The following is a 121,689-nucleotide window of genomic DNA, read 5'->3' on the forward strand; positions in this document are numbered from 1 at the left end:
GAAAGGAAACTATTAAAATGGTTTGGGCTGATCCAAGGAAAGCAGGCTAGAGTGGGCACCATCATTTTTCTTTGCATTACAATTACCTGTTATTTGGTAATAAAATTAGGTGCTGAAAGGAAATGAACATTTTCTTTGCATTACTTGTCATGTTTAAAATGTAATCATCATTAAACACTCTGCATTAACAGCATTGCAGTTAGTTAAATGCTGCATTCTGCATACTTTTTTTTTTATAGCAATTGGCATCAGTCTGCTTTCTTCTAATCAAATAAGCAAGCCACCTGATTAAAGATAAGGAACGTTTGCCCCTTCAAAACTATTTTCTCACAAGATGCCTAAGCAGACCTCCCCTCCCAAAAAGCCCCCCCCCTCCCACACACACACACACACATTCCTTATTCTCCCGCTGGCCTGATCATGTGCTGGCCTGAGAAAGTCAGCACTCAGAAAGGTCTTTTTATGTCTGAAGGAGAGGAGGAGGAGGAGGGGCAAAATGAAAATGGGCATAAACCAGAACATGTGATAATCAGATTTCGTAGTGGAGGGGGAGGGGAGTGTCTGTAGGACCGGGAATCACTGAGTGCTGTGCACGTATTTCACCGTACTGTAAACTGGTCCACCAGAGAAGATGTTCCTCTTGGTCGTGGGCTACTTGTTAGGGACCTTGTTGCCGCTCATTTTGGGACAGTTCCCCCGGGCCTGCAGCACCGCAGAAGCTTTGCTCCGCAAGGAGTGCTGTCCTGCCTGGATAGGAGATGGCTCGCCCTGTGGCCAGATGTCTGGCAGGGGGACCTGCCAGGACATAGTCCTATCCAGTGCTCCTCTTGGGCTCCAATTTCCTTTCTCAGGAATAGATGATAGAGAAGGCTGGCCTATAGTGTTCTACAACAGGACCTGCCAATGTGCTGCCAACTTCATGGGTTACAACTGTGGAGAGTGCAGATTTGGCTTCTCTGGGCCGACCTGTACAGAAAAAAGAATGCTGGTACGGAAGAACCTCCTTGAGATGACTACCGCAGAGAAAAACAAATTCCTCGCCTACCTCAACTTGGCTAAAAACACCATCAGCACTGATTATGTCATAGCTACTGGCACTTATGCCCAAATGAACAATGGGCTCTCTCCTTTATTTGCTGACATTAATGTGTATGACCTCTTTGTCTGGATGCATTACTATGCATCTCGGGACACCTTTTTAGGTGGGACGAATGTCTGGATAGATATTGATTTTGCACATGAAGCCCCCGGTTTTCTCCCCTGGCACAGACTCTTCCTGCTTCTCTGGGAGCACGAGATCCAGAAACTGACAGGAGATGAAAATTTCACCCTTCCGTACTGGGACTGGAGGGATGCCCAGAACTGTCAGGTCTGCACTGATGAGCTACTGGGGGGCCGGCACCCCTCTATCTCCAATATTCTCAGTCCAGCCTCCTTCTTCTCATCGTGGCAGGTAGGAACTAGTCTTGCTTAAACTTGCAGTCAGAATGCACAAAGGTGAATGCATCTGGCTCTGATTAGTAACTGCAGACATCTTCTTCATTTGTTTTGGGAGAGAACTTTCTACTTAACAAAGACCCTTTCAGAACCTTCCAGAAATAAGCATGTGTTCATTTTCTGTCTCCAAAATATTTCCTTAAACTAACGCAGTGCATTACAACTGGAGATTAAGATTGTTCTTTTCTCTATGCTAACCCGCCAACGCACCCCCACACACTACCCAGTAGCTTCAAACCTTATATCTGTGAAGCGTTAAAGAGCAGAAATTGACTGTCAGGTTGTTTTTCTCTCTCTCCATCTCTCCCTCTTGAAATATTTGAATCAGGGGAGTTTAAGTATACAACTTTATGGCAAAATTTATTATAGGTAGGTTTTACCAATTATGTCTGGAGGGCATCAGCCCCTACTAAACTATATTTCAAAGGTTGTCACTGGCCTCTGAGAGAGATTCTCCCAAAATGTAAGAGAAAGGGCTGAAGAGCTGTACCTCCGAAGGTTTCATTCTTGGCCAGAAATGTTACTTACCTTATGTCAATACTGCAGAATTCAATTCTGTATTCAGGGAACATACAACACTTCCATAAAAAAAAAAATATTTCAATTCAGAAGTGCTGTACTGTGCCTGCGCTAAGAGTTGCTGTTCTTTTAATATGTTCAGAGAATATTTTCTTGCAAGTAATCTATCACAAGGGTACCATAGCTTGCATAGCAGGCATAATGCAATTTTAAGCAAAAAAAAAAAAAAAAAAGATTGATGTAGAAGAATATAATGTGTTAACTTGCCCAACATTTCTAGAGAGAAAATACTGGATTTATTTGCAGGGTATGACATATGTCATTGGACCAGCAAGGCCCCCAGTTTCCTACAGCGGCTCAAGGGTAGATTTTGCTGCAAACGTTGGAAGCTTCTGCTGAAAAGTAATGCAAATTCTGCACAGTTCTTCTGAGGCATATTTGCATAAATGTGGCATATTCAATAATATTAATGAATATTTTATTTTATACTAAAAGCTGCTTGTTGAAATTTCTTGTGTTTCTTGATAATTTATTTGGTTCTTTGGACGGGGGGGGCGAGGCGGAGGGAAGGATCTCAGTGATTGCTGCTGGGAAGGAAGGAAAGGATAGAAAAGGAGGGGATGGCTTAGGGGTAGTCAAATATAAATAAATAAAAACGCGGGGATCTCTGGAAAGGAGATGGAAGAAAAGAGCTCAGGGAGGAGAAGATAAGGGATAAGAGATGCTGGGGAATCTTGGGGAAGGAAGAGGAATTGGGGAGAAGAGGCTGGATCCAGGCAGAGAGTGAGAGGGGGGGAAGGGAGAGTAATCGGAGAGAGGAATAATTGCAAAGAAAAAGAAGGGGCATGAGAGGAGAAAAAGAAAGGGGAATACGGGGAGGAAAGGGAAGGAGAGATCCTGGAAAGGAAGCAGGAGGTCTGGAATCAGGAGATGATAGAATCCACGCACACATAGGAACATAAGAAGTTGCCATACTGGGTCAGACCATCAAGCCCAGCATCCTGTTTCCAACAGTGGCCAATCCAGGCTATAAGAACCTGGCAAGCACCCAAACATGAAACAGAACCCATGCTATTGATGCTAGTATTAAGTAGTGGCTATTCCCTAAGTCAACCTGATTAATAGCAGTTCATGGACTTCTCCTCCAGGAACTTATCCAAACCTTTTTTTTAAACCCAGCTAGTAAACACATGCGTCCATGTGCGTGTGCTTCCCGGCACACACACATGGACACGCCAATTTTATAACATATGAGCGTGGTGCGCTCAAGGGCGGTAAAGTTTTGCAAATTCACATGGAGATATATCTCGGCCTTCCCCAGTTCCCTACTCTAACCTCCCTTCCCCTTCCCCTTCCCCTTTCCTCCCCAATCCCTAAATCCAATTATTTTTTTTCTTTACCTTTGTCCTTGCTCGCCTCCCACCCCATCCCTCCCCACCTTGAACATTCCCCCCCACCCACCCCTTGGAAGAGGCCTAGCTCTTGTGCGCAGCCAGGCCCCTTCTAAAATGTGCACAGCATGCACAAGGTCCTAGCTGCACATGTAATCCTCATTTTCCCCCACACACACCTTTTTTAAAATCAACCCGTAACTGCATTAACCACATCCTCTGGCAATGAATTCCAGAGTTTAATTGTGCGTTGAGTGAAAAGGAATTTTCTCTGATTTGTATTAAATGCACTACTTGCTAACTTCATGGAATGTCCCCTATTAGCTGTATTATCTGAAAGAGTAAATAACCAAGTCACATCTACCCATTCTAGTCCTCTCAAGATTTTATAAACCTCTATCATATCTCCCCCCTCAGCCATCTCTTCTCCAAGCTGAAAAGCCCTAACCTCTTTAGCCTTTCCTCATAGGGGAACCATTCCATTTTCTTTATCAATTTGGTCCCCTTCACCCTGATGCTGATCCCTTCTCTCACTTACACATACCCACATGCCACACACTCACATGCAGCCCTTCCAATCCCTTCACTCACTTCTTACACTCCCCTCTGATCCCCTCATTTACTCTCCACATCCATTCCAATCTCCTCACTCACTTTCTCCCCACAACCCTCCGACTCCCTTTTTCCAATCCCCTCACTCTCTCCACTTCTTCTTTCATTTCCTTTCCCCCCAATGCCCTCAAATTTCCCCAATCCCTCACTCAGTTTGTTTAAGCACTCCCTCCCACCCCTTCACTCCCACCTCACTCTTCCTCCTATCACTGCACTCGCTGTTCACATCACCTTCTCCAGTTCCCTCACTAGACCCAATTCCCTCTCTCACTTTCTTCCTGCACACCTTCCCATTCCCACACTCCCTTATTTCAGCCCATCAATCCCCTATATACCCACTTCCTTCACTCCCTTAGCTCTAGAGGGCCTGCAGCAACACAGTGCTTTTGGACCATGTTCCCCTCTATGGCTGTTCAAGTTGACATATCGCACTTTTAACTACATAGCCCTGTGCTGTGCTGCAGACTTCAAAACGAGATTCCAGCCCAATTTAAGGATAGGGTTGCCAACTGGCTCAGATTTTGCAGGGTTTTACTCCCATGCATGCAAGTACTTATAGTCTGATTTTCTTGGGGAATGCAATAGGGAAATCAGAATGAGTCCTAGCATGCAATGAGGTAAAAACCAGGTCTGTATCAATCTATCTGAAAATCTGGAGCCAGTTGGCAACCCTGCTTGCAGAGGATGAAGCTGCAGCCTGAAATACTACACTGCTACTGTCCTCCTCTTAGCCCTAAGCCAGGATCATCACAACTGAGGAGGGGAGAGATGCACTGACACCACCGTTACCGCCACTTCAGTTTCATCTTCAATCTGGACCTTGATCTCCTGTGGCAATTATGCAGGCGCTGGAATATTTCACTGCAAGGGACTGATTTGGCAGCGAATCAAGTTATACAACAATGATACTATGTCTAAGCTCTGGGGATTACATCAGAATAAAATGGCTACTAGAACCTCGCATCACATAACAGAAAACCACCCAAATAGCTGGGTAGAGGTGATCTACTTTTCCAGGCTAATTGATATTTTATGATGCAAGTTTTTTGGACTGCTAAGAAAAGGACCTTAGCAACCTAAAAGTTTACAACTGGAAACATTTTTTTAGCTTCAAAAAGGAAACAATACTTATCCCTCAACTGATGTGTTCATTTTCTATTCAGAACGACCAATGAGGAATGCAATACTTGCCTTCATTCTAAAATCATAATAAAACAGCGTAATTCCCTGGACCCCCTTGATTATTTTAATTGGAGAGCATTCTATTATGATACATATTTGAAGAGGGTTATTTCAGTGTTTTTCTCATATGCGATTTAAAATTTGCTTTATGAAGCTGAGCTTTGTCATAAAGCTTGCTTTCTCTATGGGAACTTGAAGCCAGTGTAACAAATGTGGAAATACGGAGACTGTATAACTCACGAATTGAGTTTGGATAAAGTAGTTTATTTATTTATTTATTTTTAACTTTTATATACCGACATTCTTGCATTAAATGCAAATCATGCCGGTTTACAGTGAAACAGAAAAAGCAGGAAAAAATTCCTTAGTCGAATACAATGAAACAGCTTAGTTAACAAAGGAAACATAAAAATAAATTTTTACATATACACAAAGGTTTTCACGAAGGGGTGCACAAAGGGGAGAGCCCCTTTGTCGTGCCCCTTCGGCGCGCGACGCCTGGTGTTGAGGCTGTCTTAACTGTCCGATGTTAGTGACGTCATGGGGGGGGGGGTGGGTCTAATGATCGCAGCACTTACATCGCTGCTTCTTTCCAGTTCCAGGTGAAGATCAAGCTGTTTCCTTCACTTCCCCTCCCATGACTGTGGGGTGAGAAGCGCTGCAGGGTGCCCCTTGATGTTATCTGGCTTCCCACACGCGACGCCTGGTGTTGAGGCTGTCTTAACTGTCCGATGTTAGTGACGTCATGGGGGGGGGGGGGCGGATCTAATGATCACAGCACTTACATCGCTGCTTCTTTCCAGTTCCAGGTGAAGATCAAGCTGTTTCCTTCACTTCCCCTCCCATGACTGTGGGGTGAGAGGCGCTGCAGGGTGCCCCTTGATGTTATCTGGCTTCCCACACGCGACGCCTGGTGTTGAGGCTGTCTTAACTGTTCAATGTTAGTGATACCCCATGAATAAAGCAAATACGACCTTTTACATTTATTTGGAAGCTGTAACATTTTTGGTACATTATTTAAAAATATTTTGCAGAAATAAATGTCAATTTACACAATTTGATTTTGGCAGAATAAAAAAGAACAAAACATTCTATTTCAGAATTAAAGAACTATTAGCACATCCTATTCTGCTCTTACAGTTTGTGAAGCAAGAGATAAGAGGATCCTAAAGATAAATACAGCACAGTAACTTCTCATTTAAAGGTGAATTTTAAAAGACCGACACGTGCCGAAACAGGGAGATACGCAAACATGTCGGGCCGACACGCGCCAAGAGGATTTTTAAAGCCACCCGAGTATGCGGGTACTTCTGCTGTGCAAATAAGTGAAGAGTAACAATAAAGAGGTGGGATGGGGGCGGAGTCTGAGCAGGGAATAGGTATTCCTGGATTTCAACTTCTAATTAGCGCATAAAAATTGACCAAATTCCCATGAGTGGATTTTCAGTTGCCTGAAAGTATGTTTACATTTTTAGCCACTTAAATAAGAGACATTCTGGAGTGGGTTGGGAGGGAGCATTCAAGGAGTAAGGTTTGAAACTGCGTGCGTACATTTAAGAATCAAAAATGTGGTGGACATGAAATTAATGCATGTACTTTGTGCCACTGTCCAACACCAAGTAAGTATAGGTGCATAACAGACTGACATTCAAACACAATGCACACAGGTACCCTGTGTTTGATAATCAGCTGCAGGGTTCCCTGCCTTGTAATTTTACTTCTGCTATAGAAGACGTGTAAGTAATAAAAAAAAAAAGATAGAGAGATCAGCAAGGTTTTAAGGTTTGGGTCCAACAGGGGAGAAGGGAAGCTATTAAACTAGAGACAGTTGGAAGTCCTATCACTTACCTGGGAAAACTGGGAACAAACTGGGAAAACTGGTAATGGTATCAGCGCATGTATCTACTAAAATCTCCCCACTTATGCGGTAGAAGCGGCATCTGCACTTATAGGTGCGTGTCCATTTAATATTGCGTGTACAAGTGCGCGCGGTCAGCCTATTTTATAACATGCGCATATACGCGTGTATGTTATAAAATGGCCGCGTCCCTGGGCATGAGCCGGCAAGCGTGCGCATATTTGCGCCCGCACACCTGTTTAAAAGTTACCGTGCCAGACATAATAGAGATCCTGGCACTTAAATCCTGGCACTTAAATACGTAGCCGCGCGTATCTTATAAAATCCGAGGTCGGCGTGCGCAAGGGGGTGCACATTTGTGCACTTTGCACGCGCCGAGCCCTATGCACGCTGCCCATTCCCCTCCACCACCCCCCACACATTCCCCTCCCTTCCCCTTCCTAACCCACCCCCCCACCCCTGGCCCTATCTAAACCCCCCCCTACCGTTGTCGGCAGAGTTACGCCTGCCCAAAGAAGGTGTAACTCTGCGCGCGCCAGCGGGCTGCTGGTGCGACATCACCCAACCCAGGGGCTGGTCCAGAGTCTTTGACCACGCCCCTGGGCCGGCGTCACACCCCCGACATGCCTCCCACCCTGCCCCAAAATTCGCACCGCCCACCCGACACACCCCCTTTGCGAAGCCCCGGGACTTACACGCGTCCAGGGGCTTGCGCGCACCGCCGAGCCTATGCAAAATAGGCTCGGCGCATGCAAGGGGCTTTTTTAAGGGTTACGCGCATAACTTATGCGCGTAACCCTTTTAAAATCCAGCCCAGTATGTAGAGAGCAGCAATCATCCTATTCCTCTCCCTTTAAACCATGTCACATTCAGGCAAACATAAGAAACATAAGATATGCCATACTGAGTCAGACCAAGGGTCCATCAAGCCCAGCATCCTGTTTCCAGCAGTGGCCAATCCATGGCACAAGTACCTGGCAAGTACCCAAACATTAGATAGATCACAAGCTACTATTGCTTATTAATTACCATAATAGCAGTTTATGGATTTAACCTCTAGGAACTTATCCAAACTTTTTTTAAACCCAGTTACACTAACTTCTGAAACCATATCCTCTGGCAATGAATTCCAGGCAAGATGTTCATTTTAAAGAGAATCTAAACCTACCGTACAACATTTGCAAAGTGAGCTGAGACAATTATTTACAAAAACTAAAGATTACAACAAGCTTTAGAAACAAAACAAAACAAAAAACTAGCTTCTTGCTAGACTGTCTTTGGTAAATACATTTGCACCATCAGAGAATTTTGAATAAGATCTCTATATTCTTATATTCCTCAATATTGTGGGGCAGATTTTAAAAGGGTTACGCGTGTAATATACGTGCGTAACCCTTTAAAACCCCTCCTGCGTGCACTGAGCCTATTTTGCATAGGCCCGGCTATGCGTGCAAGCCCCAGGACACGTGTATGTCCCGGGGCTTGAAAAAAGGGGGCAGGGCGTGGGCGGGGCCGGAGCCTCCAGGCACAGGAAGGCTGTGCGGCTCGGCACGCGCAAGGTGCACAAGTGTGCACCCCCTTGCGCGCGCCGACCCTGGATTTTATAACATGCACGCAGCTGCACGCGCATTTAATAAAATTGGGCATAGATTTGTGCACGCCGGGTTGTGCGAACAAATCTACACCCGCGCCTAAATCTTAAACTCCGGCCCTGTATGTATGTATATATATATATATATATATATATACACACAGTATACATACATACATACAGTATATAGGAATACAGAGAACATGTTTCCTGAATGTGACATGGTTTAAAGGGAGAGGAATAGGATGATTCTGTCTTCTTTCACTCAAAACTAATGCATGTTTAGTCAAGAGCCAATTCAAACCTTGGGAGAGATCTTTTGTTTTAGGTTTTCTTCCTTTTTATTTTTTTGTTTCTTTATGCAGGCTGCCAGGGAGAATCAGAGAAATAAGCTGTGCTTCTGGAGAGAGCCTTGAGGATTGTAACCATTGTTTCTATAAAAGATGAATTTCTTCATGACTCTTATTTGTCTTGTCTATAGCTTGACTAGATTTTCAGCTCGACAAAACAAGGACTATCCTTTATGTGTATCTCTAGCAGTAGCAAATAAGATTCCTCCATAGCAACTATCATGAAAGGAGCTGCCTCCTGAAAAATATTCATATATACATTACACATATGTATCTAGTTATGCCTCTCTCTCTCTCTCATTCTCTCTCTGTCTGTGATAGCAGTTTCCAAAGTCATCTACTTGGATAAACAGCAATTTGCCCAAGTAAACTGGTGGTCTGAAAATTTCCTTTCCTCAATACAGCCACATATAAGGGAGGCATTTGCTTGGGTGTGTTCTGGGCAGGATCAGAAAATAACACACATAGGTCTAGATTTATCAAAATGCACTAAATATCGCATGCAATAGGAAAAAGGGTGTGTTTTATGGTAATAGGCAGTTTATCACAATTTGTGCTAATACCTATGTGAAGTGCTATCTTAGCACAAATTTGTTCTTATACTCGATAGGTATTTATATCTCTATGAGGGCTAGGGATGTGAATCGTGTCCTCGATCGTCTTAACGATCGATTTCGGCTGGGAGGGGGAGGGAATCGTATTGTTGCCGTTTGGGGGGGTAAAATATCGTGAAAAATCGTGAAAAATCGTGAAAAATCGAAAAATCGCAAAACCGGCACATTAAAACCCCCTAAAACCCACCCCCGACCCTTTAAATTAAATCCCCCACCCTCCCGAACCCCCCCCCCAAATGACTTAAATAACCTGCGGGTCCAGCGGCGGTCCGGAACGGCAGCGGTCCGGAACGGGCTCCTGCTCCTGAATCTTGTTGTCTTCAGCCGGCGCCATTTTCCAAAATGGCGCCGAAAAATGGCGGCGGCCATAGACGAACACGATTGGACGGCAGGAGGTCCTTCCGGACCCCCGCTGGACTTTTGGCAAGTCTCGTGGGGGTCAGGAGGCCCCCCACAAGCTGGCCAAAAGTTCCTGGAGGTCCAGCGGGGGTCAGGGAGCGATTTCCCGCCGCGAATCGTTTTCGTACGGAAAATGGCGCTGGCAGGAGATCGACTGCAGGAGGTCGTTCAGCGAGGGTTCCGGCACCTCGCTGAACAACCTCCTGCAGTCGATCTCCTGCCGGCGCCATTTTCCGTACGAAAACGATTCGCGGCGGGAAATCGCTCCCTGACCCCCGCTGGACCTCCAGGAACTTTTGGCCAGCTTGTGGGGGGCCTCCTGACCCCCACGAGACTTGCCAAAAGTCCAGCGGGGGTCCGGAAGGACCTCCTGCCGTCCAATCGTGTTCGTCTATGGCCGCCGCCATTTTTCGGCGCCATTTTGGAAAATGGCGCCGGCTGAAGACAACAAGATTCAGGAGCAGGAGCCCGTTCCGGACCACTGCCGTTCCGGACCGCCGCTGGACCCGCAGGTTATTTAAGTCATTTGGGGGGGGTTCGGAGGGTGGGGGATTTAATTTAAAGGGTCGGGGGTGGGTTTTAGGGGGTTTTAGTGTGCCGGCTCACGATTCTAACGATTTATAACGATAAATCGTTAGAATCTCTATTGTATTGTGTTCCATAACGGTTTAAGACAATATTAAAATTATTGGACGATAATTTTAATCGTCCTAAAACGATTCACATCCCTAATGAGGGCCCACCTAGTCACTCGAGGTGAGGTTTAGGTATTAGTGTAGGGGTTAGGGGCCACTTTGACATTCAAAGTGAGATGTACGAACAGAACAATGGTCTCTTGTGAAGATTTGATGACCTTCGGAGTGAGGAAACTCACCCAAAGATGAGATTTGTGCAATGTTCTCTCAACCTTACTTGATGGACTCTCTACCTGGGTAACATCAAGCTAGGTTGAGATATAAATACCTATCTAGTGGGAGGGCATTAGAGCTAGTCTCTCTCTCTCTCTCTTCTCAGGGCCCCAATAGCTAGGCTGGCTCTCCAGGAGCTTGAAACCACTAAAAATGGCATTTGTTAAAACATCACGATATCAATCACACCAAAAAATACCCACAAACACACAGTGTACTCCAATACACCACAAATGTGAACAAATAACAAAGAAATAAATGTATTGGTCTTATTTCAAATAGAAAGCACTCTATCGCCAAGATACTAATGTAAGACCCTCTATTCACGAGTAAGACATTTCAAATAGCTTCTCGTTTACCATAGGGGTCTAATTTGCTTTAATAAATCCTGCAAATTTGCTAAATTTTTCTAATTTTCTTTAAAAGAAACCGTACAAAAATTATAAGGGAAATTCCCAATTAGATACCGCATGATGAAAAAGGAATACTTATCCAAAATAACGATCAAAATAACGGGACTTATGGGACTTGATCGTTATTTGGATAAGTATTCCTTTTTCATCATGCGGTATCTAATTGGGAATTTCCCTTATAATTTTCGTACGGTTTCTTTTAAAGAAAATTAGAAAAATTTAGCAAATTTGCAGGATTTATTAAAGCAAATTAGACCCCTATGGTAAACGAGAAGCTATTTGAAATGTCTTACTCGTGAATAGAGGGTCTTACATTAGTATCTTGGCGATAGAGTGCTTTCTATTTGAAATAAGACCAATACATTTATTTCTTTGTTATTTGTTCACATTTGTTAAAACATCACAGCATGGGTTAAAGCCCTATCATGCAGCTTTACGCAAATGAAAAAGGTGTAGTTAAAATTTGCATTAAAGCCGTGAACCCAGCCCACTTGACCAAAAATCCCGCCCCAATATCCTCCCCTTTTTCTCATTTGCATCGCACCATGCATTATCGTGCTTTCGCACACGTTAAAGGTGTTTTCGCATGCGTTAAAGGCATTTTTTGCATCCAAAAACGCCATATAGCACTTTGATAAATGATCCCCATAGATTGCATTTTCAAGTCTACACTTGTTGTTTTTCATTAAAAAAAAAATGTCCTCGCACAAAAAAGAATAGGTGCAAAAATTTCCAAGGGAGTATATAGGTGCATACTTTCTATTTGAAATCTGGTAGAAAACTTGCAGGCAAAAAGTACAAGGAAACTTTGTTCCAAGCAGTCAAAAATTTACCCTCTCTCTCTGTCTCTTTCTCTCTCTCTCTCATTCATATATAAGAGAGAGAGATGCACATCATAGAACCCATGCCTTGGTAGAAGTCTGAATGGATAAGATGCAGGTAACAAGAAAGGCCTCAGGAATTGGAAAATAACATGTAGATTGTATTTTCAAGTCTATGAACATTATTTTCCACTGGAAAAAAATTCACACAAAAAGCAGGTACAAAACCCAGCAGGTTTTTTTTACAGAGATGTGCATCACCCGAACCATTTGGTTCGAGCTTTGGTTTCAACCCACCGCAGGAAACTTTGCTTTCCCCGTGCTTCGTGCTTTTTTTTTTCGGGGAACCTGAAATTTCAGGTTAGTGCGCACTAACTCCCATTAGTGCTCCCTAACCCAAAAAACTAATTTTTCCAAAATTTCTGGAAAAATCCTGTTCGTTTTTTGGGTTCCCTGAAACAGGGACGAATTAGGCGCATCCCTAGTATTTTATACCTGCGGAAAATTTGAAAAGGAAAATACACATATACTTTTCTCTTTGAAAACTGGTGCAAAGTCCATGTTTTGAAAGGTTACCACAGACTTTTGCCCAAAGTGGACAGTGTGCCTGCAACCGAACTGGAAAAGCTCCATGAAACAAGAAAGGCCTCGGGGTAGGGAAGCCCTGATCAGTCAGGCAGAGGGGCAAACAGGATAAGTGTTTCTTATAGGCCAGCACAAGGGCAGTGGAAATAGAAACGCAGAATATGACAGCAGACAAGGATCTCAGGATCCAGCTAGTCTGCCAAACTCCTTTCCTGCTGCAGTGCCATAGACCAACGTTGATTTTTGGCGTCCCCTCATTTCTTCGTAATCAGGAATCCTTGGTTCTTACCCCATTGCTTTCTTGCAATTCTGTCACTGTGTCTGTCTCCAGAACTAATGCCAGGAGGCCATTCTATGCTAACATCAACCTTTCCAGTCTACTCCCTTGGAGCGTCATGCCATGACTAGAGCATTCTTTCCTCTGAAAAAATACTCGCTTCTTGTGCTTTTGAAGCCTTTGAATATCTCTGTTAAGTCTGATTTCATGGGACTTTTGGTATAAAGTCTGCACTATCTTGTTAGGTTTACTCTGGATTGCTTCCACCCTCTCTATAGCCTACTGGAAGAATAGCTTCCAGAACTGGACACAGTATAACAAGTGAAGCCTCACCAACGACCTGTAAAGAGGCATTATCACTTCCTTCTTTCTACTGATTTTGTCTCTCCTTATACACCCTAGGATCTCTCTGGATCTGGCCATTGCCTTATTACACTGTTTCTCTACTCTGAGATCACAAGACATGATCACCCCGGGGTCTCTTTCTCAGTAAATGCACATTGGAATGATGCGATTCTTGTGATTTCTCAAAATTCAACCAGTTTCAGACAGCTGGGTGGCCAGCATGTCACAATGAATGGAAGGAAGGGCTGATAATGCATGAGGAGAGTGTATCAGGAGATGATAACCATCCCCGTTGGCTTATTAAGCAGAAATATCTTGTCATTTAGAAGTGAGTGGTCCTGATTGGCCATACATTTCCTGTACCAGGTTGTTTACTACTGTGCTGTGTGGACCTATGAATCCAGACTACCCTTTTATGTTTTGAGTGAAGACTGCCACATATTAGGTTTGAAAGCGTGAGATGTGATTAAGTGCCATCTCTGTGAAGTGTTGTAACATGGATCACTGGGATTACTGATCAGTAATCACCATCCTGCACAACAAGCCCTGTGTGCTTGATGCCACCGCTTGATGCACCAGTGCCTGTGCAGGATTTTACTGCTACTCAGAGCCAGTTAGTTGTTATCAACCTCTGACACACAGCCGGACAATTTGAGTCTCCCCAACAACAACCAGGCCTCAGGATCTGCCACCAAGCACTTATACTCAGCAAGGTGGTAGATGTGGAGATGCAACACTACGGTGCTCATTCAAGTCTGACGACATAGCTCATGCTGGCTGACCACATCTAACTAGCTCTGGAAAACTAAGACTTAGAAAAGGGGGACAAGAAGCAATTAACAGAGTTATTTTGGTGAGAGACAACTGCTGGGAATATTCTCAGCATTAAAATATAAGATGTGTCTGACCAAAGGTCCATCAAGCCTGGGCCCAAGGCTTTTTGGGGGAGGTGGGGTTGGAAGGCCTTGGGAAGGACATTTAGAAAACAAAATACCTGAACATTTTTAGGTATATTCATGCAAGACTATGTTTGGTTCCTTCCATTCAAAACAAAGTGAAAATGGACATTTTCAGTTTGGATGTATAATTCATTTAAAACAAATACACATCTCTAACTTTAACTACTAAGAATATTTTTGTGTAATTACAAATTTGATCTCTTCACTCTTTGCTCTCTTGTCCATATCATTAATGAATAGGATAAACAATACTGGTCCCAGTACAGATGCTTAGGGGCACTTGTGACTCCACTATTTACTTTTCTCCACTGGGAAAACTGAGCATTTAGTTCTACCCTTAGTTTCCTGTCGTTTAACCAGTTACCAGTCTACAGGAAGACATTGCCTCTTATCCTATGACTTCCAAGCTTTCTGAGGAGTCTCTCATGAGAATCCTCATCAAATGCCTTCTGAAAATTTAAACGTTAAATGTTTGGGTTCCTTTCCCCTTCCTGCCCATGAGGCTGTGCTTTCAGGATAAGGGTCCAACACTTTACTTCGTATTCGCAGTTTAACAACAGTAGTGTAACAGGCAGAGTCTACTTCCTCATGACATTTTGGTCTCACTGTTCCCCAGACAAGAGGTGTTATTGTTCTGTGTGCCTCACTGTTGCAGCCATGAGGATACTAGCTCAGTCCAGATGCTAGTTGCTGCTCCACAGTACATTCACTGACAAGCATGGTGTTCTCTCAATTGGACTCAGGGGCGGATTGCAAGAAAATATAAGTCCGGGCAATTTTTTCAAAATCAGCCCATGGGATATTTGTACAACTCCCTCTTGTGCTTTCCCTGAGCACATGCTTCAACAGTATGTGAATCTGACCCCTTGTCATGTGATCTGGATCCTGGCAAAATTAAGCCAAAATTCTCCAGTATAAATTTCACATTTTTCCTAAATAACTAAGCTGTAGAGCACACCCTATACTGAGGTGAGCAAACTGATCTGCAGTACCTGGTCCATCCATACAATGAGTTGGGCCCCTTACATCTCTCATATATATATATATGTATATATGTATGTATATATATATGAACATAAGAACATAAGATATGCCATATTAGGGCAGACCAAGGGTCCATCAAGCCCAGTATCCCATTTCCAACAGTGGCCAGTCCAAGGCACAAGTACCTGGGAAGTACCCAAACATTAAATAAATCTCAAGCTACTATTGCTTATTAATTAATAATTAATAGCAGTTTATGGATTTTTCCTCAAGGAAATTATCCAAACCTTTTTTAAACCCAGTTATACTAACTGTTGTAACCACATCCCCTGGCAATGAATTCCAGATCTTAACTATGTGCTGAGTGAAAAAGAATTTTCTTTGATTTGTTTTAAATGAGCTACTTGCTAACTTCATGGAGTGCCCCCTGGTCTTCTATTATCTGAGAGACTTGTTTGTCCTTTCATGATTTTGTAGAGCTCTATCATATCACCCCTCAATCATCTCTTCTTGATCTTCCTTAGCCTTTCCTCATAGGGCAGCTGTTCTATACTCCTTATCGTTTTGGTCACCCTTCTCTGCACTTTCTCCAGTGTAACTATATCTTTTTTTAGATGCGGCGACCAGAACTGCACACAGTATTCAATCAAGATGCGGTCTCATCATGGAGCAATACAGAGGCATTATGACATCCATCATTTATTTGCCATGCCCTTCTTAATAATTCCTAACATTATGTTTGCTTTTCTGGTCACCACAGCACACTGAGCTGATGATTTCAAAGTATTATCCACTATATCACCAAGATCTCTTTCCTGGGTGGTAATTCCTAAGATAGAATCTAAATTTGTATAACTACAGCAAGGGTTATTTTTCCCTATATGCATCATTTTGCACTTGTCCTTGTTAAATTTCATCTGCCATTTTAGTCTCGCAAGGTCCTCCTGCAATTTATCACAAACCGCTTGAGATTTAACTACTCTGCAAAATTTTCTCTCATCCACAAATTTGATCACCTCACTCATTGTACCTTTGCCCTCACTATGTAATATGGGTCGCCCGTATGACATAGTGAGGGCAAAGGTAGCGTCGGCACTATTTTGAAGATTGGCAATACGGCCCGCGTGCAGGAGGTCGCTCCCGGACCCCCGCTGGACTTTTGGCAAGTCTTGTGGGGGTCAGGAGGCCCCCCCCCAAGCTGGCCAAAAGTCCCTGGGGGTCCAGGGGCGATCTCCTGCACGCGTGACGTCGGGAGCCAGGAATCAAAATGGCGCCGGCGCTACCTTTGCCCTGTCACATGATAAGAGCAAAGGGCCACCGGCGCCATTTCTCAACGCAGCCGTGGCCAGAGAGAGAGAGGGAGATCATGCCGAGAGCCCTCCACTGGGCCCCAGGTAATTTAAAACATTTTGGGGGGGTTTGGGAGGGTGGGGGATTTGTTTTAAAGGTTCGGGGTGGGTTTTAGGGTTTTTTTGGTGTGCTCCCTATCTCATGTTCTTCCTCATGCTCACACACATGCTCCCTTACAAGCGGATTGTGATACATTGCAGGAGGACCTTATGAGACTGGAAGATTGGGCATCCAAATGGCAGATGAAATTTAATGTGGACAAGTGCAAGGTGTTGCACATAGACAAAAATAACCCTTGCTGTAGTTACACGATGTTAGGTTCCATATTAAGAGCTACCACCCAGGAAAAAGATCAAGGCATCATAGTGGATAATACTTTAAAATCGTCGGCTCAGTGTACTGCAGCAGTCAAAAAAGCAAATAGAATGTTAGGAATTATTAGGAAGGGAATGGTTAATAGAACAGAAAATGTCATAATGCCTCTGTATCGCTCCATGGTGAGACCGCACCTTGAATACTGTGTACAATTCTGGTCGCCGCATCTCAAAAAAGATATAGTTGTGATGGAGAAGGTACAGAGAAGGGCAACCAAAATGATAAAGGGAATGGAACAGCTCCTCTATGAGGAAAGGCTGAAGAGGTTAGGGCTGTCTAGCTTGGAGAAGAGACGGCTGAGGGGGGATATGATAGAAGTCTTTAAGATCATGAGAGGTCTTGAACGAGTAGATGTGACTCGGTTATTTACACTTTCAAATAATAGAAGGACTAGGAGGCATTCCATGAAGTTAGCAAGTAGTATATTTAAGACTAATCGGAGAAAATTCTTTTTCACTCAACGCACAATAAAGCTCTGGAATTTGTTGCCAGAGGATGTGGTTAGTGCAGCTAGTGTAGCTGGGTTCAAAAAAGGTTTGGATAAGTTCTTGGAGAAGAAGTCCATTAATGGCTATTAATCAATTATACTTAGGGGCGGATTTTAAAAGGCCCGCTCACACCGGCGCGCCTGTTTTGCATAGGCCGCCGGCGAGTGTAAAGTCCCGGGACGTGCGTAAGTCCCGGGGCTTTCAAAAAGAGGCGGGAGGGGGCGTGTCCGGGGGCGTTCCTGAAACGACGCGGCGTTTCGGGGGCGTGCCGCGGCGTTTCGGGGGCGTGGTGCCGGCCCAGGGGCGTGGTTGAGGCCTCCGCACCAGCCCCCAGGACCAGAGGATGGAGTGGGGCTGCCGGCCGACAGGCGTAACTTTGCTGTCAAAGGTAGGGGGGGGTTTAGATAGGGCCGGGGGTGTAGATTAGGTAGGGGAAGGGAGGGCGAAGGAAAGTTCCCTCCGAGGCCGCTCCAATTTCCGAGCGGCCTCAGAGGGAACAGGCAGCTCACGCTGGACTCAGTGCGCGCAGGTTGCACAAAAGTGCACCCCCTTGCGTGCGCCGATCCCGGATTTTATAAGATACGCGCGGCTACGTGCGTATCTTATAAAATCCAGCGTACTTTTGTTCGCGCCTGGTGCGTGAACAAAAGTACGCGATCGCGCAAGTATTTAAAATCTACCCCTTAGGGAATAGCCACTGCTATTAATTGCATCAGTAGCATGGGTTCTTCTTAGTGTTTGGGTAATTGCCAGGTTCTTGTGGCCTGGTTTTGGTCTCTGTTGGAAACAGGATGCTGGGCTTGATGGACCCTTGGTCTGACCCAGCATGGCAATTTCTTATGTTCTTAACCTCTCCTTTAGAGAGTCCCAAAGCCCTCTTGCAGAGCTTCAGGCACTCCTACTTCTAACTAACCCCTAGATTCATCAATATGTTTTCACACCCCATGATATGGGGGAGGTAGAGAGAGAGAGAGAGAGAGAGAGAGAGACTCTTTAAAGGCCATACTAGTAGAGGGTAGAATTAAGGTTTTAGTTGCAGTGATAAATATAAATATATTTGAAATGTTCAGTTCTATAACTCGTGAGGATCCTTTACATGCCATTTTGAAAATGAAGCAAAAATCAAAATCTTATTTAAAAATGATAGAAAATAGCAGAGCAATATCATATTATAGGGCCAGATGTCAGATGAAAACTCCAGGCTCATCTAGCTTACTTATTTTCCCTATCTGATACAATACTACAGAGCTTCCATGTGCTCCAATGTGGAGATTATTTACCTGATAATCTCGTTTTCCTTAGTGTAGACAGACGGACTCAGAACAAGTGGGTATAGTGTGCTCGTGCTAGCAGTTGGAGACGGATCTGACGTCAGCACGGGTACATATACCCCCACAGGAAGTGAAGCTCCTCAGTAATCTTCCTTGCAAAAGCTGTTATGGATATATGTGTACTGACGATCAAAGAAAAATAGTGAAAACAGGATTCCCCTGACTGATTGATAGTAGCTGGAGATCGCCAGCATTCCCAACCGGAAGGCGTCGATACCTGGCAGAGTGGACGCACTCATGTAAGAAGTGATAAGGCTTACCTTGAATCGGTGAAACCAATGACTACAGGCAGCTGGGCGGGATGCTGAGTCCATCTGTCTACACTAAGGAAAACAAAATTATCAGGTAAGTAATCTCCACATTTCCTGTCGTGTAGCCAGATGGACTCAGAACAAGTGGGATGTACAAAAGCTTTACTCCCGGACCGGGCAAGAGGCTGCCTGAGGACCGTGTAAGACCGCCCTCGCAAATGCTGTATCCTCCCTGGCCTGGACATCCAGACAGTAAAACCTGGAGAAGGTATGGAGGGAGGACCATGTCGCCGCTTTACATATTTCTGCAGGCGACAGCATCCTAGATTCAGCCCAAGATGCTGCTTGGGCTCTGGTAAAATGAGCCTTGACTTGTAGAGGCGGTGACTTCCCGGCCCCTATGTAGGCCGCTCTAATAACTTCTTTAATCCAGCGGGCGATGGTGGGCCGAGAGGCCGCTTCACCTTGTTTCCTCCCGATGTGAAGGACGAACAGATGGTCAGTCTTTCGTACTGTTTCTGTCATTCCCAGATATCTGGGCAGCAATCTGCCAATGTCAAGATGGCGTAGCACACGCCTGTCTTCAGATTTCTTCAGAACTGCCGTGGTTGGCAATGATATGGTCTGGTTGAGGTGAAATTGTGAGACTACCTTGGGCAAGAAGGATGGAACCGTGCGAAGATGGATAGCCTCAGGAGTGATCCTGAGAAAAGGATCACGGCAGGACAGTGCTTGTAGCTCCGAGATGCGGCGTGCTGAACACACAGCCAGCAAGAACACCATCTTCAAAGTTAGAGAACGGAGAGACAGGCCCCGAAGAGGTCTGAAGGTGGATCCCGCGAGGAAATCCAAAACTAGGTTGAGGTTCCACAAAGGCACTGGCCACTTCAGTGGCGGACGAATGTGCTTGACTCCTTTCAGGAAGCGAGAAACATCTGGGTGCGTGGCAAAGGTCTTGCCATCCCTCCTGGGACCATAGCAAGACAGCACAGCCACCTGAACCTTGATGGAGCTGAGGGAGAGACCCTTCTGAAGTCCATCCTGCAGGAAATCCAACACAATAGGGATTGTAGTCGCATGCGGATTGGTGCCGTGAGTGTCGCACCAGTCTTCAAATACTCTCCAGATCCTAACATAGGTGAGGGATGTGGAAAACTTGCGAGCTCGAAGGAGTGTATCTATCACTGGCTCCGAGTAACCTCTTTTCTTCAGTCTAGCCCTCTCAATGGCCAGACCGTAAGAGAGAATTGAGCTGGATCCTCGTGAAGGATGGGACCTTGACATAGCAGGTCCCCGAGCGGAGGCAGGGGAAAGGGCTCCCCTGCCAGTAGTCTTCTCATGTCCGCGTACCAGGGTCTTCTTGGCCAGTCTGGTGCCACTAGAAGAACTAGGCCCCAGTACTTCTGAATCTTGTGGATAAGGGTGCCCAGCAGGCACCACGGAGGAAAGGCGTATAGCAGGGCCCCTGGAGGCCATGGCTGAACCAGGATGTCGATCCCTTGAGAGAACGGATCCCGCTTGCGGCTGAAGTATCTGGGTACTTGAGCATTGGACCTGTCCGCTAGTAAGTCCATGTCCGGAATCCCCCAGTGATCCACAATCATCTGGAAGGCTGTGGGCGACAGCTGCCATTCCCCCGGACTTATGCTTTCTCTGCTGAGGAAGTCTGCCGTGGTGTTGTCCCTTCCGGCAATGTGGACGGCGGAGATGTCCTGAACATTCGCCTCTGCCCAAGCCATCAGCGGGGCTATCTCGAGGGACACATGTTGGCTTCTGGTTCCGCCCTGTCAGTTGATGTATGCCACCGTGGTGGCGTTGTCTGACATCACTCTGACCGATCTGTTCCTCAGCCTGTGAGCAAATTGCAGGCAGGCTAACCAGACTGCCCGCCCTCTAGTCAGTTGATGTTCCACCCCGACTGTTCTCTGTTCCACCGCCCTTGGGCGGTGAGTTCTTCGCAGTGTGCTCCCCATCAGCTCAGGCTGGCATCTGTGGTGAGCAGAGTCCACGTGGGGGAGGACATCTTGGACCCCCTGCTTGTGTGGTTGTACTGCAACCACCACCGTAGCTTAGTCCGCACTCTGGCTGGAAGAGGTAGATGCACGGAGTAGTTCCGGAAGCGGGGACTCCAGCGAGAGAGAAGGGAGTTTTGTAGAGGTCTCATATGGGCCCTTGCCCAGGGTACCACTTCCAGGATGGATGCCATGAGACCAAGAACCTGCAGATAATCCCAAGCTGTGGGCCGACTGGCTCCCATCAAGGACCAGAGACGTGTCCGAAGTTTTAATCTTCTCTTGGCGGTGAGACTGACTGTGTCTGCCTGGGTGTCGAACTGGACTCCCAGGTATTCCAGAGATTGGGAAGGCTGTAGGCAGCTCTTGTTTAGGTTGACTACCCATCCCAGGCTTTCCAGAAGGGCGATCATTCTGTTGGTTGCCCGATGGCTCTCCTCTCATGATTTCGCCCTGATCAGCCAATCATCTAAGTAGGGATGGACAAGGATTCCTTCCCGTCTGAGTGCCGCTGCTACCACTATGATCACCTTGGTGAAGGTCCGCGGCGACGTGGCTAGCCCGAAGGGCAAAGCCCGGAACTGGAAGTGGCGTCCCAGCACCTTGAAGCGTAGGTAGCGCTGATGATCCTGATGAATCGGGATATGCAGGTAGGCTTCTGATAAATCTAAGGCCGTGAGGAACTCTCCTGGCTGTACTGCGTTCTTGACTGAACGCAGAGTTTCCATGCGAAACCTTGGGACCTGTAAGTATCGATTGACTGACTTGAGGTCCAATACAGGCCGGAAAGTGCCCTTTTTCTTGGGTACCATGAAATAAATGGAATAATGCCCAGAATTCATTTCCCGTGCAGGTACCGGGATTATGGCTTTCAAGGACAGGAGCCTCGCCAAGGTAGCTTCCAATGCTGCCTTCTTGTGGATTGGACACGAAGATTCCACAAACCTGTCCGGAGGTAGATGATGGAAGTCCAGAAAGTAACCCTCTCGGATGATGGCGAGGACCCACTGGTCCGACGTAATCTTGACCCATCTGGGGTAGAAGAGGGTTAACCTGCCCCCTATGGCCCCATCCCCCAGATGGATCGGCTGATTCTCATTGGGAGGCAAGGCCAGGGCCTGACCCCGAGCCGGCTCCCCTCTTCTGCTGCTTGGGCCGAAAGGACTGGTTCCTGGCCTGAGGACAAGGTGCCTGGTAGCGACCCCTATAGGGAAGGAAGCATTGGGAGCTTCTGCCTCTGGAAGGCCTTGGAAAGGCGCGCTGGTTCCTTTTGAACCTGTCTTCTGGCAGTTGAGGTATAGGAGAGGCACCCCATGTGCTGACCAATTTATCAAGGTCGCTGCCGAACAGGAAAGACCCCCTAAAGGGCATTCTGGTGAGGCGTGTCTTTGAAGGAGCATCCGCTGACCAATTCCGTATCCAGAGCTGCCTCCTGGCAGCCACAGAAGATGAGATCCCCTTGGCTGTTTTACGGACGAGGTCGGATGCAGCATCCGTGAGGAACGAGAGAGCGGACTCCATGTCTGCCGCCGGAGCATTGTTTCTGACCTGTGACAAACAGGAACGCATCACCACTGTGCGGCAGGTTGCAATTCGCAACGACAGAGCTGCCACCTCAAATGTCTGTTTCAGGATGGCGTCCAGTCGCCGGTCGTGAGGTTCCTTGAGGGCCGCCCCCCCCCCCCCAACTGGAATGGTAGTGTGCTTGACCACCGCGCTAATCAAGGCGTCCACCTGAGGGCATGCCAGTGTAACCCTTAAAGTTCAATTTTCTTTATGACTCCTTGTGTCTGAAACCTGCACTTTGATTCCCAACCCAGTATCAGAAATGAATCCACACGCTCTTTAGTGAGTAACAGTTTTATCTTTACTGGAATGAATGACTGAAATAAATCTGTTCATTTCCTAAGCATCTGCATTTGTCATATAAACACATATATATAGTACAAGAGAAAACTCAACTTTGTCATAAACTCATGTTAAGTATTTCAACCAGAATCAGCATGTGATATAGCACCCGACCTTAAGCAGTCTCTGAACAAGCAAAGTCCCAGATTGTATCCTACTGTGTGTCCATTTGAATTTAGAGCTGAAGAGGGCGTCAGTACTGCTGCTTCAACTGCCAAATCCACAATACAGCAGCCTCTATCCAAAAGAAGAGCTTCAAATCCTGACAGGGCACAGTTCAACTACTCCCAAGTCGTCCACAGCAGGGTTCCAGAAAAGAGAACCTTAATCAGCACAGATAATATGTATTAGTTCAGAGCAGGGCAGGAACTCTGTTCAAGCTGAGCAGTGATCTGTTCGCACACGCTCAATACAATCCAATTTTTATAAATCTCTTTAGGTAAAGTAAAAAAACAACTTCAATACATCTCAAAACAAGGTTAACTAACATAAATACATTACACATGAATACAATTATAGAGGGCTGCTCACCTTAATCAGCACAGATAATATTTATTAGTTCAGAGCAGGGCAGGAACTCTGTTCAAGCTGAGCAGTGATCTGTTCGCACACGCTCAATACAATCAAATTTTGAATCTCCTTTCCCCCCCCCCCTCAGCTCTTAAAGAGACAGCACTCTATTGTCAGTCTTTTCATGTCACAATGATGATTCAACATTTCTCTGCCCTAGTTCCTAGAGGTATGTTACACCAGCATCTCCTTGATTGCCGAATCCAGGGGGTACATGCCTGTCAGGCCCCGACCCCCTTTGAATGAGGCCGCTGGTGCCACCCATTCCAGATCTATCAGTTGCTGTGCGACTTGCAAGAAGGGAAAATGGCGGGCTGTAGGACGAAGACCTTCCAGCAGAGGGTTCTGTGTAGATGGCACTGTAGTGCTGGGGCCTGTAATATCCAACTCCGCCAGGCACTGAGATATTAGGTCGGAGAGATCTTCCTTGGGAAAGAACCGCCTCATGGTTCGATATGGCTCCATCCCCGAGGGGAGTTCCCCCCTCCTCAGAGGGTTCTGATTCAGTCTCTGAGACATCAGGGTCCGCCTGAACTGGACTGCCCAGAGGCGGGTGCGCTCGCCCACGATAAGGGCGCGAAGGTCCAGGGGCAGTGTCCGCTGGAGCAGCAACAGGAGCAGCAGCCACAGTAACAGCAAGGCCTGGACAGGTAGCTGATTGCATCTTCACAAAGGCATGGATCCCCTTAAAGAGATCCACCCAGGAAATGGAGGGGGTCTCAAGCCGCCGGGGTACCAGGTCCCCCGGGATTCCAAGTTGTTCGAGACTGCCTGCAAGATTCGGGGTGGCCCCTGGGGAACTGTCAACAAACCTCGGTTGAGACTGGACCTGGCCCGAGGCTCCCACTGCCTCCTCACATTGGGCACAAAGGGAGTCTGGCTCTTCGCTGTGCGTGGCTCCTCGCTGGCATGCTGAGCAGAGGCCGAGAGCTTTCACGCCAGAATCAGGAGGCGCCGCTGCCGGGGACACCGGGGCATTCAATTGTTCCATTGCGCTCTGAAGAATATGCGCTGAATAATATGCGGCAGCAATATGCGCTTAATACAACAAGCGCTTAATATAATATGCGCTCAATATAATATGCGCTCAATAATAAGCGACAGCTATATACACTTAATACAATATGCGCTCAATAATATGCGGTCAGCAATATACGCTAAATACAATATGCGCTCAATAGTAAGCGGCAGCTATATACGCTCAATACAATATATGCTCAACCATATGCAATATATGCTCAAAACGATACAGGCGCCTATCATGGGTGCTCAATGCCTGAACAGGGCCAACAAAATGGCGACCTCCGCGGCATGCCGCATACAGGCAACGCCGCCGATCCTCGAACTTCGGAGACCAAAGTAAAAGTTGTGTGCCTTACCTGATCCTCGGCGCTTCCCGGCTGAAACCCGGGCGGTCTCCGGCTGCGGGGGGAGAGGGTAAATACCTTCACGCCGTGCTTCAGGAATGCACCCGCTGCCTCCCAAGTCCACGCCGGGACAGAGGCGCCTCTTAGCTCAACCCAAGCCTTTCTTGCTCGGGGGCTTGGTCCCTGCCGCGATTCGGCCACCGGACCGAGGCCTAAACCTCCGAGGGATCACGGAAATCACCTCGGGAAACTCAACTGGGGGAGGGACCGAATGGTATCACTGCAGGAGTGCGGGGCTCGATGTTCCGTAGAAGTTTAATAAGTAGAAAATAGAAAGTAGATTGGAAACACGCTCAGCGAGCGTGCAGGCTCTCCAAACTGCTTTGGAGACGGAAATTACTGAGGAGCTTCACTTCCTGTGGGGGTATATGTACCCGTGCTGACGTCAGATCCGTCTCCAACTGCTAGCACGAGCACACTATACCCACTTGTTCTGAGTCCATCTGGCTACACGACAGGAAATTCTGCTTTTACTTTCCACTCCAGTTGTTAAAGATCCTCCTCTGTGATTGTCCCATGCTTTCTTGAATTCCAATAACATTTTTGCCCTTTCTCTTCCACCAGGAAGCTTTTTATTCCATTTGTCACCCTTTCCTGTGGAAAATATACTCCCTTTTACTACTCCTGAGTCTGTCCCCTTTCAGTTACATACCATGGCCCCTTGTACTAACCTCATCTCTACTATACACATGCCTACTGATTGAGCATTATTTGTAATCTTGATGCATTTTAATATCTATATTAAGATGCCTGCAGGAACTACAATGAGGCTATAAACCCTATGGGCATACATTTATAGTACGGTAGTTACTTTCCAAAGTTAGGATCTCTTTAAAAATTTGTCTAGTATCAAGCTATTTCCAATCATAAGATGACACTAATAAGGGAGGAATGCATGCACAATCTTCATTTGACAGTATTCTTTAATTAGTATAAATGAACTGAGTCAGTATTCATTAAAAAAAAAGGAATATTGACTGAAATGTGAATTATATTTTAATACATTGTCTGAAAATATTAAGAGTTACCTTGGAGATGTACCCCTGTTTATCAATGATGCAATCAAAACAGGTAATGAAATCAGGGACCTAAATTGGTTTGAAAACTGATACTCCTCTCATCAAATGTTAATTATATAATTAGTATGAGACAAGACAACATAGTATTATATATATATATATATATATATATATATATATATATATGTGTGTGTGTGTGTGTGTGTGTGTGTATGTGTGTGTGTGTGTGAAACAATAGACAGATCAAAACCTTCAGAGGGGTAGCCGTAGCAAAAAAGACAGCAGCAGGTACCACCTTATAGCCTAACCAATTTATTGACGCATGAGCTTTCGAGGACCAGGCTCACTTTGTCAGGTGGATGAAATGTAGTACAGGAGGTGGAGAAATTACATGAAGATGTGTGGGGGTGGGGGAGAGGAATCTAGAGCAAAGAGAAAGCACTGAACGAGACATGGCCAGAGTGTGCAAAGGGAGTGTTAATAGGATTACAGTCTAGCCAACTGGCAACTATATAATTAAGCTCAAAATATTGCAGAAATAATAGGTATGTGTATGTAATAATTTCTTCAGAAAAGTCCTTAATATTGTCCGCGCCATCTTTTAATGAAGTAGGGTCTGCCATCAATCATCCTTTTCCAGTGTCTACTTTCCTTTAAAAGAATGACACAATAAATGATACCTGCTTGCTGTCTAGCTTTCATGATGACCTGTGGGGACTCACAGCTGAGACTTTTGTGCACTGTATTGTATTTGTTTTAAAGGAGACGGTGAAGAGAAGAAAGCAAATCAGCATTGAGAACCTAGAGAAGCTATGAACATGAAGTTATGTGCACATAAACTTCAAATATAACAATCACATTTGTCAATCTCAAAACTGAGCATCTACAAAACATACTAATAGCCTAAAATGTATTGTAGTACTGGGCCCTATATTGTTTCTGATTTCAGACCCTTGATTCTTTCATATCCAATTTTGAGAAGGCAGATGGAGATCGCTATGTAATACATTCCTAAGATCATTCATTGATGATGTTGGCAACAGATGTTGCCATTGAGCTGTTAAAGTCATAAAATATGTAAAACTTTTTATGATTTTTAACTGGATTAAAATATGCCAATAAGTAGTAGTCTTTAAAGATTAACTTTAAATAAATCTACAATTGTCTTCAAAGATGTCTATTAATAAGCAAGCTTTCTACTTTGATTATCCCCCCCAAAATTAAAATACTGCTAAGTAATGATTCATCTTTGCTTTGTCTTATGAAGGAAAGAGAGGAAACTTATAAAAGAGCAAAACACGACATAAAAAAGGAGTGAAAATCAAAGCTCAAAAATAGTCAACTAGATAGTGTGTCACATACCAGTTAACAAGCATTCTAAATGAGAAGTCTGAAAGATGGAATACCTAGTGCGAGAAATAATTATGGAAGATGTGAGATCATAGTTTTCATGCAAATCCAAATTTAGAAATCTAAAAATTAAAACTCACATGCTTATTGCTAATAGTTTAACATTAGTGCTAAACAGCCACGTTATGGGTTATGTACTAAATATTATCATGGTGGTGCATAAAAACAGCCTCCATAGCTAATGCATGGCAGTATCATGAATGTTACCCTAAAAACCTAGATCATTTCAGCACCTTACATTCTGAATGTTAAATAGCAAGTGAAACGATCCAAGATTGCGATTTGAAGGAAAGCTACTCCGGTTGAGAGACACTGTCTTGAAATTTCTTATGATACCGCAGTGTTGCGGATCTAAATTTAAACTACAATGCCGCATAAAAGAAAAGCGAAGGGGAGGCTGTTTCCACTGAGCCCTGCCATCCATTACAACAATGCCTGATCCCGGAGTTTGCGATTCTTGTGGTGATACAGGGGATGGCAATCCCCATTGGTGGAGCGGTGGGAGGAACTTCGCTCTCACCCGGGGAAATAACTTTGAGCCCCCCTGAACCCCGAAAGTTGCTTATAGCTTCCCCTCTGAGACCGACTACAGATGCTGGGGGAGATGGAGGTTCATCTACTATATATCCCCAGACGGACGGAGCCAGTGGTGATGATCCAGAGATGGTCAGGACTTCAACCCCGGACCAGAGTTTGATTCTACCCCGAGGTAAAGTTGGTGATACCGGGGAAGGCTTGAAATTGGTGACAAGCGGAGGAGTGCGCGAACCTGGTGTTGAGGGGGTGAATCTGAATCCGGTTGGGATTACAAAACCAGCAACTGTAACTAGAGTCCCTATGGGACCTAATGGTGGGACTAACTAATAGTTTCAGGAACAATTTTTAAGTTTGCAAAGTGTCTCCATGAAATTAGATACTGGGACACAGGACCATCAAAGTGTCCTTTTAGAGCAATGCACAGCCATTCATTCTTTGGAAGAAGAAGTTAACATCTTGAAAACTACGATGGCCGTGATTACCCATGAGAGAATGGCAACTGTTAGAAGAATGGAATTCCTAGAGAATACCATCTGACGTCTTAATGTACGGATATTGAATTTCCCCAAAGTAAAAGATGAGCAAATGCTGGTTACCTTAAAAAAATATCTGGGGGAAATATTGAAAATTCCCCCAGAAAAAATTCCCTCAGTTAAAAAGCTAATACATTTAGATGTGATATGTCAGATTGAATGTCGGTATATAAAAATAAATAAATAAATAACATAAATAAAATTAAAGCAAAGCTCAATAAGAATAAATCCTCCTGGGAATTCCATAGATTTCATAAATTTGACTCAATATCTGGAAGAGTCTCAAGCGGAAATCACAGAGAGAATTACATTATTGGTGACATTTCAAACCAAACAAGATATGAACAGGGTGATGTGTAGCTATTTTAAAAACATGAGTACTACTTTTCATGGGGGACTGGCCTCCCCTGACCTCGCCAGAGTTACCCAATTATGCCGGAAGGCGTTTCTTGAGTTAAAACCTGAAGCAATAGCTTTAGGAGTGAATTTCCTATTAAAATACCCATGTAAATGTGTGCTAAAATTTCAAGGAACCACTTATATATTTTTCAATGTAACCCAGTTAAGAGAGTTCCTAGGGTCTCTAGGAGATAAGTTTCAATCATTAATGTAAGTGGGGGATCTAGTTAAAAGCGTGGGAAACCTCAAATCAGCCATAATATTAAAAATTGAATAATTGTGTATGGAAATTAAAATCCTCATTTTCTGATTTCTGCCCCCCACCATTTTACCTCTATGATGTATGGATGTGTTAAATAATTATATTGAAAATGTTTCATTTTTCTTTTTCTGAGACATGTTTATTCTTAAGAGTTGAACGTCTCTTTAACATGTCTATTATTATTTATCTTACAAGGTATGTTTGCTTTGTTAATTCTGGAAAATAATAAAGAATAAATTAAAAAAAAAAAAGCAAGTGAAATAGAATTGTGTGTTCAATTCATTTGGAATGAAATAGTAAAATGTGACAAAGGAGCCCATTTTTGTTTTATTTCATATCAACCAAAAAAATGTTTAAAAAATGAAACAATCCATCACTTTATTGTTTTAGGGAAATAGTGCAAACTACTAGCAAATAGGGTACATTATTAGAAAATAGTTTGCCCTATTTGCAAATAGCAGAAACTCCTTGTAAATAGTGCACTCTGTTTGCTAATGGTAGTCAACAAGTTGGAAGATTGTAAGCCACCTAAACCTGTATTACCTGGTGACACCCACAAAGGCCCTAATTTTCTTTGCAACAAATTACATTTACTGGCTATTTGGAGGGCATTGCACCCTGGGGAGCAGGATTACACTTTTTTCTCTCATCCTCATGGGTCTTATTCCCGTTTGGACTATTTTTTTATATCAGAATTCCTATTTCCCAGGGTGTCAGCTGCTACCATAGTGGCCTATATGCGCGTGTGCTACCTGGAGCATGCACATATATGCCCGATTTTATAACATGTGCACGCAGGCGCGCGCATTTTATAAAATCAAGGGTCGGCGCGCGCAAGGGGGTGCATAATTGTGCACCTTGCGCATGCCGGACCACGCTGGCTTCCTCTGTTCCCTTCCCCCTAGCCTGACTTTCCCACCCCTTCCCCTAACCTTTCCACCCTCAGCCCTTCTGTAACCCCCCTCAATCTTTATTTTACCTTTTGCACCTGCTTCCAGGCAGGCGCAAGTTGGGCATGCCGGCCGATTGCCGGCACATGATCTCTGACACAGCAGTAAATGGCCACTGTGCCAGGAGCTGCTGCCCCCGCCCCCACCACTGGACCACCCCGAACTGCCCACACCACGAGGGGGCAGGACCGAGGCCTCCGGCACAGCAGTCGTGCCGGGAGCTCATGCGCAGCACTTGGCTGGCGCACGCAACCTATGCCTGCCCACAGGCAGGCGCAACTTCGTCAACAAAGGTCGGGGGGGGGGGGTTAGATAGGGCTGGGGGGCAGGCCTCGGGGGGAACAGGGAAAGCCATTGGGGCTCCCCTAGGGCTCGGTGCGTGCAAGGTGCACAAGTGTGCACCCCCTTGTGCACGCCGACCCCGGATTTTATAACATTTTTTATAATATTGGGCGTAGATTTAAAAATCTGGCCCAATATACCTAAAGTACCTAAAAGTAATCCACTTTGAAGTGCTGAAAAAAGTGCAAAAAGTGGAATATAAATCTAAAGAAATAAACAAGTCTAATATATCAGTTACACCAGATAATTAGCCAATGTAAAATTACATAAGCTGCCAAATGTGCATCTTTTAGAACAGCAACTTCCGTGCGTAACTGTTCGCCTCAACAAAGACTGCCACTTTTTTACACATGTATATGTGCATATGAAACGTAAGGTATGTGTGTACTTTTGAATTATATAAAATAGTAATTGCACTATTATGTTTTGTTTTGTTTTTGTCAAAATCATTTTTTATTAAAGAGCATCACAGGTACAATTAAAGATACTTTCAAGAACTGAACTATGGGATAAAGCAGCACATTACAATATTAATCAGATATTAGCAGTTATATACATTACTAAAACAAGGTAAACTTGAACAACTCCCTGTGTACCTACTTTTTGGAGTCTATAAGACCAAAAGAAACAAAGAAAATTCCAATCATAGCCCACTACCCAGTCAACCACACACATTCCACACACTACACACAACCACCTCCCCCCCCCCCCCCCTTAGTGTGCACATCACTAGTGTGGAAAGTATACAAATAGTACACAATGGTACACTATAAGTTACGCGTGTAGCCACGTGTATCTTATAAAATCCGGGGTTGGCCCACACAAGGCTGCGCAAAATCGGCAGCCTGCGAGCGCCAAGCCGCGCAGCTTGCCTCCGTTCCCTCTGAGGCCGCTCCGAAATCGGAGCGGCCTCGGAAGGAACTTTCCTTCCGCATCCCCCCACCTTCCCCTCCCTTCCCCTATCTAACCTACCCCCAGCCCTACCTAAATCCCCCCACACCTTTGTTGTGCAAGTTACGCCTGCTTGAGGCAGGCGTAACTTGCGCGCCCCGCCTCGGCATCCCCCGGCACAGGCTGCAGTGCCGGGGGACTCGGGACCGCCCTCCCGGCCTGCCCCCAAACCATCGCCATGCCCCCGGACCCGCCCCGGACACACCCCCAGCCTGCCGACACGCCACCACGGACACGCCGCTCCCAACCCTTTTATGAAGCCCCGGGACTTACGTGCATCCCGGGGCTTTGTGCTCGCCGGCGGCCTATGCAAAATAGGCGCACTGGTGCTCAGGGCTTTTAAAATCTACCCCTAAGGGTAGTAACTGCTGCACCAGCAAGTTACCTCTATGTACCCTTTTCTTATTACCATACTCTCTAGCCTTTAGGGATCCATAGTGTTTATCCCATACCCCTTTGAATTCTTGAACTGTTTTTGTCTTCATTACCTCCTCCGGAAGGGCATTCCAGGCATCCACCACTCTTGTCCATGAAGAAATGTATCCTGACATTGATTCTGAGTCATTCACCTTGGAGTTTCTTTGTTCAAATATTTTTATTAATTTCCAGAAAAAAGAAGAAAATCAAAGAATCCAGTTGAATAACAAACAGAAAGAAAAAAGAATCAAAACAAATTTAAAAAGTAGTATATATATATAAATGAAACAGTCAATCAGATGGCACCTATTGCCTAATAGGGGCACCTATTTCCAATGTGCTTAATGGGGTAAATTAAAGTGGAAAAAAAATGTTTCTAGTGGATTCCACATCCCAACTCATTGTTGAATTTTATCCATTTAGCAACCGCTTCTTTTTTATATTTAAAATAGAGACACACAGTGTGCCACCAAAAATGAACATTTAGAAAACTAGCGTCTTTCCTTGTCTACAGGACCATTTTTAAAGCAATGCCCAGAATAAAATCTATTGATTTCAGCTTTGGTGGTGTCAATGAAAGGAATAAAGCTAAACACTATGGGCCGGATTTTCAAATCTTTAGACGTGTAAGTCCCAGGGCTTGCAAAAAGGAGAGGGGAGGGGGCGGGGCCAGAATGGCCACTGAGTCGGGGATCGCACACCGGCAATCAGCCGGCGCGCACAACTTACTTCAGTCCCAGGGTGAAGGCAGCACAGCTCGGTGCGGCGTGGCTCGGCGCGGACTGTTCTTTTTGCACAATTGTGCACCCCCTTACACGTGCCAACCCCTGATTTTATAACATGCGTGCACCTGCGCGCGCATATTATAAAATTGGGTGTACATGTGTGCGCACCGGGTAGCGCGCGCACATGTACACCCGGCGCGCAGGTCTTAAAATCTATCCCATGGTACTATCAGTTTATACAATAATGGATATGTAATGTTGAGAAATCTTGTGATCTTCATGACATTCATACAACTGACCAGAATGTAAACATCAATAGACTAAAAAACAACATGAGACAAAGTAGCATGAGGTGATTTACATGACCAGCAAGCATGGAATAGTAACAGTTTTGCATGGTGAAGAGTTTTTAGGGTCCATAAAGAGCAATGCACAACAAAATAAAAAGATTGTGTGATATTAAAAGACAGTGATGTTCTGACCGTTCCATTTCATGACCCCTATTTCTGTTTCTTTTCCATCAGAAAGGTTTGAAGTTCATACATCATTAAAACCTTTCAGGTATTTGAAGGTCTGTATCATATCTCCCCTACACCTCCTCTCTTTCAGGGTATACGTATTCAGATTCTTCAACCTTTTTTTTAACCTTTTTTAACGTATTTAAAATATTGATATGACTTGTAATTAGTTATACACTGTTATGTTTCTCCCGCTTTATTTCCTTGCATTAGTTCTATAATAACTTCCTTATCCCTCTATTCCTTTCTATTATGCACATTACGTTTGCATCTCCCAATTTGCTGCTCCCTGTTTATTGTAACTGATTTCTCTTTTCCCCTTGTTTGATGTAAACCGGCATGATGTCCCCGACGAATGTCGGTATAGAAAAGCCTTAAATAAATAAATGAAAATCAATAAACCTCTTCTCAAAAGTCTTCCGATATTGACCTCACCCCATTTTGGTCACCCATCTCTGAACCTGTTTCTATCCTTTTTGAGATACAGACTCCAGAACTGAACGCAACAGTCCAGGTTCTCTACTGCCTTCTTTAGTGAACAGTAAACGGAAGTATTAAATATTTCTGCCATTTCTTCATCTCTCTCCACAGATTCTTCCTCATCACCTTTCAATTTCATTTTACCACTCCTGACTTCCCTTCTTTCACTGATATATCTAAAAAATGTTTTGTCTCCTCGTTTTATCTCTTTGGCAATCCTTTCTTCCACTTGACCTTTTGCTTTGCTGATCTCTTTCTTTGTCTCACTTAGTTTCACCAGGTATTCTTCCCTGTGTTCCTCTTTTTAGGAGTCTTTATACTTCTTGAATGCTGTTCTTTTTGCCTGTATTTTTGCAGCTACCTCCTTTGAGGACCAGATTGGTTTGTTTTTCCTCTTACTTTTGTTTACTTTTCTAACATATAGATGTGTTGCTTTTGTAATATCGGCTTTTAATTTGGTCCATTGTTGTTCCACCTTGCCCATTATCTTACACTCTTCTAGTTCCTCCTCCAGAAACATCCCCATTTTGACAAAGTCAATATCTTTGAACTTCAAAACATGGGACTTCATGTGACTTCTCTTTATCTTATTTGTGATATCAAACCATGATATCTGAGGATCACTGGTGCTCAGGTAGGCACCTACGCAGACATTAGAGACATTTTCCCCATTTTTCAGCACTAGATTTTATTTATTAATGTATTTGAATTGATTTCTATTCCATTTACAACAACTGTGCTAAATGGATTGTAATATAAAACATCTTTAAAATTACAAAATACATAAAGCAATTAAATATAACATTAACACAAAATAATGAAAATAAAACTACATAGAATACATTAAAACTAAAAAAAGAACACTTATTAAGGAAATGCCTGGGTAAACAGGCATGCCTTAAGATGCTTTCGAAATGACTCTATGTCTTCAGAATCTCGCAAGGTTCCAGGTAAGGCATTCCACAAAATAGGCCCAGTAATCAGAAATGACTTACTACATGTTTCTTATAGTTGAGCTAATTTAATGGAAGGAACCACCAAGAAGTATCACACCCTCCCTTGTAGGCTCTATTACCATTTGTTTAAGCAGAGCCCCTTGAAGGACATCCACTATCTCTCTACTTCTTGCAGATTCCGCAGAAAGGATACTCCAATCCATATGCAGCAGATTAAAATCTCCAATGAGCACTACATCTCCTTTTTCCCTCCTTTTGGATGTCGTCAAACAGATCTCTGTCCAGTTCTTCTGTTTGAGTCATTCTGTAGACCACACCAGTTTTTTAGAACAGCTCATAATGCTTCTTCCTTACCCCATGTCCCTTGCATTTTAGTTGCTTGGATATTGTTTTTGACATAAAGAGATACTCCACTCTCTTTTCTATCTCTCTGTCCTTCCTTATCAAGTTATAGCCTGGGATGCCGTATCCCAATCATGAAACTCAGTGAACTAGGTCTCTGTAACAGCACTATGTCCAAGTCCGGTTCCACCATTAAGGCCTGGAGATTTAGGATTTTATTGCCTAGACTACAAGTATTTGCGGTCACAGCTTTCCAACTTTTCTCCCTTGGGTTTCTGCTCTTCCTAATCACCTTTTCTGCTATTTTGAGCTGATTGATTTTGTTGTTTTCTCCTCCCAATTCCTGTATTGCTTGGGCGTGACATGGCAATTTCATTGGCCACCTCCTGCCACCCCAGCCATCTAGTTTAAATACCTGATAGTGATAGTGAATTTCTTACAAATATAGACCACCCATACCGTATAACCTTTTACTGTTCTATACATGGACCCAGCCACCAATGTAACTAAAATCACTTGCTTTACACCAAGTTTTGAGCCAGACATTGAAGTTATCTATATGGCAGAGCCTTTCCTTCCCCTTTCCATGAACAGGTAATAGTTCTGAAAAGGGAATGATTTTTGCCATCTGTGAGGAGATCTGCTTCCCACTCAGACACCTGGAGTCTTGCACAACAGAGAAGGCCACAAGAAAACCAACTCAATCAGGATCTTGCATCTGAGATTGGTGTAAATTTCCAGAAAGCTGTTAACAGTTGGTCTGCATTCTGTCTTCAAACTCAGAGCTCTGAGCCTGGATGAAGAAAAGCATAGGTTTTCTTATAAGAGTCTTGCATTGGACTCCTCTGAAGAGCGTGGTCAGCGTCTTATTAGAATACATCCATCCTTCTCATAAATGAGACCCTCTTCAGCATGTCTTAGAAGGATGCAGGCAAAACAGGTATAATTAATCATACCTTCTCCTGCTGTTTAGTGCATATTTGCTAATGCCAAATTTGTAACAACTTCCTCTGAATGATTGTTAACTTTTTAGTTTGTACAATAATGAAAGAGCTTAGCCAAAAGGATTTCAATTTGGATTCTAGATTTAATTACTCATCTTCTCCAAATCCAAACTCAAGATACGTTCAAATTTAGGTACTGTAGTTATTTTCCTACCCAAGAAGATGAATTGGAGTTACAAGGCTACTGCAGCAAGGGGTGTTAAGAGAGATGTGGTTTACAGAAAGGGGTGAGACAGAGGGGAAAAGTTGACTGAGACAGGGAGAAGGCAATGGAAGAGAGACACCAATATACTTGAGCATTTCAAAACTAATTCTGAATTTATTTGCAAAACACAAATGATTTAACAAGCAAAATGTTCATAGAGGAAAACACTTTTTCTAGCATTGTTGTACACTTCAACATGTGAAAGGCACAATGTTGTCACAAATGCAAATCAAGAGCCATCTCATACATTCTTAACTATTGCCATGATTATACACAAAGTTTTCACTGCATGTTTTTTTAGGTCCTGCATGATTGCAGATGGTTCCCACAGTCTGCAGGACAAGGCAGCATCAAGTGAAAGTTACATCCCTAACAGGAGTTATCAAGGAGGTACTAGAAGGCATAATCAAGTGCCAATCACTTCTCATTACAGCTTGACTGTCGCTGGGCAAACTTTCCACTTCTGATCTGGGGCTTCTCTGACACTGCTGCTTTTACATAACATGGGTGGAGCTGATGTGGTGGAAGGGGGTCAGAATTGCTCTGAAGAGACTGCATTTGTTTGAAACGAAATGCAACAAATGAGGCCATTTAAGATTCGTTCCAAATTGAAATGATTTTCAAAAGCACATGTAAAAGAGGTTTACTTAATTTCCAGAGTCCACATGTCTGTGGCAAGATGAGGTGGTCGCCTCAGGTGGCAAAGTGTTGAGGGTGGCAAAAAGTGCCCTCTCCCAAAAAAAAAACTCCTGTAGCAGCCGCCTCACCTTGCCGCAGACATGTGGACTCTGGAGATTAAGTAAACCTCTTTTACAAGTGCTTTTGAAAATCAGTTGGCTTGAGTGATAAGTATTTCAAAGTGTGATAAGAATATACATAAGATGATTCATTAAAGCAGTTTATAATGGATCAATGATTATAATTATTCAATCTCCACAAAAAGTGTTTGGTGGACCATTCATGTGTGTGATGGTCCTTCCACTCTCTTCAAACAATATTATTGAGGTGCTACAGTTAAAGATAATTTTGGGAACAGTGCATATATCATTGTAGGTTACTTTAATATACGGTCATTTAATTTGACTGTTTTGATCATTTTAATCAAAAGAAAATATATTTCCTCTCTTATTAAAATGATGTGTTTCCTAGGTCATTTGCAGCCGACCAGAGGAATACAACAATCAGCAGACTTTGTGCAATGGCACAGCCGAAGGCCCTATCCTGCGAAATCCTGGGAACCATGACAGAAACAGAACGCCTAGATTCCCCACATCAGCAGACGTGGACTTTTGTCTTAGTCTGACTGAATATGAAACAGAGCCCATGGATAAATCTGCTAATTTCAGCTTTAGAAACACATTGGAAGGTAACAATTTTATTCGCTGAGTTAAATACCATTTTTTTGAAGATTCAATGCAAGATCATTTCTGGAGGGGCAGGATAAGGTGGTTAACAATTGTAATTGTTTCATGTAAAGCAGAAATAAAGCAGTGTGTTTGTTATGGTATGTATGTAGAAATGAAGGTCAATAAAAAAGTCATGGGTAAATTAGTTTATCCAACAAAAAGATATCACTTATAATTTCACTGCTGACATTTATTTTGATTTGAAAGCTGGACATCACTACAGAATATTTTTGGCTTTTTATAGCTATTTGTATAAAAATATCTTATGGAGATGGATGCAAGGAGCTTGCTGTATGACTTGAAATGCTTGCATATGATTTGCTTCATAGATACTGCTTTGGAAGCCCTTCACGTGTGATGGCATTACTCTGCTTTTCACTCAAGGCTATACAAATAGTTTGCTTGCAGGATACAAAGTTAAACAAAACAGCTATAAATATTAGCATTGGTTATAAATACTGTCTACTTGTTTAAAATAAAACAATTACATAGGAGGTCAATTTTTAAAAATGGCTCAATGCTTCTCTTAGATGTTCTACTTTTATGTCTCCAAATGTAGAGAAATATTCAAACTTAGGGACTTGCGTTTTTGGCTGAAAATTTGACTAAGTGAGACCTGCAATTCATTCACTTAGCTTTAGAATCCTTAATTACATCTCTGGTGCTGAAAATCAGGGCCAAATGCCTAATCTTTTTCCATACACTAATTCTACCCCTTTAGCCGAATACTTTTTAGATTCATAAATGTAAGTGCCTAGTGAAAATATGTGACTAAATTTAGGTGCTCAGCCTTAGACAATTTTCAAAGAGGCCAAAAAGGTTCCTAAGCACTTGGGGGACAATTTTCAAAGGGCCCAATATTCAAAGCACATTCAGTGCTATTTAGCAGAATAACTGAGACTTATGTAGAAAAGTAGCAGACATTGGGGTAGATTTTCAAAGGGTTGCGCACATAAGATACGCGCGCAACCCCTGAAAACCTGCACCTGCTGAGCCTATCTTGCATAGCCTCAGCGGTGCGTGCAAGCCCCGGGATGTGCGCAAGTCCCGGGGCTTCGAATAAGGGGCTGGCCGGGGGCGTGTCCAGGGGCACGGTGGCAGGACGGGGCGTGTCCGGGGCGGGGAGGCGATCTGGGGCCGGGCCAGAGGCGTGATGGCGGTCCAGGGGCGGGGGCCGAGTGCACCGGCACAACGGCCTGTGCTGGGGTAGGGTGCCAGCGGCTTGCGCAAGTTATGCCTGGCGTAACTCCACGAAATAAGGTAGGGGGGATTCAGTTAGAGCTGGGGGGGGAACAAAAAAAAAGTTCCCTCCAAGGCCGCTCCAATTTCAGAGCAGCCTCAGAGGGAACGGAGGCAGATTGCTTGGCTCGGCACACGCGGGTTGCACAATTGTGCACCCCCCTGCACGCGCCGACCCTGGAATTTATAACATGCACATGGCAGCACGCGCATGTTATAAAATCAGGCGTAGATTTGTTCGCGCCAGGTTGCGTGAACAAATCTGCGCCCTCGCGTAAGTTTAAAGATTTGCCCCATTGAATATGCTCCTATGTTCCACAGCCACTGCTAACTACCAATATTTGGAGAGTAAATTTAGACGCACCACAGAGTAGGTCTAAACTTAGCTGGGTAGCTAAGTATATATGTGTATATTCAGCAATTTCGCCACTGATACATTCTAACCAGCTAACGGGGTTATTTTCTAAAGGTTTATTGCACACGATACGGCTGTATCGCGTGCGATAAGCCTCTATCCACACGAAAAGGCCCTTTTCGCGTACGATAGCATGCAAATTCGAGTTGGGGTGGCAAGGGGGCAGACCCGGCGGTGTCTTTGGTGGTGGAGATAAAGTTACTAACATTATCGTCACCAGTAGCACGCCCAATAGCACCACCATTCACAGTGGCACTATTCGGTGTTAAAGCCAGCAGCGAAGACACCGCGGTGGTGCGAAGGCTGAGAGCTTTCGCAGGCCCGCCCCCCCCCCCCCCCCTGCTCCCATTTTCGCTGGATTCATCATTCTGTGATGAATAATGAATCCAGGCATAAGTTACTTACATCGCCAACTTTGAACATATACCCCAAAAAATTTAGGGTCTTAACTTTTGGATCCTAAATTGGCCCTTTTGGAAATATACTAGGACTGCAAGCCTACATTTAGGCTTCTAGTTTCATTAGTCTCCTAAATATAGAAGCTTAAAAAGTAGATGGCTATGGGGGTGGAGTTAGGGCAGGGAAAAAAAGATAAGATCTTAGCACTGATTTTCAGAATTAGGCACCTAATTTAGGCCTAGATTCTCTAAGGTCACAGACCTTAGAGAATCCTGTGGTAACGAGGGGCGGAGGGGCGAAGCGGGGGGTGGGCCTGGGAAAGCCGGCAGCCATCGCACCACTGCGGTACGCTGGCTGCCGGATTTCGCACCAAATAACTACACCATAAAAGGTGTAGTTATTTGGCGCAAAACTAGCAGCGACAAGGGTCCTTACCTTTCACCGCCAGCAATGTCTTCACGGCGTCCGCCCCGGAGCCACCCCAACTCCTCTCCTTCCGGTGCCGACACCGCCCAGAACCCACCCTGATTTAGGTATCACATGCGAAAAGTCCCTTTAGAGCAGTGATGGCTAACCTATGACACGCGTGTCAGAGGTGACACGCCGAGACTTTTTGCTGACACGCCAGCATTTCGTGGACCCTTTAAAACTAGTTTTTTAGTATCCCTCCACCCCCCCCCCCCCCCAATGCCCCTGGGCACAGTGACAGGAAGATAGGCAGGGCCGTGGTGAGGCTCACGTCACCACAGCCCGAAGAAAAAGATCGTGTTTAAACGCGCTGATGCTCCTCCTCCTTCCTGCCTGTGCGGCCCCGGAAGTAAACGTTGCTGGAGCCACGTGGGCTGGAAGGAGGTGAAGCATCAGCGCGTGCAGAAGAGGAACAGCGCTTGCGTTTACGGGCCGCCGCGAATCCCAAGTCGCAGTGGCCCGAGAAGAGGAAGAGGCCCGGTAGCAGGGCCGCCGCAGAGCCCATCCTGTAGCGACCCGCGAAGAGGAGGCCCAGAGGTGAGAGAGAGGCTGAGGGTCTGTAGAGGGTGTGTGTTTGCGTGTATGAGAAGAGTTGAGAGATTGTGTGTGAGAGTGAGGACCTGAATGTTTGCAGAGATAGCATGTGCTTGAGCAAGACAGCATGTGAGAGCCTCTGTGTGTGTGAGAGAGACGGAATGTGACAGTGAGAGCCTGTGCTTGAGCAAGACAGCATGTGGGAGTGAGAGAGAGCCTGTGTGTGTGAGAGTCAGACAGCATGTGCCAGTGAGAGACTGTGTGTATGAATGATTGTATGAGAGAGAGCATGTGACAGTGAGAGCCTGTGTGTGTGTGAGAGAGAAATGCATGTGAGAATGAGAACCTGTGTGTTTGAGGGAAAAAGATGGAGAGAAAAGAAACAGAAAAAAAGACAATATAAAAGGAATTGTCAAAAAAAGAAAGGGAAGGTGGAAAAAAATAAGAAAGGGAAGGTGGAAAAAAAAAGCCTGTGACCAACCAATTAGAAAACGAAGATCAGACAGCAAAGTCTAAAAAAAACCCAATATTTAAAAAAGGCTCCAGGGGTGATCCGGGTAACTATAGACCAGTGAGCCTAACTTCAGTGCTGGGAAAAATAGTGGAAACTATCCTCAAGATCAAAATTGTAGAGCATATAGAAAGACATGGTTTAATGGAACATAGTCAACATGGATTTACCCAAGGGAAGTCTTGCCTAACAAATCTGCTTCATTTTTTTGAAGGGGTTAATAAACATGTGGATAAAGGTGAACCGGTAGATGTAGTGTATTTGGATTTTCAGAAGGCGTTTGACAAAGTCCCTCATGAGAGGCTTCTACGAAAACTAAAAAGTCATGGGATAGGAGGCGATGTCCTTTCGTGGATTACAAACTGGTTAAAAGACAGGAAACAGAGAGTTGGATTAAATGGTCAATTTTCTCAGTGGAAAAGGGTAAACAGTGGAGTGCCTCAGGGATCTGTACTTGGACCGGTGCTTTTCAATATATATATAAATGATCTGGAAAGGAATACGACGAGTGAGGTTATCAAATTTGCAGATGATACAAAATTATTCAGAGTAGTTAAATCACAAGCAGACTTTGGTACATTGCAGGAGGACCTTGCAAGACTTGAAGATTGGGCATCCAAATGGCAGATGAAATTTAATGTGGACAAGTGCAAGGTGTTGCATAGAGGGAAAAATAACCGTTGCTGTAGTTACACAATGTTAGGTTCCATATTAGGAGCTACCACCCAGGAAAAGATCTAGGCATCATAGTGGATAATACTTTAAAATCATCAGCTCAGTGTGCTGCAGCAGTCAAAAAAGCAAACAGAATGTTAGGAATTATTAGGAAGGGAATGGTTAATAGAATGGAAAATGTCATAATGCCTCTATATCGCTCCATGGTGAGACCACACGTTGAATACTGTGTACAATTCTGGTCGCCGCATCTCAAAAAAGATATAGTTGCGATGGAGAAGGTACAGAGAAGGGCAACCAAAATGATAAAGGGGATGGAACAGCTTCCCTATGAGGAAAGGCTGAAGAGGTTAGGGCTGTTCAACTTTGAGAAGAGACGGCTGAGGGGGGATATGATAGAGGTCTTTAAGATCATGAGAGGTCTTGAACGAGTAGATGTGACTCGGTTATTTTCACTTTCGAATAATAGAAGGACTAGGGGGCATTCCATGAAGTTAGCAAGTAGCACATTTAAGACTAATCGGAGAAAATTATTTTTCATTCAACGCACAATAAAGCTCTGGAATTTGTTGCCAGAGGATGTGGTTAGTGCAGTTAGTGTAGCTGGGTTCAAAAAAGGTTTGGATAAGTTCTTGGAGGAGGAGTCAATTAATCAAGTTTACTTAGGGAACAGCCACTGCTATTAATTGCATCAGTAGCATGGGATCTTCTTAGTGTTTGGGTAATTGCCAGGTTCTTGTGGCCTGGTTTTGGCCTCTGTTGGAAACAGGATGCTGGGCTTGATGGACCCTTGGTCTGACCCAGCATGGCAATTTCTTATGTACTTATGTTCTTAAAGGTAAAAAACAAAATAAATTACTTTTTAGTGATTGGCACATGTAATCTTTGGGAATGTGCAAGAATAGCAGTTTCTCTATGCGGATCTCACAATGTACGAGATCAGCATGGAGAAAGTGGAAGCCCACGGGGCCTGCACAGAGGAGGCAGCAGAATGGGCTTCAGTGTCAGTAGCAGCAATTGGCACCTCCCCAATAGCCATGCGGCAGCAGTGACAGTGGCAGCAGAGGAATGAGAGAGGTTCTGAGGTTGCTGGCAAAAGAGAGGGGGGTCTGCCTTTAGTGTGTGCATGTGAATGAATGGGACTCTGCATGGGGGTGTATGTGTGTGAATGCATGGGTGCCTGCATGAGAATGAATTGGTGCCTGCCTGGAGGATGGAGCGGGAGTGGTGTGAAAATGAATGGGAGCCTGCCTGGGGTTCAGTGTGTGTGTGTGTGTGTGTGTGTGTGAGAATGACTGACTGGGAGCTTGCCTGGGTGTGTGTGTGTGTGTGTATGTGAGGGAGCCAGTGAGTGTGAGAGCATGAGTGTGTATGAGAAAATCCAGGGGAGTAAGAGTTTGTGTGGGGGGGGGAGAGGGGGAGAGTGTTTTAATTGAAGATTTAGCCAATGAAATTCAGCAACAAAAAAGTCACTAAGCAGGTAAGGTAAAAAATTATTTGTTTTTGCTTTATTAATAAATACAGAACATATATTAAAATTATAATTTTTAGTTATTAATATTAGAGCTACAAATATCACAAAATTATGGATTTTTCTAGAAGTGACACACCACCCGAGTTATGCTCTGTTTTTTTATGAATTTTGACACACTGAGCGCAAAAGGTTGGCCATCACTGCTTTAGAATATGACCCCCTTAGGGACCTAAATCAAGACAAATAAATAGCAGTCCTAAATTTGTGAGCTTAACTTTAAGGGTCATAAATTTATGTGAATTTTCAGCTGAAAAATTAGACACCTACGTTCAGTTGAAAATAGGTGTCTAACTTAGGCCTAGATTCATCAAAATGCTATAAATATAGGGGAAATAGCACCCGTGATAAAAGAGGGGGCATGGTGAAAGAGAGTGAGAGAGAGAGAGAGCCTCTGGGGTGGCACACCTACTAATCAACTATTTATACCAGTGTGGGAGGGTCAACTAGTATCTTGAGGTGAGGTTTTCGTGGTCTAGGGTTTGGGGAAAGTTTAAATATACAGTCAGATGTATGAATAGCACAGTACACATCAGTGAAGATTTGAAATGATTCGGAGTGAGGAAACATACACAAACTTGAGATTTATACAATGTACTCTGGCCCTAGCTTGATGCACAGGGCGAGAGTATATTGTACAAATCTCATCTTTGTGTACCTTTCCTCACTACAAATCACATCAAATAAGAAATTGCCATACTGGGTCAGACCAAGGGTCCATCAAGCCCAGCATCCTGTTTCCAACAGTAGCCAATCCAGGCTACAAGTGCCTGGCAAGTAGCCAAACACTAAGTAGATCCCATGCTACTGATGCCAGTAATAGCAGTGGCTATTCTCTAAGACAACTTGATTAATAGCAGTTAATGGACTTCTTCTCCATGAACTTATCCAAACCTTTTTTAAACCCAATTACACTAACCACCTCCTCTGGCAATAAATTCCAGAGCTTAATTGTGCACTGAGTGAAAAATAATTTTCTCCGATTAGTTTTAAAAGTGCTGCTTGCTAACTATCTTCACTGACATGTACTGTGCTGTTTGTACAACTGACTGTGCATGTAAAACTGCCCCCCAAACCCTAGACTACCACCAAAATCTCACTTTGAGTTATTAGTTGACCTTTCTACAGTGGAATAAATAGTTAAAATAAGATCCTTATAAAGAGTCTCTCTCTCTCTCATGGAAATGACTGCCTGGGCACTTAAATTTAATACACATTGTGGTAAAATACTTATGCAAAGTACTTATATAGCATATGTTGTGGTATCTCAAAAATGTACCTAACCATGCCCCTTGTTTTTTTATTGTGTGTGTATTCATGCAAAATTTATAGCAAAATGATGAAGCTAGGTCTTAAAGGCCTAAATTTAGGAATTCAGCTTTTTTTTTTTTTTTTTTAATATCAACCCCTATAAAAATAAAACCATATTATATTGCTTTTTCAAAAGTTGCACCACATTTTTTGTATAACATTTCCTCAGTGAATAGCCAATAAGATGTCACTAATTTAATGAAAAAATTATCAAATTATAAATTGAGTTACTGGGATGGTATTGCTCTTGAAAATAGTCAGGTCAGTGGTTAACAGCAGTTGGTTAAATCAGCCTATCTCTCCCAACAAAAAAATAAGGTAGATGGTGGGTCAAAAACAGTTTTGCTTGGTTGGGTTTATTTAAATAATTGTTATTCTGCAATTCCAATTGCAGTTAATTAAAAAATAAATATACAATTAACACAGAAAACAGTAAACACTAAACAGTAACTTTATTTTATTTATTGATACTTGTATGCTGCTAATGCCAAGGCTCTAAGCGACTAATAGTGCTACATACATAATCATAACAACAAACTTAACAAAATAATCAACATAATGAACAAAAGAAAACTGACTAGCGAGCATAAAAATCCCATCTCCTTCCTTCATCTGTTACTGATCTAAATCTAAAAGTCAAGGAAGGAAGATAGTATTAAGCATGAGAAGCAGCAGTGTGTGTGAGTGGAGGAGAGGGGGAGCAGTTTGGAGAAACAGAGATAAGGACAGATACATTTCTGGGGCTACTGTTGACTGGGAAAGGGATTCTGCAGAATGTAGTCAGCAGAACTCAGATCTCTTTCTCTCTTCCCAGTGGCAATAGTGCTGGCAGCACTGGCAACCATGTTTCAATTAGTGCATGTATATCCCACTTAATTCTGATGGACTACCCAAAGAGGTAATCAATAAATTCATAATACCATATAAAATGCAATAAATAATAAATACAAATTCAGAATACAGTAAAAAGCACCATAGCCATGAAGCACAAGGCCAATGCTTAGGAGTAGGAGAAAGAGAATTAACACCAAAGGAAAAAATAGAGGATGAGAGGGAGGGAAAAAGAATGCTGGGGACTGATATGATCATTGTAATGTTGAAAGTTTCCCTACCTTGAAATCTCACAAATCATCTCCTCCATTAACAATATAACCTGCTCTCTTGACCCTGTGCTATTGCATTATTCAAATGCTGCCATGACCAGATGGCTTCTTATCTTGCCAAAGTCATGAATCTCTCTCTCTCGCTCTCTCTCTTCAGGGCACCTTCCAACTTCTCTAAAGAAAGCTTCTGTTAAGCTATTCTCAAGATGCCCTCCCTTGATTCCACTAGTTTCTCAAACTATCATCCTATTTCCTCTCTTCCTTTCCTTGCTAAAGTCATTGAGTCTTCCGTTCAGAGCAACTCTCAAACTTTTTGGTGCACACTCAATTCAAGTTTTGCCTTTTCTCAGCACCAATTCAACACCAATTCAAGTTTTGCCTTTTCTCAGCACTGAGACTTTTCTTATTTCTAGTCTAAACATCATTCATCAGGGCTTTGATTCTGGTACCTGTTATCTTCTTCTCCTTTCCAATATCTCTGCAGCTTTTGACACTCTTGATCACTCTATTCATCTCGACTCTCTGATGCTGGTGTAACTAGGTTTGTCATCTCATGGTTCTCTTCCTATATTTCTAATCATTTTTAACAAGTCTATTTCCAAGGAACCCCCTCTTCATGGCATCCCATCACCTTTGGTATTCCACAGGGCTGTGCCCTGTCTGTGATGCTCTACAACATTTATCTTACCCATCTCTGCCACTTGCTTGTTCAACTCTGAGTTTCTTACAAAAAACTATATTGATGACATACAGTTCTTTTTACGTCTCTGCTCCACTTGGTCCTCCACTGTTTATTTTGCTTCTCTGTGTCTGACTGCTATCAATTCTTGGCTATACAACAATAAGCTTTCTCTCAATCTCAATAAAACGGAGGCTCTTATACTTGGTCACTGCCACACTTTTCCTATCCCTGACTCTTTTCAGTTAGCAGGAGCCACTATAACCCTCTCACACACAGTCCGCAATTTAGGCATAATCCTAGACTTAACACTCTTTCAGTTAATGAAGATCAGTCATTAGATCTTCAGTCTTCAAATTAAGAATGCTTCATCATTTAAAACCCATTTTGGAACCTGTAACTTTCCAGACTGTTCTTTAATCATTAATTGTCCCATCCATTAATTATTGCAATTCCCTATATTCAGGCATACCATAGCATTCTCTTCAATCAGTACAAATAATTCAGAATTCAGCTGCCCGTATATTCACTGGCACACCTATCTGAGAACACATAACCCCAATATTGAAATACTTAAACTGGCTACCAACTTTGTCACGTATCAAATATAAAACTGCTGTCAATATTCATAATCTCCTCCATCACATTTCATCCACCTGAATATCCTCTACTCTTTGTATACATACTCCTGCCCACATCCTCCGTTCCTCTAGCCAACACCTGCATATTATCTTTAAAACCCTTGTTTCTGTAAAGCCTGTTGCTGTCAAATGTTTTACTGTTTTTTAAACTGTTACATGTAAAGCCTGTTGCTAATTTATTGTTTCACTGTAAACCGAGGTGATGTATGTCTATACGTACCGCGGTATAAAAGAATCTATAAATAAATAAATAAATAAATAAATAAACACCTATTAGATATTCCTTCTTCCAGAGTTGCTTGGCTAGTTTCCACACATGAATATTCCTTTTCAATCCTTGGACCCACACTATGGAATTCTCTTCCCCCTATCCTCCAACTTACTCATGATTCCAAACAGTTTAGGAAACAGCTAAAAACACATCTGTTCTCTGAGGTATTCCAATGAACCTCTTTTAACAACTCCAAATAATATTGATTTGATTATAATTTTGTTCTTATTTGTTTTTAATTGTTGTTCGTTAATTTTACTGTTGTGCATGTTTTCCTGTACCCTGCTCCAGACCTTTTTGAAGCGGCGGGTAAGAAATTATATTAAATAAATAAATATAAATAAATAGATCATTATCCAGTTTTCTGTTTGTAGTGTACATTTTAATAAGAACTAATAAGAACCTATTATGGCTCAAATTTTAAATACAAGGCTGGAGTTTTACTTTTAAACCCCTCCCTAATTTAAAGAAAGGTTTCTCTTTAAAATATAAATATAGGAATGTCTGCTTGGCACATTTTATGTAAGGTATGGTAAAACAATATGTGACAAAGCATGAGACATTTAGAAATAAAAATTAAAATAATAATTGGATGTTTAGCCCTACTTTCCAAATAATGCCTAAAGCGGCTTACGGCATTATAAGTTATCCAGGTATAATAACTATGACTTTTATTAGCTGAACTTTATTTTATATATATTTATTGGTATTTTACAAAGAATACATATATATACAATAGATGAGAAGAAAAGTGATTCTCTAAAGATGGGACTGGTTATGTATCTTATGGAATTAGTGGAAGGAATATATAAGAAGACCTATTCATAATTCCTTTGATGTGGGCTAGTATGTGGATGTTTGAGTTGTTTTATTTTTAAGCTGTGTGTGTGTGTGTGAATGTGATTGTATAAGTGTTGAGATTTCAATTTTAATAAAAGGGGTTTTGTGTATTGTGTACTTGTTGCGTTGGGATGGGACAAGTGCTAGGGGACGAGAGGTGTGTGCCCCTGCGGTAGGACGTACCTCGTCTGGGAGTGGAGATGGCCAGGCCCCTGTCGACCTGCATGCCTTGGTGAGACCAACCATGCAAGGTTGGCCTCTGAGTGGTCCTCTGACTACTCCAAGCCCTTTCGGACCTGCCACAGGAAGCAGCAGAGGCGGAAGGCTGGACATGAGGCAGGGCGCAAGGTAGACGTAGGCCAAAGGCACTGGAGTTTGGATCTTGGAATAAAGGCGAGGACTTGGAGGAGACGGAGGCAAGAGCCAGGAGCTCCTAAGACCCAGACACAGTTCAAGGAAGAAGCTCGGAGATGGGACTCGGAGCCAGGTACTCAGAGATGGGACTCTGAGCCGGAGCACTGAGGCGGGACTCAGTGGAAGGGAGGTTAAAAGCCAGGATCAACAGGAGACTTGCACAGCCAAGGAGACAAGGACGTCCAGAACACTTGGAAGACGAAACATCAGGGCCACTTGGAAGATGAAGCATCAGGACCACTTGGAAGACAGAACATTAGGACCACTTGGAAGATGAGACATGGATCACTTGGAAGACGAGACATGGAATTCAAGAACAGGAACGCCAGGCAGGAACAGGAAGTGGAGGAGTTCTAGGGAGGACTAGTCCCAGATGACTAGCTCCTTGCCAAAGCTCTGAAGGAATGGCTGAAGGGCCCTTATATAGGGCAGAGACGGCAATTCCCTGGGAGGAGCTACCAGGTGGACCACACCTCCCTGTCCCTTTAAGAAAGGGAGAGAAGCACGACCTCACTCCTTAGGAGGGGCAGGAACAGGAAGTCCAGGTCCCTAGACAGCGGTGTCCCTGCCACTGCCATGCAGGAGAAGGAGAACGGGCCACAGGCAGGCCCTGACGGGCGGCGGTATGCTGTCACTTGAAGGAAGGAGTTCCGGGGTGGCCTCCTGGCCGCAGGAAAGGCCCCAGCTTCGTTGGCCTCTGGGCCGCGCTCACGAGGGAGCAGCGGCAGCACTATGATGCGGGTAAGATGGCATCGGTGGCCTTTGTGCCATGGGACAGGCCCCGGGTGCTGCGGCCTCCGGGCTGCACAGGTAAGAGACGGCTTGTGGCTCTTGCCACGGGCCGAATCACAACAGCACCTGCTTATTAATATACATTTGAGATATTTAATATGGTTTGATGTATTTTGTATTGTTGTAAGATGGCTTTACAATGAAGTTGTAATTAATTTTTCTATGTTATGCACTGATAAGATAATAAAGAATATCTATATATTTTGTATATTTGTATAACCATATTAACCTCTTTGATTTTGTTTTGGGGTATAGTTATTACACTCCTAAAAGTTCACCTTTGTCCTTCCTGACGCAGCTCGGCGAAACACGGTCCTATGTCCTTTGTACACCTGTAGAATTGGGGGACTGAATCTGTTAACATCTGCCTAGGCGACTGCTTTGTACACCTCTAGAACTGTAAAAAAGTATTCTCAATTAAATCCTTTTCAAATTTTGATGTTGTATATTGAGTGATACTCACCCTGTTAAAAATGTTTATAGTGCGAAGGAAGAAGTTTCTCTCATTATGTCCAAGAGCTCGACAATTGGGTGCTAAAATAATGATAAAATTTCCGTGTAAATGTTTTCTGAATTTTGGAAATGATAGATATATGTTTACAGAACCTGATCAGCTAGAAATTCTCCTGAATACAAAAACAGAAAATTTACCAACTCCGTCTAGTAGTACCGGGATAGTTTAAAAACCCTACTACTCTCTTAACTTTCTAGGATTTACCTGTATTCTGCTCTTATTTATTTTACTTTTGCTTCTCCCAATTGCATAGTGAGATCAGATAGATTTACGGAGTAACTGAAACAAATATTTGCTTTAGGATAATGTACATGGTGAAAATTTTTCTTTATATACTTTATGCTTACTGGTTATAGTTTTTTTTCTTTGAATGTAATATCTTATCTGAAATTTATGGTATGTATTCAATGCCTATGTAAATTTTTGAATTTAATAAATAGATAATTAAAAAAAAAATGTTATTTTATGTACTGTTTTTTCTAACTAGGCACTTTAAGAGTTATCGCAGCACACAACTTTTTTTGTTGTTAAACCTTCCTAAACCTGATTTGATTTTGTTCAGATTCAACCAGGGGGAATCTGATGAAATTCTGCTAGATAATCTGGGAATATTCAGGATTTCAATCTATCTTGAACCTGGCTGAAGTTCACCTTCTCTGAGTTTGACTTTGCAAATTTGCATACCTCTATTGACTATGAGAGCATGTCTTTTTAAATCCATTTCTCTTTCTGTTTTCATTTCATAAACAGGATTTTCCAATCCACTTAATGGAATAGCAAACAGATCTCAAAGCAGTCTACATAATGCCTTGCATATCATTATGAATGGCTCAATGTCCCAGGTACAAGGGTCTGCAAACGATCCCATCTTTGTGATTCACCATGCTTTTGTTGATAGGTGAGTTAAAATCCTAATCTTTGCAAAATTAATATTTCAACATTTGTAGATAATCAAATTACATTCATACAGTCTTTATTGAATTTTATTTTTAACAATAGAAATTTCAGGCTGTTTAAGATATTGGTAATGTAGCATAGTTTTTATTGGTATTAAATCTTCCATAAACTGCTATTAATCAAATTGACTTAGGAAATAGCCACTGCTTATTACTGGCTTCAGTAGCATGAGATCTATTTAATGTTTGGGTACTTGCCAGGTACTTGTAGCCTGGATTGGCCACTGTTGGAAATAGGATGCTGGGCTTGATGGACCCTTGGTCTGACCCAGCATGGCAATTTCTTATGTTCTTACGTTTAGCTCTGATTCTTCTAACATAGGCATAAGTAAATTTCTCATCTTCCCTCCCTCACTGCCCCCTCCCAAAAACACACACAATACACAAGTTAATGAATTTAAACAAGGCCACAGTTTATTGTCCCCACAGAAATGAAGGCAACCTGAGCCCAATATGCAATGTAGATCAAACTCCCCCAAAACTACCAACTACCCCTTTTCCTGGCTTTGGAGTGACCTGCAGCCTCATCCCAGAAGTATGCCACCAACAGCCTCCTCTGGCTGCCAAGGATGCTCCAGCAAATCGCCGCCACACACCAAGACCTCACTGCCACAACCCAACATGGGACATCCTGTAGCACGGCCAATGACAACGCCATCCTGCCACTGCCAAGGGTAACAGCCACCCCTTCTCCCCTCCCACACACACACACACACACATATGTACAGGATCACCAAATACAGCCAGCCAACATATGAAAATAACCAGTTTATATATCACAGTTAATCAGGACTTGAGTCACCCACCACTGAGAAAATGTAAACAAGGTGCAATGAATATCAGAAGGGACAGAGTGAGGGAGACGAATAATGAACAGGGAAGAAATGGGAAAAGATGGGCAGGAACTTGCACCTTAGCTTAAGAGGAATATTAATATCCCACCCCAGGCTCAAACCCCATGAGGGGCTGCTCTAACTCCTGCAGGTTTCAAAACCCCATGAGGGAAAAAAGGTGGCAGAGGAGGGAACAACGCAGCAATCACTATGCCCTCCACTCCCCACCCTCACAATGCACCATAAAGGAATGGCAAAGCCAGTGTAAGAGGAAGCCCAACCCCTTAATATTAATTAGCAGGCCAGGACTTTGCCCTCCCAGCCTCTTACTTAGTGTAAGTAATGCACTTTGCATTTTCTGACTGTTTCATTTAATAACGGGTTAGGAAGATAACAATGGCAAAATTCATTAAAAATGAGTGACAAAGCCTTATTGAAATGCATGTTTGACACAAACAAAGATGAATAGGCGCTAAAAATGGAGATCAATCTTCAGTAAGGCAGCAGTGGTGCAGAATAATAAACATTGACTATTGGAACAACCTAATTTGTGTTAATCTTTATCTTAATCAATGTCATTATTCAAACATTCCAGTGCAGCTAAATATTATTAAAACACATTTAAAATATTAATGGTTGATCGAACCCATAAAAGCAATTAAATGGAGAATTCAACTAATGCACAATAGCACAGTTAGTGATTTTGCATATCACTATATAAAGAATATAATGCAATAACTGGACAAGCTTTGAATTTCCATGAATTTGTGCATTTAATTAAAAAAAAACCCAAAACAACAACAACATATAACCTGGGTAGCCACGCGATGGTGTAGGGGGTAATGACCATGCGCACTTGAAACCTTAAACAACAACTGAAACAACAAAGACTTGGTGAAAGTAGGCTGCAGCTTTACTACATAAACAGGGTTACAATAAAGTCCTAGGGACCTGAACCATAACAGAGCGTACTAACCAGTGGGCATCTGGCAGGCAGTGCATCACCTCTGGACGCCAGGTCTCGCCACTGCCAAGCAAAGCCCTGTCTTTGTGAGAGGCACTCGCTCCTCATGGGTCACTCCACCAAACACAAGCAAGGTGACTGCCCACTTGGGTGACACATCCAGTCTGCCATCAACCCGGGGCCATCTGGCCCTGCAGCAGACAGTCCCTAGTAGACTAGGTACAGCATACTGGTGATACCCTGCACTGCCTCAGATAGGAAACAATCCCCCCCCCCCTTCTTGGCTCATGTACCCCTGCCCCAAAGCTGCAACAATGCAAGTATATAACAACAATGCAAGTATATAACATGCAACAAACAACTTCTTATATAGGCAATGCTGACTAAGCTACTAAGTGAAGGTACTGGGAGGGAGGTTGGGAACAAGGAAGCAACTTTCAGCAAGGGGAGCAGGAGCAAAAGGGATGGATTAGGCTCAATATCCCCAGTCAAGCCTCTCTGTGCTGCAGGATCCGACCCTCAGCCCACCCCCCTGGTTTGAAGCGCCCAATGGGGCAGGTAGGTGCTGCCCCAAATCGATTTGTTCCTCCCCAGGACCTCCCCATACCGCCCCAATTGGCTCTCCCCCCTTTTCCTTCCTTGCCCTCCCGACATCATGGCACCAGCGTTTGATGCCACCACCTCAAAGGTGGAACATCAAGCACGCATCAATGTGCCAACGTTGATGCACCACGATGCCACCGCCCTGCGCTGTATCATCATGAGGTAAGTGCACTGGCCGAACTTTCCCCCACTGGCTCCAGGCCTGGCGCCAAGTTATTTGTGTCGTCTAGACACCATCCTAACCTGGCACCACGTTTTCTGTTTTTATCAGTTTTTTTCCTTTGGTTTTGTAATAATTTACATCACTTCAATTGATCTTGCAACAAGGATGTTAGTGAAAACATACATTATGAAATATCTGTATTGATGCTGAAAAGGTTTTGCACTAATATTACACTGCAGGGAGCACTGTAATATTAAATGCACATCACATTGGTTTACTAGAAATGTCTCCTATTGCTCTCAAAATCATGCAATATGATTATATTGTACATTTATTGCATTATCTACATGATTATGTTGGGGAAAGTGCTTCTGAGCATGCTTGCTAACTATAGACATACCGGGCTCATAATAACCAATTAATCTTACCTATCTCTCAGATTGCATCATCTCGTGAACATAGACTGCTGTGGAATGGATGTGCATGGTCATTACTTCTCCCCATTCCCAACACACACACACACACACACACCACCTCTACCAGTAGCCAAGAATAACGCTTTCAGGATTTCTAAATTCACAATTCCCAACAGGTAATAGACATGAAAATAGATTTAACAGAAGTGTCAATTCAGGATATGCAAAAAAATACGTTTCCTTTCACAAATTATGTTGTGAGAAATTGTTACCTATAACAAAAAATTGTGTCTTAAATGTTACTGTGAAATAATGGTGCATATAAAGAAGGGGATTCTCAGGTCAGTTCTATGGTTCAGGCCATAGTGTTGCATGCAGTGATGTAGAGAGCTGATGTTCTTTCCCTGTTTTCTATATTGCATATTGAGTCAGAGAAATGCTGCCCCAATGATGTGTACAAGACTTTCTTTCAGATCTGCTAATTATAATGTAATAAATATGCCAAATGTATTGTCTAAAAATGGGAATTTCATCGTCTCAGTTCCTAATCCTCCTTTTCGTTGGAGATGAATGAGAACTCATTCCCCAAAAGGGAAACTGATGATCTCCCTATTCCCGCTCTCAGTGAGAGATACCTTTTCCTTCAGCTGACAATGAACTGAGTCTCTGGACCCTAGAAGTACTCAGAGAAGAAAAGGAAATTCTCAGGAAAAAGGGGAAACCAAAACCAAAGAAAGCTTTCCAAAAAACCATGGTAAATTAAGCCAAGGTACTCTGTCTTCTGTGTCTCACTCAAGGCTCAATCCCAAAGACCCCAGGGCTCTTAAGCAAGGAAAATAAACCAAAAGTAAGCAGCAAAGAGACATGCCACTCCTGAGAGGTCCAACCAAAATATTCCCCTGGTGGCAGGGGAATATATACTCAGAGCTCACCATCTTAGGTCCCACACTTGGGACCTGAAACCCAATAATAAACTACTTCTGTGCCTGCATAGTAAAATAGCAGAGATCCTTTAGGGAGGAGCTCCTTTAGGGAGGAGGAATAGCCTAGTGGTTAGAGCAGTGGACTATGAACCAGGAGACCAGGGTTCAAGTCCTGCTGTCACTCCTTGTGACCTTGGGCAAGTCACTTTACCCTACATTGCCTCAGGTACAAAAAACTTAGATTGTAAGCCCTCTGGGGATAGAGAAATACCTACAGTACCTGAATGTAAACCGGTGTGATCTCAATTGAGAGGAATGTCGGTATATAAAAAAAAATAATAAATTAAAAAAAATCTCTACACATACTTAACTTTATCTGAGTATATTCAACAAAAAACGAGTGTGTAAAAATCCTACTAAATATCAGGTACCAGTTATGCACATAACTTATCCCAGATTAATTTGCCACTTGCCGCCTCTTTGAATATTGCCCTCTGAATACTTGGACTAGGGAATGTAACCACATTTTCATTAACATGTATACATGATCACTAGTAGAAGAGGCAAATCAAATCATTCCATGAAATAAAATATAGGCAGGTGGCATATGATATTGATATTCAACGTCAAAAAAAGTGCAAAAGTAGTAACCAGACAACAATCCACCAGGCACGGTTACATACTGAAATAAAAAGATCAGGTTATCATGGTTTCCATGTCAGAATTCTGCTTCATGTGATTATTTAAAATTAAAATAACATTCATCGATGCAAAATTAAAGAGACCAATGATCAAAGCTGCGATCTTAAATTTAGAAACTCCTTGCAGCATTGTGTAGTGGTCTTTGCCAAATCGGGGTCAAAGAGGATTTTATTGCTTTCAGTCAGGATATTTGTTTTCTTCCTTCCTGCAGTTAAAATTTCTATAGTTTGTGGATAGCAAAGTACTTCTATTTTCACTGGATGCGGGTACTTTGCATTTTTTAAAAGCCTCAAAGGCATCCTGTGTGAGCATTCTATCTCAAAAGGGGAAGTATATTTAATACCTAAATAGGACAGTATCATATTTTCAAAGTATGCCATTATATCTGTACCTTCAATATCTTTTCGAAGTCCTAGGATCCAAATGTTGTTTCGCCGATTCCTGTTAGAGAGAGTCTCTACATCATGTTGCAACACATCAATTTTACAAAATGCAATTTGTAAGTGCAACACAGCTTCTGTGGTTGATGCCGTTTGTTTCTCTACCTCTTCCAATTATACCGAGTATGTGGAGATCTTGGAGAACGGTTCCACAGCTTCAGATCTGATATCGCACATAGTAGACATATTTATCTTTCAATACTTCTTTTAGCTGAAGAATTTCAGCCATTACACTGTCCTGCAGGTGTTGTTCCATATTGGGTTTGGGAGACTGGGACTTCATTGGCGACAGAGGATCATGTTTAGTTTGCTTAGTGCTTGAGGCAATTGTGAAGGTTGCCTCAATCTTCCCACTTTTCACAGCTGATATTTTTGAGCTGTCAGTAGTAGTCTTGTTTCCCTTTGGTGAAAGCAACAAAGAAAGTGCAAAAGCCCCTGCAGTAATTTTTGCACAACATTTTACTGTCACAATTTTTTTCTGTGGAATGTTTTTCCCTTCTGGAACTTGCAGAAAATTGAAGTAATGGTTATTAGCATGCACTGTTTCATAAATGTCCGAGCAAATTGACGTGCAGACTTTTCACTAGATATGTACTACTGTTTGTTTTGTTTCATTCACCGTGCGCTAAATTTTTAGCAGGCACTAAATAAAATTAGCACACTATGTAGCACACTAAAATGAAATGATATAAAATGAAACAAACTACATATTTTTTAGCTGTATACCTCTACTGTTTGAATAATTTGCTTAGCCTTTAAATCTGGCCTTTACTAGCAGTAGGCCACATGCATTCAGTCACTTGTATCCTCTTAGCATCCACCTCATTTGCACAGACATTTCCAAAGTCAATGAGAGAGAATGACATATTTATCATTTCTCTAATTCCATTTGGATTAACTGAGCAACACAAAGTTAAGATGACTTGCCCAGGGTCCAGCCTTAACTTTCTAGATACTTTATCAACCCTGCAGCAGCAGCAGGAACATTTGTGTAAAAGCCAAGTGTTCTTTAAAAGAGACCATAGCAAGGTTCTCAGGTAATACTCCTTTTCAAGTAACATATTATACTTTTTAAGGTCCTTAGGTAAAGGGATGGATAAAGCTTTACAAACTATGCCAATGTAAAACTGTGAAGACTCTAACATTACAATTGTAATGAAATCTCAGGTACAGATTGAAAAATCACTTCTGGAAAGCAATCTAAAAGTATTTGTATTTCCTGCATTGATTTTTCTTTTTTGCATCTGACCTTCAGAGAGATTCTTTTCTATATATTTTAGAAACTGACTCTGCTAACAGTTTGTCTGCAGCCCATAACTACATGCAAGACACACAAACAAACTTGCCAGCAAGTCACTTTCTTCTTTAGGAACATAAAATAGATTAATGCAGCTATTAAAAATGACTAACAAATGCTGTTGCTACAGTGGTATATGAAATCATTATAAAGGGTTTATCCTGAAGTATACTAAAACAAAGCGCAGTGATGACTGCACTTCCATTATTTTTCAAAAGGTTTTATGGTAGAAAGCATGATCAACCACTAACATTTTCACTGGCATCAAGATTGTGTGGGTTTTTTTTCTTTTGCTTTATGTTGAAATTAAAAGAGAATTATGAGCAAAGATAAGTTGTGCATACCTCCTATAAAAAGTGCTCATCTCTTACTTAAACAGTATCCCCTACATATATGTTATATGTTACATATAACATATAACATATGTTATATGTTATATGTTACTCATATGTCAAGAAACGCTGTTTAATGTAACGCCTTTATTGCGACAGTTTTGTTCTATGTAAACCGACCTGATTCGATACTTGTATTGAGAATGCCGGTATATAAAAATCCGAAATAAATAAATAAATAAATATACAGTTTCTATCCTTTCAAGTCCAACAAGGTTGATTTAGTTGAGCTTCCCTGTTAAAGTGGGGATAGGGTTGCCAACTGGATCCAGAAATTCAGGACAGGTTGATCCAGTCCTGGTTTTACCTCATTGCATGCTGGGACTTATTCTGATTTCCCTATTGCATTCCCTAAGAAAAGCAAGACTATAAGAATTAAAGCAGTACTGGAGCAACCTGTCCTGAAAATCTGGAGCCAGTTGGCAACCCTAGTTGGGGATGGAGTAGAGAAGTCAATCTTTAAGAACTGTTTAAAAAAAAAATGTATTTCCCCCAACAGAACATCCAATATTTGATGTAAGTTGCAATTGGAGAGTTAATGAAAATTAAATTATCAAAACAAATCAGAAATTACTAGTGTCCAGACTGAATCGTGCTCGACAATCACAAAAGTTGGATCAGTCCATATCTAGTGAATTAATTTAGCATTTACTCTTTATAATCTATAAACAATGAAGTCCATGTTCAAAAAATGTATCTGGGTAACTTTGGGAATTTTCTGGACAAATCTTTGGTTTCAAATTTTCCCCTGCTCTGTTTTTAAATTTTGTCAGGGTAAATTATTACCTAGACAAAATTTAAAAAGGCAATGATGGGGCATTGTAGAAGGAGGTCTTAACTTTAGCTGGTTAGTACTGATATTCAACATTATCCACAGGGCCAGTGGAAGAGTATTTGGCATTCTAGGCAAACCTTCGGGTCATGCACATCCCACCCAACTTATCTATTGGCGCATTTCCTGCCCAAAGCTCCATCCTACTGGAAGAAGTAGCTGCAACATAGCACTTCTTTCTTTGATGGCATTAGCTCTGATATAGCACCCTTCTGGACCATGCGTTGGTGGTATTTTGCCATCCCCAAAATGCTGGCATTCTAGGTGACCACCTAGACAAAGTTTATCCTAGATAAAGTTATCCAGATATGCCTTGTCATGTTGGAGTGCTATCCTTAAGTCATCCAGATAACTATATCCAGACAAATTTATCTTTAGCCAGGTATACTCATTGGAACACATATCTGGTTGCATTCTGCTAAATATTCAAGTACAATTACTGTTATGTTTGACTGGCTGCGGAATAGAACCAAGTCCGGCCTCACTCACCCTTTAGATGCGAGCAGCCTCCAGCACAGCTCAGATGCCACCGGTCCTGCCTTTAGCAGCAAGAATGCTGCCATGCTGCTGCCCACTTTGCTGGGCAGCAGCTTCCTGGGCATGCCACCCTTTTCAAGTCCCTGTGGTGGGAAACGGACCCAACGCTGCACCACGATGACATAACATGGCTAGGCACTTAAGTCCCAGCCGCACTCCCTATCTCACCTCAGCAACGGGTCTCCTGCCTTCACAGTATGTGTTCCTAGCCACATGTCTTCCTTACCTCGTCTCTTCAGCCCAGTCTTGGCTTATCTTTCCAGCCTGCTCTGCCTTGTCTTGCCCAGCCCAGCCTTGCCTCATCTCATCCAGCTTCCTCTGCCTCATTAGTCTCTCTCGCTTTGCTCCTGTCTTCCCCTCGGACTGATTTCTGGACCTGAACCTTGCCTGGACCGTGAGTATTCTTGTTTGCTGCCCGCCTTTGACTCTTGCTTGGCCCCTGATACTCTACCTCACTATACCCTGAGAGACTTTCGCCTAAAACCTGCCAGCCCTCAGAACCCAAGAGCTCAACCTACAGGGAAGGGGGCTGGTATAGGTGAAGCTCCTGACCAGTCTCACCCCAAGGTATGTCTGCCAGCTGTCGGTGTGGGCCTAGGAAGTTCTCTCCCTAGGCTGTGCCAACCATACCACAGCAGCAAAGTTCCACTTTCATTACAGTTACCAGGGCAAATTTACCCAGATAACTTTCCTACTCCTTGGCTTGCTCAATGTGGGCCTTATATTTCTGAAACCTTCAATACAATTTTAGTAAGCTTAAATGCCAAACCGGATAGAAATCATATGATATGTCAGAATCAAATCAAATAATTATTTTTGTTGATCAGTTATGATTGTCTGATTTTTGCCATAGTGTTGCTTGGCCAAAGTTCCATATCTGAACAATTAAAGAACAATATTTGAAAGGGTTTCATCTTATCTCTTTTACCCGTCTGCCTACAGCTGTAAGCAACATCCTGACTTTGTTAGTATTTACTGCAATGATGCCTAGTATAAAATCCATATCAATATATCTCTCCAAATGTGATATTTCTATTTCAAATTTGTTTTCATTGATTGAGCAATGCTCAACCTTTTCAGGATATAAAGTAAATTGGAAAGACAGCAAAGGTCCTACCACTAAATGTAGTTTTCCTTTTAGAGGAAACTTGGATTGATTCAAATATCTGAAATTGATTTAAATCAAATTTATAATCCAAATTAAAGGATCATCTTGGTTACACATTCATTTAGCTAGGCATTCAAATAAGTCATAGATATAAACAATGCATAACAAGCAAATATTTTTCAGTTTTAGAACAAAAGCTCTTGATATGAAACTTAAAGGATGTAGATGTAAAAGTTATAAATAAAATCAATTCTGGCCTATCAGAGCACATACTAGGGACTTCCTGTGACTGAATGGAGGGGTAGTCTAGTTGACATACTTGTCTCATTTGATATAACTGCTCACAGCTGGTAGTAAAGCAGGCAGTTCAGTGCTAACCTGTGCTTTTTGAGAGAGGGATTAGAGGTTGTGCAGCACGTGTTTTGTGAAAAGCCATGTCAGTTGGCACTTTAAGTTTCTGTCTATGCCGTCTGTCTATATAAAAACAAGACTCTGCTCTGGCCTATAAGGGCAACACACTAAGGATTTCCTGTGACAGTGTGGAATGGCAGTCTAGTTTGTATACTTGACTTATTTGATATAACTGCTCGCAACTGGTAGTAAAGCAGGCAGTTCACTTCTTTTTAATAGAGGGATTAGTGGTTGTGCAGGCTAGGTTTTGTGCAAAACCATATCAGTTAGCAGTTTAGAACTCTCCCACCCTAATCCTCATTCACTCACCTCAGATTCCTGTCCACCTTATACTTCCTAAATTTCACCACACCCACCTCCTATTGCACCGGAGGTGGACTCTTGGGCCGAGGTGGGGTTGGCGCTACCCGTAGGAGGGATCCTACAGGTCCCTACCATCGGCAGGCAGAGTGGGCTGAAGGACGTAGGCCGGCTGGTGCTTCACCAACACCAGCCCTCATTCCCCGCGGGTTGAGCCTTTGGGTACTGGGGCCAGCTGGACTTAGGTGGGTCTCTGTATGTCGTCATCGATGGAAGGATCGACAGGTCAGCCCAGAGGCAGCAACAGTGGAATGAAGAAATCTGTACTGGATGAGGCGGAATCCCGGAGACCCGGGCGCCAATAGAACCAAAGTCAGACAGGGAGCGTCCGAGCAAGAACAGGCCGAAGCCTGAATAGGCCAAGTCCAGGACGTAGACTGAAGAAGGTCTCAGGGCAAGCTGAAGTCAGGGCCGGCGGTAATCAGGAAGCAGTGGCAAGGTAAAACTGAGGTCTGGACGAGGAGAGAGTCAATGACGTAGTCAGACAATGCAGAGATCCGGGTTTGGAGAGAGTCAACAGCGTGGTCAGGCAAAGCAAGGGTTGTGTCCGAGAAGGCAATCCGAGTGTAGGTTAGGAATCAGGAACGAGGAAATCAGGAACAGGAATCAGCGAGGAACAGGAGCCAGGAATGAAGGAGAATCACCAGGAGGCAACGAGTACACGACCAGGGTGGAGATCTGTTGCAAAGGCAATTCTTAGGAGCAGAGCCTGACCTTAAGTACCGGGACTCCGCTGACATCATCATCCGGGGCCACGGCCAAGATCCCGCCGCTGGCCCTTCATAAGACTCAATGGTGCGCCTTTATGTGCCTAAGGAGGGGCACAGCACTGGACCGCAGCGTCTCTCCGCGGGCCACTTGGAGAGGCCCGACACGGAGCACAGGGATCTGCAGCTGAGACTGAGGCCCCGGGGGCAGCCCGAGGATGGAACCGGCAGCCCACCGCCGCCAGGGATGAGGAACCAGGCACTGGATTCGTCTGAGAGAGGTGAGGGGGCTGGGCCGCGGGTCTGCCACAGTCGGCACACGTAACACCTCCTTTCCTGTTTTCATTATTTCTTTAATTTATCCTAACACATGTTTAACACTTTAACATAGAACAAAACAATTTATAAACCCTCGGGTTTTCATACTCCATTGAGTATCTGCCACCTTTCACTCCTTAACAAATAAGCGATAAAGCCAGTATTTCTCAGGGCTTTCCATAGGAAGTTGTCAGTGCTAGCCTGTGCTGCATAGGCTTGTGCAGGCCATTTCAGTTGGCCATTAAGGTGTCTGTCTATGGTGTCTGTTTGTATATGGACTAAGAATAAGAGGGAGGAAGAGGAAGCCTACAAAAAAGCACCATACTACGGGCTAGAAAAAGAGAGGAAAAGGAAGCTTAAAAAATATCAGCCAAAAGGATAACTGCAACATACCACCATAATGTGCTTCAAGAAAGCTACCCTACCTGTACAGGTGATTTGGGGCAGAAGAATACCCTAACCACCTAAACAATTTCATACAAAGCATATTCTCCCTATCACTCCACAACAGAAGAACTGCACCTGACCTAAACAAATCACTCTTCCTTCCCTATAGCTTTGCCTTCTCAATGGATATTCACTCAATGGAACTTTTCAATTTGCCTTCTCAATGGATATTCACTCAATGGAACTTCACAGCGGTAAGCAAAATCAAACTAGTTCATCCTCAAACACCCACCAGCGTCCTTCCTTTCGACTTCTATGTGGCACACACAGTGCAGCCTCACCAAACATTAACCATACAAACCACCAGTCATCCTATCCTTCTTCAGACGTCTGCAGACAAACAGACAATACAAACAGATAATCAGACAATACAGCACAAACAACTAGACATTCAAACTAACGAAACAAGACTTCCAGACGCCACAACTTAAACAACTACTACACAGACAACTCAACTTCCACTCAGACAACCAGATGCAAAAACTCAGACAACAACTCAGGCAAAAACTCAGGCAACAACTCAGGCAACAACTCAGGCAACAACACGCAACAACTCAGGCAACCAGACGCAACAACTCAGGCAACAACTCACCTTCTACTCACAAACACCAACAATACTCCTAACAATGCAAACAATGTGCCACGGTCTCCCAATTCCGATTCTCCATCATCGAACGCTACTCACAGGAAAATCAACCATACTCTACAATCAACGCACCTACAAATCCCTTATCCCTATCATGATTGCTCCAATCACCCAACTTCTAGGATTTACTCTTTTTTCACTGATTCTATTTAATGCACAATCTCTGTCCAAGAAATCACTGATCTTAAATGACCTTCTCCTAGACGCGAACCCAGACCTCTGTGCTATAACAGAAACGTGGCTAAAATCTACAGATACAGCTTTAATTAATCAGCTACCAACTCAGACCTATGACTTCTTCTCCATCCCTCGACAGAAGAAAAGGGGTGGGGGTATTCTCCTAGCAGCTAAAAAAGATCTCAGATTCTCACACCACCCAATTAAAACAGACTCAAAACTAGAAACAGGCTTGTTCAAATCTGACACTCTCCAAATCCTTCTAGTATACGCCCCACCTGGCCTCCTAGAAGCAGATGCATCACCTATCCTAGAAATCATAGCAACTTATCTTAAACCAGACTCTCCAACAATAATCCTAGGAGATTTTAATTTACACGTCGACAACCCCACACTCTCAACCAGCTGTGAAACATTCCTTACCGCTATGTCCGCAATGGGATTCAAACAAATAATCAATGAACCTACGCACAAGGCAGGTCACACACTGGACCTTATCTTTATGAACTCAGGTATAAGACATTCTACACACCCTACATGCAAACCAGTTCCCTGGTCAGACCATTCACTAATCTCCACCACCTTTTCGACGACCCAAATGAGCAACAACCACCCCCCCTCAACACTCATTTCTCCACAGAAAAGTATGCTCATCTGACGATCTCAGCAATCATCTAATCACGGATCTCTCACTCATCGACATCACGACACCTAATTCAGCCATAAACTCCTGGTCAACAATAACAGAAAATGTGGCAAACAAACTATGTCCACTGATAACAAAAAAAGTCAAACAAGGTGCGTCAAAAAAGCAGCCTTGGTTTACAAACGAACTTAAAAACCTCAAACTCAATTTACGTCAGAAAGAAAGTAAATGGCGTAAAACCCCTTCCCCTACTACACTTTCTTCTTACAAACTCGCCCTCCACTCATACAAGAGTTCCACCTTAAAAACAAAAAGAGACTACTACGCACATAAGATTCATGACATTATCTTTGACCCCAAAGCGCTTTTCACTTTCGTCTCCAATTTAACACAGGCCAATACTCCGGACATACCATCCAACCAAGCTCAATCAAAAGCTGATGAGCTGGCACTCTTCTTCAGTAATAAAATTACAAACCTCCTAACACAACTTAAGCCCTATACAGGCACTCCAGACAGCACTTACGTATTCCACAACAAGGAAATATCCCTACAATCTTTTGAACTCACCACCTCCGCAGAGATCCAAACACTTCTGAAGAAAATGAAACCTTCTTCTCACCCCTTCGACCAAATCCCATCTAAATTACTACTTCTAATCCCAGACACCATTAACAAATCTCTAGCGGACATCATAAACTGCTCATTCACCCAGGGTTACTATCCAGATGACCTTAAACTAGCATCCATCAAACCGCTTCTCAAGAAACCTAATTTGGACCCCAAAGATCCTAACAGCTACCGTCCAATTTCCAATCTTCCTTTCATTGCCAAGGTGATGGAGAAACTAGTAAACTCGCAATTATCGGATTACATAGAAGAACACAAAATTCTATTCTCTACTCAATTCGGCTTCAGAAAAGCCTCAAGTACCGAATCACTACTCATCTCACTTACGGACTACCTGACTTTAGGCCTCGACAAAGGACAGGCCTTCCTATTGATCCTATTAGATCTATCGGCGGCTTTCGACACTGTAAACCACGCCATATTACTAAACCAGCTGGCGAACATCGGTATTGCAGGATCAGCGCTGTCTTGGTTCAAGACTTTCTTAGAGAACAGAGGTTTCAAAGTTAAAATCCACAACAAAGAATCCCATAGATACCCATCTTCACAAGGAGTTCCTCAGGGTTCCTCCCTCTCACCTACACTCTTCAACTTATATCTTCTCCCGCTTTGCCAACTTCTAAACAAATTGAACCTAATACACTTTATTTATGCCGACGACGTCCAGATTGTGATCCCCCTTAAAGAATCCATCAACAAAACTCTAGAAATGTGGGAAAACTGTTTTCAAGAAATTAATGACCTTCTATCCAGCTTAAACCTAATTCTTAACCAATCAAAAAGTGAATTCCTGCTAATCTCTCCAGATAACTGCAAAATCACCACGAACCCGCCAGCTAACTTACAAATCTCAAAAGTAAGAGATCTAGGAGTTTCGATAGACAACCGGCTAAACCTAAAATCATTTATTAATCAAACAACTAAAGACTGCTTCCACAAACTTCACACATTAAAAAGAATAAAACCCCTATTTCATTTCCATGATTACAGAACAGTGCTCCAAGCAATAATCTTTGCGAAAATAGATTACTGCAACGCTATTCTACTAGGCCTCCCATCATCCCATACTAAACCTCTCCAAATGATTCAGAACACGGCAGCAAGAATCCTAACGAACAAGAGGAGAAGAGATCACATTACGCCAGTACTTAAAGACCTTCACTGGCTGCCAATCCACTACAGAATAATACATAAATCCCTCACCACAATCTTCAAAAATATTCATGGAGTAGCTCCTCTCAATCTACAAATAGCTCTCAAAAAACACTCCTCCAACAGACCCATAAGAGAAGCTTACAGAGAATATCTACAGGTACCACACGCCAATACCACCCAACATACAACACTGAGAGACAGGGCCTTCTCTACAGCAGGTCCCCCACTATGGAACTCAATACCCTTAGAATTACGACAGGAACCATGTCTTCCAACCTTCAGAAAGAGACTTAAGACATGGCTGTTCATGAAAGCCTTTCTGGACCCTGACTGATGCTCGACCGCCAAATACAGCAAGACTGATTATCACCCAATAAACTGATACAGACTTACCAACCACTGCACGTTCTACTTCTTGTTAAACTTCTTGTTAAACTTCTATCATCCTCTTCTTCTACTCCTAGTTAGAACAATCCTTGTTTTATTGTAACTGCTTTTTCTGCGCACTTGTTATAATTTGTTATATTTTGTAAATGTATACTCATGTTATAGTTAAGTACGTTTATAATTTATTGATCACCCCTTGTTTTATGTAAACCGACATGATACGAACTCCGTGAATGCCGGTATAGAAAAAAACTCAAATAAATAAATAAATAAATAAATAAATATTCTGCAAATTGGAAATCATATCTAATCATAGACCTTGGTGAGGAATTCAGACTCTATATCCTAGGTCTTACTGAAACCTGCATAAGAGAAGGTGACAGTTTGACCCTCACTTATCTCTGTCCACGTGGTTACCAAATCCATCACACACCCCAACCCATGGGCCATGGAGGGGAATTGCTACCAAGCAAATAGATAACTCTAACTGCCTAATGTTGAAGTTCTAAGGCAACAAGGCACCAAAACTTGTCATTATTTAGTACCATCCACCAGATAATCAAGCTGACTCCTTTCTTAAACTCTCTGAATTCCTTTATGATATTGTTGCTACGTACAAACTGTTGGGATTATGAAACTTTTAACTACGACACGCAGGCTCTTCTGAAAGATATCGCCTCCACCTTCCAATGCAACATGAACAATCTAGGTCTCACTCAGTTAAGATTCCTACAACTGAATCAAACCAAAAAATAAATAAATTGAACTGAAAAACAAAAACAAAAAGTCCATGAAATGAAAAAGTGAATGAACCAAAAATCTGGGGATTGCAATAAGTTTAATTTATTTCCTTAGAGGTAAATTTTAAAAGCCCGGCACGTGCCAAAAGCAGGAGACACATGCACAAGTCGGGTTTGAGCGTGTCCACCGGATTTTAAAAGCCGCCCAGATGTGCGCATATCGCCCGCCGCACACACATCTCAAAAGTTTTCAGAAAGGGGTGGGGGCATGGCATGGTCTGGGTAAGACATGGGCATTTTGGGGCATGGCTAAGAGATGTGCGTGTAGATACTTATTCGCCTGGGCACACGCCCAGATCCCCTGCTGTGTACGTTTACTTCTGTTAGGTGTAAGTTGAAATAAAGAAAAGAAAAAGAGCCATTTTTCAGGGGTTTAAAGGGTCTGGGGTAACTGGAGAGAGTGCAGACTAACAAACCAGGGGTCTTTAAAGGACCTAGCTGTTAACTGGGCAAACTGGTGGCCGAACTGGTGAAACTGGCAATGGCGCCATTTTGATTACTGGCAGCTGATGGCCCAAGTGCAGGAGATCACTCCCGGACCCCCGCTGGACCACCAGGGGCTTTTGGCAAGTCTTGGGGGACCCCCCCAAGACTTGCCAAAAGTCCAGCAGGGGTCCGGGAGCGACCTCCTGCACTCGGACCGTCGGCTGCCAGTATTCAAAATGGCGCCAATAGCCTTTGCCCTTACTATGTCACAGGGGCTACCGGTGCCATTGGTCAGCCCCTGTCACATGGTAGGAGCACAAGATGGTGCCGGCCATCCAGTGCTCCTACCATGTGACAGGGTCCAGCCAATGGCATGGATACCCTGTCACATGGTAAGGGCAAAGGGCCATCGGCGCCATTTTGATTAGTGGCAGCCGACGGCCCGGGAGCGGGAGATCGCTCCAGGGACCCCCACTGGACCACTAGATACCTGTAAAAAGTTTTTTTTGGGGGGTCAGAAGGGTGGGGGAAGCTAAGGGATTAGTTTTAAAGGGTCGGGGTGGGTTTAGGGGTTATTTTTGGGTGCCGTTTTTCCCGCCCTCCCCCAAAACAATAAGAGAACCCCCACGATCAATATCGTGGGGTTTTCCTATCATTTTGTAATTCATTACTGAAGGGTTTTTATACTTCTTGTCAGATCCTGTGATGTGCAGTATGTGATAATTTCAGCAGGATCAGTTATTAATGCTTATACTTGATTGGTAATGAACTAAGATTTTTCATTTTTTTATCACTCTTATCAAGTCAGTTTTCTTTCCAGATAATGAACATTAATATCATTTGATGTTAAGAAAACTTGTATCGATTTTTTAATTAAAATCTTACATTATTTCAAGCTATTTTCTTTATTTTAATAACAGATATTAACTTCTATCTGGGGAATAGGCATTTTGTTTTCCCTTTTTAGTTTAACTAGATTTATTTCCACTGTATTAAAAAAATAATAGATTTGGTTTAAATCCTTTGGGAATGATTGCTAGTTTAATCAAATTTCAAAATATAAAGCATCCTTTGATAATTTATATTAGGATGAAATGCTTGACTTTGGCACAAATCTTTTTCCTTTATATAATTTGGTTTTCTGTTGTTTTTCTCCAAAGCAGAGATATAGAGAAGAAGAAAAATTCAGGTATATAATACAAAGGAATATGTAGAAAGAAGAATACAGAATAGTATAATGGCCTTTAGTAATCATTCATAGACATTTTACATGTTACTCAACCTAGTCATAATTGATTCAAAATCACTTGGCAATTATTTTCAAATCTTATGCCTTTAGAAAACCTTGAAGGGTAATTTTCAAAGGCATTTTCCTGAGTAAAACAGTGCTTTACCTGCAAAACTGATTTGCTATAAAATTGCCCACCCAAAATGTGGATAAACTTATGCACATATATCTTGTACGCATGTAAGCTTACCCGGACTCAGTGGAGGTGATTCCAGAGTCAGAGTTGGGGAGCTGCTTGGACTTACGTGCATACTTTTAGATTTTCAAAAATATGTACGTAAATTTCCTCAAAACGTTTGTGCATGCAGATTAGCCAGTGTAACGCGTGCAGCTAGTTTTGAAGCCATCATTTTCAAAGCGAACATATGTACATATGTTCACTTTAAAAAGTGATATAACTTATGCATGGCTTTTCTGACTTTCTTATGTGAGCTGTTACAGAATTACCCCCTTCCAAAACTGAATGGCAAATACGCATATAAATTATACCAGTTTTCAAAGCAGACTTACGCATATAAATCCACTTTGAAAATAATCCCACACAAAACACCTCCTTTTACGTGCACAGAAAATTTTCAGAGAAAAGTACATGCATATTTTTGATAATCCAAAAGTTATGAGTATAAATCCAAACCCCTCCCCAATTCCCACCACAGGAACGCCTCCTCTCAGACTAGGTAAGCTTATGTATGAGTAAACAGGGCATATGCATATAGGTTTACCCATATATTGGGCAGGCAATTATGTAAAAGGCCATTTCTATAGATATAACACCATTTTACCCAGGGAAATGCCTTTGAAAATTATCCTCTTTGTGTTGATGTATGTTAAGATTAAATAGTAGCAACCAGGTTTTAGTAGATATGGTTTAGAAGAGTCCTTGTTTTTGAATCAGATCCTAGGAAACTATATCCTTAGATCCATGGATGAAAAAATAAGCCCACAATACTGCAGAGCACATCAGTAAGCATAGAACAACTTCTCTGTCTCTGTCCTCATTTTTCTTTTGGGTTTCTGTGGCACGTAGCAAGTGGAAATACTGTCCTGTTGGTATAAGATGATCAAACTCTCAAAAATGCAGAACATTAGACAAATACAAGCAACTGAGAAATTCCCTCCACCCCTTTCAATTATGTGAAATATATTTTAAAAATTAGGACATCCTGATTACAAAGCTCTCTACCCCCTTGATGGAGTAAAGCCCAGTGCAATGGGAAATTCCCTGTAGAATAGTTAATCTATCAGTACAGCTGGATTAGCTTTTCTGGATCCTACCATCGCAGTAGTCTCTATCAGACACCAGAACCGATCAGTAACCTTTTCTATTAAAAATTCATCCCAGTGCGTCACATGATGTGATATGAGCAGTAGGACGTGTTTGCCTGCTGCTATAGGGCCACAGTCCCTTTATCACTTCCGTTTAGACCTCGTATTGCATTAAGTTATGGTTGCTTTCATCCTGCTGACACCCGAGAGAACGATGATTTTAGCTGACCTTTTTTCCTGGAGATCCGTGCTCCTTTATGTCGACAAAAGTGCTCTACAAAGAGAAGGGGAAGTCGAGGGTGAGTAAGATAGTGGATGGTATTCGGTCTCCCCCCTCCCCTCCCGCTTTGACCGGCGATGAAGGAGATTTAGCTACGGTGATACTGATTAGGGATGTGAATCAGGCTTCAGACGATTGAAAATGTCATTGATATTTTCAAAATCATCAGAAATCGGGGGCTCCCCCGAAACGATACGAAAACCCCACGATATTGATCGTGGGGGTTCTCATCGTTTTGGGGGAGGGCGGGAAAAATGGCACACAAAAATAACCCCTAAACCCACCCCGACCCTTTAAAACGAATCCCTTTGCTTCCCCCACCCTCCCGACCCCCCAAAAAATATTTTACAGGTACCTGGTGGTCCAGTGGGGGTCCCGGGAGGGATCTCCCGCTCCCGGGCCATCGGCTACCACTAATCAAAATGGCGCCGATGGCCCTTTGCCCTTACCATGTGACAGGGTATCCGTGCCATTGGCCGGCCCCTGTCACATGGTAGGAGCACTGGATGGCCCGTGCCATTTTTAATCTGCTTCTCCATGTTTTCAAGTTTGAATTGAAGAATTGATTTTCTTTGATTAAAGTATTCTGTAAAAGAGCAGTGCTTTCAGATCTTGTAATACAGCTTTCCAACATTTTTTTTATTTTTACAGCTTTCTTTCTCCAATTTTGTTATGCGAGTCTCCACTCATTTAACATTCTCAATGAAAGGTCTAATTTGAGCCATAAGATTTATATTCACAGTCTGTATGGCCTCCCAAATATTCTCCAAAGTGAACATAACTAGCTTTACCAGCTCCACTGAATAGGATTGTAAAGGTTTCACCATCTCTCCTCGATCCTACTGTGCTGCAACCCTGCCGGCAACCTCCCCTGTTTCCACAATGTTCTTCTGTGGTGCAGTAGCATCCTCCCTTCAGTCCCCCAGGCTCAACGGTCGAAGGTTCACTGCCCAATTCCTCTTGCGGCTCTCGATCTCACTATTGGGACAGCTCTTGCACCTCTGCTGGGTTCCCAGGGGCAAACCACTCCTCCGGGGACAGAGATGTCAGAAGCTCAGGGAAGTGGTCAGGCTCCACTGCCCCCTGATCCACTTCCCGCGAGCCAACTCCCGGGGTTAAGATTAAAGTTCCTCTTCAGACGTGAGCATCCATTGGGCCGATGGGAGGTTTTGAAGGGAGAACGGATCAGTGGCGTAGCCACGGGTGGGCCTGGGTGGGCAGGTGCCCACCCAACTTAGACCCAGGCCCACCCAACTGGCACCGGAACTGCAAGGCTGTCGCGGGATCCCATCCCCGCGACAGCGAACAAGAGAACCCACGCCTCGCGCGCCATCACGGCACACATGGGGAAGCGCTGCTGCGGCCGTATGGCCAACCGGTCTTCCTGTTGAGGGGGGGAGCGGAAGCGCCGCGGGCAGCTTCCGCTTCCTCCCCCCAAAGCAGGAAGATCAGCTGCCTCTCCTGCTGCCACCCGTTCTCCTGCTATCTTCGGACCAAACGGCCTGCCGAACTTCCTGTTTGGGGGTGGGGAGCGGAAGCGCCGCGGGCAGCTTCCGCTTCCTCCCCCCAATGCAGGAAGATCAGCTGCCTCTCCTGCTGCCACCCGTTCTCCTGCTATCTTCGGATCAAACGGCCTGCCGAACTTCCTGTTTGGGGGAGCGGAAGCGCCGCGCACAGCTTCCGCTTTCTCCCCCAAAGCAGGAAGATCAGCTGCCTCTCCTGCTGCCACCGGCCTCCTGCTATCTTCGGGCGTCGGGCCGTATGGTCCACCGATCTTCCTGCTTGGGGGGGGGGGGAGGGAGGAAGCGGACGTTGTGCGCTGCGCTTCCGCTCCCCCCCCCCCCCGACAGGAAGTTCGGACGCCCGAAGATAGCAGGAGTCCGGTGGCAGCAGGAGAGGCAGCTGATCTTCCTGCTCTGGGGGAGAAAGCGGAAGCTGTGCACGTGCTTGAATGTGTATGTGTGGATGAGACTGGGAGTGTGTGTGGGTGAAAACTGGAGCCTGGGTGTGTATGTGGGTGAGAATGGAAGCTTGAATATGTGGGTGAATGGGAGCTTGAATGTGTGTATGTGTGGTTGAGAATGGGAGCCTGGGTTTGTGGGTGGGTGAGAATGGGAGCTTGAATGTGTGTATATATGGGTGAGAATGAGAGCCTGGGTTTGTGTGGGTGGGTGAGAATGGAAGCTTGAATATGTGGATAAGAATGGGTGCTTGAATGTGTGTATGTGTGGGTGAGAATAGTACCTTAAATGTGTATATGTATGGATGAGAATGGGAGCTTGAATATGTGTGGGTGAGACTGGGAGCATGGGTTTGTGGGTGAGAATGGGAGCCTGGGTTTATGTGTGTGGGTGAGAATGGGTGCCTGGATGTGCGTCTGTGTGTGCATAAGAATATAAGCCTGGGGAGGGGTGAGAAAGTGAGAACTTGAATGTGAGCTTGGGGGGGGGGGGGGGAGAGCATATGAGAGTGAGAGCTTGAGTGTGTGAGAGGGAGTCTGTGAGAGAAAGCGTGTATGTGTGTGTGTGTGTGTGTGTGGAAGGGAAGAAGACAGTAATAGAAGAAAGACACTGAAAAGGAATTAGGAAATGAGCTATAAGGGAAAAAATGGGAAAAAGAGACCAGGACCAACTGATTAGAAAAATACAAAGATCAGACAACAAAGGTAAAAATATATATCTATATTTTGAGATGTTAGCAATTTAAATATAAGCAACACAACCGCTCTCTCAAAATTTATGGACAGGTAGGAGCCGTGTATAAAATCGTAATAATAAGAAGGCTAAAGTACCACAAATCACCGTGAATTATGTTTGTATCATTAAGTAAACCTCATACTTAGGCGTAGATGTGAATGCTATGCTGCATAATTTGGCATTATTTATCAGTAAAAAAACAACTAGTAGACCTGCATGCCTACAGCCCACCCATGTTAACCTTGTGCCCACCCAAAAAATCAATTCTGGCTACGCCACTGGAGCGGATGAGCCTTCCCGCTCTCTTGTCCTCCATTTTCAGGTGGAATGTGGCATTAAAAGGTAAAGTACGGTAAGAGGCAAAGAGAGACGCTCACTAGCTCCATGCTAGTGCGCCACCTTGGATCCTTCCCTTCTTCTGTTTGCTTTTTTGACTGCTGAGGCACACTGAGCCAACGATTTCAAAGTATTATCCACTATGATGCCTAGATCTTTTTCTTGGGTGGTAGCTCCTAATATGGAACCTAACATTGTGTAACTACAGCAAGGGTTATTTTTCCCTAATTGCAACACCTTGCACTTGTCCACATTAAATTTCATCTGCCATTTGGATGCCCAATCTTCCAGTCTCACAAGGTCCTCTTGCAATGTATCACAATCCGCTTGTGATTGGCCACTGTTGGAGACAGGATGCTGGGCTTGATGGACTTTTGGTCTGACTAATATGGTATGTTCCTATGTTTTTAACTTCTCTGAATAATTTTGTATCATCCACAAATTTGATAATCTCACTCATTGTATTCCTTTCCAGATCATTTATAAACATATTGAAAAGCACCAGTCTAAGTACAGATCCCTGAGGCACTCCACTGTTTACCCTTTTCCAATGAGAAAATTGATCAGTTAATCCTACTTTCTGTTTCCTGTCTTTTTACCAGTTTGTAATCCACGAAAGGACATCGCCTCCTATCCCATGACTTTTTAATTTTCGTAGAAGCCTCTCATGAGGGACTTTGTCAAACGCCTTCTGAAAATCCATATATACTACATCTACCTGTTCACCTTTATCCACATGTTTATTAACCCTTTCAAAAAAAATGAAGCAGATTTGTGAGGCAAGACTTCCCTTGGGTAAATCCATGTTGACTGTGTTCCATTAAACCATGTCTTCCTATATGCTCTGTGATTTTGAACTTCAGAATAGTTTCCACTATTTTTCCCGGCACTGAAGTCAGGCTCACTGGTCTATAATTTCCCGGATCGTCCCTGGAGCCCTTTTTAAATTTTGGGGTTACATTGGCCACCCTCCAGTCTTCAGGTACAATGGATGATTTTAATGACAGGTTATAAATTTTAACTAAATACATCATCGATGCAGAAGAACGAGCATCTGTCCTAGATGACCGAGTGCAGGAGATGGAATAGGAAATGGCCACAGCCAAAGCAAACGCAGCAAAAATGGAAGCCAAAATAGAAAACCTTGAGAATCACTCATGCAGGAGCAACTTACGGTTCATAGGTCTCCCGGAGGAGATTGCTGACAGAGACCTCCGGAGTATATTGGAATCCTGGCTTATAAAGGTTTTTGACTTTTCCGCAACATCCGGGGCTCTCCGGATTGATAGATCTCATCGTTTGGGTGTGAGACCTGATACCCTTGCTCGTCCCCAACCTGTCTTTGCGAAGTCCCTAAGTTTCCATCACAAGAGGAGATTTTGCACCAATGTCACTGGGCTAGAACTGTGTTGTATGAAAACCATCGGGTGCTGATTTTCACTGACTATTCGATGGAAGTGTCTGCAAAGCAAAAATGTTTTGCTGAAGTGTGTTCTGATCTGGTATGGCACCAAGTTCAATTTGTTCTTCAGTATCCTGCCAAACTCAGTCACCTACCAGAATGCAACACATATGTTTGAGTCGGCTAAAGCAGTGCAAGACTTTTTCCAGTCTTGCCTCGGAGTGAACGAGCATCAAGGCCCTGCACGCACTGCACAGATTTTAGATACCGAAGCAGATACAGTAGACACTACTTGATTTGGCCAGCTTTCCTGTGAACTTGCTTGTTCTTTTCATGGTGGTTTCTACTTTAGAGCTGGAGCCTATTTTTGCATTCACCATACCAGTATGGCATGTTGCTTATGTGTTTGGATTTGTGGGAGTTTTATTTTTCCAAGGGGAGTGGGGCCCCTTCAAAAGTAATCAATGTGCCATCTTTTGCTCATAGTTTAGCATGTACTTCTACTTCTTTCTTTGTACTGGGTTTATCCTATTTTGGGGGGATGGGCAGGGGGGAGGAGGGAGAGGAGATATGGGGAGGGATAAGGCAATTGCACCTTTAGAGTTTTTGTGGTGTTGGCCTTTTGCATGCGGATAGAGTAACTCAGTGTTGCCAGGTGGGAATGGCCTTTGGTTGGGGCCTAGGCACAGAAGCATGGAGCTAGCAGCCTCAGGTAAGTAAATAGCAGTAGGGAGGCAGCAGCAGGGTGAAATGAGACACAGTAGTATGGTGCAGCAGCATGAAATGAGATGAGACACAGCAGTATGGAGGAAGCAGCAGCATGAGATGAGATGAGACGAGGCACCAGCATGGAGGCAGCAGCAGGATGAGATGAGATAAGATGACAGTCACCAGCATCAGGAACAGGAGATGAGACATGAGAAAAGCCTTCAGCTGGACTGTGACTTGAGATCACATCAAGGAGGTTGGAGTACGGGCAGAGCATCAAGGAGTGCTTTAGAACTAGGCAGAAGGACAACAGTGGCAGTAGACCATCACCTTCAGCAAGCCAGCACAGGAACTCTGTAGTGAGGACGGGCCCAGCAATCTTCTTCCATCTAGCTGGCACAGGAACTCTGTAGTGATGTCACTTTTATTCGTATTTTCTCTCATGGCCAGTTTTTACAACTTAGCTCAAACAAAGCATGGTGATTTATTCTATGAGAAGGAAAGGTGGTAAAAGTTGTTTTCGTCTAATACCAACTAATTCTGAATTTTTACAGCATAAGTAGTGACTTTAACGAGACAGCACAATTTTCTCTACAGCAAATCAAATTACTCATCCTTTGAAACTCACTCTGGTCCCAGCCTTCTTCACAGTCAGCTTAACAGTATTCCTTTCTATACATACATCACTTTTACAATCTTACAGCATCCTTATGTAGTTTTCAATATGCATATGCTATCTGCACCCACATTATACCCATGCATAAATACTCTTCTACTCCAACAATTCATTCCAAATCATAACTGCGCCTACACACTCAATATTTATACAAATTAAAATTTGCACTGACTTTTTCAAATAAAAGTTATTGTGTTTGTTAAATTTTCTTTATGTTGTCCACTTCAAGAATATTGGGTCCTCTGGGGAGCTTGAAGGTTACTCTGTGTTTTTTTCAGAGAAGGATCTTCCATCTCTTCTTCTTTAATGTCAGTCCCTCCTCCAACAGGTTTTTTCACCAGAGGTTCAGCATCTCATGGAAATAAAAGAGAAAAAGGAAAATGAGAAATGATGTTCCATAGACTAAACTAAAATGGAATGCAAGATATTAAGCAACATATACATCTAAATGAGCCATACTTGCACTTTAGGTAAAACCCAGCAAATGCATGTAAGCATTAAAGGTGAATTTTAAAAGCCAGATGCGCGCATAAGGGGATGCGCGAATACGTTGGGCTCGCTCGCACTAAGCATATTTTAAACACCATTGCATGCATACCTCAGAGCATCTCAAAAAGGGGCAGGGCATGGGTATTTCAATATGTTAACCATCAATTTGCACGAAAACTCTTATACAATCTGACGCATGTTGAGGTCCCCTGCCGCAAAACTTTACTTCTGCTATGGATGGCACATATGTAAAAATAAAACAAACTAACGACTCATATCTTAGGGGTGTAAAGGGTCTGGGGTAACTGGGAGGTGTACAGACTATCAAAGTAGGGGGGGTTGGAGAACCTTTCTGTTAACTCACAAGACTTCCACACAGTCCTACAAGTGACAATGCTTTCAAAAATGGACTACTGTAATTCCTTACTTCTAGGCCTCCCCTATGCCACTATTAGACCCCTGCAAATGCTACAGAACGCTATTGCAAGAATCCTTACAAACACTCGTAAATCCGACCACATCACCCCTATACTTAAGGAACTCCACCGGCTTCCCATTTCGACCCACATCAAATACAAAACCCTAACTATCATTCACAACTACCTGCACTATCACAATCACTCCTGGCTTGAGGATCCCCTTCGCTTTCATTCCTCCATTCGTCCCACGAGAAACTCTCTCTCAGGCACCCTCCTCACCCCCTCCCTCAAAAGTGTTCACCACTCCTCCACCAGAGAGAGAGCTCTATCTATTGCAGGCCCCTCCCTCTGGAACTCGATGCTAGTTGAACTTTGTCTAGAACCTTGCTTTCGAAAATGTAAAACTGGGGTCAAAACATGGCTCTTCAAATTGGCCTATCCTGAATCGGATCTTACATAGCCCCCCACCCCCTTCCCCAAGACAAGGCTTTTCAGTGTATTTAGTGCCTCTTTTCTTGTTTTTGGTGCATTTATTTCACATAGTATATATATCCTACATAATGTAAGATACATAGAGTATTTTCATATAATGTATGAGTTCCTCAATTTGTTCTTCCATTTGTATGAAGTTGAGCGCAGGGCCTTTCCCGGAAAGCAAAGTTTACCATGTTATATTGTAACCCTTCGGTGGCTCCCTTTCAGTCACTGGTTCTTTTCCTTCCCTGCCTATGTTTCTATCCTTTCCTCGTCTCTCCTTTTCTAACTGCTCCCTCTTCCTTCCCCCTGGTTTTATGTATTTTCCTCCTTTCTGTTACATTGTAAATCGACATGATGTTCCCACAGAGTAAGCGGAGGCGAACCGAAGTCCAATGCAGCAATTAATAACACAGAAGACTGTGGAACCTCGTTGCAAGGCACTGAGGGAGCCCAGATGCAGGGTTTAAATACCCTGAAGGCGTCTGACGTCATCCAGGGCAGGATTGATGATTTCCCGCGCTGGCCCCTTTAAATGAGACTCCTCCTCGCGCACGCGTGCGTCTAGGGGGCAAGGCCAGCCGCGCCGGATCATCGGCGTCTCTCCCAAGCAGGGAGAGATGCGCTGGAAGGCCTGCAGGCCCCATGGAGGCCTCGAAACGGCCCGGGCCGTCCCCGAGGTAGGTGGAGGGACCGGGGCACGGCCCGGGACTGCAACACCTAGTAAGGGTAAGTAGACAGGGTGAGGTGATTTTTGGGGGTTACTATATAGTAACTGGAAGAAAATGAGCCTAGTGCCACCAAATATATTGGACCATTTTCTCCCCTATATCCGTGGGCATATCAATGCTAGAAAAATCACAACAGCAAATTATGCAATCACCGTACACAGGAAACAGTGAATAAATCTTTACTAGAGAACAGAGGGCAAAACAGGAAAGCAGGAGGTGGTAGAAAAGTAATATGGCAATTTGTGATATGAATAATACTAAGGAAGGCAACACATACTGTGGGTGCCTAAGAGCCCTACAAGCAATTATATTCACTAGAAAACTTCAATATTGATTACAGCCTGCATGACTGGTTCCTTAAACCAGTTCTCCCCTGAGTACTCAGGAAACTATTTCCCCTGGTCACAGACTATGCATACCACTTGTCAGGGCCTTGGAGATTGGGGTAACGCATATAGAAATACATTCCAATGAATATTTGAGATGTGAGACGGCCCTCTCCCTGGGCTGGCCCCAAAGTCCCTACTTCCCTCACTTTGGAGCAGGTTTCAGTCCAATCTTCTCTGTCAGTCCCAGGCAACAATAGTTTGCTCTGACCAGCCCTGCACAGGAGCAGTGTTCAGCTGGCTGCAACTCAAGTAGAAGTCTGTGTTTGACAAAGGCTGCTGCGACCGTACAGCGCAAGGAGAATGAGGAAAAAAAATTCACCTCCTCTTTTCCTGAAGGAATTTTTATAAACTGTATTTATTTATTTAGATTCTCTTTTTTTTCTATACCACCTATCATCAGTCTAGGTCAGGGGTCGGGAACCCATGGCTCGCGAGCCAGATATGGCTCTTTTGAGGGCTGCATCTGGCTCGCAGACAACTGTCGCCATACTTCGCGGTTCCCCGCTGACCCAGCTGCTCCCCGGTCCTCCGCCGCCCGGGCTTAAAATGCTGTCAGCCCGGGCGGAACGCGGCAGGACAGCTGGAGTCAGCGGCACCGGCGTGCTCTCTTCTCCCCCCCCCCCCCCCCCCCGCGGCCCGGAAGAGGAAGTGGAGAGCATCGGGTGCCTGCGCGGTTAGAAGAGACCACACTAGCGTGGTCTCTTCTTCCGCGCAGGCACCCGATGCTCACCACTTCCTCTTCCGGGCCGCGGGGGGGAGGAGAAGAGAGCACGCCGACTGGAGTCATCCGGGTTGCCTGCGCGGGAGTCATCGGGTGTCAGCCGGGTGCCAGCGCTGGAGTCATTGGGTGCCTGCGCGGGTCTTCCCGCGCAGGCACCCGATGCTCTCCACTTCCTCTTCCGGGCCGCGGGAAGAAGAGAGCACGCCGGTGCTCTCTTCTTCCCGCGGCCCGGAAGAGTAAGTGGAGAGCATCGGGTGCCTGCGCGGGAAGACCCGCGCAGGCACGCTAGTGTCCGACGGGAAGAAGACTGCAGCGCAGCTCGGAGGAAAATGAAAATCTTCAACCGCGGCCGATGGGACTCCGCCTTCGCCTCCGCGAGGGCTGAAAATGAAGGAGGTTAGCGTTGGGAGGTGGCTGCTGCTGCCGCGAGTTCCCGGGGGGGGGGGGGAAGGGGGAGAGAGAGAGTGAATGAATGAGCGAGCAAGCATGTGTGTTTGAGATCCTGTGTGTGTGAGTGAGAGATTGCATGTATGTGAATGATTGAGAGCCTGTATATGTGAAAGAGAGTATGTCTGTGATTGAGATCCTGCCTGTGAGAGAGAGAGCATGAATGTAAGTTTACCATTGGGAACCTGTATGTGTAAGTTTGTAATTGAAAACCTGTTTGTTTGAAAGAGTATGTGTGTATGATTGAGATCCTTTGTGTGTGAGAGAGATCATGTGTATGTATGATTAAGAGCCTGTGTGTATAAGTAAGAGAGAGATCATGTGTGTCTGTGTCTGATTGACAGCTGGTTTAGGTGATGGAGCATGTGAGTATGTGATTGAGAGCCTGTGTTTAAATGAGAGAGAGAGACCATGTGTGTCTGTGTGATTGAGAGCTGATTTAGGTGAGGGAGCATGTGAGTATGTGATTGAGAGCCTGTGTGTAAATGAGAGAAAGAGAGGACATGTTTGTAAGCATGTGAATGAGAGTCTGTGTGTGAGAGAAAAAGACAGCATGTATTTATGTGATTGAAAGCCTGTGTGTGTGTAAGCGTGAAAAGATAGACAGCATGTGTGTAAATGTGTAATTAAGAGCCTATATAAGTGAGAGAGAAAAAACATGTGTATATGTGAGTACTGAGAGCATGTGTGTATAGGTGTGTCATTGAGAGCCAGTGTGAGAGAGAGCGCTGGTATGTGACTGAGAGAGGAGAAAGTTCCAAGCAAACCACCCCACCTCCTGCTAATTCAGAACAATCTCAGGACACCTGGATATCAAACGTTCCCAGGTATGCAGAGCAAAAAAATTTTTGTATCCTTATTATTTTTCATTACTGGATCTTTGTGTCTGCTATTTTGAAATATTTTGTTGGTATCTGGAAATGTTTTATATGAGTTTTTAATTATTGGATATTCCACTCATCAGCTGTTTCAAAATATGTTCTTTTTGTTAGTACAGTTTTACTGCTGATGATTTTATATTTCTTGATTTGTTTTATAAGGATGTGTGATGTTTCTTTTTTCCTTTGTTACACTGCATACAGAGACTCTGGCTTGTTGCAGTTTCCAATTCAGTTTTTGTCTGCATGCTTCTTGTTATGCGTTTTGGTCTCTTTATTCTATGTTAGGTGAGGGACAGCACGTGATTCAGGTGAGGTTTTCTGCTGGCGTGTAGTTTCTGTGTAGGACTCTATAGCAGCCTGACTTGGTCTGTTTTCCTAATAGGAGATGTATTGGTGTCTTAAGGCCTGGTGTAATATTTTCAGAGACTTATTGTACTTTAAAAGTGTGATCTTACATAAAATGCACACATTTACTTGTATTTAGTTTTAAACATATTGTATGGCTCTCATGGAATTACATTTTAAAATATGTGGCGTTTATGGCTCTCTCAGCCAAAAAGGTTCCTGACCCCTGGTCTAGGTGGTTTACAAATTGTACATACAAATTTAAAATAAATAAAATACAATACCAATACAAAAAAAATATAAAATATACAACATGAATCAGTGACTCTTGACCTTCTCTCCTCTAATCCCTCTTGCTGCTTAACTCTTCAGCCCTGTCTCTTTACCTTTAGATGTTATAAGCCTCCTTAAAAAGCCAGGTTTCTCTCATTTTTCTAAATAGCTTATGCTTTCTCGTTAGTCATAACTCCTCCGGTTTTGAATTCCACAGTACATCACTTTGCATCACTTTGCACTTGTTCCTAAGAGTTGGGGGACTTGCTGCAATATACTGTGTTTGAATTAAGAGGAGTTGCCTAAATAAAAATATAATTGTTTCTGCTGAAATCCTGACCAGAAATCAAACTTATTCTTGCACTTGTGGATGCTTCCTAAGAGTTGTAACCACAATTGCCTTAGCTTAGATGGTAACTTTCAAAGAGTGCGCTGATTTTATAACATGCGCACACGTTATAAAATCCACTACCCGCACACACAATTTTATACTGGTGTGCACATGTGCGAGCGATTGCCAAATCGAGCGCGTAAGCAATGGGATTTTACAACCTGCATGCGGTGATGGAATAGGCCTTTTCCCCAGTTCCCTCCCAATCCGCTCCAATAAAGGAGCGGACTGGGAGGGAACTTCCGAAACCCCCTACCTAACTTGCCTCCCTTTTCCCCTACTAACCCTGACCCCTAAAACCCTGCTAACTACCGTAGATTTATTTTGGTTCTCGGACTTACTGCACGTAACCAGCGTGGTCCAGTCGGGTCCCAGAGTGCACTGCTCCAGCTTGCCCAGACCCCGCCTCTAGCCCATCCCTTTTTCAAAAACCCTTTCTTCTGCACATACCTGGAAGATACACGCATACCCGCGTGCATTTGAAAATCCACGCAGAGTACACGCGTCCCAGCCCTGCACATATCTCCCAGTAGAGGTGCACGTAGACCTATGAAAATTAGGCCTTTAGTTGGCAAAAAGTTCCATAATTACACCACTCTTGCAGTAAAAAAAAAAGTGTCTGAAGGTGGTGAAATGTATATCTCCTCAACTTTACATGACATCCCCTTGTTTTGCTTGTTGCCCTTTGGATGAAAACATCAACTTTGAGATTCCTCTTGCTATAGTGATACATTTGTACAAAGGAATTAGATTGTTCCTCAAAAGTCTCTTAACAAAGGTAAATAGCCAATTATTTGACTTTGTAAATGAAGCAATATAACATTTATTATACCAATGATATTTTCTTTTGCAGCATTTTTGAACAATGGCTAAGAAGACATCATCCACTATTAGACAGTTACCCAGCAGCCAATGCTCCAATTGGTCATAATCGTGAATATTTCATGGTTCCATTTATTCCTCTGTATAGAAATGGTGATTTCTTTGTCCCATCCACAGATCTGGGATATGACTATCTATATTTAACAACTCCAGGTAAAATAATGTTTAATTCTTAATCTTCTGTCATAACACTGAGTATTTTGTCCCAAACAGTATATTTAAATAGTTTTTGTGCTATTCATGTTTCTGATAGATATATTCTCTCATTTTTTAGGGGCCAGATTTTTTTTTTTTCAAATCAACCCACATATATGCAAAGTTTATGAAAGCACAAGCATGTTTCCCCTTTAAAAATTGCCCCAGGAAAAAAAAAGTATCTGCATGAATTTGCACCTTCTTTTTCTGTGGATACATTTTGCCTTGAAATTAACACACATAGGAATGAATTTTCAAAAACATATATGCATGTAAAAAGCCATTTTCACATACCTTTTGAACATTACCCCAGAGGGTGCGCACACACAAAGTACGTGCAGAAGCAATTTCACGCATTCTTTTACATGCATTTGACAGAGGCGTTCCCAGGGGTAGAGATAGATTGAGGAAACCATTTACGTGCTTATGTTCTAAAATGAAAAGTATGCGCATAAACCACCCATGCTCCCCTGCAGGCATAAATGTGCATGTGAATGCCGCACAAGCACTTGTGCATATCCACATGCACTTTTCACACATGGACTTTAGCCTTAAGCACTATGGATATATCATCAGTCCCCCAGATTTGAAAATGCTTTTTATTTTGACCCTGCTGTTTTCTCCTGCTCCTGTGGGCTTCCAGCTCAGTTGGAACAACGGCTAGGAACTGGCACAACGAGCCTTCATTTGAAACTTCCTGAGGATCCCCTCCCAACTTACAGTTTATGTAGTCATTGCAGTGATAATCCTGGGTCAGGGGTGGGGAGGGAATGCACCAGGGTACCCTTCTGGAATCCTGAAATCATGGGCCCTGAATCTGGCCACTAGGAGTCACTCTTAAGCAATGACCATGGCTTCCGCCTCTCCTCTGGGTGCTGTGAACACTGCTTTTTCAGCATTCCCAGCCCCAGCCAATTCAGGGGAGTGGAAGACTTGACCCAGAGATCGAACCAGGGACCAGCACAGCACTTACCACCTGAGATCCCAGACTGGCCCTGATGTAAGCATGTTATCTACACATGTTATTTCTCTCCCCCGACCTACACAGCCAATATACTAAGAATTCACTACAGTTAACAATTGATTCCATTTTTTCAGAACAGGCTGATCCAGTCCTGGTTTTACTCCATTGCATGCATGGACTTGCAGTCTTCCTGTTCTTAGGAAAATCAGAACTACAAATAAGGGTGGTAATAATGTCAAATGTCATAATAAACTAGCAAATGAAACCAAATATATCTTGAAGATTAAAACTATTTCCAAATAGGCTGTTTTGTTATAAGGTCTATAAATACTACAAATTCCACTGCTAATTAGATTATGGCATATGATTATAAGGAAATGTAGATATTTTGTATTCACTACGGATTGTTATAGAGAATATATAAACAGGAAGCAAAGCTCTGCTACTTATTAATTTTGAAAACAATACAATAATACTTACTGGAGTTTGGGCAACTGCTGATTGTAGGTCAGATTGGTGGGAAGATCAAATGCTTAAACTAGTCCCATATCTGCATCATGATGGTAATGATGACTCCCAAGTTCCTTTCATCTTTTGTCTCTCTGTTAGTCATGGGTGATGTCATCACTGTCAATCATGGGTCACATTATGTTCATTTTGGACAGAGTCACAGTGACTTTCCACCCAGGTGTATTTTGGCTTTGTGATGAGATGTCTTCCATTGTTTTGGTAAAACAGGAGTGTGGCCTGGAGTCAGGAACTGGAACATGAAGTCTGTAGCAACCAGCTACTCTTGGCAGAGTGGGACCTGTTGCTGAGGCAAGGAAAAGTGGCCAGGCAGCATTTAAATAGTCCCCCAGCCTGATGTCATCAGCTGGGGCCACAGCCCTTTAAATCACGGGGAGAGCCATGCGCCCAAGCCTAGAGGGACCAACGAGCGGGTCAGTGTCAGCATCCATGGAAGCAGTGGCTGAGTAGTGGGCCAGAGGCATGTGGGACCGGCAGTCGAATGGTGTGACCAGGGATGGGGCAGAAGCGGGCCTCCTGCTCCTAAGGGTGAGAGATGCTTGCAGCGCACCTCCGTGGCCAGAGACCGCAACAGTAAACCCCTCCTCTATGCCCCCTTCCCAAGGGTTTGGGCTTCCTGGGATGTACAAAGTGGAATTGCCTAAGTAGGCTCTTATCTAAGATGTTGGAGGCTGGCTCCCACATGTTCTCTTCTGGGCTAAAACCTTCCCATGAAACTAGGTACTCCCATCTTTTCTTACGCCATCGGACATCTAAGATTTCCTTCACCTGGTAAACTTGATCATCCTTGGAAGACAGGTTTTGGGGTTCTGGAGGCTTCTGGTGTGACCATGACAGGACCAGAGGTTGAAGAAGGAGACATGGAAAATGTCGTAAATCTTCAAGGATGAGGGCAGCCGCAGCTGATACGTGTCAGGACCAATTCATCTGATGATCGGAAAAGGCCCAATATAGCGGGGGGCTAACTTCATGGAAGGTATCCGGAGCCTGAAGTGACGGGTATTAAGCCATACCTTGTCCCTGGGATTAAACTGAGGTGCTGCCCACCGGTGTTTGTCTGTCGTCTCCTTGGATCATTTGGATCATTTCTTGGGTTCTCCTCCATAGCTCTTGAAATTCTTAGGTAGTTAATTGGGCCACTGGGGATGGCACTGACAACAGTATAGGGAGTGGTGGAGCAGGTTGTCTCCCATTCACAATAAGGAATGGGGAAGACCCAGTAGCAGAACTGACAAGTGAATTGTGAGAGAATTTGGCCCAAGGAAGAAGGGTGGCCCACTCATCCTGACGATCATTCACAAATGACCGGAGGAAGGTCTTTAAGGTACAGTTGATCTGTTCTGCTTGACCGTTACCCTGGGGGTGGTAGGCCATGGTGAAATCCAGTTGGATATTAAACTTGTGACACAAGGATCCCCAGAACTTGGTGGTGAATTGAAACCCCCGGTCCGAAGCAATGTGTCGAGGGAGGCTGTGCAACCAAAAGATGTGCGTGGTAAATAATCTGTCCAATTCAGGAGCCAAAGGAATACTGCAAAGGGCAGTGAAATGGGCCATCTTTGAAAACCAGTCTATGAAGACCCAAATGAAGTGGCAGCCACTTGAGAGGGGGAGGTCCACCACAAAAATTGGTGGATAGGTGGGTCCAGGGCTCCTTGGGGGCCAGCAGCGGCTGCCATGGGCTTTTGTTGAGCACAGGTAGGACATGAGTCCACATATGCCTTGACATTCTTCTCCACATGTGTCCTTCTCCATATGCAGCCACCAATAATACCACTGTAGCAGCTCCAGAGTTCACCTTCTTCTTGGATGGCTCGCAATGTGTGAGTCGTGGGCCCAAGTTAGCACCTTTTGGCGGTGCCGCAGTGGAACTACAGTCTTCCCAGGCGGGATGGGCAGGGCGGTGGCCAGACGTATACAAGCCGGATCGATGATGTAGCCTGGGGATTCAGGCGTCTCCTCCACCTCAAAGGCTTGTGAGAGTGCATCTGCCTGGGTATTCTTGGAAGCTGGCCTGTATGTTAGCACAAAGTCAAAGCGGCTGAAAAATAAGGACCACCGGGCCTGGTGGGCATTTAAGTGCTGAGCATTGCGGAGGTACTACAAATTTTTATGGTCAGTGTACATGGTAAAGGTATTCTGAGCACCCTCCAGCCACCGATGCCATTCCTCAAAATCCATTTTGATAGCCAATAGTTTCTTATCTCCAATGCAGGGTACCCTTGTCTGAATGCTGGCTCAGCACTGCCCCTACAGCAGTAGTGGAGGTGTGGAGTCCGGGTGGCGCAAGCATGCATCTTGAAGGAAGGCTGGTTTTCAGGTTGTTGAATGCTGTGATCACTTCTTGAGGTCACTGCTTGGGATTAGCCCCCTTCCTGGTAAGAATGGTGAGTTGAGCGATGAGCTGAGAATATCGGGCAATGAAGTGTCTGTAAAAGTTTGCGAATCCTAGGAAGATTTGTAATCCCCGAAGGCCAGGCGGCTGGGGCCATTCCTGGATGCAAGCCACTTTCTCCGGGTCCATATGGAACCCAGTATTGGATAGGATATACCCCAGGAAGGGGAGAGACTCTTGTTTGAACAGACACTTCTCAAGCTTTGCATAAAGCTTGCTAGTCCGCAGACATTGAAGGACCAGCTTGACGTCTCGACAGTGTGATTGAAGATCTTGGGAGTAGATGAGGACATCATCAAGGTATACTACTACCGAGGTGTGCAATAAGTCTCGGAAGACCTCATTCATCATGTGTTGTAATACTGTGGGGGCATTGCACAGGCCAAACGGCATGACCAGATATTCAGTGGCCATCTCTGTGTTACGCATGCCGTCCGCGGCAGACCTGCAGCATGGCCCCCTCACCTTTCTAGGTTGACTCCAGCTCCTGGTTCCTCCTCGTTGGCAGTGGCGGGCTGTCCACTCCACCCTTGGGCCTCCCCCAGTGCCTATGGCCCTGATGCAGCTCCTGGCATTCCTGGCCCAGCCACCACTTCTCGTCGGGCCTCTCCAAGTGGCCCGCGGAGAGACGCTGCCACTCGCGCCATGCCCCTCCCTAGGCGCGCGCGAGCGCCCCATTGATGTTTAAATAGGAACCATGGCGGGAACCTATCCGCGGTCCCGGATGATGATGTCAACTCAGCTACAGTATTTAAGTGCAGGCTCCGCTCCCTAGCGTTGCCTTTGCAACAGGTCTCCTCGCTGTTTGAGAACTCGTTGCCTCCTCGAGATTCATCTCGTCTCTATGTTCCTGTTCCTCATTGTTCCTGGTTCCTGTCTCCTTGTTCTTCCCTTGCTTCATTCCTTAGACTGATTACATGGACTTGACTCTACTTCGCCTGACCACGCCATTGACTCTCTCCAAGCCCGGACCTCTGCTTCGCCTGACCACACCATTGATTCTCTCAAAGCCCGGATCTCTGCTTCGCCTGACCACGCCATTGACTCTCTCCAAGCCTGGACCTCTGCTTCGCCTGACTACGCTACTGCCTATGTCCAGACCCAGACCTCTGCTTCGCCTGACTACGCTACTGCCTCTCTCCAGGCCGGTATTCAAAATGGTGCCGTTAGCCTTTGCCCTTACTATGTCACATGGGCTACCGGTGCCATTAGTCGGCCCCTGTCACATGGTAGGAGCAATGGGCGGCCGGCGCCATCTTGTGCTCCTACCATGTGACAGGGGCTGACTGTGGGGGTCAGGAGGGTCCCCCAAGACTTTCCAAAAGTCCCTGGTGGTCCAGCGAGGGTCCAGGAGCGATCTCCTGCACTCGGGCCGACAGCTGCCAGTAATCAAAATGGTGCCAATAGCCTTTGCCCTTACTATGTCACAGGGGCTATCAGCGCCATTTTGAATACTGGCAGCCAAAGGCGTGAGTGCAGTAGATGGCTCCTGGACCCTCGCTGGACCACCAGGGAGTTTTGGCAAGTCTTGGGGGGGGGGGGGGGAGGGGTCAGGAGGGTGGGGATTTTGTTTAAATTCACTCCTTTAGTCGGCCGAATAATTCAGTGAAGATTCATTATATTCGTGGGAATCGAGATACGTTTCACTTCCCCACGAATACAATGAATATGGCCCTATATGTTGCGGATTGCCAATACGTTGCAAATGAATGCACACCCCTATTGCCTATCTCCAGACCCAGACCACTGCTTCGTCTGACTATTCTAATGCCTATCTCCAGACCCAGACCTCTGCTTCGCCTGACTACGCTTGACTAACTCCATGATCAGACCTCAGCCTTGCTTGCCACTTCCTTCGGATTTCCACCAGCTGTGATTCAAGTCTGTTCTTCGACGCCTCTCCGGCTTACTCCCTGGACGTGGTTTACTCAGGCTTCAGCCCACTCTTGCTCAAGCACCCCCTGTCTGCCTCTGTTCCATTTGGCGCCCAAGTTTCCAGGACACTACCTTGTTCAGAGTAGGGTTGTACTATCTCTCACCTGCTGTCTCTGGGCTGAACCAACTCATACCTTGATTACATACAGAGAACATAAGAACATAAGAAAATGCCATACTGGGTCAGACCAAGGGTCCATCAAGCCCAGCATCCTGTTTCCAACAGTGGCCAATCCAGGCCATAAGAACCTGGCAAGTACCCAAAAACTAAGTCTATTCCATGTAACCATTGCTAATGGCAGTGGCTATTCTCTAAATGAACTTAATAGCAGGTAATGGACTTCTCCTCCAAGAACTTATCCAATCCTTTTTTAAACACAGCTATACTAACTGCACGAACCACATTCTCTGGCAACAAATTCCAGAGTTTAATTGTGCGTTGAGTAAAAAAGAACTTTCTCCGATTAGTTTTAAATGTGCCCCATGCTAACTTCATGGAGTGCCCCCTAGTCTTTCTACTATCCGAAAGAGTAAATAACCGATTCACATCTACCTAAGTCCTGCCAGCCTGGGCACCCAAAGGCTCAACCCGCGGGGAATGAGGGCTGATATAAGTAAAGCTCCAGTGGCCTCTATCAGCCCACTCCGCCTTCCGATGGTGGGGACCCGTAGGTCCTTACCTACGGGTTACGTCAACCCCACCTCGGCACAAGGGTCCACCTCTGACGCAACACTCTGGTGTTGATTGTGGTCTTCCGCTCATCATCTGGCCTGATCCGGGCCAAATTATAGGTACCCTGGGTCCAACTTGGTAAAAATCTTAGCCCCTTGTAGCCAGTCAAGTAGCTCTGGTATAAGGGGCAAGGGATAATGATCCCTTCTGGTTATGGTGTTTAATCCCCAATAGTCAATGCAGGGTCGGAGCGTACCGTCCTTCTTAGCTACAAAGAAGATCCTGGCTCCTGTGGAGGAGGTGGAAGGCTGGATAAACCCTCTCTCCAGGTTCTCCTGGATATACTGTGTCATGGCTCTGGATTCCAGGAGGGATAGTGGATACACACGACCCCAAGGTGGCATGGTGTCTGGCAGAAGGTCGATGGCACAATCAAAGGGCCGGTGTTCCAGAAACATCTTTGCCATCTTCTTCGAAAAAACATGTCCTCAAACTCAGCATACTGGGGAGGTAGGCCCATGGAGATTGCTGCTGCTGTATCTTTTGGGCTAGGCCCAGGATGGCTTGCAGACTGGGAAGATCTGCCAAATTGGTCGGTGTCTCCTGACCCAAGACAAGGTTGGCACCACCTACAGGAGAGAACCTCCTACAGGTCCTCATCATTGGGAAGTGAGTACACTCGGTGCAGAGACCCAACAGGTCCTTCATCAATACCAGCCCTCATTCCCCACAGGTTGAGCCCTTGGGTACCAGGGCCGGCTGGACTTTGGCACAGGTCTCCGGATGATGATGAATCCCATGAAGACAGCAGAAAGTCAGGTGTATCAAAGGACAGGACAGGCGGTGAGCAATGGAATCCAGGTGAATGCCAGATGTTGGGGCAGGCAGCAGGCAAGAAGAAATCCAAGAACATACTGAGGTCAGAACCAGAGAAGCAGTCACGGGGCTGGAGGTCAGAAGCAGGAACCAGGAGCACTGAGAAAAGAGCTGTTTATCTCCAGGAGCAGGAACACAGAGTCAGAAACTGGAACACGGAGGCTGGAGCAACCAGATACTCTTGGCAGAGTGAAACCTGGTGCTAAGGCAAGCGGAGGACAGCCAGGCAGGGTTTAAATAGTCCCCCAGCCTGACATCATCAGCTGGGGCCGCAGGAAGCTTTCCCGCTGCTGGCCCTTTAAATCGTGGTGAGAGCCGTACCTGCACAGCTAGAGGGACCAATGGGTGGGTCAGCCTGGGCGTCTGCAGAAGCAGTGGCCGAGTAGTAGGCCAGAAGCACATGGAACCGGCAGCAGGATGATGAGACCAGGGACTGTGGCAGGAGCGGGCCTCCTGCCCCTGAGGGTGAGAGACACCGGCCACACACCTTTGTGGCCAGTGACTACAACAGAAATAAATTAAATTCATTTTATACCATAAACAGTTTAATAGAAAAAATAAGCTTTCCTTCAAAGTTATTCCAAGGTGTTTTAAAAATATAATTATAGATGCAATAATATAGCAAATAAATATTTAACACTTTTACTGTGCAAAACCATAGGTGACAATTAGATACAGGGGACCAAAGAGTTATAAATGTGAATATTTTTTTTATTTATGCATTTTAAAAAAATTACGCAAGAATGCACTTGCAACAGAAAATTAAGACTACAAGATACAAAAAGAAAAAATATATACATAGCAATATTAATCTATGAGTCTTAAAAAGGAAAAAAGGGAGATGATTAATGGAGTGGTACAAAAGAAAAAGAAAACAAACAAACAGGAAAAAAAAGCAGAGATTAACTGGCTCAATACATACAAAAGCCAATCAAACAAATTATCAGCTAGAGACAGGTTGAGCATCAAGATATGATCATAACTGCACAACATCCAAAAAAATAAATCTAGAATTTAAATGTGTAAAAATAGATTTATAGAGATAGCGCAGAATTTTGCCCCAAGAGAAAATGCTTCTTGTCACATCATAAAAAATTTTCTTCTTCTCTCCTGCGTGGTCCTAGTAATGTCCGGGTAAATCCATACAGACTGACAAAAAAATACAGATGTTCTATGGCGAAAAAATTTTTTAAGAACAAAATTATGTTCTTTAGCAGAAGCAAAACAATCAAAGTCCCCTGGTGGTAATCACTGGATTGATGGAAGTCTCCAGAAAATCTGTTAAATTCAAAGTTAGCTGATTAGTAGAAATTTTGTTATCCAGTTGTGGATTCTTCAGGAAATAAAGCTTATCAATAGTAGGCATCTGATCCTATGTAATCTCTAAAATTTCCAAGGCATATTTCTTAAAGGTATCCAAAGGAGAAATCAAATCGCAAATAGGAAAATTCAAAATTCTAAGATTAAGAAAACGGAGAGAGCTCTCAATATTTTCTAACCTCCTAGAATGAGTCAACTCAGACTGAATTAAATTCATTTGGATATTTTGACAAATGTAATTTGGTTTCCCATATCCATGATTTTCTGTTCATGTTGAGTAACTAATAATTCAGTTCCTTGAAAATGATGAGATATCTCAGAAGTAACTTGATCCAGTGAGGAAATAGATTTCTTTTAAGTCGCCAAAGTTAACACTGAATCCAGGGTCACCTTGGAAGGTTTGATCAGCATAGGAGGAAGAATAGAATTGCACATACCTTGCCTGGGAACAGGTGGTGGAAAGGATCTATTATCAGCTGATCCCTTCAGCGGCATAGAAGATTGTAGTCCAGAATAACTATGCTCGCCTCAACAAACTGAGTTCCTTCAGACATTCCCAAGAGGTTCTCAGATCTTGTAAGGACAGACTCAGCCGGATGACATGCTTGATAGAGATAAAGTTCTGCAGATGCTGCCATTCCAGGGCTTATTGACTGCCCACATGGCGACGAAGCTAATAACAATGATGGTAACATCCATAGAGGGGATGGAGTGTTCAGTGCGCCGGGACTCAAGGAATTATCAACATCTGGGAGGAGAGCTGCATGCTCCTCGGCTAAGCCCCCCCAATAATCTGTCTACCAGTTAAATTGAACCAGCAGGAGCAAGGAACCCTGAAATTTTGAGCTGGGAAGGATCAGAAAGGGAGGTAGTCTGAGATGCCTCCCAAACCTTAGCCTTCCTCTTGGTATGAGGCATCGAGGAAATTAGAAAAAAGGGGAAATGTGAGAGCTCCAACATGCCATGCTTCTGCTAAGGCGCCATCTTGTCTCTCATATAAATGTGAATTTGAAGATAGTATCAGTCCGTGATGTGAAGAGAAATTGATTATATACATGAGGTGCAGTGATAAAGATAATCACTAATTCTGATTAGATAGTGATGGGAAATAAAAAATGGAACACATAAAGGATTAAGGTGAGCTGTATGATATCACCATGGTAAAAGCCCAAACTTCAATGACCATGAGAAGGTTGGATGTCTTGAAGAATGACCGCACTAGTTTATGTGGTTGTGTGGATTATTAGAATTCTTGGGAAAAAGATGGAAAAGGACCCATATTTTAGAATTAGCATTGGTCTTGGAAAGATCATAGTGGAAGATAAGACTTAAGGTGACCTACCAATGAAAGTACTGGCCTCTGCTAACTCAGCACATTCTGGACATGGATGGGATTGATATGGAGAGCAGTGGTAGAAGGATTGAAAGTTCAGGTAAAAGACTTGTGGGTGGGGAGATTGTATTGGGTTGAATAATAAGAATTTGTATTCTCATCTACCTAAAATTGAAGAATCTTAATTGGACAGACTGGATGGGCCAATGTTATTATTTTTCTGTCAACATTTACTATGTTACTGTTACGCTCTCCTTCTTCAGAGGGGAGGAGTTAGCAATCTGCTATCGCTCACTCTGCCAGGAGGGCAGAGTTGGCAAGCTGTTCTGCTGTGCTCCTGAAAGGGGAAGGAGTAGCGATATGGCATGACCTGCTCATCCAGAAGGGAGTAATTCTATTAGCGAACTGCTGTTAGATGCTTCTATAAGGAAGGAAGTAGCAAGCTGTATCAATCTGCTAAGGAGTAGCAATTTGTTATGGATCAACTCTCCAAGGAAGAGGAGTTGGCAATAGGTATCTAGTACTTCGCTATAGAGATAGCAATCTATCATGCCCCCCGCTACGGAGTAGTAATCTGTATATTTATATAAGCTGCTGGCAAGTCTCAGAGAAAGAGGAGTAGCTGTCTGTATAATACTTCCGTGAGCAGAGTCAGTGGTCTGTAGTGGTTGGCTCCCACAAGGTGACAATAGTGAAAGGAATGACCACTTGGAGGAAATGGTGAATCCCTGGGCCGATGGCAGATGACAGCGCCCCCAGGAGGAGATCCTGAGAGGAACCACCGGCTAAGCTAGAATATGAGATAAACACAATAGTTCTTTATTAGACTGGAAGCTGGACCACCAGAGGTAGCAGTAGTGAGTCGCTGTGTCCGGCAAGGCCGAAGTCCTTCTAATACTGGAATATAATCTCTGGGTCTCTGAGCTGTAGAGAGAGACTAGAAGTAGTGAATAGACAGGGTATACTGGATACAAGATGGTACACTCACAATAGTAGATGTCTGCAATGGTCTCTATGCCACACAGAGTCTTCAGTACATTCAGGAACAGGAGCCGTAGACGAGCACTAGTTCCCACAGTCTGTAATAAGAACTCACAATTGCTGTATATGAAATGGCTTCTAAAGTAGAAGAGAGTCTGTAATAGATTCTAGGAACATGGGCCCTCGTGGAGCGAGTACCGGTTCCTCTCTGTAATCTTGCCAATGCAACTCTTGATCTCTGTACCTGCGATAACGTCTTGGACGGAAGGGAGCTTTCAGAGCAATAGGAATGTAGGCCCTCGTGGAGCGAGTACCGATTCCTATGTAACAGAACTCACTGTGTTCACGTCCGCGATCGCTTCCAGGAAACGAGGAGTCTGCTGAGTGTTCTGGCAATCTGAAATCAAGAAGAGAGAGCAGAGCCCCCGTGGAGCGAGTACTCCTGGTAAGTTTGAAAAGGCCGAGTAGTGGGGACAGGTTCCCCAGCTGACTCGGATCGTTGTTGCAAGTATCGTGGACTGCCGAAGCAAGTCCCGTTGAAGTTCCTTGCTAACTCGTTAGAGGTTAACAAACAAAGACCTTTTAAAGTACAAATGGATGACGTGACTATGGGGGGACGCCTTTTGGGGAAGGTTAGAGTAGGGCTAGGGAACGGGGGAAGGCAGCGCGGCTTGGCGCGCACAAGGTGCATGATTGTGCACCCTCTTGCGCGTGCTGACCCCTGATTTTATAACTTGCGCGCGCGCTCCTTTTAAAATCTACCCCAATGTGCTTTAGTGCATTGGCCCTTAAATAATAAAAGAAAAATTGATCTAAATGACCCAAAACTAAGATTTTGTATAGCTGAATGGTGAATGCATCCAGAATCATGCTTCTATCTGATTAGCTCTTTTCCATTCTGGACATGTATTTTTTTTTTACTGAACTTTCATGTTCATAGTTTGTTTTCTGTACCTTGATGCTCATGTTATGCGTGCTCTGTGGATAAACTCAGAAATTAAATTTCTAGGATTGTCAATCTTAACTGTTTTCCCAAGCATTAACATAGCTTTAACAATAACATGCAATAAAAAATGACATTGATGAGTAAACCAGTTACCACAAGTGCTTTCAATATATCTCCTTTGGTATTTCAGTATGAAACAGAAAGAACAGGAACAGTAGTTCAAAACCTCATAAAAACTAATGGAGACTTGTGGTTATATTTGCAAAAAAAAAAAAATCTGCAGTAGGTAATAGAAATCCTTTTGAGAAAAGACATGGTCACCTGTTTGATGTCAGTTGAACTAGAGCAATGAGAAAATTCTGTTTTCACCAACAATTCTTCATTACTCTTCAGGATACTTATCTGGTGGTGCATAAACCCACTGGAATAAGTATTGAAAGTTAGATTTGCTTGTCTTGCCATGTGCCAATAGCAAATGGTTTTAAAGTTAGCATGATTTATTATTGCTGTTTAGAATTAATCAGTCAATAAGATCCGTACACCTCTCCAGCCCTTTTTCTAGAAAATGACTAGGGACCTTTGTTTTCAGGTTTTTTAAATGTTTCCTGTGACTTTATGACTATTTATTACTAAAAAAAAAAAAAAATGCATATGAGAAAATCAGTGGGTGTTGCACGCACCATCCGCGTCCGGCCTGCTCATGGGCCTGCTCACCTCTCTGGTGTCTCTGCTGGTCCTGGGTCGGCCTCCTCAGCGGCATCTGCGAGCACCTCCAGGCCTCGGTGTCCCGCGGCGGCAGTCGCGGGACACCGAGGCCACGGGAGGCCACGGGACACCCGAGGCCTCCCGTGTCCCGTGGCCAATGGTGTCCCGAGGCCACGGGACACCATTGGCCACGGGAGGAACCAGTCGCTGGTGCCTCCCGTGGCCAATGCCACGGGAGGCACCAAACTCATGCCGGAGTTTGGTGCCTCCCGTGGCATTGGCCACGCCCCTACGTGCTCGCAGATCGCTTGGCCTCTTGTAGGGCCAGGGGCAGGTCCTAGCTCCGCGGCGCGCCCTGATTGAAGGTACTACTTAAGAAAGTCCCTGCCTGAACTTCCTTGCCTTGGCAATCTGGTCTTCATTGTGTGCTAGATTGTCACTGCGTACTAAGCCTTGTTCCAGTCTCGTTCCAGCATCCTTCTGTTCCTGCGTCTATCCATCCGTCTCCCCAGGTAGTACCCTCGGACTGTCTCTTTGGTACTGACCTCAGCCTGTTCCTCGGCCTTCCTGTCTACTGCCTACATCCTGACCTCTGCCTGCCTTGTGACCTCGTCTGACCTCCGGAACCTGACCTCTGCCTTGCCTGACTACTCCTCAGACTGACCCTTGGATTCTGACCTCTGCCTGATTGACTACGTCTCCTGATTCTGGCTCTGTCCCTTGCCTTGTCATCGCCTATGCTGTTCTGGTCTTCCTTGCTCCATCGGAACCTCATTCTCAAGTCCGACCGTGCTCCCTTGCCATCCGTGGACACTCCTGTCTACCACCTCTCCAGGAGACCCTGTGAGGCCCACCTAAGTCCAAGTGGCCCGGGTCCCTAAAGGCTCCACCCCGGGGGACCGCGGGCTTCCAGTGGTGAAGCTTATTCTAGCCTCTGTCTCCTCCAGTGCTCCGCCCCCTGGGGGCAGGTGCTTCCTGGTCTCTACCAGGGAGCCGTTCTCCACTGCTCCAGGACAAGAGCCCACCCTCGAGCGCAACAGTGGAAACAAAATGATTTTTTTCCCCACTGATTTTTCTTCCATCCTTGTTCATTACAATAAACACAGATAAATTCTGAAGAAAATAAAATAAAACAAAGTAAAACAAAGATCCCTAAAAACAACCAAGTGTTCTGTGCATTCTCTGGAGAGACTAACAAACTTGTTCTGATTAGAAACAAATGAAGGAAGTGTATTCCAACTATGGGCCAGATTCATTAAGGCTTTTCTCCCATTTTGTGTCTCTGGGAAAAAGGTTGTGTGCGTGTACATAAATGCCCAATTTTATAAAATCTGGGGTCGGCACATGCAAGGGGGTGCACATCAGTGCAACATGTGCGTGCCGACACCCATGGCTTTCCCCTGTTCCCTCCCAGGCCACTCCAATTTAGGACTTGCCTGGGATGGAACTTCCCTACCCCCTAATCTATCCTTCCCCTAACCTACCCCCCACCCTAACCTAAATCATCCCAAAATATTTGTTTTACCTGTTGCAAGCGCCGGCACCCTGCTGGCATGCAATCCCCCGACACAGCAGCAAATGGCCACTGTGCCAGGGCCTCTAGCTCTGCCTGCCTCACCCCTTTCTCGAAGCCCCAGGACTTACACACGTCCCAGGGCTTTACGTGCGTGGCTGGGCTTTTTAAAAATAGGCCCGGTGTATGTAGGACTTTTAAAATCCGGGCCTTAGCGAATCAGGTGCTATATCTGCTGACCCCAGTCGCTTAGTGTTTTGGAATACTTTTCCCTGGCTCATGCTAAGACTTTGTTAATAAAGGTCACATCTTCATTGCTACCTTGTGAGGCTGGTTGGCTTTCCCTTAACAGAAATACCTAAACTCCATCTAGGATTTATATTGCTTGAAGTTCAGTTAATTCAGAAGTTATGGCTAATTGAGTGTTTTAGCAGGGCATGTCTGGATGCAATTGTGACTCTCTCTCCACAGCATCTTCTGTTCTCGCACATCTTGCCTTTTGCTGCTCCTCCGCTAGTAGTATGTGGAGTAGAGTTTAGCCTGCCATTGTAGGTATCTTACTCCTGAGTGGTTGGTGTTTGGTTGTTGGGCATCACCCATTATTTTTTTTAGCAAGTCCTAGACTCCTGATTGGTTGGTTTCCTGTTGTCAGCCCTTACAGATACCTAACTGGACAAAGATCTTGATTAGGAGGTTGCCCTGCTTATATAATAATTCATCATTAGTTCTTATTTAGCCAGCATTCACCATGATCCATGTAGGAGGGGGTTAACAGTACTTTCCTAAGTTCTACATCTGTGGATGGTTAATAGTTATCCAGATATCTTACTATGATGGGTTGAGCTTTGGAACTGTATGGTACAGGTCCAGTTTCTTCAATCATCTTATGATGGTGACTCATGTCTCTTTTGTGACAGCCAGCTTTGATATTTTGGTATAGACATTCTTATGCAGATTAAATGAATTCTATACTAATCACATATCCTCTCTTTCATTAGGTATTTTGTCTGTGGTTTCTAGCTTTGATGCAAAATTTAGAGACAGAAAGTGCCTGTTGATTCTAGAAAAAGAAAAGAAAATCCCTGACAGTTTGTGTTTTTAAATTCTATATTAATATTAGCCAGAATATCTAAAACTGGCCATTAATAACAGTTAACTCTAGAGACAATTTAAGTTAGTCCTGGTTTTGAAAATTTCCACATTGAACTCACAGGATTACAAAGAACAGAGAATGTTTAAAATAAATACATCTCTTATTATCATGTAATTTGTTAAATTTTATAGATATAAATGTCAGGATAACAAATCCCCATATGCTAGGAGCTCATGATTTAAATAAAATAATAAAAAACAGAACTGGCTCTAGAGTGATCTTCTGTTTATAAGTTATTGTTCTGGTTTCTGAAATTCTATTACAAAATCCTTTTGAAGCAGGGGTAGAAAAAAAAGAAAAGAATCCTCTGTAGTGGAAAGATACCGGGTCATTTTTATATAACTCTACCTAGTATAATTTGCAAATCGAATGCCCATCAGTGTTGGTTTTAGAGGAGGCTAGTACTAGCCCAGAGAACCTATCCTCCACCCAAAGCTGTGGCAGAAATAGCAGTAGCACAGCAAAGGAGAAGTTCATCTCCTAAGTTGCCTTTCCCCCAGTGAGGTAGCAGGTCAGCAGTTCCCAACTCATGTCGGTGGCAAGCCACCATTCGACAGATGGAACAGTGCTGTGCATCAAAATCCTGGGCCTGAGGCAGGCAGCATTGAAAATGGAGATATGGTGCATTGGGGAGATGTTTATTTTGGATGACCAGACCCTGCAGATGGTTGAAAATATGGGATTGAAGTGACCGATGCACCTCCGAGCCCACAATTAAAAGTGCCCTCCAGGACAATGTTTAGTAGATGGGTACTCCTTACCCTGTGCACTCAGTGCCAAACCCAGATACGGGCACAGCTGGCCAAGGTGGAGGGGAATAGCGTCCATTTCACAAGTAATATCTGGATTAGTCAGAATGATACACATGCCTGCGTCTCCCTGACATAACACCGATGGCAGCTAGACAAGGCAGGATCAGGCAGCAGCAGCAGCAGCTCTAGTGGGGGGAGGGGGGCAGCAGCATGGTACAGGTGGGCTGTCCTGCGCTCCCAGGTGATGGACAGATCTGTATGTGAGTATGGATAAGGGAAATGATGGAAGGCTGTGCCTAAGCTGGAAACACATGGCAGTCCTAAAAATGTTGTTAGGGACAGTGGCAGGAACATGATCATGGAAGTGAGTAATATGAGCTACAAGGGGATCCAACTGTCTATGCACTTGATACACCTGGTAAAAAGGAATGCCCTGGGCTGGGGCATAAATAGTGCAAGCTTTACCCTGCAGAAACAGAGACGTACAGTAAAATTGCAAGGTGCATTAAGCAGAGCATGAAAAGTGGACAGCAGCTCTGTAACAAGCAGGAAAACGTTAATGCACTTCTGTTCCAACTTATTCAGAATGTAGGAACTAAGGATGTGCATTCAGAAGAAATGAAATAGGAAATGAAACAAAATCTATTTTGTTTCAGGTCATTTTCAAAACAAACTGATTTAAATTCCAATGAAATTTCATAGGAATTTCATTGCTTTGAAAATCATGGGGAAAAATAAAGTCACCCTCTGGGCCTAGGCCTAAGACCTGAAGCTGAGGTCTTGTGTAGGGAATAGGCTGAGAACCAAAGCAGGACCCCAGCCTATTCTGAATTGAAATGCTGGGGTCTTGACTGAAACCCGAGCAAAGGGCCAGGCTTGGGAAATTTCCCAGCCACTTCCCTTATTTATATCAGGAATCCAATGCCGTTTTCAGGTCCAATGCCAGAGACCAATGCAGACAACTGAACCTTGGCCCAAGCCCATGCCTGATGCCAGGCCTAGAGGCTTAATCCCGATGCTTGGCCCTTGGCCTGATCTGAGGATCAGCCCAGAAGCCTGTCCCAATGCCTGGGCCTCAGTCCAAACCCAGGCTACAACAAAATAATGCCCTCCGCTGACAAGGATATACTGGAGTTAATTTCCTCTGGTGCATCCCCAGTGAATTCCATCATTTGATGAAAGAAGATTGAAGAAAGAAGATGAAATGACCTATGAAGCCTGGGCTCTGGCGGCCAGGCCTGGGTCTGATCCTGGGCAAAGGTCCAGGTGTTGGGATCTAACATTAGGCCTGGGCTTGGGCCAAGGTCCAGGCATTGGGTTCAGGCTGGCTCCCCCCATCGTGCCTGGGCCCAGGTCCAGGCATCAGGACCCGGCCTTCAGACCGTGGCTCAGTGTCAGGCTGGGACAAGGCCTGAGGCTCCAGTGTCAAGCCTAGGTCCAGGCATCAGGACCTGGCTTCTAGACTGGGCCCCAGTATTGGGCCTGGCCTTGATATTGGGACCAGGACTCCAAACCTGGGCCTTGAGTAGGGCCTAGGCCAAGATCATGGCAACCTACCCAGGTTCAGCCTGGGCCTCGTTGGTGGATCCCCTGCAGACCGGGTAACTGAGGGCCATAGAGGATACTGGCCTCGGCATTTTTGTGGGTGGGACAGGAATTCTTGGGAGGCCTTGTTTCTTTCTTTCTTTTTTTTTTCTTTTTCTTTAAAACTAAATAAATAAAATAAACTTTAAACAAAATGAAATTCATAGGGGGCCTATATCCCCCAAAAACTAAGCAAAATGTTTAGTCCTGTATACCCCTAGTATTAAGCAGGGAGAATTCCACCTATCTGATGATGCATAAATAAGCAGAGAAACAGATATTCCTTCATGAATTGTCTGTGGATGCCGAGATCAGGCTGGATCACCTTCTGGGCTTTCAAGATTGGTTATACATGACATAGGCATTACAAGCCATGAAACCCTTTAAGGATGCCACAAAGGATGTGAGTTCAACAGCCACCCTGACAAGATAATTCCAATAGTCAATATCCTAGAGAAGAAGATACAAGATATATGGAAAGAACAGGGATGGCACTAGAGGTGTTAGTGCCCATGGCCTCCTTGCAGTTGTAAATGCAAGTTGGGCTCAAACCCCTTGCCCATCTGGATCCTTACATGTTGGCAACCCTATGTGACCCCAGACGAAAGGGAGTATTGCCTTCTAGTCCACTGGTTTTTTTTTTTTTTACTGGAAAGAGAAGCTGGTGGCTAGGGTACAGGAATGGGAGCACCAGAGGTAAAGGGGCAGCAGGGATGCAGCAGAAGAAAAAGTGGGCTCCCCGTGCAATACTGTGTCAGCTACTACCAACCCCACCCCCTCTCCCTCTTCACCAACACCACTGCAGAATGGGCTCTCCGGACACAGATCTTAGCTTCAGTCTTTGGCAGTAGAGACCAATATCCAACCCCTCTCCCAGCAAAGGAGAAACCTGTAAAGATTTCAGTCAGTTGCCTTCAAGGTCATGATCACAGACCTTTTCCAGTGCATACTGGACACAAAAGGCTGCAGTCTTGCATGACCTTGTCCAGCATTTCCTGCCTGCCAACCAGCATGAACATGTATTCTCAATAGTGGGGAACATCAGGAGTCCACTTTGTTCATGGCTGGCACCAGAGTTATTGGAAACATAAAAATATGATAGCAGAAAAAGATCATGTGGCTTATCTAGTCTGCCCATCCATATCAACTTTTCTTTACAATCCCTACCACTCCCTCAGAAATCCTCTGTGTGTATCCATGCTTCCTTGAATACAGATACTGCCTTTGTCCCCACCACCTCCACAGGGAGGCCATTTCATGCATCTGCTACCTTCTCTGTAAAGAACCATTAACTTAGATTACGTCGGAGTTTATCCACTTACTCGCCTCCTGGGCATAGAAACATTGGAGGTTTTTTGTTTTTTTTTTATTATTTTGCATTTCAAATCAACACAAGAATACCTTGTTACAGAAACATGAGGTATACAACAGGAAGTAAAAGCAATATCATTGGACCTTGGAGGTATTTAAATGTTTCTAATATCATATCTCCTCTATTCCACCTTTCCTCTAGGATATACATGTTTAGATCTTTATGTCTGTCCCCATATACTTTAGACTGAAGAACACTGATCATTTTAGTAACCATTCTCTGGACTGATTCCAATTGGTTTATTTGTATCCTTTTGAAAATGGGGTCTCCAGAATTGAACACAGCATTCCAAATGAGATCTCACCAGGGATCTATCCAGGGGCAATCTCACCTCCCTTTTTCTGCCGACCATTCCTCTCTCTATGCAGCCAAGCATCTTCCTAGCTTTTGCAGTCCCCTTATCCACCTGTTTGGCCACCTTAAGATCCTGCTTTTCTTTTATGATTAGAAGAATTTCACTCTGCTCTACTGTACCTCTCCCTTGAGTTTTTGCATACAAAATGCAAAAAATGTAAAACTTTAGCTGCCAGACCCTAGACTGTTCCTCGAGTTTCTCTAGAGACCTCCTCATTTTTTCCCATCCCTTTCATGGTGCTTTGAAATATTCATACTTGTTTGGACTGCTTTGCCTTTGCCATGGGGCCCATTGGTGTCCATGTCACTGTTGGTGCTACTTTACTCATCTTTTTATGCCTTGGACTAGTGTTTATGTCATTGTTATTCCTTCCGTTTGCCCCTTTTTGGTGTTTTAAGATGCTCATGCCACTATTAGTACTGCTTTGCCTCTCTCACAGTGACTTTGGGGTGTTCATACTGTTGCTGGTGCTACTCTGCCCTTCTCTTGGTGTCTTGGGATGTTTCTGGCACTGTTAGTTCTAAGTTGCTTTTCTCATGGTGCCTTGGGGTTTTCATTCTACTATTGGTTTTGCTTTGTCCTTCGCACTGTACCTTGGATTGTTCTCACCACTGTTTGTGGTACTTTGTCCTCTTACAGAGCCTTGGGCTGTTCATACCATCAATGGTACCTCTTCCCCCCTCTGTCGCTGTCTTGAAGAATTGTTCCACTTGCTACAGATGCCTGTTTGCAAGTTTCGTTAAACTTGGATGGAACACGCCAATGTTAGAGAACAAAATAGAATGTACTGCTTCCCCAAATGACATAAAATTAAATGACATTAATTAATTAATTAATTAATTGAATAACTGGCATAAAATTAAGAAATTATTTTGGGAACAAAATGAATAAAAATAGCAAATAATCCAAAATAATGACACAAAATTTTTTTACATGCCTATCCCTACCAGCTGATACCACAAGGTGCCATCCGGGTACCAAATTGTGGAGAGGAGAAAGAAAAGAGTTACCCATCTGGTGCCCATTCTGAGGAAAAAAGAGTGAGAACAAGTATTGGAAAATAATGTATAATGGAGGGTCCTTGGGGAATCAGGAATCCAGCACCAGCCCAAACGGAAGCTAAATTCTAGGAGAAGAATGAGGGGATCTCAGGAGAGTGTGTAGAAAAGGATCAGAAACCCCTACGCCTCAAATTTCACTTAACTTTATATAATCTACTATGAGAAATGGACCGTGTACCACATTGTTCAATTTGGAGCCCTTTTAACAACAACAAATTTTTATTTTGTAATGCCAAATCCTGGATGGAGAGTTCTTGTAACCTTAAAATTAAATCTTTCCCCACCAGAAAATCCCTACATGACTGGAGACTTCATTGACAACTCTGTCCAGCATCAGGTAGTGCTCCCTCCTTTTTCTGGGGAATGCCAAAAGGGAATTTACATACAAAATGCAGGCCATGACAAAACAAATTTTCTCCTAGTTCCGAGGAGGGTCGGCAGATCAAGTGCACCCTGCCATGGGAGATCTGAGCTGACTCATCAATCCTATTATAGTATAATCCTCATCTACCCGTTTCTCAAATATGAAATGTATTCTATGGCTAAAATTAAATTTTGAATGTGTGTTTGAAATAGAACAGATAGCATTTCAAGCTCATGTTTGGATGCTTTTATCTCTAAACAATTCAATTTTAGCTAGAAATAATAGGCACGCTTGAAAACGTCTGAGTAGATTTGCGTTGCCTCAATTGAAATACATCTGCAAAAAATGTGCACTAAGGCCTTCTTTGTAGCAGACCCAATTATATGGAATTTTTTTTTCTAATGAGTTGAGGGAGGAAGCTGATTACTGTTTTTAAAATGAATGTAAAAGCAAAGCTTTTTACACAAGTGTTTGGGTAATTTCAGCGATTTTGGTCTCCTTTATTTTAGAGCGAATATAATGATGCCATTTCTGTTTTCTATTCTTTGTTGATTATTTTAAGGTAGGCTCAGAGAGTGTTCAGCGCCCGCTTTCCTTACGCACCCCCAGGCACCTCTCCTGGGGGCGTGACGCAATATTTAATTAGGGCTTGCGCTGTGGAGGAAGCTCTAGGAGTGATTGTGCGCTCCTAGTACCTCCTTCACAGTGTGCGCCAGAGAGAGGTCGGCTGTCGGCAGCTGTCCGCCGGTTAAGAAAATGGACACCGATAAATTCAGTGTTCATTCTCTGAACCTGACTACTAGCACCAGGAGGAGTGTATAAATCAATATTAAAGTGTCGGGCACAATATTAATTTATTCACTCCTTTACTTATTGCCGATTGGTCTCTTTACTGTCACATGTCAGTGAACGGACCAATCACCTTTCAGAAGGCTGTCCTGAAAGGGGATTGATCCTTTCATCGACAAATGTCTGTAAAAAGGACCAATGGGCAATAAGTGAAGGAGTGAATAAATTAATATTGTCCCGACACTTTAATATTGATTTATTCACTCCTTACATTGCCAGAGGTCAGGTTCAGAAAATGGATGCTGAATTTATCAGTGTCTGTTTTCTTAACCCGTGGTTCTGCCATGGGTTCAGGAAATGGATGCTTGTCAACTGAGTGTCTGCTTCCTGCACCCGACTGCTGGCACTTTTTTCTGCTTTTCTGTACTAGTTTTAGTAGCACTCAGCAATTAACACCTGCAGGGGTTAATTTCTGATTGCTAAAATTTGTATCCTAGATGCACATTTTTTTTTTTTTGCATTGGGAGTGAATAGTTAATAGCCTCATTCACATGCATTTGCATATGATGAGCGCTATTAGTTTCACTCCGCGTTGAACGTGGGTTGAGAGGTGCTAATCCCCTTATTGCATAAGGGGATTAGTTAGCGCCTATACAACTCGCATCTAACTGCGGATTATACAGTGCGCTCGACTGAGCGCACTGTATTGCATCGGCCCCTTGGCAGGGTAGGCAGCAGTCCAGGGCACTGGAAGTGGGCAGTGCAGCAGAGCAGCTGGTAAAGGCGACAGTTTTGAAAGGATGGACTAGTTGAGAAGTGGCAGGGGTGAGGCACGGAGCTAGAAGGCATTTTCCATTTTTGGGTATGTATTTCTTTGAGAAGCTAGGGTCATTTGTTGTGTGTGGTAAGAGAGAGACAGATCATGTGACGACATCACCGCCTAGGGTGGCTGGACAACCTTCCATTAGCATTGGGTAAGCTGGTCTGCTTTATTGTTTTATCATTTTATTGACTGTAATGTTGGATTGATAAGTTTATGTTTGTAATCCACACAGGGCTATTTAATGGATCTTGTAGAATATCAGATTGAGTAAATAAATATTTTGTAATATTTGCAATGCCTTATTGACCAGGGTAAGCGGCATGTCACCAAATATTAGGATTTCTGATTCTAGGGTTTTATAAAATGCAAATTTAGGAAGATATTTTTCAGACAATTAGGGGTTTTGTATTCTAGGCATAGATCAGTGTTTTCAATTAGGGGTTTTGTATTCTAGGCATAGATCAGTGTTTTCACAACACAAACTAAAATTTTGGTGCATTTTTAGGTGGATTCAATTTAATAAGGCATAAATTAATTTATCTTAAAATATTTACATCCTATGTTGAACAGTGTGTGCATGTAACTTGGAAGGGAGTGGCAGGATATGGGTGTATGGGTGGAGAGTATGAATGTGATTCTCAGGCTGGTGTAGAGCTATGTGTGACTGTGTATTTGTGTGTACACCAGTCTGCATTTCACTCTACCCTCCCCATTGCTCTTCCCCATCCCCTTCCCCTCCCCTTCTCACACCAATGGTGCTCCTCTTTTAGCTGGCAGGGCTTGGGCTCCCAGCTGGCCCAATGCTCCTGTGCATGCTTTCTTCCACCGGCAGGGCTTAGGCTTCCTGCCAACCCGCTCATCCTTGAGCCGGCAAGGCTTGTCTCCTCGCTGGTCCGATGCGCTCATGGCACATCTGTTTGTTTTTCTGTTCCAGCAGTGTTTGGGCTTCTCACCAGCCTGCTCCAATGACATCATCCAATCTCTACTCACAGTAACTGGATGATGTCATCACAGCACAACACCATAGACCTACTTTCAGGGTTTTCATTAATTTATTTTTTCAGTTAAAACTGAAAAACCCAATTTCCCCATGGGGGGTTGTTTATCAAGGTTTTTCAGGTTTGTTTGTTTTTTTTATTTCTTTATTTTTAAATTCTCATAGAACTTACAAATGTGACTCAAATGCTACTTAACAAGTTACAAACCCACTACAAACCCAATAACATAAAATGAAAAGCCCTACTCATAATTAAAGCAGGATTAAATATCTTTATAAACTGATAGTCTTACTAAAGATAACACCATTTATCCTGAGCAACTGATCTTTGAAGTCAGCTGACCAGTTCTTGGAACATTTATGATAAAGTACATCAGGCATTCAGATGGAACCAGGTTTCCTATATAGAAACATAGAAACATAGAAATGACGGCAGAAGAAGACCAAACGGCCCATCCAGTCTGCCCAGCAAGCTTCACATTTTTTTCTCATACTTATCTGTTTCTCTTAGCTCTTTGGTTCTATTTCCCTTCCACCCCCACCATTAATGTAGAGAGCAGTGATGGAGCTGCAACCAAGTGAAATATCAAGCTTGATTAGTTAGGGGTAGTAGGGGTAGTAACCGCCGCAATAAGCAAGCTACACCCATGTTTATTTGTTTTACCCAGACTGTGTTATTCAGCCCTTATTGGTTGTTTTTCTTCTCCCCTGCCGTTGAAGCAGGGAGCTATGCTGGATATGCGTGTAGTATCAGTTTTTCTTCTCCCCTGCCGTTGAAGTAGAGAGCTATGCTGGATATGCGTGAAGTATCAGTTTTTCTTCTCCCCTGCGGTTGAAGCAGGATATGCATTGAAAGTGAAGTATCAGGCTTATTTGGTTTGGGGTAGTAACCGCCGTAACAAGCCAGCTACTCCCCGCTTTGTGAGTGCGAATCCTTTTTTCTTCTCCCCTGCCGTTGAAGCAGAGAGCTATGCTGGATATGCGTGAAGTATCAGTTTTTCTTCTCCCCTGCCGTTGAAGCAGAGAGCTATGCGTGAAGTATCAGTTTTTCTTCTCCCCTGCCGTTGAAGCAGAGAGCTATGCTGGATATGTATTGAAAGTGAAGTATCAGGCTTATTTGGTTTGGGGTAGTAACCGCCGTAACAAGCCAGCTACTCCCCACTTTATGAGTGTGAATCCTTTTTTCCACATTTCCTGACCTGGTTTAATTTCCGGAGCACTAAACACACTTCTTCTCCTGCACTATTATATGTTTTTTATAACTTCACTACCTCCTTTTAGGTTAGGGCTATAATTTAAAGCAGTAGCTCTGTCAGGGAAAATATATTATAAATGTATATATATATATATATATATATATATATATATATATATATATATTCATATTCTTTTACATAGCTCAACTGTCTTTTAGAGCAATTAAAATCATGAAGTTCCCCTTTTGCTCAGAATTTTCTTCCAAGGACAAATTAGTGTTATAAGATTATGAACAAAACTGTTTACCTATCTCCCTCAATGATTATGGATCTAAGTGATTCTGGGTGCTCCTTTCATGAGCCTTGGGAAAGTCACATGCAGGCAGCACTCAGACATATGACCCAGAAGAATGCTGGGCTGCAATAGAGAGAGGAATATCGAGTAAGAAAAGGGAAGTGATTATCCCCTTGTACAGGTCCTTGGTGAGGCCTCACCTGGAGTACTGTGTTCAGTTCTGGAGACCGTATCTCCGAAGAGACAGAGGCAAGATGGAGGAGGTCAGGAGAAGGGCGACCAGAAAGGTAGATGGTCTTCATCAAATGACTTATGAGGAGAGATTGAAGAATCTAAATATGTACACCCTGGAGGAAAGGAGGAGCAGAGGTGATATGATACAGACTTTCAGATACTTGAAAGGTTTTACTGATCCAAAGACAACGACAAACCTTTTCCGTCGGAAAAAAATCAGCAGAACCAGAGTTCACGATTTGAAACTCCAGGGAGGAAGACTCAGAACCAACGTCAGGAAGTATTTCTTCACGGAGAGGGTGGTGGATGCCTGGAATGCCCTTCCGGAGGAAGTGGTGAAGACCAGAACTGTGAAGGACTTCAAAGGGGCGTGGGATAAACATTGTGGATCCATAAAGTCTAGAGGACGTGAATGAAGAGTGGGTGGCTCGCAGGAATGACGGCTACTGCCTGGAGATAATACCCTTATTCAATAAACATACACACGGTTAATGCGACTCAAACATTGCTCTAAGCTTCAACGGCAAGAGGAAATGTGGAAAAAAGAATTTGCATTCACAAAAAAGCAGGGAGTAGCTTGCTTTTTACGGCGATTACTACCCCAAACCAAATAAGCCTGATACTTCACTTTCATTACATATCCAGCATAGCTCTCTGCTTCAATGGCAGGGGAGAAAGTCTGATACTTCACGCATATCCAGCATACCTCTCTGCTTCAACGGCAGGGGAGAAAGACTGATACTTCATGCATATCCAACATAGCTCTCTGCTTCAACGGCAGGGGAGAAAGTCTGATACTTCACTTTCAATGCATATCCAGCATAACTCTCTGCTTCAACGGCAGGGGGAATGAAGAAAACTGGATCTATATACAGACAACAACCAACAAGGACTGAATTACATAGTCTGGGTAAGCGGATAGGCATGGGTGTAGCTTGCTTATTGCGGCGGTTACTACCCCTGACTAATTAAGCTAGATATTCACTTAGATGCAGTTCTAACACTGCTCTCTGCGTTAATGGTGGGGGTGGAAGGGAAATAGAATCAAAAGATTACTAAGAGCCAAGACTAACAGAAGTATGAGAAAAAAAAAGTGCAAAGCTTGCTGGGCAGACTGGATGGACCGTTTGGTCTTCTTCTGCTGTCATTTCTATGTTTCTATATATATCATAAACACAGCACAAACAACTGAATCCTAGACTCTGCAGTTATATTTTTCCACCCCAGGCTGTAACAATTATTATATTATCATTATTATTAATTTGTATAGCATTTACCAGATATGCAGCACTGACACAGGCACACAGAGGCTGATTTTTAAAGGATTTAGGTGTCTAACTTTGGGAGATATCCCTTAAATTGACTCTTGAGAATTAACTAGGCCTGAGACCCTAAGTTTTAAGTACCTAAGTTTCACTAGGGCCCTAAATTTAGGAGCCTATTAAAATGGGTGGCTATGGAAACGGAGTTAGGAAGGAAAACAAAGTTAGGTATTTAGCACTGATTTCAGCAATAGGCATCTAACTTAAGGCCTAACTCTAGATAAATGAATAGCTACCCTAAGTTTAGGCTCATAAATTTTAGGCTCCTTGTGGTAGTAACTTTCTAAGGCTAGAGGCATGTATCACATTGACTCCAACCTTCTTCTTAACAAACTTCACTTTATTTTATTTATTTATTTTATTGATTTTATATACCATCATTCGGTTGGACCATCACAACAGTTTACAAGTTGGTAGAACATAAGCTAATACAATAATTCAGAGTAAAACACTAGGGATGTGCATCGTTTTTTTGACGGATGAAAATATTGTACAATATTTTCTAATCAGTCATGTATCGGAGGTCCCCGAAAATGATAGGAAAACCCCATGAAATTTTCATGTAGTTTTCTTATCATTTTGGGGGAGGGGAGAAAGGGCACACAGAAAAAAAAAACCCAAACCCACCCGATCCTTTAGATCTAATTATTTACATTCCCCCCCCCAAAAAAAACTTTCCTAAAATACCTGGTGGTCCAGCAGGGTTCCCAGGAGTGATCTCCCACTCTCCGGCCTTCGGCTGCCACTAATCAAAATGGTGCCGATGGCCCTTTGCCCTTACCATGTGACAGGGGTTATCAGTGCCATTGGCAGGCCTCTATCACATGGTAGGAGCAATGGATGGCCCGCACCATTTTTTAAGATGGCGCCGGCTGTTCATTGCTCCTACCATGTGACAGGGGCCAGCCAATGGCACCAATAGCCACTGTCACATGGTAAGGGCAAAGGGCCACCGGCGCCATTTTGTTTACTGGCAGCCGACAGCCTGAGAGCGGGAGATCACTCCCGGGACCCCTGCTGGATCACCAGGTACTTTAGGAAAGGGGGGGGGGGGGGGGGGGGGGGCGGGTCGGGAGGGTGGGGGATTGTAAATAATTAGATTTAAAGGGTCGGGGTGGGTTTTTGTTTTTTTTGGCTTGAGACAGCTGAAAAAAAAATGTCTAGACCGCGGAAAACAGAATTTCCCATGGGTCCATGATACTGAAACTGGAACCAATTCTGGCACCCAATTCACATCTCTATAAAACACATCAATCAAATTACAATTGGGTAGACTACTTACCTCTAGAAGTGTACTTACAACCTTCTCTTAGGACAGTTGCTTCCTTCTCCTGGAGATGTGGGGCCTCCTGATCCCAGCTGGCTCAGCCTCTTATCCTGCTCAGCCAGTTCCCAGAACTCTCTCTCTATATATGGGACAAAAGGGATTTGGATTAAAGAGTTTGTCATTCCCTGTTATAATGTAATTTCCAAACTTGATTTGTTCTATGTAAACCGGTATGATGTCCACAACTAATACCGGTATATAAACATGTTTAAATAAATAAATAAGAGGAATGAGGGGTTGAAATCTGCAGGAGGGGGGCACAAGAAGTAATCCAAAACCACTACTATGGCCATCTAAGGGAGGCATGTAGGAAATCAAGATATCCTCCATGGCAGAGACCAGCAATTGCGGCAAAGTCCTCAGGAGAAAACCAGATTTCAGTTTAAGCTAAGAGATGGTGAGAATGAGAGTTTTCTGATGCACAGCAAGTGTTCAAGAGGAGCATAAGAAAGGGATAGAGAAGGGAGCAGAGATGAGGTGATGGGTAGAATTAGGACAGAGGTGTTGGTCAACCAAAGAGAAATCTGACTAAAGTACATGAAAGATAGAATGGGACAGGATTAATGTAGTGAGGTTAGCAAGTAACACCTAAAGAGTCCAAGGTTCAACTACTGGTTATATGCACTTTTCTTGGCCAAATGGGCCTGACTGAACTCATTATTTCTAAATTCAGACAGGCATACTCATTGTGCACTTAGCAAAAAACAACAACAACAACAAAACAATGCACAAATGGTTGTGACAGCTGCATAACTCAGCTAATTGGCTGAAGTTTTATTTGTTTCCCTTCTGAAACTAGAGCCCATACTATTTTGTTTTTCCGTCCTTTACAACTTCAGGAAACTACTCAAATGATCCAAGAATTCAACCAGTAGCTGTGATGTATGAAACACCCTTCCCCAGGGACTACAGTCATACTTTTATCACCTTCCTACCTCCCGCACCCTTTTCCTAATGCTATTATGTCTAAGCACCAGGAACTTATACTAAGAACCAAACTCTGGACATCTGTGATGGACCTGCCTATTTTTTTTTATTTTATGACAAAGTTTGTTTTTGTTTTGTTTTTTAATATACATTTACTGTTGTCATTGATGGGCAAAAGTTCTGGCCAATGCACAGATCTTCTAATCAACAGGTTAGGTTCTAATGGAATCTGAAGATGTTTTATTTTTCCCCGTGATTGTTCTTATGGAGTAGTCCATATTGTGCCACTGCAGTTTTACATAAGGTGATGTGAATGACCTCCAAGTTCCATTTGTAAGTTAACAACTCTTAGAGAACGATCTCTTCTTTGTATTAGAATGTCATTCAAAGCAATTTCAGTCAGAATGCTATGGAGCATAGCTTACCATTTTTATCTGCCCAAAATTGTAAGGAATTGTTTCCTAAATGATAATACATTCCTTTCAACTCTTTTCAACTCGTTGCACAAATTGAAAAGGAAGGAGAGAGGGGAATGATGCCAAAATGCATCAAGAGCAATTTTATTTTTTGATTGACAGAGAACCCTAAACAAATAAGGCATTAGCAGTCAGAAAATGTCCAGTGCCTCAGTAATCTACAATTTACCTGGAAAAAAAAGCAGCTCCACAGCATCAATGTAAAACAGTGATTTTAGCAAAATGGTTATTTACAGTAGCAATACTGACCTCTCTGTTGGACATATTTTGTTTCTTAACAAGAAAAAAGTTTCTTTTTGCAGATAACACTAGGGATGTGAATCGTGTGATCGATCGTCTTAATGATCGATTTTGGCTGGGGGGGGGAGGGAAATCTGATCGTCATGGTGTTTTTTGTTAAAAAATCATCAAATCGTAAATCGGCGGGAAAACCGGAACACCAAAACAACCTTAAAACCCACCCGACCCTTTAAAACAAATCCCCCACCCTCCCGAACCCCCCCAAAATGTTTTAAATTACCCGGGGTCCAGTGGGGGGTCCCGGCGCGATCTCCCACTCTCGGGCCACGGCTGCGCTAATAGAAATGGCGCCGGTGGCCCTTTGCCCTTACCATATGACAGGGCAAAGGTAGTGCCGGCGCCATTTTGGTTCCTGTCACCCAACTTTTGGCAAGTCTTGTGGGGGTCAGGAGGGCCCCCCAAGCTGGCCAAAAGTCCCTGGGGGTCCAGCGGGGGTCCGGGAGTGATCTCCTGCACTCGGGCCGTATTGCCAATATTCAAAATGGCGCCGGCGCTACCTTTGCCCTGTCATATGGTAAGGGCAAAGGGCCACCGGCGCCATTTCTATTAACGCAGCCGTGGCCCGAGAACGGGAGATCGCGCTGGGACCCCCCCACTGGACCCCAGGTAATTTAAAACACTTTTGGGGGGTTCGGGAGGGTGAGGGATTTGTTTTAAAGGGTCGGGGTGGGTTTTAGGGTTGCTTTGGTGTGCCGGTTTTCCCGCCCTCCCCCTCCCCCGATTTACGATTTTTTGACGATAAATCGGGGGAATTGCTATTGTATCGCGGCTCTAACGATTTTTGACAATTTAAAATATATCTGACGATTGTTTTAAATCGTCAAAAAAGGATTCACATCCCTAGATAACACTAAGATCTACAACACGGTGAACACCATTGATGGAATAGATTGAATGTGAAGTGATTCAAGAAAGTTTGCGGAGTGATCAAATATTTGGTAGCTAGTTTTCAATGTAAAAGCAAAAAAAAAAGTAGAGGATCATGCGATTGGGATAGAAAAATCCAAGAGTGCAGTGCATGATTGGGGTGAGCTACTGATGTCCAAACAAGAAAGAGATCTTGGAGTGATCCAGATCATCTCAAGGTAGCAAAACAATATGCCATGGCATTGAACATAACCAATGGAATGCCAGGATGCATGGGCAGATGTAGAATAATGAGAAAAAAGGAGGTGATAGTGCCTCTGTAAAAGTCATTTGCGAGACCTCATTGGCATATTGTGCCAGTTTTGGAGGGTATATGTCATAACCTATATAGATAGAGGAGGATAGGACTACCAAAATAGTACAGGGTCTGCATCAAAAACCCTCTGATTTGAGATTTAAAGATCTATGTACGTGTACCTTAGATGAGAGGGCAGACAGCAGGATATAATAGTCACATTTCAATACCTCAAAGGTATAAATAATTCTCAAGAAGCTAACATTTGTCAGTGGAAAAAAGGTTTTAAAACAAGAGATCAAGAGAGTACTTACAGAAAATGTATTTTCAAAATAGGATGGTGGGTAGTGAATGCATGGAACTGTTATGGGAGTCTGTTTAGTGGACCCTTGGGCCGACCTGCTGGAGACTGGGAAAGGTGGTCAATGTCTCTAATGAATAGCAGGCCGGGAGGCAGATGTTCAGGCAGGACGTAGATGCTCTTCAACCTGGAAGCTGGTGCTCCCCCGGGAGGAGCCTGTAGGAGCCCAACCGCTGGGACTTAGGAGGCTTCACCCTTGGAAGCCGAAGCCCCCCCGGGAGGAGCCCGTAGGGGCCCGGCCGCTGGGACTTAGGTGGGTTGTAGATCAGGACAGGTAACTGGAACCAGACTAGGACAGTAGCAATACTGTAACTGGGCTCGGGTTCTGGAACCAGGCAGGAACTGTAGCAGGATTTGGGTCCTGGAACCAGGCAGGAACTGTAGCAGGCAGGTTAGAACCAAGCAGGTACTGTAGCTGGCAAGCAGGAACCAAGCAGGTACTGTAGCAGGCAGGCAGGAACCAAGCAGGTACTGTAGCAGGCAAGCAGGAACCAAGCAGGTACTGTGGCAAGCAAGCAGGAACCAGGCAGGAACTGTAGCAGGCAGGTTAGAACCAAGCAGGTACTGTAGCAGGCAAGCAGGAACCAAGCAGGTACTGTAGCTGGCAAGCAGGAACCAAGCAGGTACTGTGGCAGGCAGGCAGGAACCAAGCAGGTACTGTAGCAAGCAAGCAGGAACCAAGCAGGTACTGTAGCTGGCAAGCAGGAACCAAGCAGGTACTGTGGCAGACAGGCAGGAACCAAGCAGGTACTGTGGCAGGCAGGCAGGAACCAAGCAGGTACTGTGGCAAGCAAGCAGGAACCAAGCAGGTACTGTAGCTGGCAAGCAGGAACCAAGCAGGTACTGTAGCTGGCAAGCAGGAACCAAGCAGGTACTGTGGCAGGCAGGCAGGAACCAAGCAGGTACTGTAGCAAGCAAGCAGGAACCAAGCAGGTACTGTAGCTGGCAAGCAGGAACCAAGCAGGTACTGTGGCAGACAGGCAGGAACCAAGCAGGTACTGTGGCAGGCAGGCAGGAACCAAGCAGGTACTGTGGCAAGCAAGCAGGAACCAAGCAGGTACTGTAGCTGGCAAGCAGGAACCAAGCAGGTACTGTAGCTGGCAAGCAGGAACCAAGCAGGTACTGTGGCAGGCAGGCAGGAACCAAGCAGGTACTGTAGCAAGTAAGCAGGAACCAAGCAGGTACTGTAGCAGGCAGGCAGGAACCAAGCAGGTACTGTAGCTGGCAAGCAGGAACCAAGCAGGTACTGTGGCAGGCAGGCAGGAACCAAGCAGGTACTGTAGCAAGTAAGCAGGAACCAAGCAGGTGCTGTAGCAGGCAGGCAGGAACCAAGCAGGTACTGTAGCTGGCAAGCAGGAACCAAGCAGGTACTGTAGCTGGCAAGCAGGAACCAAGCAGGTACTGTAGCAGGCAGGCAGGAACCAAGCAGGTACTGTGGCAGGCAGGCAGGAACCAAGCAGGCACTGTGGCAGGCAGGCAGGAACCAAGCAGGTACTGTGGCAGGCAGGCAGGAACCAAGCAGGTACTGTGGCAGGCAGGCAGGAACCAAGCAGGCACTGTAGCAGGCAGGCAGGAACCAAGCAGGTACTGTAGCTGGCAAGCAGGAACCAAGCAGGCACTGTAGCAGGCAGGCAGGAACCAAGCAGGCACTGTAGCAGGCAGGCAGGAACCAAGCAGGTACTGTGGCAGGCAGGCAGGAACCAAGCAGGTACTGTAGCTGGCAAGCAGGAACCAAGCAGGCACTGTAGCAGGCAGGCAGGCAGGAACCAAGCAGGTACTGTAGCAGGCAGGCAGGAACCAAGCAGGTACTGTAGCAGGCAGGCAGGAACCAGGCAGGTACTGTAGCAGGCAGGCAGGAACCAAGCAGGCACTGTAGCTGGCAAGCAGGAACCAAGCAGGTACTGTAGCAGGCAGGCAGGAACCAAGCAGGCACTGTAGCAGGCAGGCAGGAACCAAGCAGGTACTGTAGCTGGCAAGCAGGAACCAAGCAGGTACTGTAGCAGGCAGGCAGGAACCAAGCAGGCACTGTAGCAGGCAGGCAGGAACCAAGCAGGTACTGTGGCAGGCAGGCAGGAACCAAGCAGGTACTGTAGCAGGCAGGCAGGAACCAAGCAGGTACTGTGGCAGGCAGGCAGGAACCAAGCAGGCACTGTAGCAGGCAGGCAGGCAGGAACCAAGCAGGTACTGTAGCAGGCAGGCAGGAACCAAGCAGGTACTGTAGGAGGCAGGCAGGAACCAAGCAGGCACTGTGGCAGGCAGGCAGGCAGGAACCAAGCAGGTACTGTGGCAGGCAGGCAGGAACCAAGCAGGTACTGTAGCAGGCAGGCAGGAACCAAGCAGGTACTGTGGCAGGCAGGCAGGAACCAAGCAGGCACTGTGGCAGGCAGGCAGGAACCAAGCAGGTACTGTAGCTGGCAAGCAGGAACCAAGCAGGCACTGTAGCAGGCAGGCAGGCAGGAACCAAGCAGGTACTGTAGCAGGCAGGCAGGAACCAAGCAGGTACTGTAGGAGGCAGGCAGGAACCAAGCAGGCACTGTGGCAGGCAGGCAGGCAGGAACCAAGCAGGTACTGTAGCAGGCAGGCAGGAACCAAGCAGGTACTGTAGCAGGCAGGCAGGAACCAAGCAGGTACTGTGGCAGGCAGGCAGGAACCAAGCAGGTACTGTGGCAGGCAGGCAGGAACCAAGCAGGTACTGTAGCAGGCAGGCAGGAACCAAGCAGGTACTGTGGCAGGCAGGCAGGCAGGAACCAAGCAGGTACTGTGGCAGGCAGGCAGGCAGGAACCAAGCAGGTACTGTAGCTGGCAAGCAGGAACCAAGCAGGTGCTGTGGCAGGCAGGAACCAAGCAGGTACTGTAGCAGGCAGGCAGGAACCAAGCAGGTACTGTGGCAGGCAGGCAGGAACCAAGCAGGTACTGTGGCAGGCAGGCAGGCAGGAACCAAGCAGGTGCTGTAGCAGGCAGGCAGGAACCAAGCAGGTACTGTGGCAGGCAGGCAGGCAGGAACCAAGCAGGTACTGTAGCAGGCAGGCAGGAACCAAGCAGCTACTGTGGCAGGCAGGCAGGCAGGAACCAAGCAGGTACTGTAGCAGGCAGGCAGGAACCAAGCAGGTACTGTGGCAGGCAGGCAGGCAGGAACCAAGCAGGTACTGTAGCAGGCAGGCAGGAACCAAGCAGGTACTGTGGCAGGCAGGCAGGCAGGAACCAAGCAGGTACTGTAGCAGGCAGGCAGGAACCAAGCAGGTACTGTGGCAGGCAGGCAGGCAGGAACCAAGCAGGTACTGTAGCAGGCAGGCAGGAACCAAGCAGGTGCTGTAGCAGGCAGGCAGGAACCAAGCAGGTACTGTGGCAGGCAGGCAGGCAGGAACCAAGCAGGTACTGTAGCAGGCAGGCAGGAACCAAGCAGGTACTGTGGCAGGCAGGCAGGCAGGAACCAAGCAGGTGCTGTAGCAGGCAGGCAGGAACCAAGCAGGTACTGTAGCAGGCAGGCAGGAACCAAGCAGGTACTGTGGCAGGCAGGCAGGCAGGAACCAAGCAGGTACTGTAGCAGGCAGGCAGGAACCAAGCAGGTACTGTGGCAGGCAGGCAGGCAGGAACCAAGCAGGTACTGTAGCAGGCAGGCAGGAACCAAGCAGGTACTGTGGCAGGCAGGCAGGCAGGAACCAAGCAGGTACTGTAGCAGGCAGGCAGGAACCAAGCAGGTACTGTAGCAGGCAGGCAGGAACCAAGCAGGTACTGTGGCAGGCAGGCAGGCAGGAACCAAGCAGGTACTGTAGCAGGCAGGCAGGAACCAAGCAGGTACTGTGGCAGGCAGGCAGGCAGGAACCAAGCAGGTACTGTAGCAGGCAGGCAGGAACCAAGCAGGTACTGTGGCAGGCAGGCAGGCAGGAACCAAGCAGGTACTGTAGCAGGCAGGCAGGAACCAAGCAGGTACTGTGGCAGGCAGGCAGGCAGGAACCAAGCAGGTACTGTAGCAGGCAGGCAGGAACCAAGCAGGGGCTGTAGCAGGCAGGCAGGAACGAAGCAGGTACTGTGGCAGGCAGGCAGGCAGGAACCAAGCAGGTACTGTAGCAGGCAGGCAGGAACCAAGCAGGTACTGTGGCAGGCAGGCAGGCAGGAACCAAGCAGGTGCTGTAGCAGGCAGGCAGGAACCAAGCAGGTACTGTAGCAGGCAGGCAGGAACCAAGCAGGTACTGTAGCAGGCAGGCAGGAACCAAGCAGGCACTGTAGCAGGCAGGCAGGAACCAAGCAGGTACTGTAGCAGGCAGGCAGGAACCAAGCAGGTACTGTAGCAGGCAGGCAGGCAGGAACCAAGCAGGTACTGTGGCAGGCAGGCAGGCAGGAACCAAGCAGGTACTGTAGCAGGCAGGCAGGAACCAAGCAGGTGCTGTAGCAGGCAGGCAGGAACCAAGCAGGTACTGTGGCAGGCAGGCAGGCAGGAACCAAGCAGGTACTGTAGCAGGCAGGCAGGAACCAAGCAGGTACTGTGGCAGGCAGGCAGGCAGGAACCAAGCAGGTACTGTAGCAGGCAGGCAGGAACCAAGCAGGTGCTGTAGCAGGCAGGCAGGAACCAAGCAGGTACTGTAGCAGGCAGGCAGGAACCAAGCAGGTACTGTGGCAGGCAGGCAGGCAGGAACCAAGCAGGTACTGTAGCAGGCAGGCAGGAACCAAGCAGGTGCTGTGGCAGGCAGGCAGGAACCAAGCAGGTACTGTAGCAGGCAGGCAGGAACCAAGCAGGCACTGTAGCAGGCAGGCAGGAACCAAGCAGGTACTGTAGCAGGCAGGCAGGAACCAAGCAGGTACTGTAGCAGGCAGGCAGGAACCAAGCAGGAACTGTAGCAGGCAGGCAGGAACCAAGCAGGTACTGTAGCAGGCAGGCAGGAACCAAGCAGGTACTGTAGCAGGCAGGCAGGAACCAAGCAGGCACTGTAGCAGGCAGGCAGGAACCAAGCAGGTACTGTAGCAGGCAGGCAGGAACCAAGCAGGCACTGTAGCAGGCAGGCAGGAACCAAGCAGGTACTGTAGCAGGCAGGCAGGAACCAAGCAGGCACTGTAGCAGGCAGGCAGGAACCAAGCAGGTACTGTAGCAGGCAGGCAGGAACCAAGCAGGTACTGTGCAGGCAGGCAGGAACCAAGCAGGTACTGTAGCAGGCAGGCAGGAACCAAGCAGGCACTGTAGCAGGCAGGCAGGCAGGAACCAAGCAGGTACTGTAGCAGGCAGGCAGGAACCAAGCAGGTACTGTAGCAGGCAGGCAGGAACCAAGCAGGTACTGTAGCAGGCAGGCAGGAACCAAGCAGGTACTGTAGCAGGCAGGCAGGAACCAAGCAGGCACTGTAGCAGGCAGGCAGGAACCAAGCAGGCACTGTAGCAGGCAGGCAGGAACCAAGCAGGTACTGTAGCAGGCAGGCAGGAACCAAGCAGGTACTGTGGCAGGCAGGCAGGAACCAAGCAGGTACTGTGGCAGGCAGGCAGGAACCAAGCAGGCACTGTAGCAGGCAGGCAGGCAGGAACCAAGCAGGTACTGTAGCAGGCAGGCAGGAACCAAGCAGGTACTGTAGCAGGAACCGAGCGACGAAGCAAAGCGAGTCACTCTGGGGCACAGCGCAACAGGAAACCGGGAGGCTAACCTGTTGCAAGGCAAAGACTGGATGACCGCGGCCGGCTTATCAAGGCCGCGGCGTCTGATGTCAGGAGTTGGGCGGAGTCACCACTGGTGGGAAACGGCCTAGAAAAGCGCCCAAGTGGCGCGCGCCTAGGAGCCGGGCGTCCATGGGAGACCTCACAGCGGCGCAGCCCCAGCGGGGACGCCGCCAAGCAGGCTGCAAACCAGGCCTCTGGAAGCGGGAGCAGGTCCGGGAGCCTGGAGGTAAGGGCCTGGCCGCGGTGCTCGCGGCCAGAACCGCAACATGGAGCAGACTCACAGGGTAGGTGATGGAAGAGAAACAGTATAGAATTTGAAAAGTCATGGTGTAATAAGCATAGATGATCTCTAGTTGTGAAGAAGTGAAAATAAAATCAGACAGCAAGCAATTAAACAGACTACATGACTTTTACAGTCCTTATCTGCTGTCATATTCTGTTTCTCTAATTACATTTTGGGTAAAAGTAGGGCAAAAAAAAAGTACCAACGTCTGCAAGTCAGTTTGTTTGCATAGTTTTGAATAATACGTCTTCTGCCCAAGGAATTACTTTCCTGCAACTTCAAAACCAGAAAAAGCAAAACAAGAGAAAAAAAAACTTCTGAAATAACTGCTCCGGGACTTTTGAGGAGAAGTTCTACACTTAAAATTAGATGCAAGTTCCACGGCACATTTTGCACAACTTTTTCTGTGTAAATTTCTCCCAAACGTTGCAAGAAATGAAATTGCTTGGCCAAAGCTGTGCTATTTCAAAATTGTATAGCAAACTGACTTGCATATTAATTTGCATATTTTTAATTTTAGCTTTAGTTTTCAACCAAAAATAAGTCTGGCCACAAAAATCTGTCACCTGCAAGGGATCAGCTGGCTTGTTACATTTAGGGGGGAAAACAAGCTGTCTGCAGTATCAGTTTCAGGATTAGAAAAGTTTACAATTTCAACATCTTCTAACTTCTAGGGATATGTTTTCATTTGAAACCACATAGACAATGTCACTGTATATTTCTATTCTTTAAATGAAATAATCACAAAATTGTGTGGGGTTTTTTTTTTTAGTGCACACAAATTTGAAATAGTGTGCAGCAACTCGGAATGATACTTAAATTTTAAAACAAATTTTTAAAAACAAAATTAAAGAAACAAAATTAAGACCTATAATGAAAGTAAGAAAAATGAAACATTTATGGCCATGCATATTTCTTCTAGCTTCAGCTGTCCCTAGGGCAACTTGGCTTCTATGAAATTTCCCATGCTGAGTATTCTCTCTTTTCTTTTCAGTCTCTGGCTCATTTCAAGATGCCTTGATGTCCTTCCTGGAGCAGGCACAGCAGATTTGGCAGTGGCTGGTTGGAGCGGCTGTGCTTGGTGGCTTAATCACGGCTGTGATTGCAGGCCTGCTTATTCTGGTCTGTCGGAGAAAGAGCAAGACGATGTCTGAAGAAAGGCAGCCCTTACTCCTGGAAGCTGAAGACTACCGCAACATAACTTACCAGACACATTTGTAAAAAGCCAGGGGTAATCCAGCATTGACGTGATCAGGGTTACATTAAATCTGCCATATGTATCACGATGAGGTGTTTTCCAGGTGCCTGTTTAGGTTGGGGAGGAAAATAACATGTGCAGATTACATTTTCAACTCTCTCTATGTTATTTTCCATGGAAAACATAAAAAAAAAGGCAGGTGCAAATCTCCACAGATACTTTGTACTTATGGCACATTTAAAACAAAATTTCATGAATGCTTTCTCTTTGGAAATTGATGCAAAGACAAGGATAAAAGATGCCCATGAATTTTACCCCAAATGCAGGCAGTGTGAAAATTGCCTTGCTTCCTACACCTTTAAATTATATGTAAACCGAATACCAGTATATAAAAACAAACAAACAAATAAATAAATATTATGTATTTTATTTAAATACCATTCCCATGGAAATAAACATGCTTGAAAAAAAAACTCAGTAGTGTCCTCTTGTTTTAATCCCATATCTGTCCTTCATTTCCTCTTGTTGCTATACATGTCTATGTGCCATATGGGGAAAAAAACCCAAAAAAACAAAACTGAATTCAATGAAACAAAAATGTGGCTTGTACTCATGAATTGATTAAAGCAGGGACAATTAAGGCACATGCCTATTTTTAAATCTACTCTTGTAAATCATTAAAAAACAGGATCACAGTGGGCTCTGGTAGAATTAGACCTGTAACAAGGAGACACACACAGTATCAAATGCAACAAGAACATAAAGCCCTCCCTATATTAACTGAAGAAATTCTAGAGAAAAACATTGATGTGTTACCAGAAAAGAGAAAAAAACAATGCATGCAGAATTTCAAGATCCATAACCAAAAGAAAAAGCTAATTGAGATGGATAACTCTGTCATCAATGGTACAACTGCAAAAGGAAAGAGTAAAGTGAATAACAAATCCCAACTAAAGTCTCATAAGGAGTACAGGAAAAGCAATAACCGTAAAGAGAGTACCTGGAAAGCTATGACTACAAATGCTCATAGTTTGGGAAATAAAATCCCAGATCTGCAGGCCCTAATGACGGAGGCAGAACTGGACATCGTTGCTATCACAGAGACATGGTTCACAGAATCTCATGATTGGGATACGGCAATACCAGGCTATAACTTGTTAAGGAAGGACAGAGTGG

General features: G+C 44.4%; 1 protein-coding gene across 1 annotated transcript; it reads left to right on the forward strand.

Moving 5' to 3' along the window:
- The first annotated feature begins 631 nt into the window (after window positions 1-631).
- On the forward strand, window positions 632-120,915 carry TYR (tyrosinase). The gene is made up of 5 exons (XM_029601706.1): window positions 632-1,453; window positions 37,217-37,433; window positions 50,561-50,708; window positions 82,152-82,333; window positions 120,310-120,915. Exons 1-5 carry the CDS (start codon window positions 632-634, stop codon window positions 120,534-120,536), a joined length of 1,596 nt encoding a protein of 531 aa, XP_029457566.1. The 3' UTR covers window positions 120,537-120,915.
- Window positions 120,916-121,689: the final 774 nt, after the last annotated feature.

This window comes from Rhinatrema bivittatum, chromosome 5 (genome assembly GCF_901001135.1).
Source record: "Rhinatrema bivittatum chromosome 5, aRhiBiv1.1, whole genome shotgun sequence".
Classification (NCBI taxonomy): Eukaryota; Metazoa; Chordata; class Amphibia; order Gymnophiona; family Rhinatrematidae; genus Rhinatrema; species Rhinatrema bivittatum.

What these genes read in the sequence shown, in the direction of transcription:
- TYR (XM_029601706.1), top strand. Translation starts at nt 632, where the DNA reads ATGTTCCTCTTGGTCGTGGGCTACTTGTTAGGGACCTTGTTGCCGCTC. An exon ending in CCTTCTTCTCATCGTGGCAG is followed by an intron (nt 1,454 to 37,216) that starts GTAGGAACTAGT and finishes TGTGTTTCCTAG; the next exon opens with GTCATTTGCAGCCGACCAGA. An exon ending in CTTTAGAAACACATTGGAAG is followed by an intron (nt 37,434 to 50,560) that starts GTAACAATTTTA and finishes TTTCATAAACAG; the next exon opens with GATTTTCCAATCCACTTAAT.